A 128,485-nucleotide genomic window follows, 5' to 3' on the forward strand; every position below is an offset into this window, starting at 1 on the left:
GGCTTGCTGCTGGTGGGAATGCAAACGAGGGCGTCACTCTGGAAGGCAGCTTCTTTTAACCTTAGGATCCACAGTCCGGTTTTCACCCAACTGACTTGAAAATTTATTTCCACAGAAGAACTGCATGCAATTCTTTATAACAGCTTTATTCATAATAGTCACTACCTGGAAGCAATAGGTCCTTCAATAGGGAAATGAATACACAAATGGTTGCATAGTCCCACAGTAGAATACCACTAAGCAGTAAAACAGAATAATTATAATACATAAAACAAATGTTTGAATCTCAGGTTATGTTGAGCATAAAAGCCAGACACAGTAATAGGGATGGTATAAGGCCATTTACATGAAGTTCAAGGACAGACAAACCCATGACAGACCAGTGCCACCCTTGGGTGGGCAGGGGCGTGCTGACTACAAAGGGCACGTTGTGGAGTTACGGAGATGGCCTGGGTCTTCACGCAGGTGTTGGCTATGGGTACATATATTTGTCAAAATGCATAAAGCTGCATATTTAGACAGGTGCTTTACTCCGTGCCATGTCACACTACAATAACACGGGTTATTTAAAGCCATGTCCCGGTCCTGGCTGTCGGAGGGAGGGATATGGGTTGTGGTTGGGTGGAGCAGCGTCAGGGCTTCCGAGGAGCCTAGTGCTGGCTGCGAAAGGACCCCTGTGGTTAACTGGGCTCCGATTCACCCCACATCTGGCAGCCGTTGTGATGGAGGCCCCGCCCAGGCTGCACTCCAGGGACAAGCCAGACTGGACCCTTAGAAAGCAGTTCCGAGGACGGACAGAATCTGACCGGTAGGCCTTGGTCTTTCCTGTCCAATCGGCGCTGCTCAGCTATAGCCTATTGGCACCTTCACCATCCAATCAGAGCAGTTCCATTCCTACCAGTCCGCAGTGCTATTTGGATGAATCAAGCTGTGAAGACTTGGAGTCCTCATTTGCATAGAAGTGGACCCATCAGGGACAGGGACGGGCACTCTGTGCTGTCTAACCAGCTTCACCTGGGCCTCAGCGAGCACACTTCCAGTTCTGGCTGAACTGGCCCCCCGGGTGCTGGGGCTGGCGCACTGGAGCTAAACTGTGACCCTGCCCCCTTGGGCCCCTGGCCAGGCCACTCCCCCGAGCTGCCCACAGCCCTGCTGCTGAGCAGTGTGCTGTCCAGTTAAGCCATTTTCACTGGAGTCTCCAATCACCCCCACACCCCAAACTGGGGACCTCAGCACTGATCGGCCTCGGTGGCTTCCCATGGACACTAGCCAAGATCTGTCTTAGCTTGGGCAGTGATTTCAAAATTGCTCTTTAAGGGTTTATGAAGCTGCACATTTGTTTCCTTTAGTGTTGTGTGTCTGTGCTCTATGACAAAAATTACGAAAAAATGCCTTTCAAAGGTGTCCATTTCACCCTGGGGCTCAGCTGGGTCAGACAGCCTCTAAATAACTTTGAAACTCTAAGCTGTGTCTACATTTCTCTGACAAAGTAGCTGAAAATAAAATACCATTTTAAAAATGACCTTTTGAAATTTCTCGGTTTAAAAAAATACGATTTTCTAATCCAAGAAGAACGATTAACACTTTTTTTCCCAAGTTTATTTTTCTTTGATTTTCACTGTAAACAGATGCCAAATCCAAGTCTTATCTCAAAATACATTTCCAGTTCTTTCTAGTCACCAAATAAGCATATGAATGATAGTTTTCTGGACCAACAGCCCTTAATATCTGGACTTCTCAGCACTACCCTCCTGGTCCTAAGTCCCTGGAGAGCACGGCTAACAAAACCACCACTAAACGCTTATCTGGTGGCCACCATGAAGGACGCTGCAGATGTCCATGTTACTTCTGAAGATCAACAAAAGGTAAACAAATCTGCACAGAATACAAGTAGACTCAGAGCTGAAGGAAGAAATAGATGTAAAAAAGATACAACCCCCAAACGTGGAAGGTGCTTGCGAGGACATCCTGCAATGCTTAATGACACGTTATCACATTGGTGGTTTTCATAGCCATCCTCAAAAAGAAACACAGAAATGTTAGAAGATGCAACGAAAATGTTTCTATTAGAACCTGATGCCTTAGAACCCAGCTCAGCGGGTGTGGCAGTTTTGAAAGTTCAGTTTATATGAAAAAATTGGGGAACAACACAGACCTTGCTGCTGCTAAAAGTTAAACATTTTGCCCCGCCGGTGTGGCTCAGTGGTTGAGCATTGAGCTATGAACCAGGAGGTCATGGCTCAATTCTGTCAGGGCACATTCCCAGGGTTGTGGGCTCAATCCCCAATAGGGGGCGTGCAGGAGGCAGCTGGTCAATGATTCTCATTATTGATGTTTCAATCTCTCCCTCTCTGAAATCAATTAAAAAATATGTATAAAAACTTAAATATTTTATAATACTTTAAAAACTTGCTTAACAAACTTGAATATTGTTTAAATGATAATTTCTCTTCTTCAAAGGATATGCAGGCAAAATTATCTTTTGTAAAAAAATTTTCATTTATTTTAATGGAAACTTGCCTATTTTCATGTCTTGCTTATTTATTTTATATTTTTAAGACTATTTCTTCTGTGTATTTTGCATAATAATATGAAGTGTAGGGGTTTTAAGTCATACTATTAAAATCAGTTAAGAAAAAAAAAAGGTTGTATGCAAGTCGTAGCTGGTTTGGCTCAGCAGTTAAGAGCGACAGCCCTCAGATCAAAGGGTCATGGGTTCGATTCTTGGTCAAGGGCACTTAGGTCCGTTGCTGGCTTGATCCCTGGCCCAGGTCAGGGTGCATGTGGAAGGTAACCAATTGGTGTCTCTCATAGATGTTTCTCTCTCTCCCTTCCTCCTCCTTCCCTTCCACTTCCTCTGAAAGTCAGCAGGGAAACAGCCTCAGGTGAGGGGGGGAAGAAAGCCGCGTGCCCCACGGAGCAGACGGACCACCACCAACAGCAGAGCCTTTCCTTGGTGACGGGGACCCGCTGTGGGACAGCCAGAGGACGGAATGCTCGCTGATCCCACCTAATAAAGAGGGAACAGGCAAATCGGCTGTCACTCCGTCACCAAGATGGCGGCACCCAGAGCCACACGTTGGTGGCGCCCAGTCCCCTCAGCCCCGCTGGAGTCGTCCTTTTAGCCCTCGCTGCAGTGAGGAGCAAGCAGGCCCCGCAGAGAGCAGACACCAGGGCCCTGCTTGCCCCTGGCCACAGTGGCAAGTGGCAAGTACGCCCCTGCAGAGAGCAGATACCAGGGCCTGCGGCAGCGACGAGCAGGCAGGTCCGCATAGAGCAGAGAACCTAAGCCATCAATAGGACATCCCCTGAGGGTTCCCAGATTGGAGAGGGTGCAGGTCGGGCTGAGGGACCCACCCCAACGCCCCACCCCCCGTGCACGAATTTCGTGCACCGGGCCTCTAGTCAGCAATAAAAAGCAATAAACGTCACCTCAATAAACTTAACAAAAATAAAGCAATGAGCTCTTGAAACTAGCAACATGAATATAACTCAGTATAAATTTCCATTACCCTGTGTAAAAAAAGCCAGACTCCTTCCCATAAAAAGCAATATACTGATGATCCCATTCATACAGCCCAGAAACGCACCCTAGAGGCAGAAAGCACATTAGGTGAAATTGGGGAGGCAGGTAAGGGCGAGAGAGAAGTCACAGGTAAAGGAAACTTATGGGTCTCACAGATACGCTTACTATTTTGCTTTTGGTGCTTTCATGGGTGTGAACAAATGGCAAACCAAACTGTATCCTTTAGCATGTTGTTTATTGTATCCCGGCTAGTTTTCAGTGAAACGGCTTAATAATGCTGTGCATGTAGGCCAGGTGCGCCCCCGCTCTCCCACCTTCCGACTCTGCTCCCTCCAAAGGTGAAGGCGAACGGACAACTGGTTCTGCCCGCGCTGACAGGGCCTGCGCGGAGGCGTCCAGGGAGGAAGTCTTGTTTACATGAAGGTGTCGATCCTCGGGGAACAGGCTTGTGAAGCAGCATCCCTAATACCGCTGTCTGCCCTTCACTCCCAGCAGCCCCACCGGCCACGGGCAACGTGCACAGAGCCGACCAGGGTGCGCCCCGCAGGCACCCAGCCGGTGCCGTTTCCCACGTGGGCCCCGGGCCCCAGGCGCCCGGGGGAGCGGCCCTGCTCAAGGACATCTTCCCGAGGTCGTGCAGGCCTGCGTCCAATCCGGAAGCCAGAAGCCCCTCCTTCGGCCCGCCCCAGTTCCGGGCAGGGAGCACGGCCCCAGGCCTGGTCACATGGGCAGGCTCTCCAGTCTGTTGAGATCAGGGCCGAGAAGAGTGCCAGCCCCGCGGTGGCAACTGGGACTCCAGGTGCAGCCAGCAGGACCCCGGCCGGAGGGACAGAGCTGCCGGGGCCAGGGGGGCCGGGCTACCGCACCCGCCCAGCCAGCGGCCCGGGAGCAGGTAACTGTGCCGACCACTAGACCACACTCCTGGAGGCCCACCCACCACTGCAGCTCCAGCTCCGTGGTCCTAAAGCCGACCCTGTGCACCTGCACAGGATGCGACCTAGCCTTAGGCCCCAGCGCAGAAGAGCTGCCGGGACCTCCGTCGCCCAGTGCCAGCTGAGTGGAACCCGTTGTGTGCGAGACACGCCAGGGTCAGCATGCCAGTGGCGCTCAGCACAGCACGGACTCTAAAAGCACGCAGATGCTCGTGTACAAAACCTCGTGGAGTCCTTTATTGACCTTGGGAGATGTGTGGTACACACAGCTGACGGCGCCACACCGGCCGCAGCAGCACAGACAACCAAGAGCCACTTCAGAACGGGCCTCAGGGCCACTCCTGGTGCTGCCTGCTCTGAGCCTCCACAAAACCCCATGGACACACGCAGGACAGACAATAGAATAGCTTCACTTTGAAATGGTTCTTAAAAATGACAATAATTGATAGTTCACACCCCTTAGAGCGTGAGATGTGCCCTTCTCGGCGCCGTGGCGCAGCTGAGAGGCGGACAGAATCAGGACGGCGGGAGGGGGCTTCCGTGTGGGTGAGAACAGCGGTCCAGGGGCTGTTCCGGGGGCTGAGAACTCCCAGCCCATGAGCACGGCCGACAGGACCCATCAGGTAAACAGTTATAAGCCAGAAAGCTGACAATGCCGGCCGTCACCGTCCACTGGTTCCGGTGGGCAGCCCCTGGGCCCCGGCACCCCTGATGCCAGTGCACTGAGGTGGGACAGGCCCAGGACGAACGGAAGCCACGGGGCCAGCTCCGTGACCCTGACGCCAGGGCCCTCGGCCTTCACGTGGGCTTAAGGAGCGCTTCCTTTATTTCAATGTTCCACTTGGAGGGTAACACACCCTCCCGCCACCCTGCCATCATTCTTCATACATTCCGTTCCCAAAGTCCTGGCTCTTCTGGAGCTAGACCTTCTCCTTTCGCTTCAGCTTTGACACCTTCTTGACAGTCCCATTCTTGTTGAGAAGCTTCAGGACACGGTCCTTATGGTCCAGAACCTTGAGCATGGAGTCCCTGGCCTCGCTGATCTGGTCCATCACCAGCTTACACCTCTGCATGTTCCCCTGGAACAAAAGACAGGTCACTGTCAGCCAGCCATCTGAGGTGGCGCGGCTCTGAAAGGCGCCTCATCTCTGGACTGGGACACTTGGAGGCTTTCACACAGAAAACGTTTCAGTGCTTATTGGCAATGCAGGCCGGAGTGAATCAGCTCTGATAAACATGAGTGGGTGAAGGGGAGAAAGGAAGAACCACACAGCGGGGAGGGGGAAGGGGAGGGGAGGGGAGGAGGGCGTGGCCCACCTGGATGAGCTCGCTTATGCGGTGCAGGTCGTCGTCAGTCGCTGCCTTCTTCTTGGGGATGATCCCTTCCTGGAGGGTGGTGAGTCTCTCATAGACGTCGTGTTCTAGATTCGTCTGCAACACACAAGGCGGTGACAGTGGGCCCTCAGAAATGCTTTATTTGGCTCAACTTCAGGCCCATGAACCACCTCGCACCGCCTTTTAAACTAGCGTGAGAGCTGTTGGGGGTGAAACCCTTTCTCGCAATGACGAAAGTGATCAGGAACAACTTACAATACAACCTGCTGTAATTCAGAGTCCACATTCAAGGGTAACTTTTTATTGGTTAATCCTCACCCAGAGATATTTTCCCCATTGATTTTTTTAGAGAGTGTGGAAGGGAGGAGGAGAGACTGAGAGAGAGAAACATTGAGGTGAGAGAGACACATCGATTGGTTACCTCTGCACAGAAATAAAGCCTGCAACAGAGGTACGTGCCCTTGACCCCAATCAAACCCGGGACCCTTCAGTCCATAGGCTCACGTTCTATCCACTGAGCCAAACTGGCTAGGGTAAGGATAACTTAAAAAATATATTTTTATTGATTTCAGAGAAGGAAGAGGGAGAGAGAAACATCAATAAGAATCATTGATCTGCTGCCTCCTGCACGCCCCCCACTGGGGATCGAGCCCCGAACCCGGGCATGTGCCCTGACTGGGAATCAAACTGTGACCTCCTGGTTTGTAGGTCACGGCTCACTCGCTGAGCCACATGGGTCGGAGCGAGGGTAACTTTCAGTACTGCCCGGGGTAAGTGCGTCTGGAACAAGTCCATGCGGTGCACAGACACGTGCTTCTCTGTGAAGTACAGAATCAGCTCGCTCCCTGCCCCCCAACTTACACACGAAACCATGCTGTCGGGTCCCAGTTACCCCAGTGATGGAGAGACTCCTGAGCGGCAGCTTCCCTGCGCCCTTCCCTCGCTGGTGACGGGGAGACCTTGCCCAAGGGTTCTGGAAATGGCTGAAACCGCGACCCTCACCATACTGGACACATGGGGTCAAGAGCAGTTTACTAGTCAGCACACTCCCGGCCCCGGGGGGAGGACACCGCACCTCGCGGGCCCCAGGGCACACGCAGGGGCTGAGGAGGCAGGCTCTGTAGGGTCAGAGGGCGCGGGACCAGGGCTCCCAGGAGCAGCGAGCGGCCCAGCCTCCAGCAAACAGTGGGGACCAGGCCTGGTGCCGGCGAGAGCAGAGCGGGGAGGGCGCACAGTGGGCCGTCTGGGGCCTATTGCATGTCACGGCAACACACACACTGAGCTGAGCTGCGGGTCTCACACCAGAGGTGCGCCTAGGCTTTGGTTCTACGAACCAGAACTAAGATACATTCGATCACAATGACACCTATGAAGCAGACACAGGAATGAGCACCCCCAAAATCCTCTCAGAGCCATGGCGACTGGGGTGTTGGAATCGCTCAGGAAACCTCCCAGGGAACTCGCACCTGCAGCCCGCCCGCCGCGGCAGGCCCAGCCCCACCTACCAGCTGTAGCAACTGGGCAGCACAGAGGTGGACTTTCCAGCCTTGGGCCCGGCAGGACACCCCCTTCTGGCTGGCGATTTCCTGCAGCATGGCTTTCTTCTCCTCTGGAACCGGGAAAACAAAGAAAGCACACTTCAGTTTTCAGGAAGCTAAAATCCTTAGTGCTAAAGTTGCTCAAGTGCTACTATTTTATCAAGAATTTCCTTGAGGGGGGGTTAGAGATCACCCAAAGGACTTGTATGCATGCAATTAGCATGACCAAAGGACACAGACACTGGGTGGTGGGGGCTTGCCCTTGGGGGTGGGAGTGGCTGGGGGGGTCAATGGGGGAGAAAAAGGGACCTAAGTAAAACTTTAGACAATAAAAAACAAAAGGAGCCCTGACCGGTTTGGCTCAGTGGATAGAGCGTCGGCCTGTGGACTGAAGGGTCCCAGGTTCGATTCCGGTCAAGGGCATGTACCTTGGTTGCGGGCACATCCCCAGTAGGGGGTGTGCAAGAGGCAGCTGGTCAATGTTTCTCTCTCATCGATGTTTCTAACTCTCTATCCCTCTCCCTTCCTCTCTGTAAAAAAATCAATAAAATATATTTTAAAAAAACACACAAAAGGATTTCTTTACATAAATGTCTTTAAATAAGTCCTTTGCATTTAAGCTATTAGGCATAGAGGTCACAACATGAATAGAGGCTCTTTGTCCATCACTAAGAATGCTTGAAAGACAGGCTCTGCTGATCTAGTGAGTTCCAAAGATGCAAGTTATAATTCTACTTTCTTAACCTTTTGCACTCGGATGTCGAGTGCAAATTACTCTTTGAATGTATCAATAATTTGAAATATAAAAAAATCCAAATAAATAAGTTTGTATGAAAAGAAACTCCAGTTTTTTATTCTACTGCCGCACTTTGTAAAATCTGGGGTATTTAAAAAATTAAATCCTGAGTAGAATAAAGGAATCGAGAAAAAAGCAAGCGAGTGCACAGGGTTAAAAGAGGGAACTGGTCCTCAGTGGGCAGAAGCCTTGCTTGGGCGTGACGCTCGCAAGCAGGTGGGAGCTGGGCAAGACGTCCTCAGAGGCGCCACAGTGCCACCAGGTCTCGGGGAAATCACGGAATCAAATCTGTGTGACACTCCGTTTGGGTAGAAAAGTCCAGGAATCAGAATTGTGAAGTACGACAAAAAGTATTTTTTAAAAATTTAAGAATTCTTAAAATTACCCACCCACTATGTATTGGTCAAAACCCAATGAACGCACACCGCCAGCACCGAGCCCCGATGCCCACGGGGAGCTGTGGTAACTAGTGTGCCCGTGGCGGGCTGTGTGGGGGGCAGGGGGGCATGGGAAATCTCTGCACTTCCTGTTTAATTTTGTTGTGAACCCAAAACTGCTCTAAGAAGTTCGTCAATTAAAAAAACCCAAACCCTGTGTAGCAGGCAAACATTCGCACGAATGATTAAACGATGTTTAAACTTTCTGAGCTAACTGGAGATCCACAGGCAGTGGTGCGGAGTAACAGAGACGCGTGTGATCTCCCCGGTTTCCCCAAAGCTTCCGAGTGACTCCAAGCACACGGTGCCGCAGTGCTGCGACCACAGCCAACGCTGACACAGACCGGCCAACAGGCACCAGCGCTCCATGTGCTCACGGGTTTCACTGAAAGCTTTTAAAAACACGTTTAGTTTGAAATAAAGATTCACAGGAAATTGCAAAGATAGTAGAGATATTTGATAAGGGACTTTTACCTAGAACACATGAAGAATGACAACTCAGCAGTAAAATGACAAACCAATTAAAAAGGGCAAAACATCCAAAAGGACATCTCTCCAGAAGAACGCCGACGGTCACTAGGGAAACGGCAGTCGGAACCACACGGAGGGGCCTGGCCGGGCGCAGCCGGCCGCAAGGTGGTCCCGCACAGCAGAAGGCTGGAGTCCAATCCCCGGCCAGGGCACACGTGGGAGGCAACCGATCGACGCTTCTCACATCATGCTTCTCTCTCTAAGCAATAAAAATATATCCTCGGGCGAGGACTGAAACACACACAAAACCAAACCAAGAAGCCCACTGCCCGCCCAGCAGCGTGCTGCAATGAAGAAGCCGGTCAGTTCTGAGGCTGTGGAGGAATCAGAACCCTCACACACCGCGGATGGAAACAAAGTGTACTCACTTGGAAAACAGCCCAGCATCTATTAGAATGTTAAATACAGTTACTAAACCCCCCAGAAACTCTGTTCCTGATTACATATCCAAGTGAAAGGAGACGGTACCCACAAATCGGACGAATGTTCATAGCAGCATTTTCATAACCAACATTGGAGAAAGCCAAATGCCCATCAAGTGATGATGGCTAAAACATGGTACATAAACTAGAATAAGGAATGAAGTACTGATACACGCTACATGGATGACGGAAGACGGCATATGGTATGATTCCATGCATCTGACATGTGCAGCGCTGGGAATCCTACAGAGACGGAAAGGAGATCAGAGGTGGCCGTGGCGGAGGGCGGGGAGTGAGATGGCAGGACGGGGGATGGCGAGCGAAGGGGCATGCGTCTCTTATTGGCGCAAAGAAAATGTTTAAAAACTAACTGTAGTGAGGGAGGCACAACGTTGTGAATATATGAAAAATCACTAAATTGTCCATTTTAATATGTGAATTCTCTCAGCAACGCTACTAAAAATAGTAAAGAGGTCAAGTTCACCGCACTGGTTGCATCTGACATCACGAGAGACCAGGATCAAACCCAGGGAAGCGCCGGGGACGGAAAGGGCGCGCCTGCCGCTTCAGGGCCAGGCCGGCGACTCCCGTGCCCCGCCCAGACTCCAAGCGGCAGAGCCCCCTCCTGCCGCACCGCGAGGGTCACCCCGCCCCACTGACTGCGAACACGGTCTGCACGCCTGTCATCTGAGAACGTGACACAGACAGGAGTCCCTTTAAAATCGGCACGCCGGGTCTTCCCTTCGCTCCTGCCTGATCCGCCACAGCTTGTGTGGCCACTGCCACGACGCGGTCCGCCTGGTCTCCAGTTGTTGTTCAAACAGCTGCTATGAACATCTGGGCACAGACTTTTGGGTGGACATAGGTTTTCATTCTTCTGGGGCAAATGCTCAGAAGTGGAGCTGCTGGGTCAGGAAGTGTGTCTTTTCTGTTTAAGAAATTATTTCCAGAGCAGCTCAGCATGTATGAGGGTCTCTAACCTGCTCCCTAGGGAGACAGGCGGACATTCTAAACCACCACCGAGCGCTCTGCAGAGGTCCTGAGGGCAAGCAGCAGTGCACAGCCTCTGTTCCGGCCGCTGTGGCAGGCGGAGCAGGTCTGCAGCCTCTGAATGCCCCCCTGCCCTCGCCCCCCCCCGGGCAGGGCGCCAGCGCCCCCTCCGCCCGCCACCTGCTGCGGGTTAAGTCAGGCCAACACCGGGGCCGAGGACCTCCAGCCGCTCGGGCCTTCCCCGCACCGAGCACCCCCAGAGAGCAGGGTGCCCCCAGCCCTCAGGAGAGTCTCCGGAGCAGGGAGCTGCTCCTCTCTTCCCGAAGGGACTGACTGCTTCTGTAGAGGGAGAAGCGCAGACATGAAGGCGCCCCAGAGGGGTGGGTGCAGGGCAGGGGGAGCCTGGAGGCCTGGGGACGCATGCGGGCCACACTGACCTCCGACAGGTCCCCACGGGCAGCTGCAGCTCCCTGGGCCCCCTGAGGGGAAGTGACCTGTCCCCGGACACGTCCCGGCACGTCCTGTGCTCCCGCCGAGGCGGCCGACCACGTGCTGGGGAAATCCGAGCCCCCGAACCCGAGCCCAGGAAGCTCACGGGGCTCCGCCCACAGGCCCGCTGCAGGGGAAACGCCAAAGCAAAGGTGAGAAGATCTTCCAAGCAGAGGAAAAGCTCAACCCGCAGGTCACAGCCGCCGGCGCCCCCGGCGCCCGCGCTCAGCCGTGCTGAGGGTGCGGTGACACCGCCATGGACATTTCTCGAACGGCGAGTGAGGCTGACCGTTAAAAGAGCTTACTGTTCTCCGTCCCAGGACCTCCTCAGGGACCACCCCCCTCACTCCGGCTCCCGAGGACGGGGCTGCGGAGCCGGCCAGGCCCCCGGTGCCTTCCCGCCAGCGCCTGGCTCCCCGTGAGCCCCTCAGCCTACAGAGCCCATGCTGTTCCCGTGCCTCACTCGTGTGGCCGCGGCCCCGGCCCCCTCACTGACGGCTGTTCGGCAGGTTCCTTCTCTGTGAGCCACCCCCCCCCCCCCTGCATAGCACCCCGTGGAGGTCTGTGACCTTACCCCCCCCCCCCCCCCCCCCCCCGCACAGCACCCTGGGGAAGTCCGCACAGCCAACACTTAAGGAGCTTCAGCACCTCCTGTGCTGGACCCTCTTTGGGGAAATGTATCTTCATGCTCGAGTCCTTTACAAATTACGAGCTTTGCTAACATTCCCTCCCAGCTCACAGCTTGTCTTTTCATCTTCCTGATGGGCCTTCACAGGTAACAAGTCTTATGAAGCTCAATCTCTTCAGTTTTCTTAATACACTAGAGGCCTGGGGCACAAAACTCGTGCACAGGTAGGGTCCTTAGGCCTGGCCAGCGATCAGGGCCGATCTGTGGGACGACCGGTGGGGTGATGGGGGGGAGGAGCTACTGCTGGCACCCACCTTGGCTGGCGGCCTGGCACTGCCGCTCACCGGCCCGCCCCGCCCCCCACCACCACCGCGGGTTGGGGCCTGCGGGCAGCTCCTGTGTTGAGTGTCTGGCCCCTGGTGGTCAGTGCGCATCAAAGTGACCAGTCGTTCCGCCCATTTTTATCACGTAGGATGGTGTTGTTTTCCAACAGCGGCCGAAGGTAGCATACCCAATGCTCACAGGGATGTGCGTCAGTCCGAAGAAGAGTTCACCAGGCTCTAGGTGCAGAAGAATGTCTACCAGGTATTCTTCTAAAAGTCTTACATTTCACAGTTAAGTCCATTTTGAATAAATTCTTGTAATAAATTAGGTTGAGGTTGTTTTTTTTTTTTAACTCATGAATGTCTAGCACTGTCTGTTAAAAAGACTTTACTTCCTCCATTGAATTGGTTTTGCACTTCAGTCAAGAAAAAAAATCAGCTGAGCATCTCTGTATGGATGTATTTCTGCGTTTTCTGTAACATTACATCATCTATATGTCTATCCCTTCGCAAATACCACTGCTGTAATTACTATAGCTAAGTTATAGGCTTTTCTTGTTTTTCCCAAGATTATTTTAGCTATTTTAGCTCCTATGCCGTTCAATGTAAAGTTTAAAATATGCTTTATTATGTCTGCAAAAGCCTTTGTGTGACTTTGATAGGAACGGCATTAACCCTATTGGCCAATCTAGGGGGAACGGACATCTTTACAGAGCTTCCGAACCCAGGAGCATCGCACGTCTCCTCAAAATCCTCGTAAGTTCATTACAAGTGTCTAAGGTTTCCGTGTGTTGGCACTGGACCCTGTGACTTTGCTGAACGCCCTTACTAGGCCAGGAGTTTTTTCAAAGAATCCTTTGAGATTTTCTATGTAGATGATGTCATCTGCAAATAGGGTTCATTTTCTTTCTCTCGAACCTGTACAGCTGTTTATCTTTTTCTTGCCTTAAAGTGTGGCTAGAACTTCCCGTTCTCCGGAGTAAGGGTGGGGCAGAACAGCCTTGTCATTGTGCTAACCTCAGGTAAGGCGAACGGTTACGTCGGTAATTCGGTATGGCCCACAAATGTTGTAAATATCCAAACTGCCCTTGGCAGGAAAAGCTCCCCACCCGCTGAAAACATTTTATCAAGTTGAGGGAAGTCTTTCTCTTTTTCGATTTTTGAGTTTTTATAAGAAGTGTTGAATTTTGTCAAATAATTTTCAGCATCAATGAATATAATCACGTAATTTTTCTTTTTTAGCTTTTGTTGTGGGATGAATTGTGTTCCCCGGAAAGACAAGTTAAAGTCCTCACCCCTGGTACCTAAACGTGATGGTCTTGGCAGATGGAATGCAGTCACACCGAGCTCAGATGGACCCTCGCTCCAATGACGAACGTCTCCTGAGGAGGAGTCATTCTCACAGGGAAGAACACTGTGGGTCCGGAGGAGTCATTCTCACAGGGAAGAACACTGTGGGTCCGGAGGAGTCAGACTCACAGGGAAGAACACTGTGGGTCCGGAGGAGTCAGACTCACAGGGAAGAACACTGTGGGTCCGGAGGAGTCATTCTCACAGGGAAGAACACTGTGGGTCCGGAGGAGTCAGACTCACAGGGAAGAACACTGTGGATCCGGAGGAGTCATTCTCACAGGGAAGAACACTGTGGGTCCGGAGGAGTCATTCTCACAGGGAAGAACACTGTGGGTCCGGAGGAGTCATTCTCACAGGGAAGAACACTGTGGGTCCGGAGGAGTCATTCTCACAGGGAAGAACACTGTGGGTCCGGAGGAGTCATTCTCACAGGGAAGAACACTGTGGGTCCGGAGGAGTCAGACTCACAGGGAAGAACACTGTGGATCCGGAGGAGTCAGACTCACAGGGAAGAACACTGTGGGTCCGGAGGAGTCAGACTCACAGGGAAGAACACTGTGGGTCCGGAGGAGTCAGACTCACAGGGAAGAACACTGTGGGTCCGGAGGAGTCAGACTCACAGGGAAGAACACTGTGGGTCCGGAGGAGTCATTCTCACAGGGAAGAACACTGTGGGTCCGGAGGAGTCAGACTCACAGGGAAGAACACTGTGGGTCCGGAGGAGTCATTCTCACAGGGAAGAACACTGTGGGTCCGGAGGAGTCAGACTCACAGGGAAGAACACTGTGGGTCCGGAGGAGTCAGACTCACAGGGAAGAACACTGTGGGTCCGGAGGAGTCATTCTCACAGGGAAGAACACTGTGGGTCCGGAGGAGTCATTCTCACAGGGAAGAACACTGTGGGTCCGGAGGAGGCAGACTCACAGGGAAGAACACTGTGGGTCCGGAGGAGGCAGACTCACAGGGAAGAACACTGTGGGTCCGGAGGCAGACGGGAGGGAAGCAGCTGCACGCCCAGTGCTGTCCAGCGCCAGGAGCTGGCCAGGCAAGGAGCGCGGTGGCCCGCAGCCTTCCGAGGCTGGTCCTCTGAGGCCTTCATTTCCGATTTCTGGCCTCCACAACTATGAGATAAATGTCTTATTTTAAGCTCTCTAGTTTGTGGTACTTTATGATTTTCAAATATTAAACCAGCTTTGCATAGCAGTAACAAATCTCATTGATAAAGCTGTAAAATTCTATTTATATATTGCTGGATTGTAATTTACTAACAGTTTAAGTTTTTTTGCTTCTATATTCATGAGAATTATCAATATGTAGTTTTCCGTATTTATACCTTTTTTGGTTTTTCTCTTAAGGGAAATACTGACTTCATAAAATGAATTTGAAACTGTTCCATCCTGTATTTTAGAAGAGACTGTAAAAAATTATGTTGACTGTTCACACTTAAACATTTGGTAGAGTTTCCCAGTAAAAGTATAGCTGAGCCACCCTAGCTGGTTTGGCTCAGTGGATAGAGCATCGGCCTGCAGACAGAAGGGTCCCAAGTTTGATTCCGGTCAAGGGTACATGCTCGGGTTGTGGGCTCGGTCCCCAGTTGGGGGCATGCAGGAGGCAGCCAAACGATGATTCTCTCTCATCATTGGTATTTCTATCCTTCTATCCCTCTCCCTTCCTCTCTGAAATCAATAAAAAATATATCATAAAACAAAAGTAGCTGGGCCTAGGGATTTCTATTTGGAAGATTTTGAATTATGGATTTAAATTATTTAATGGCTATAGGACTATTAAGATTTGTCTATGGTGGAGTTTTGGTAATTCCTGGTTTTGAAGTTATCGGTCCATTTTATCTAAGACACTAGAGGCCTGGTGCACGAATTTGTGCACCAGTGGAGTCCCTCAGCCTGGCCTGTGAGATCCCGAATTGTGAGAGGGTGTGCAGGCCAGGCCAAGGGACCCCACCGATGCACGATCGGGGCTGGGGAGGGATGCGGGAGGTTGGCCAGCCAGGGAAGGACCACGGGAGGGCTTGTTTGGCCCATCTCGCTCAGTCCCAATTGGCCGGACCCCAGCAGCAAGCTAACCTACCAGTCGGAGTGCCTATCCCCTGGTGGTCAGTGTACGTCATAGCAACTGGTCAACCAGTAGGCTGTCTGACCTCAAGTGGTCAGTGCACATCATAGCAAGTTGTGGAGCAGCCTTAGTATATTACGTTTTGATTGGTTGAACAGACGACTGGATACTTAGCATATTAGGCTTTTTAATATAGAATTGACTTTAAAAACATAAAGGCATTCATAGTATTTTCTTACTTGAGGCTGGGTGCATGAAATTTGTACACTGGGGGGTGGGAGAGGGAGGGTGTCCCTCAGTCCAGATTGTGAGAGGGTTCAGGCCAGGCTGAGGGACCCCACTGGTGCACGATTGGGGCTGGGGAGGGACACAGGAGGTTGGCCAGCCGAGGAGGGACCGTGGGAGGGCTCCAGGGTGTGTCCGGACCATCTTGCTCAGTCCTGATTGGCTGTACCCCAGCAGCAAGCTAACCTACCAGTCTGAGCATCTACCCCCTGGTGGTCAGTACACATCATAGCAAGCGGTTGAGCTGACTTAGCATATCATTAGCATATTACACTTTGATTGGTTGAATGGCTGCCTGAACACTTAGCATATTAGGCTTTTATTATATAGGATGCTTTCAATGGCTGCACAATATGTAGTAACTAGAGGCCCAGTGCACGAAATTCGTGCACGGCAGGGGGTTGTCCCTCAGCCCAGCCTGTACCCTCTCCAATATGGGACCCCTCAAGGGATGTCCGACTGCCCGTTTAGGCCCGATCCCACATATTTGTCTATTATTAGGTAGGTTATCCTGTTCCACTGGGATCGGGCCTAAACGGGCAGTCGGACATCCCTCTCACAATCCAGGACTGCTGGCTCCCAACTGCTTGCCTGCCTGCCTGCCTGTGTGCCTGATTGCCCCTAACCGCTTCTGCCTGCCAGCCTGATCACCCCCTAACCACTCTGCTGCCAGACTGTTTGCCCCCAACTTCCCTCCTCTGCTAGCCTGGTCACCCCTAACTGTCCTCTCCTGCAGGGTTGATCACCTCTAACTGCCCTCCCTTGCAGGCCGGGTGCCTCCCAACTGCCCTCTCCTGCTGGCCATCTTGTGGTGGCCATCTTGTGTCCACATGGGGCAGCTATATTGTGTGTTGCAGTGATGATCAATCTGCATATTACTCTTTTATTAGGTAGGATAGAGGCCTGGTACAGGGGTAGGGGCCAGCTGGTTTGCCTTGAAGGGTGTCCCGGATCAGGTGGGGGTTCCCTTGGGGCGTGGGGCGGCCTGAGCGAGGGGCCTGTGGTGGTTTGCAGGCTGGCCACGCCCCCTGGCAACCCAAGCGGAGGCCCTGGTATCTGGAATTTATTTTTCTTCTACAATTGAAACTTTGTAGCCTGGAGTGGAGCCAAGCCTGGGGCTCCCTCCGAGGCCGGCAGCCATTTCTGTTGGGGTTATAATTGAAACTTTGTTGCCTTAAGGAGGCGGGCCCTGCCAGGGTGTGCGGAAAGCTTTGTTTCCCCTGTTGCCGGCGGCAACCCTGGCCTGCTCTCTCAAGCTCCATTCTGCCGCCATTTGTTTGAATTTGTTTACTTTCTATAATTGAAACTTTGTAGCTTGAGTGGAGGCTTAGGCCTGGCAAGGGCAGGTGGAAAGCTTGGCTTCCTCTGTTACCTAGGAAACCTTGCTCTCTGTGGATGTAGCCATCTTGGATGGGTTAATTTGCATGCTCGCTCTGATTGGATGGTGGGCATGGCTTGTGGGCGTGGCTTGTGGGTGTGTCGGAGGTATGGTCAATTTGCATATTTGTCTATTATTAGGTAGGTTATCCTGTTCCACTTCTGATAATCCCAATTTGCCTCTTTTCTTTGATCTTTTTCAGTTTTGCTTAGAGATTTGATTTTATTGATATTTTTTCAAAGAACCAGTTTTTGTTTTATTGATTTTATTTAACTTCCACTTTAAACATTTTTTAAAATTGATTTTAGAGAGACGAATAGAAAGGGAGAAAAACATTGATGAGAAAGAAACATTAATCAGTTGCCTCCTGCATGTCCCCTAGTGAGGACTGAGCCTGAACCCGGGTATGTGCCATGAATGGAACCGGTGACCTTTTGGTGTATGGGACAACACTCAACCGAGCCACACCGGCCAGGGCTTAATTTCCTCTTTTCAATTTCACTGATTTCTGCTGTCTTTACTATTTTCTTCCTTCTGTTTGCTTGGAGTTTATGTTGCTCTTTGTTGTTTTTGTTGTAGGAACTTTGAGAAGTTTCCTCTTGTCTAATGTAGCATTTAGTCTGTAAATTTCCCTGTTGGCACTGCTTTAGTTGCCTCCCAGATATTTTGGTTACCCTTCATTTTAGTTTCGTTCACTTTATATATTTTAAAAAATGTCGAGACTTCCTCTTTGACCCATTACTTAGAAGTGTGTTGTTTTTAATTTCCATGGTTTGGAGGTTTTTGGGTTATCTCTGTTTTTGGTTTCCAATGTGATTCCATTATAGGAAATGAAGATAATTTGTATAATTTCAATTCCTTTAAATCTGTGGAGGGCCGAAACCGGTTTGGCTCAGTGGATAGAGCGTTGGCCTGCGGACTGAAGGGTCCCGGGTTCGATTCTGGTCAAGGGCATGTACTTTGGTTGTGGGCGCATCTCCGGTGGGGGGTGTGGAGGAGGCAGCTGATCGATGTTTCTCTCTCTTTGACGTTTCTGGCTCTCTATCTCTCTCCCTTCCTCTCTGTAAAAAATCGATAAAATATATTTTAAAAAATAATAATAAAAAAAATATATCTGGGAGGTTTGCTTTCTGGTCCAGGACACTGTCTGTCTTTACATGCTCGATGTGCGCTTGAGAGAATATGTACTCACAACTGTGTATGGATGTTTCTTAGATGCTGGTATATGGTGCTCAGCTCTACTAGCACATCCTTGCTGACTGCCAAGCACTCCTACCAGTCGCTGAGACCGAGGCGCTGAGCTCTCCCGTCACCGCACATCTGCCAACCTCTCCTCCAGCTCCAGCGCTTTGCTTCAATTATTCTGAGGCTCTTGGTTTTTGTTGCCTCTACATTTTTAATAGCACACAATGCCCTTCTTTGCTTCCAGTAATTTTCTTTCCTCTGGTCTACTTTTATTTGATATTAATATAGCTCCTCTTGCTTTTAAAAATTTTTCCATTGCATATATTTTTTCCATCTGTCAATCTACCTATGTCAATGTACGTATTTGAAGTGAGTTTCTTATAGACAGAATATAGGTGGATCTTTTCCCCATCCATTCTATCCTATGTGTTTTAATTGGCATATTCAGATTATTCACATTGAAGGTAATTGTTGATATGTAAGGTTAAGTCTGCCACATTATTATTGATTTCCTGTGCTGCTTCTATTTTCTTAATCCTCACCCAAGCGTATTTTTTCCACCGTTTTTTTTTAGAGAGTGGAGGGGAGGGAGGAAAAAGAGAGCGAGAGAAACACTGATGTGAGAGAGAAACAGCGATTGGTTGCCTCCTGCATAAACTTGCAATGGAGGTATGTGCATTGACTGGGAGTCGAACCTGTGACCTTTTGGTCCTTGGGCTGACACTCTAACCAGTTAGCCAAAATGGCCAGGGAATTTCTTGGGTTTCTTGATCCTGCTTTTCTTTTCTTTCCTTCCTGTGAATTACCTGACCAATTTTTAACATTCCATCCTGATTTATCTTTAAGACTATAATTTTAAAACTTAGGCAGAGCAGTTCAACTAAAGTTTAATAGTCAAGAGACTTCGCGCAAAGGTGATGAATATGGACATGTTCAAACAGAAGATGTACAGTTATGGTGAGTCCCAACAAGCAATAAGAATCTTTTAGTATAGCTTAAAATGTTACTAGGGAACACTTTAAATCAGTGATGGCGAACCTATGACACGCGCGTGTCAGTTAGCCATTTCTGATGACACGTGGCCGCTAAGGCGGCTGCATGCTGAGGATGAAACATTTGCTGCTCCTGACGATGAAACATTTGCGAAATAATTTTTTTCCTTAAAGTGACACACTACCCGAGTTATGCTCAGTTTTCTGGCGAAGTTTGACACACCAAGCTCCAAAGGTTGCCCATCACTGCTTTAAATGTTAACTTCTAGGCTGTGGAATTTTGGCATGAGGAGAGGTCAGTGGCCCATACCCTGTTTCCATCGTCGGCCAACACTCTCTGCCTCTGGAAATCTTACCTGCTCTTCACGCCTCAGGGACTACTCGTGAGGAAGAAAAGCGGGAGCGCGTTGCCACTTCTGTACTTCCATTCAGAGCAAGCATGTCAAACTCACGGCCCGCGGGCTGGATGCAGTCCCTAACGAATATTTTTGCAGTCCAGCCAATATAACGGTATGTAAGAAACATTTTAATTAAAAATTTCATAACTTAATTTTTACAATATCCTGTTGTACATAATTATTAATAACGAACTACAATGTTCGCTAATGACTGATCACTATAAATCGTGTTGCATTCATTTCCCTTCTGCGCCTTCTGCGCAGGCGCACCATTTCTCCCCACTAATACCAGCAGCGAATATTTTAGCAGCCGATGGTGACGTCATTAATCTTGTACTGACTTATTTGGTGTGTGCAACAGGAAATATTTCGCTTTTGGAGAACAAGAAAAACAGGTTTATTTGCGTTACACTTATTAATTTGTGAAGTTATTCAGTGTCTGGTAAGTTAATGTTCAAGAAAAAATATTAATTTTTATTAAAATGTTCAGTTATTTTATGTTAATGATGACTCATTTATTTCAGCCCTTTGTATTTAGCATTTCTCTATCGAAATAGACCTACATTTCTTTGAAAATTGAAGCTTTTGTTTTTTTGTGGTCCACATACACTTCAACCTTGCTTATTTGGCTCGTGTTAGCCCTTGAGTTTGACATGCTTGCTTCAGAGACCGAACTGCTTGCTAACCCTGAGGCCGCAGGAAACCCTCAGTGCCGGGTCCCAGTAGACTTATATGAGGCCTCGGGAAACATGACCGACCCTCCGCTACCTTACACTTCTCTGTGCAAGGACTGTACCTGAGATTAAGGACACTTACAGTCTACCAGCACCAATATTTACAAAGTGCTACCAGCCATTTTTATTACATGCTGGTTTATCAGAATGTTCTTCTTAAGTTCAACAACAAGAAGAGTTAATGTTGACCACTGCAAGAGTTCCACGTTAGATAAAGGCGGTCCTTTGGAGCTTATAAAACGCCCTGGAGCTTATGATGCACGTGCACCTGAGCATCCGCGGAACTCCAATGGACCCTGCCAAACACCCAGCACAGCTCCTCCCACACTCTATGGGGCGGAGGAGTCATCTGCCGCCACTTGAGGAGCTGGGAACACATGACATTTACTAAGAACAACGCTGTCACTTATTTATTAGACTGAGTTTCCAATAAAGTAGACATAGCTTTCTCAGGCAAAGAGTAATTTTCCAAATTTTATACCCAAATGTACATTTTATCTAAGTTAAACATTAAAGTTTTCAGATTTTATACAAAAACTTAAGGTTTTTTAGAAACTGAAAACTTGTGAACCTATCTGTTCTACTGTGATTGTAATACAGGCAAGTAAAAGACCAATTTCATGCATTAACAATGAAGTTTCTGGGGAAAGCTAACCTTTAACCCGGACGTCACTGTATCGCTGAAAGTGGTGGTAAGCAGCTTTCCAGGGGTTCCGATAGTGACGAAGCAAAGTAATGGGAGGTCTTGGACGCACAGGGACATACCTCACTCCTTCTTCATCTGTTTAAAGGGAACAAAAAGAAGATGCTAAGTAGCTTATTACATACTAGAGGCCTGGTGCACGAAATTCATGCACTCGGTGGTGGTGGGGGGTCCCCTCAGCCCAGCCTGTGACCTCTCGCAGTCCGAGAGCCCTTGGGGATGCCCAACTGCCGGCGTAGGCCCACTCCCTGCACCCGCAGCTGTGCTTGCCAGCCGTGAGCCTGGCTTCTGGCTGAGCAGTGTTCCCCCTGTGAGAGTGCACTGACCACCAGGGGGCAGATACTCAACACAGGAGCTGCCCCCTGGTGGTCAGTGCGCATCAGAGTGTCTGGTCGTTCTGCTGTTCGGTCCATTTGCATATTAGCCTTTTATTCAATAGGATTCACCACAATCCCCAAGGTACAATTTCAATAAGTGAGCCATGGTGGAATCTGACTACGCAAACAGCTTTAGGGTGGATCCTGACGGAAGTGGGAAAGCTTCACACGACAATACAGAGTCCAAAAGGCCATTACCAATGTACTCCTTGGGAGGAGACTTGCGCTTCTCCGCCTTCACCAAGAGACTCTTGGCCGTGGACTTCTCGTCGTCAGTGCTGTTGGTCTCCATCATGTCCCCCTCTTCTGTGGAAATCACATGCTGTTGCTTCCGAGGTTTTTTCCGTGGGGAGGCACCAGGCGGCAGGTCACTTGTAGGCATGGACAGGTTGTTGGCCAGCAACGCAAGAGATGGTGACATAGTGCTGGCAGCCAGTGGAGGCACGGCTGCGTGGGAGAAAGCGCACACGTGTGTGAGAACCCAAACGGAACGGAGCCGTCCCCTGCTGCCCATCAATGAAAGCAAGCAGAAAGAGAGACCCGCGTGGAGCTTTCCTCTGTGCCCGGTGCCGGGCAAGCACCAGCCGTGCAGCGGCGGCCAGGCGTTTCCTGACACCTAACACCCAGCACCTCTGTCCTTGCAGGAGGCCCAACTTCTTGTGGGGCGCAGGAGTGACGGCCAGCCTCGAGCAGCTCTCCTGAATCAAAAGCACCGGTTCCAGCCCCCGGGATGGCAGGGCCAACCCTGAGGACTTTATGGGGCCCACACACCACCTCTGAGCGTCTGCCTCCGGGCTTCTTGTCCAAGGGGAACAAGAAACCACATGGTCAAGCCACTATTTCAAGCTTTTGAGCATGAATTCTTAGAAGTTAACCTGCTTAGTCATATACTCTTAAGATACTCTGAATTAGTAGGCATGTTTTATGACTCCCAATGTAAAGATGAGAAAACAAGGCACAGGCCACGGCAAGCGCAGGACGGCGCGGAGGCGGGCTGAGCCCCCGCTCTGGCACCCACGGCACCCAGCCTCCGATCAAGCAGCCTCCACAGGGAGGGGAGCACTCGCCGGGGCGGGCGTGAATCATACACCTGGGGCCTTACAAATCCTGACAAAGTTCGCCTCCACCTACCATGTCCCTACGCCCTGCCCCCACCCTGCCCCGGCGCCCAGGCCCACAGGCACACCTTGAAGCTCTCCTGTGTCTCCAGCCAAAACCGGCTGTTTTCCAGGTCACTCCTCTTAGCAACCAGTCTCCCACAGCCCGTCCCCACTAGGAGCTATCAGCCACTAATCCTACCTTCTTTTTTTGCTGTTGCTTATCCCTCTCCTATGACTGGATTTAATTCTCCATCCATTTTATCTGCTTCATTCTTTCACTGGGCCTTCTCTTGCTTCCCTGTCCTTTCTCCAAGCAGCCCGCACCTGTGCCGCTGAATGGCACATGCTCGCCGTCTCCTGGCTTGCTTGCTAGCCTCCACGCCTTTCCTGCTGCGGGGCAATCCCAGGGCAGAGGCTAAATCCTCTCTCCACACGGCCATGTCACCCTTCTCCCTCCTCACACTTCCAGCACCTCTTCCCCCAGCCCTGCTCTTAGCTGATCACCTTGCTTTCAATTTTACTGCAAATAAATAAATGAACACAATAAAAGGAACGACCAGGAAATGCCCATAAACCCCCACCACGTATACCTGCTTACTTGCACTGGGACCACGCATCTCCTTGTCTGTGTGTGTCCCGCCCTGACACTGTTCCAGGAATCCTCCTCTCTCTCCTGTACCATCAGTTCTTTCCTCGGACAGGGTCACTCCCACATGGAATTGGAATGCCCACATTAAAAATAACTCCTCTTGCCAAAACCGGTTTGGCTCAGTGGATAGAGCGTCGGCCTGCGGACTCAAGGGTCCCGGGTTCGATTCCGGTCAAGGGCATGTACCTTGGTTGCGGGCACATCCCCAGTAGGGGGTGTGCAGGGGGCAGCTGATTGATGTTTCTCTCTCATCTATGTTTCTAACTCTCTATCCCTCTCTGTAAAAAATCAATAAAATATATTAAAAAAAAAAAACAACTCCTCTTGGCATCCCTTCCCTCCAGCTACTGCCCTTCCCTTTCTCTCCCTTTTACACAGCCCTCAAGGACTGTTCCCGCTCACTGGTCCAATGCTCCTCTCCAGCTTGCTCCTGAACCCACGCCAATCATCCTCGACTAATGTCATCACGAGAACAGCTCTTCTCAGCATCGCCGCAGCCCCCAGCTGCTAAAGCCAATGGTCGCAGTTCAGTCCTTGTTTTTGAAAATTTTGTTTTATTAATTTTTTTCCAATTAGTTTATTTTCAGAATTATTTTGTATTAGTTTCAGGTGGACAGCACAGTGGTTAGACAGTCAAACACTTGACAAAGTGCTCCCACTGGTATTCCCACCTGGCACCGCACTCAGACCCGCAGTGTTACCGACGGCTCCTCGCTGGCCTCGGTGTCCCGTGGCGGTTCTGGAACTGCCCCTCTATACTTCTCAGTCCCTCCAATCCCCTTCCCTCTGGCAACCCATGCCTGTTTCTGTTTCGCTCGTTTATTTTGTTCTTTAGTTTCCACGTATAAGTGAAATCATATGGCATTTGTCTATCTCAGACGGACTGATTATATTAGCATAATACCCTCTAGGTCCATTCATGAGTCCTTAACTGAGCTTTCAACAGCACATGACCCAGCTGATGACTCCCTGTCCCTGAAACATGTCTGCCCTGCTCCCAGGACATCACACACTCCAAGTGTATTCTCTCCACTCTGGCCCCTTCACTCCGTCTCCTGTTGCTCAGCCTCTTCTCCCTCCTCACAAAGCGCAGTGGGCTCGCGAAGCTCAGTCCACAGCGGCCTCTGTTTTATCTGCGCTCCTTCCTCAAGGGATCTTATCCAGACTCACGGCTTTCCACACGTTTTATACACAAGGACAGCTCACCCTCCGTGCCTGCAGTTCACGTCCTACTCCAAAAGCCAGGCTCGCAGAGACCTCACACTCACCAAGGCAAACCTCAGGCCCTCCTACAGAATGCGGTCCTCCTGCACCCTCCCCCTCCCAGCTGTCGCAGCTCTGCGCTCCCCGTGGCTGAGACCTGACCTGGATGCTGTTCTCCCGCACTCAACAGCCAATCTTGAAAGAAACCCTCAGCTCTGCTTTAAAAATATACCTAATCCACGCATTTCCTAGCACTCCTGTTGCTACTGCCTTGGTTGAGGCCTTCACTGTTCCCTGCAATTTATGCAATAACCTCTGAACAGAGCTCCTAGATTCCATCCTTGCTCCCCGTCTTTTCTGTACCCAGCAGCCAGCGTGGTCTGAACGAAATGCAGGGGACTGCAGTCTCTCTTCTGCTCTGAACCCTCTAGCACAGTGGTTCTCAACCTTCCTAATGCCGGGACCCTTTAATGCAGGTCCTCATGCTGTGGTGACCCCCAACCATAAAGTTATGTTTGTTGCTACTTCATAACTGTAATTTTGCTACGGTTATGAATCGTAACGTAAATATCTGTGTTTTCCGATGGTCTTAGGCGACCCTGCTAGCGGTTCTCGAGACCCACGCTCTGAGGTCTCCACCCAAGGTCTTGCTTTAAGTCTTTTAAATATCACAGCTCCAGCCCTAACTTTCTCAGGAGGCCTTGCTTTAAGTCTTTTAAATATCACAGCTCCAGCCCTAACTTTCCCTATTATTTTGTCCCTGCCTTTTTTTTAACTGTTTGTCACATTTGGTAGATGACAAGAGTTGTGCTTTTTCCACTGGGGCTTTGTCTGTTTTTATAAATTTCTTAACACTGAATGTTACTTTTGCAGTTATGAAAAACAAGATCCACAAAAAATTATTAAAAAACAAAATCAAACAGAAAGAAAACTTCCAGTCATCTGTCCTTACAGAGAGTTTACAGTTGAGAAGAGGAAAAAGGGGTAATAAATAGTTTTAAGATTTTACTAAACACATAAAGTTTATCAAGAGCGTATTTTCAATAACATAAATCTTATTTTATTTTGTAACAAAAATAGGCAGGAGATAAATTGTAAATAGCAGGACTTAGCGACGACCGATCCTCTTATATGGCGATGTTTTCTTCTTTGGGGCAGTATTTTATTAATGAATACAAAAAGCTATCGTGAAGGAGATGTAAATATCTTTGGGGAAATATTAATCTTTTTCATAATTTTGGTTAAGAAATAAAATAAATTATAAAACTAGCAAAATGGTTTAGTTTTCAAAAGGAGCTCCCATTTATTAACAAGTAATAAAGTGCAAAGTCAAGATGAGGATGGAGGGTCGGCACTCCTGGCTGAGAGGGCACAAGCGCGGGCGCTGAGGGGAGGAGAGGGGAGCGGCAGCGGCCACACCGCCTCCCGGAATGAACTCACCAGAAACGGGCCTCATGATATCCACGGGCTCCACTTCCTCCTTCACTTTGATCTCAGGCCCCGGAGGGCCCAGGCCCGAGGAGGGATTGCCACCTGCGGCCGCTGCGGGCAAGGGCGCAGCTGCGATGGCGGTGACGGGCGGAGTGATGGGCACGGCCCCGGGGATGGTGGAGAGGGCCGCCGCAGGCTGTGACGGGGGACTCGCCGCGATCAGGGCGGGAATGGCTGGTGGAGGCTGCTGCGCAGTGGGAGGGACTGCAATGGTGGGCTGGTCGTTATTTGGATTGGACGCAGTTTCCATGGACACAGTGGCTGGAGTGGCCATTGATACGTGGGTTTCTGACTTAGGTTTGGCACTGAAACACAAACGCAGAGATAATGTAGCAAACAACAGAAAACTTCCTTAACCTGCAACGTCTTAGAGGATGGGCACTGATCGAATTCTTTCTGTAAAACCCAGCGAAACTAAAATATTTCTTGATTCTAAAAGTTGAACTTTAAGTTTGAAAGGGAATTGCGGTTTTAAAAATACCTCTCCTTGCGCCACCCAACATGTTTTTATAAGCAGCAACAAATTAATTTAGAAAACCAAGTCGATAGTAAAGAAATCAAAGTTACGTCATCAAAAACAACCAATTTTCATTATGTTGTGCATTTTCCTCCCAGAATTCCTTAATGCATATGCGTTTTAGGAGGTCTTTTAATTGATTACAACTGTATTCATACTTCATATGTAGTTTCTCTTATAAAAGAGGAAACTCATGCACATGGCAAAGATAGAAAATAATACAAATTAAAAGTAATTTCCCTCCACTTCACACACGCAGACCTCTACCCAGAGGCACCAGTACAGTGGAACCTCAGTTCTCGAACTTAATTTGCTACGGAAGGCTGTTGGAGAACCAATTTGTTTGAAAAACGAATCCTTTTTTCCCCTTAGAAATAATTTAAATTGAATTAATGCGTTCCAGACCCCCCAAATGAATGTTTTAACTTTTCTTATGTACAGTACATGTCCAATGTACTGTTTCATCTATAAGCAAACACTTCTTTTCTTAAATTTATCAACACACCCCCTACCAGCCTTAACCAAAGTTTTTATGTCACTGCCTCAGAAACCTGTCACCGGCTGACTGCTTTCCACTTATCCAATCGACAGCAGCTCCCTACCTCCTACGTGCCTGTGGTGGTTGTTTTGTGAGCATGTCACACGCTTAGCAACACTGGCACTCGGGCGGCCTCTTTATTCTTTAAAATTGTGCTGATCATAGATTTATCTGCAACAGCAGCTTTCTCTCCTTTGTTTGCTGCCTGAGAGATGCTTTTTGTCATACTGAAGTATCAGCATAAAAGGGTTGTCAGGTCCAGAACTGAAGTTTTGGTAGACAACCAAGACATTTTTTCTGTGCACAACATGATGGAGAACCGAATTGTTCAAGGTGGGAAACATTCGAGAAATGAGGCTTGGCTGTATATTTTACCAGAGATACTTCAGACATCTAAAGCAGCTACAAATACAGTGTTTAAAAATGTACATCCTGTTTTTTCAGTTTTTTAAAATACATTTTTACTGATTTCAGAGAGGAAGGGAGAGGGAGAAACAAAGAGAAACATCAATGTGAGAGGGAAACATTGATCGGCTGCCTACTGCAAGTAATCTACTGGGGATTTGAGCCCACAACCTGGGCCTGTGTCCTGACCCAGAATTGAACCAGGGACCTTTCAGTGCACGCGACACTGCCCAGCCCACTGCGACACACCAGCCAGAGCCTGTTTTCTCAGGTTTATAAGAACAACTCATAAATGTCATTACAACTTCTTAAACATTACTTTTAAGTGAAATATTTCATTTAATAGCTGCAAAGATTTACCTACTTATATTACTACTAGAGGCCCGGTGCATGGATTCGTGCACTGGTGGGGTCCCTCAGCCTGGCCTGCAACCTCTCCCAATCTGGGACCCTTTGGGGGATTGCTGGATTGCCGGTTTCGCCTGATCCCTGCAGGCCAGCCGGCAGTCTGACATCACCCGAGGATGTAGTAGTGCGTGAAGCAGCAGGCGGCTGGGGAGGAGCCCTGAGCCCAGGCTGGGCGCCACACTGCTCCCGCTCATCCCGCCCCACTGTGTCTGCTGCCCCCGCCACTCAACAGTGCTGCCTCGGGGGCAGGAGAGGCTTGCACCACCCAGCTGAGCTCACCTGCCGTGAGCCTGGCAGCTTGCGCCCATCAGCCAGCTGAGTGGCACTCCCACTGTGGGTGTGCATTGACCACCGGGGGGCAGCTCCAGCATTGAGCGTCTGCCCCTGGTGGTCGGTATGCGTCATAGCGACTGGTCAAAAGGTCGTTCGGTTGCTTAAACTTTTATATATATAGATTGCTGAAAATTCAGGATATAAAAAACAACACAAAACGATACCTCTTAAGTTCAAACCAAAACCAAATAGACTTTTATAGGCAAAAAATTCAACATCAGCCTATTAACCATACACAAAAATAGACTCAACATGGTCTAAACCTCAATGCAAAATGTATATAAGAAAATACAAAAGAAAACCTAGACGGAGGCGAAGTTCTCAGACATGACACCAAAAGCACAACCCATTGCCGAAACCGGTTTGGCTCAGTGGATAGAGCGCCGGCCTGTGGACTGAAAGGTCCCAGGTTCGATTACGGTCAAGGGCATGTACCTTGGTTGCAGGCACATCCCCAGTAGGGGGTGTGCAGGAGGCAGCTGATGGATGTTTCTCTCTCATCGGTGTTTCTAACTCTCTATCCCTCTCCCTTCATCTCTGTAAAAAAATCAATAAGATATATTAAACAAACAAACAAACAAAAAACAACAAAAGCACAACCCATGAAAGAAAAAACTGATAAACGGAGCTTCATTAATATGGAAAACGTTTCCTGTGCCTATTTCCCTATTTTTGTGCTAAATTTCCATTGTCCTGGCTAAGTCTATGATTAGCACAATAAATGGAAACCATTTCGAGAGGCTGAAAAAATCAAGTGGAGATTGAAAAATATACGGGAACACATCAGACAGGATGCACTGAGGACATTATGCTAGTGAAATCAGCTGATCACAAAAAGACAAATATTCTATGATTTCACTTGTATGAGGGACCAACAGTAGTCAAATTTATTGAAAAAGAAAGTAGAATGGTCATTTCCAGGGGCTGGAAGGAAGGAAAATGAGGAGTTGTTGAGTTATTGGCATAAAGATTCATATTCAGATGGCAAATCGCCCAGGAAAAGATGCTCCACACCGTCAGTCATGAGATACATGTGAATTGAAGCCGGGATGCACAGCACCACACACCCATGAGGACGGTAAAAGTAAAATTTACAAACCTTATAACACCAAGTGCATGAAAGGGTGTGAATCAACTAGATTTACAAAAGGGATCCTAGCACTAAAGACGGAAATGTATTTATTTATTTATCCATCCATCCTCATTCAAGATATTTTTTCCTTTTTTTTTTCCCCCCAGTGAGTGGAAGGGAGGGAGAGAGAGAAACATAGATGTGAGACACACATTGATTGGTTGCTTCCCATAGGCGCTCAAGATCAGGGCCAGGGGTGGACCCTGCAACCCAGGTACATGCCTTGACTGGAAATCGAACCCTCAACCCAGAGCACAGGCTAATGCTCTAACCACTGGGACACCAACCAGGGCCAAACAACTGAATTTATTTGGCAAGGTTGTAGGATAAAAGAATCTCATATGTTGCAGGTAAGAATTTAAAATGGTACAGCCGCTCTGGAAAAACAGTTGGGAAGTTTCTATAAAATTAAAAATATATTCAACTCAGCTAGTGCACTCTTTGGATTTATCCTAGAGAAAGGAAAACGTGTTTCCACCAAGAAAACTATATAGGAATTTCCACAGCAGCTTTATTTGTTAATACTCCCAAATTAGCAACAACCCCAATGTATTTCAATAAGCAAATAAACAAATTCTGTACATTCCTATGATGCAACACTGCCCACTCAAAAAAGAACTATTGTTACAAGCTGCAACTTGGATGGATCTCAAAAGAAAATGTTGAGTGGATATAAGCCAGTATCATTCAATTATTGTATGCAATATACATAATTTATGCAATACACACATAATAATTATGATCCCATTTACACAAAACTTTTAAAAAATATATATTTTTATTGATTTTACAGAGGAAGGGAGAGGAAGAGATAGAAACATCAATGATGAGTGAGAATCATTGATCGGCTGACTCCTGCAGGCCCCCTACTGGGGATCGAGCCCACAACCTGGGCATGTGCCCTGACTGGAAATCAAACAGTGACCTCCTGGTTCATTGGTCGACGCTCAACCACTGAGCAACTGGGCTAAATGAGCAATTTTAAATAATTCAAAGAACTAAAGAAGATCATGGCTAAAGAACATCATTAAAAAAAAAAAAAGATCATGGAAATGATGTCTCAGCAAATTGAGAATGTCAATACAGAGAAAGAAATTATGAAATAGATTAAGTTGAAAAAATATAAAAGCTGAAAGGAAAAAAGTCAATGGAAGGTTCAAAAGCATAGTTTAACAGGCATAAGGAAAAGACCCGATACACGAAGACAGGTCAATTGAGATTTCCCAGTCTGAGAAACGAAAACAGAACGGGAGGAGAAGAAACAGCCCCGAGGTCTTTGGGACAGCAACATGCGCCCCCTAGGAGGAAGGAGAGGAAGGGGCAAGAGGAATATCTAAAGAAATAATGGCCAATAACTCCCTAGATGTGACAAAAACCATGAGTCTATATACACCCATAAGTTCACCAATCTCAAAGTAGAATAAATGAAAAGAAACCCACATCTAGACACATCATAATTAATTGTCAAAATGCACAAGAAATATTTAAAAGTGAAATTCTGTAACTTAATTGCACCAAAAAAGATAATATATGGTAAATTGTTAAAAGTTAAATCCAGTTAATATTTTTCTCTACATTTATAGATTTTCATATTAACAACTTAAAAAAAGAGAGTGCTGTAAAAAAGTTGAAGACATCACCTAAAAAGAAGATGATTTTCAATTTAAAATTCGCCTAGCCATTCTGCCACTTAAGAGCACGGGCAGGACGGGGTTACAGGCCAAGGGCACAGGCACCTTCCTCCCGCGCTCAGCAGGCCGAGTCACGGTTTCCCGCGGCCTCCAGTCCCAGACTGAGGGCTCGGGAGCGGCGGCAGGAAGTGCCCACGGGCACTGACAAAGGGTGCCCCAGCCAAAGTCTGTTCTCCGGAGCCAAGAGAGGGGCAGCTGGCAAGAGGAGAAAGCTTCCGAGTGACACACGTTACAGGGCGGCGTGGGAGCCTGCCAGGCCAAGGCGGCCCTCCGTGCTGCGAGGAGCCAGGTAGGGAGCCTGGACTTCACGCCTCCACTGGCCCTGAGGCCCTGCTCCGCCCCCCCCCCCCCCAGGTGCTGAGGTGCTTAAACAAAAGCTGGTACGTAAGCGTAGGTCTCAGAATGCCTCCGATGCCCGGCACACACAGAAAACCCTATCCACTCAAGTCAGGAAAACCACACTTAGAGAGATGATGTAGCCATCAGCTGGCTGGACACTAATGCAGACACCAACAAACCAAAACCAGAAAAATATCAGTAAGGCCATCAAAGTTATAAAAAAACCTAATGGAAATGATAGAACTGAGAAACATTATAATGGAACAAATAAGCTCCCTGGATACTCTCAGTAGTAGAGATGAGAGAGGCCATGATCAGTCCTTTGAAGATAGAGCAGTATAATTTACTAATCTCAACAAGAGAAAACAGAATGAAGAGTGAAGGTAGAATATACATTTTTTTCTGACAAAAGAAGTGTCAAACTTTGGCCTCTTCTGCACTTCCCCTGGCACAAAAGGTGCTCCTTAAGGTGACCAGACGTCCCGCTTTGGGCGGGACAGTCCCGATTTTTAACAATTTGTCCCGCGTCCCGCGGCGTTTTAAAAAAGTCCCGATTTTTGGAAAGAATGCACGACAAGCTAGGGAACGGCGGGAGAACGGGAAGGGAATATACGGTTTTCGGCGGCCAGGTGGCTATTTAGCCAGGATATGAGTTTTATATTATTTTTGTTAATTTTATAATGTTAAAATTTAATAATAACAAACAATTGTTGAGAACTGATGATCGAGAACTGCTTATCAAAGTTCGCATTGTTGATCAGTTGTTAGAATTCGACCACCATTGTTTGGACTTAATGAACAATGGCATTTTTGGGGATTGGCAACGACGAAAACATTTTGTAACTGTCTCTCAGACGATACACATCGTACTGCGTGCTAGTAAGCTAGTTAAACAAGTGATGTCCTTACAAATCAGCTATTCAGATAATTTAGGTAAGTAATTTATTTATTTATTTCATAAATACATAAATTTTCTTGAATTTAGCAGACAGTACTCGTATTATTTATATTTTATAGTGGCGGCAAAAAGTCTAGTGCTGGCCTTGAAAGTGACACTTACGACTTACGTTACGGCAAATTCATGACCTTTTAAACGACAGCAATCTACTAAAAAAATTCACTCAAATGAGAAATATGCCAAAGAATAAAATACTATACATAATTTTTTATTTATTATATTTGTAAATTGTACTTACGTTGAAATTTAAAAAAATGTATTACAATACTATTTTTGCATTCTATGAAAATTTTTGTTGCTCCATATAGACAAATTTTTAACCAAGAACCCCCCCCCCACCCCGGTCAATGGTGTCCCGCTTCACCAGTGTTAAAATCCGGTCGCCTTACACTGACTGGAGAGCAAACCAAGCAGGAGTGTGCAGGCCCAGGGTGAGCCGCAGGGAAGGAGCAGCACGGAGAGAGGGCAGCAGGAACGCCGGCATCCGGTCCAGAAAGCAGCCCATGGGACGGCGGGGGCGGCCCTCACCCAGAGAAAGGAGCCCACAGAGCCCAGAACATCGGCCTGCACTGAGCGCTCTAGGCTTGGCGGAGTTTGAGGATTCATTAGTGACTGGCAGGGAAAACTTAAGCAAACGTTACCAGTACTGCCTGGTGACGGCTTTTAGCCATTTGTATACTGTAAGTGCCTATAGGTGCAAGCGGCAGACCTTTTTAAATTAAATGCAAATTGTCATGGCAGTTAACTGGTTGACGGTCAGCTTTTGCCCTGCCGGAGCGGCTCAGTTGGCTGGAGTGTCCTCTTGTGCACCAGAAGGTTGCTGGTTCAATTCCCAGTCAGGGCACATACCTGGGTTGCGGGCCAATCCCACGAAAGGCAACTGATTGATGTTTCTCTCTTACATCAATGTCTCTCTCTAAGCAGGTACAGAGGTGAGGATTAAAAAAAAATGAATTCAATTTTTAATTTTATTTTGACAGCTTTTGGATTTACTTTTTAAAATTTTAGTTTTCTATTTTAAAACACTTTAGTTTTGTTTTAAATTAGTATTATTTTCACATTTCATAAATAGAGGTCTCCCTCACTCCCTAAACCCATCTACTACCATCACGTAATGCCACTATTTCCTTATTTCATTGAATCGTAGTTGCCAACAATTATAGAACACACCAATATTTTGTGTACCACTTAAGGATACAATAATCAATGACAGAATATTAACATGCTATCATATTGATTTTAGAGATGTTGACGTTTGTATGTTGATCTTGTATCTTATTATGTTCTGTATGATTACCTTTCTTTTAAAAATTTTACTCACTTTTTTCATTTCTGTTCTCTATGACTACATTATTTTATTATTTTTTAAATCCTCACCTGAGGATATTTTTCCCATTGATCTTTAGAGAGAGAGAGTGGAAGGGAGGCAAGAGGGGGGAAAAAGAGAGAGAAACATTGACGTGAGAGAGACACACTGACTGGTTGCCTCCCACATCTGACCCAACTGGGAATCAAACATGAGACCCTTTGGTCCATGGGCCGACACTCTAACCACTGAGCCAAACCGGGCAGGGCTGTCTTCCTTTTTCATTCTGGCTTATTCTGTGATGGTTTCTTCCAGGTCTTTAATGAGTTTTGTCAACTCATGTGTCATCTCTTTACATTTTATCATTTGCTCTTGGAAGTCTCTGAATTTCATCTTTGCATTTTCCTTCATGATTTTGTGGTTATTTCATTAAATAACTTAAATTCAGTCAAATATTCTGCTATAGATTTCATCCCTTAATGGAGATTGAGCCCACAACCTGGGCATATGCCCTGACTGGGAACTGAACTGTGACCTCCTGGTGAAGCATCCATCTTATATAAAAACTGCTGTTTGAAATTCTAACCCTGCTATTTGGCTTCTGTAGATGCTTGCTTGCTTAAATAATAAGGAAAATAAGACTACTCCCACTTCAGAGGCCATTAAACCTTCCCCAGACAAGGTTATCAGTGCTGGCGCCAGGCCAGGCCTCTGGTTGAGGTCTCAAGGCCCCAGCACATAGGGCTCTTTAAGAACGTGCAAAGGGGGCCGGAAACACCCCATATTTGGGAGACAAAGAAGGTAAAAACATATAAATAGGGAAAGTTCTTCCATGTTGGGGCCCAGAATTTGAGACATTTTCCTCTGGACCCACACGTAATAAATGTAACTCCAAACTCTCCGAGCATTGCTTGATTTATTCTGGTTCTCTGTAACACTGGTTCATGGGTCAACGTTCAATCACTGAACCACACCAGCCGGGCTCCATATGCTACTTTAAAGAAAAGTATTTTAAACAATAAAAAATAATATTTACCATTTATAAAATTTAATACCCAGTGTTTGCAAAAATGTGGAGAAATTTCACCCAGAATAAAATCCAAATAATTTTGGAGAAATAATTCATGAGGATGCAAACAGGTATAGTGAGTGGAAATCAGAATTCACAGGGCGCGTTTCCTTTGCCCCAGCAATGAACTTCCGGAGAGATCCCAGAGAAATGCCTGCCAAGAGGCCCAAGGGCAAGAGATGTATGGCAGCATTGATCATGACGGCAATAATGGCAATAACTGTTCATTAACTGGGGGCTAGTCATGGCACCAATGCATCCGGGAAAATGACGCGGTACAGGGACAGTCTCCTTCCGGTTTCCCTGGACTGACCTCTAAAGATGGCGTGTCCTGCAAGCGGTGCTCACACCACCTCTATTTTCTACTCATGCGCATTGCCCATGGGTTCTCGTCCACGCTCATGGTGTTCAAGATCTGTTTGCTGGAATTCCCAAATCTTAATCACCAGCATGGACCTTTATCTTCAAGTCAAAGACTGTACATACTTCAGAATTTTACATCCAACAATGCAACTGACACCTCCACTTGGGTATGTCTAACCACAAATCTTTAAAATAAAACTCGTGATTCCCCCGCCCCACGATGATCACAGCCGTCCTCCTTGAGAAAGAATACCAGCCGGGCGGCGGCGGCGGTGGCGGCGGCCTCAGCTCCTTTCTCCTGCTCCCTCAGAGCAGCTGCAGCTGCACCTTCACCAGGGCCCAGAGCCGCGCTCTTCCCAAGGCTTTCCTCCCTCCAGGCTGGTCCAGGACCCGGAGACAGGCGTCTCCACCATCGCCCGCGGGCCTACCTCCTCCACTCCCGCCTACTCGTAGTTCACTTTCACCAGGAGCCAGAGTAATTCCTTTTTAAAAGAAGCCAAATCACGCCACTCCTGTGCGTGCCCTCTGACGGCTCTCCATTTCACCCAGAATAAAGTCCAAAGAATTCCGAACGGCAGTAGCACTAAGAACCCAGCCCTCAATGATCTCTCTGAACCATCTTTACGCTCTGTCCCTGTTTTAGGACAGGCTCCCTTGCTGTTCCTTGTATATTCTCAACACTAAATCCTCACCTCACATGATGCTGACGTGTGAATTACACACACACACCAAATACATATATACATGCTTACATATACACAAAACCGTATCAGTCCACCAACTCTGTTCATAGTTCAGTTGTTACAGTATATTAATTGTTCTGCATAAATTGCAAACCTTACTGCTAGCTTAGCTCTGCAGCCTACAGATCACCATGTCGCCAACATGCCACATATCATGATCTGTGCCAATTGCATCACTTCTTTTGGAGTATGTCACGGTCACTGCACGTCTGCTAGTTAGTTCATGCAGACTGCAAAGCGTGTAGTTGTGCTATCTTTTGTTTCCCAGTGATAAGCCCACGTGAAATTTTATAGAAATGGATGACTGGAAGAGAGAACTGGCAAAAAAAAAAAAAGAAAGAAAAGAAAAGAAAAAGAGAAAGAAAGAAAAGAAATGCTGGAAGAAGAGGAAGAAGAAAAAAAAGGTAAAGGTAAAAATTATGAACAACAAAAAGACATCAAATACATACCTACCAACAAGTGAATCTAAAAATCAAGTGAATAAAAAAATCTGAAGAACAGAATGGACTGGTGAATATAATAGAATCAGGGGCATAGAAAGGGAGGGGACGGACAATTCTCAGGGGAAAGGGGTTTGAGGGGTGTGGGAAGAGATTGGACAAAAATCTTACACCTATGGATGAAGACAGTGGCGGGGAGTAAGGGCATGGGGTGGGGTGGGGAATCAGGTGGAGGGGAGCTATGGGGGGGCGGGGAGAGGAACACCTGTGATAATCTGAACAATAAAGATTTATTAAAAAAAAAAAGAAATGCTGGAAAAAACGTGTTACGTTTGCAAATAAAATTGGGTCTGATTAGAAGGCTGCACATGGCAACAGCAAGGAGAAGACAGGAAGAGAGCTGGCCTTGCACGAAGCCATGGAAGGGACATACAGAAAGCCCAATGGACAGGAAGAAAGAAGGCAGAGTGCTTCCCATCACCCTGTAGTTTAAACGCTGTAGGAACAGAAAGTCACCATGGTGAAATGAATGAAGTGTTCACTTCTACTTTGTATTGAGGACTATAAAAAAATCCTAATAATACAAGCCCAAGTGTTGAACGTAGCTGCCACATTGAAAGAAAACGGCCATTACAAGGAACAAAAAGGAACCTTTTGCTGCCGATAAAGGCTCCTTTCGTTTCAAAAGCCTGCGTGACTGTGCTGAACGTGAAGCTGCCTGATGAAGCTGCTGGCGCAGACCAAGCAGCTGCTGTGAACCGGGCACGTAGACTCCATGATTAGTTAGGGCTGAGGCAAAGCTAGGCCTGGAAACGATGCTGGCCAACACTCCCTGTGAGAGGACTCGCGGAGACAGTTCACCCTGAAAGCCAAGGGGTGCCATGCAGGCCAGAGGCGGGGCGAGCTGGGGGGCAGGATGGGAGCTGCCTCCTGCGAAGAGCACACTGAAGGAATGTATGCCACATCTGGAGCAATTTCTCCCAAGAGACAACTGATGGGCACTGAACGGCTTCTGCACAACAAACGAGAGAGAAGGCTGGGAAACCGCAACAGCTCTTTGGGAGCGGAGGGAACTTCCGCTCAGGACCACAGGGGCTGGGGAGCGCGCTGGCTGGGCCTGCACTTGAACTGCGTGAGCCTGCCCAGGTGCTCAGGCTGACCTGCAGGCCACGCTCCCTGGAGATAGTCCAGGAAGAACAGGGAAGCGCCAGAGTGACAGGCACGGGGTCTCTACATCCAATATTAGCCAGGGTGCCCTTTGCACGCCCACTGGGCTGCACGAGCGTGTGGGCTCCCGTGCCTGGAGAGAGAGGAGCCAGCAAAGCATTAAGTGTGGCGCCTGCACGGAGGGCTGCGTGTCGGGAGCAACGGCAGAGACAGTGGGGAGCCTCTGCATGCACATGTGGGCTGTCCTCCAGAGGAAGTGCAGAACTAGAGGGGTGCTGCAAGCACAGGCAGGGCAGCCCCCCCAGCGTTATGTGCAAAGCTAGTGGGGCACAGTGGGAGCGCTCAGGGCTGCTCCGCCTGTAGCAAGTGGGGAGCGGGTGGGGGGCTGCAGCACGCACACTCAGGCCTAATTTGTACAACAGACAATTGAAGAGAAAAGCAAACAGAAAACCCAAAAATGCAGGGACCCCAGAAAGCTCCACTGGAACCAGAAGGGCAAGGAAGTTCACACGATCAGGCCGCCCTGCCCACCTCCGCTCTGCCGCGGACGGCCAGAACAGAACGCCCGCACACCGCACCACGCTGTCCCACCCGGGCCCACTCTGATGGCCAGGTAGAAACAATGTAGTAATTTAGAATGTGTCTGAATTCACATGCCAATTAGCTCTAAACAGACTTCTATAGATATAGGTAGATATACATGAACCTCATGATAACCACAACCCTACAAAACTTACAAGAAATACACAAAAAAGAAAGAGAAAGGAACCCAAGGAAATCACTAAAGAAAACCAGCAAATCAAAAGAGAGCAAGAGAATAAGGAACAGAAAAGAACAACAAAAACAACTAAAAAACGATGAACAAAATGGCAATCAATAAGTACTTTAATTGTAGATGAACTGAATGTTCCAATAAAAGACAGGGTGGCTTAAAGCCAGTGGTCCGCAGACCACCGGTTGGTGACCGCTGGCTTAAAGAATAAAACAGTAAGATCACTTGTATGTTACCTATGAGAGACTCAGGTTAGAAAGACGCACAGATAGAAGGTGAAGGGATGGAACAAAAATTTTATGCAGACAGAAACAAAGAGCAAGCTGTGGTAGCAACACTCAGACAAAGCGGAGAATGGAAGAGTCAAAGGACATACATAGCGATAGAGGATCAAGCCAAGAGGAGGCTGTAACTCTACACACACGTGCACCCCCCAGGAGCACCAAAGAACCGACAGCAGTATAATGGACACAAAGGCAGAAGTAACAGCTAGCACAGCAGCAGCTGGGGCCTCAGTACCTTACTTCCCACAAGGCAGTTCATAGGAAACAATGGCTTTCATGTCATACTAGAGCAGATCACTTAACAAACATTTATAGAACGTTTCATCCCCAAACTAGAGGTACACATTTTTCTCACATGCACATGGACCGTTTTCCAGGATAAACCACATTAGGGCATTAAACAAGCCTCAAAGAATTCAAGATTGAAATTATAACAAGTGTATTATCTGACCACAATGGCATAAAAATAGAAATCAACTACAGCAAGAAAACTAGAAAAAACACAAACGTGGAGATTAAATAACATGCTACTACATAGCCCATGGATCAAAGAGAAAATCAAACAGAAAATCCAAAAATACCTGGAAACAAATGAAAATACAAATTTCCAAAATTTATGGGATGCAGCAATAAAAAAACAACCAAAAAACAGTTCTAAGAGGGAAGAGACATGTCTTCAAAGACGTAGAGATGGCCAACAGACGTAGGAGAACTTGCTTAACATTAGGAATCATTAGGGAAATGCATGCAAAACCAGGAGGCCAGCTCCCACCTGCCGGAATGGCTCTGAGCAAAGCCAGTGCACAGCGAGTGTGGAGAGAAGGCCCGGGGCACTGCTGGCAGAAGGGTGAACTGGTGTGACCCTACGGGACACCATCTGCCTCAGGACCCAGCAATTCCATTTCTAGGTTTTTATTAGAGGGAAATGAAAAACACCAATTTTCAAGATCCCTGCCCCCTGCCAGCAGGGCTTGCATCACCAGGTCCTCCTGCTGCCACAGCTCCTGAGAGGGGAGCCGGGCGGGGAGCTGGTGCTGTGGCACTCTGCATGGCCGCCCAGCACCAGGGCTGCCTGGGGTTCTTGCCCGCTCCGCCCTCCTCTGGCCAGATGACCTTGTTGGTGTGCTCTTTACCAGCCTACGCCATGCAACTGTCACGGCGTTAAGTTAAACTATTTTTAAAAAATGTTCATTGCAGCATTATCTAAAATAGCCAAGATGGAAGTAACAGGTATCCATAGTTGAATGGATAAGGAAGATGTGGTACATATATATAATGGAATATTACTCAGAAATAAAAAGAATGAAATCCTATTTGCGACAACATAAAAGGATCTAAAGGGTGCTATGCTAAGTGAAATAAATCAGAGAAAGACAAATACTGAGTAATTCAGTTATATGTAGCATAAAAAAACCCAGAAAACAAAAAGACTTACAGAAACCAATGCTGGTTGCCAGAGAGGAGGGGGTTGAGGCTGGGAGGAAAAGTTGAAGGGTATACAGTAAAGAATACGGGGAAGGCACACTGTAAGATACATAAACGTGTAATCAACGTTTTACACCTAAAACTACTATAGTGGAATCTTGGTTCTCAAACCTGATTTGTTCCAGAAGGCAATTCAAGAAGTGATTTGTACAAAAACCGTATCATTACTTCCCTTTGGAATTAATTTAAATTGAATTAATCAGTTCCAAACCCCCAAATGATTCTGTTTTAACCTTTCTTATATAAAGCACATGCCTTAGCGCTGTTGTTCACTGTTCACTTTGCTGCTATTGCCAACCTTCTTAGGACCCACGGTGACTTACTGTATTAATAATAAGCAGCAGCAACCAAGGCAGAAAAAGGAAACCCACCAAAATATTCACTGCGCAATTTCCTGAGACGTTAACTGTGAGGTTTAGTGGTAAATGAATCACACTCGCACTCTCTCTCCTTTGTTGGCTGCCTGAGAGGAGTGTGGCTGATCCTACAGGTATCTGCATGAAAGGGGTGATGGGTTGAGAACCGAACTGTTCAAGATGGGAGATAATTGGGAGCCGAGGTTTGACCGTGTAAGATTGTATGCCAACTGTACTGATAAAAGTGTCAGAGGAGATCCAAACTCAGAAAAGCTATGCAGTTCCCCAAGGCAGATACAAACTCCTATCTTGCATCCAAGTCACACAATGTAAAGGTCAGCATGTTCCCAATACTCCTGAATCATTTTAAGAAAGAAAACATTTGAATTCTCAATATTTCTAATGTTTTGAATTACAGCATACTAAGTTAATATTAGTTTCACTATTTTTTTCATTTCCTATTATAACTGACAGTTGTTAATATTTTCACAAATGTTCTTAAAGCTCACATAATTTTATTTGCCCCACTGGTTAAGATTACTTTGCAGTTTCAGCTTGCATTTTATTTTTTAACATTCCTGCATCAGTGTGCAAAGTTATGGCCCCAAGAACTCTTCTATCAAAACCTTGAACCCTGCTCTTTCCTCTGCCCGACAGGGAGCATGCGGCTTACTCCTTCCTGCCCTGTAACCTCTGGGGAGACGAGCCTTTCTGTAAGACAGCATCTCTTCCTCCCATCACTTTATATTCACTTTACATTTTCTTTATTGTTTCTTTACACTCACTAGAAAGTAATTTTAGTCACTCTTATATAATCCCAGATGCTAAAATGACACTTGGCACATACTAGGCATTCATAATTATTTTGAATGAAGGAGATCTAAAAATATTAACATGTAAGCTATTAGTGATAAGTAGAAAAAAGTAAGATACAGAAAAATCAATCAGTAAGATCTTGTTTTTGAGGAAGGATCTGTCAATCTATCTATACGTTTATGTAGGAAAAGACATGGAAAGATACTTAACAAAACTATAACCAATCGATAATATTCCGGGGAATGGGATGGACAAGGTGGATGAAGAATAGAACAGCGATCTTCACTGTACACTTTAAATGTTTTTATATTGTCTCATTTTTATCCAAAATAATTTCACTTCTGGAACTAAGATGACAAAAAATAAAGAAAAAGCATGAATGAACTATTGCCATGCCATTTATGACAGCAGAAATAACTGGGTATTTACTATGACACAGGTCCTAAGTACTTTTAATGAGTCATTTTATTTAAAAAGTTAAGTGTTGCCCTGGCTGGTTTGGTTCAATGGATAGAGTGTTGGCCTTCGGGCCGAAGGGTCCCCGGTTCAATTCTATTCAAGGGCACATGGCCGGGTTGCAGGCTTGATCCCTAGTAGGGGGGCGTGCAGGAGGCAGCCGATCAATGATAATCTCTCATCATTGATATTTTTATCTTTCTCTCTCTCTCTCTCCCTTCCTCTCTGAAATCAATAAAAATATATTTTAAAAAACTAATTAAAAAAATAAAGAGATAAGTACGTGATGAGCTAAATGTTATATATATATGCCCATTTCATAAGTGAAGCAAATGAGGGTCAGAGAGGTTGAAAACTGTGTGCGGCCATACAGCTAGAAATTGCACATAAACGCAACAAGCAGATGATGTGAAACCTGTCACATGCATGAGGCTCTGTGCTTCCCAGGACGTGCTGTTGGAGCCGAGGGGGAACAGTGAAGCGCTCACCCTGCAGGCCTCGGGGACCCGGACGTGCTCCGCACGGAGCCCTCCACTCGAGGACTGGCTACTTCTGGAGGCTGAGGAGGAATGAGGGTTTTCCGAACTGCAATTCTGAAAGAGACAAACCCGAAAACAGCAGTTCAAGGGTACTGAAAGAAGTACCAGGCACGTTTCCTAGGCATATGTACAGCAAATAAAAGCACTGTACTGGCTAAGTATTTTTCATGGATTTTAAAGAATTTTGTCAAAATAATATAGGCACGATATTACAAGAATAGTCAAATAGTACTACAAGACAGCATACAGCAGGCCCCTTCGCTGCCCTCCCCACTTACGGCCCAGCATGCTCTAGGAAGCAGACACTGTGACTCTTCTAGCTGTTTTCTAGCACGCCTTGTCTCCTTTCTACTTCACACTAACGTTTGAATCCATGGTAAGTATTTACGATCATTACTGTGTTGGTGTATCTGTGCTGACCCAGCAAGTTCCTGGAAGCCAAGTCGGACACATGGATCAAGGCGGTCAAAGACCAGTCCTGCTCAGACTGAGAAGTCCGGAGGGAGCTCGACACGTTCAGTTTCGCAAAGTGGGAGCAAATGTTAGACAAGAGTGGATCTGAGAGAAGGGGGCTACCACCAGAATGTCCCATGTTACAACGCCTAATAATGATCCAGACCCTCAAGACAGCTAACACCTCAAACCCAACACGCACCATTCTCCTGGTGGCAATGAACACAGTGACCCGCACAGCTGGTGAGGGTGTAAGTGGACAGAAACACTTGGAAACACTATTGGCATGATCGACTAGAGTTGAACACAAGCACAGCCTACAACCCAATCATACCAACTGTGTAAGTGACACCAGCACCAGAGGGTTCCTGCCCTCCTGGGTCCACTCACCCATCCGTGGCAGGCTTCTTCCGAAGGATGCTCGGCCGGGGGGAGGAGCCCTGGGCGGGGGCGCTGGTGCTGGCGCTCTGGCTGTGGGTCTGCACCACGGTGGTTGCTGCCGGAGTAGCACTGAATGGGCTGCTGATGGGGTTGGCTACGATTGTGGCTCCATCTGCCAACACCATTGCTGGGAGACAGGCGGGGCGGGGCAGACAAGAACAATGAAGAGGGAAATGAAAGGAACATTACTAAAGTATCACATAAGACAACTAGAAACAATCAGACCGCCAGACTTAGAGTCTCCATGTTCTGACTGGCCAATTTCAAGGCGATAAGAGATAGGGACATCATGTTCATGCGCCTAAAAGCAGAAGGCAAGTAGGAGGTTACTCATCTACTGACGCATGATCAATAACCATTTTTCACTGGTCTATAATCATAATTATTAATAAATGAGAAAAATACATAACTGTGTATTTCAGGAAATCTTCTCCCAGTTTTGGTAAAATACAACCACTTTCAATCCTAAAAATGGTGCCAACATGCCAGTCTATCTTAATTTTACAGCATTACATAAACTCTCCTAAAAAAAATCCTACATGGAATGAGAGTCCTCCTATTACAAGGTGAATACGTTCTCTCAACTTAGAACTCTTCCCACGGAGTGCTGCTTACCCTGTGCTGTTTATGCGTTTCTGAAGCCACAAGGACCCTGACAGAGACGTTCTAAGCATCTCACGTTACAAAGTGAAAATGAAAGCTTAGAGAAATTATGAGACCACAAGCAGCACGTGACAGATTCAGAATTTAAGCCCAGTGTCTCTCTTTTCTCCACACCCAATGTCATGCCAAACATTAAATTACCTGAAGTTTTTCCTTCAGGCGGAGGCTGCTGAGTACCCACTGATGCAGGCTGAAGTCCTTGGGTACTGATTGGGGTTGCTGAGTGGATTCCCTGTGTACCAATTGGTGCTGGCTGTATTCCTGGGGTCCCAATGGGGGCTGGCTGTATCCCCTGTGTACTGATGGGTGCAGGCTGGATCCCTTGAATATGCCGAGCATGAGATGCATCCACTGCCATCAACTGCATGGGGTTGAGGTGAACTGTAGATGCCACCCCAACACCAGTCGGAGCGGTTATGGCAGAGTTTGGAGCCTGAGCTGAAACTGAAAATGATGCAGACACTGACTACAATAGCAGCTTTGATTAGACACAGTCCACATAAGAAGAAAAACACCAAAATGAAAACAGAATTTTTCCACTGCCCAAGATCTAAATCCTCATTAAAAAAAAAAAATTAGCCCGGCCAGTGTGGTTCAGTGGTTGAACTTTGACCTATGAACTAGGAGGTCACAGTTTGATTCCTAGTCAGGACACATATGGGATTTTGGGCTCTGTCTCCAGTGAGGGGTGTGCAGGAGGCAGCTGATGAATGATTCTCTGTCATCATTCATGTTTCTTTCTCTCCCTCTCCCTTCCTCTCTGAAAAAAAATAAAGAACTACAGCCACAGCTGGTGTTGCTCAGTGGTTAGAGTGTCTGGTTCGATTCCCAGTCAAGGGCATATTCCTGGGTTGCAGATTCGATTCCAACTAGGCCCCAGTCAGGGCCCATGTGGGAGGCAACTAAATGGATGTCTCTCTCACATGGGTGTTTCTCTTCCCCCTCTCCCTCCCTTCCACTCCAAAAATCAATGAAAAATATCCTTGAGTGAGGATTAACAAACAAATAAACAAAAACATCACTACATGCAACTATATATGAACACATGAAGCGCCAAGCCTGTATTGTCTTCCTTTCCGTTTAGCCTGCGCTATCTCATTTCACCGATATGCTGGCGGCCGGAGATCTGTGTAAGGCTGCGGTAAGACTGCGTGCGTATCTTCAGATACGTTTCTTGTACGTAGTTATCGCAATCTGCACTGTGTTCTCTTAGCAATGCTTTCTCTTCAGTCAGTGGTCTGTGGTCTGTGTTCCAGTGCAGTTTAAACAATTTTCTTTACCCATAACAGTGACAGTGTCAGAAGAAGCGTGTGAAAACGATTCAAGTGAAATCAGTTTTCCTAAAACACGTCGGAGAGTTGTTCTTTTTTCGTCATCAGAGGATGAGGATTTTGAAGAATGGCATGATCCAAGAGGTAATCAACCAAGGATATAACCAAGGATTATGCCTTTCACCTGCCCGACTGCCTTTAGGATTGAAGACTTGAATGTAAAGTCATGTGCAACAGTAGAGAATTCTTATGAACTGTTTGTGCCTAATGAATTGAGGATATCGCCAAATGAACGTATATGCGCCGCAAAAACTCGGGGCTGAAAACTCACAGCGTTTGCGTAGGTGGACTGTGACAAACAGAAATGAAATGAAAAGATGTTTTGGTTGATTCTACGGATGGGACTAGTTAGACTACCATCTTTATGCTTATATTGGTCCCATGATCCTGCATCTATGCAAACTTTCCAGAAAAAAATAGTGTCAAGAAGTAGATTTGAAATCTTATTACGAAAGCTGATTTTTCAGACAATAGGGAGACAGATGTTTCCAATCGTTTATGCAAAATACAACTAATAGATAACATGGAAATAAATTTCAAAAACTATTATGATCATCTGAAGCTATATGTATCAATGAATCTTTGATACCATTTTGTGGCCGCATAATATTTAGGCAATACTTAAAACAGAAACACCACCAGTATGGTATTAAATTATTTAAGTTGTGCTGCGGATCTGGGTATACGCAGGGAAAAGTTTAGAAAAAGAAAATACGACACCAACTAATGTTGTCATGTCTCTTTGTAGAGATGTATTCAGTAAGGGACATACTTTGTACACAGACAACTGGTACACGAGTTTAGATTTAGCATATAAATTACTCGGTAATAATACTCATTTAGTAGGAACATTACGTTCAAATCGACAAAAAAATCCTCATGAAGTAACGTCAAAGAAGTTAAAATGGGGAGAAATTATAGCAAAAGAGAACAAAATAGGAATAACCATTTTAAAATGGAAAGATAAGCCAGACATTTTTTTTCTTTCAACAAAACATACATCAGAGATGGTGAATGTTGAAAATAGATCAAGTCACTACTTGAAACCAAAAATTGTAGTGGATTATAATGCAGGAAAAGCAGCAGTTGATATATCTGATCAAATGAGTGCCTATAATAATCCGTTACGAAAACCAATGAAATGGTATAAAAAGCTAGCCTTTGAGCTCCTACTAAATACTGTTCTCAATGCTCATATTTTATTTAAAAATATTAGCAAGAAGAATATGAGTATCACAGAATTTCGGAAGAAATTAGCTGTCCATCTAACAAATTGTCAGGATGAAGAAATCCCAAGTAGCAGTGCGGTAAATATACCTCACACGTCTCGTCCAAACTGCAACAAAAAACGGGAAGAGCGTCTAAAGTCCGAAGACATTGTAAAAATGCTACGAAGAGAACGCAGCACGATTTGGGTGCTATTGCCAGAAAGGGGACAAAACAAGTTACAACATTCTGTGCAACCTGCATAGGACAAGCATTTTTGTGTACACCGTGTTTTAATAATATTTACTAAAAATTTTTTTGGTAACAATATTTAGGTTCATCCTTTTATGATCTCCAAATTACTTAAAATTTATTAATAGAAGAATATAATTTTTTAAATTGCATATCGTCAGCCAACAGTGACTGACACGGCCTGAATAAAAAGCATACTGTCAGTCACCGGTGACTGATATGGCGTTTAACGTGGTAAGGTGTTCTTCTCCACTCACTTCCTACCAATTTGATATGATTTTTTTTTGCAGATTACTAGAAATAGCATTTAAAAAGGCAAAAAAGCACTGTATTAAATTCCAAATGTGAGACAGGCAATTGTGCTAAATAAGTAATCTAAAACTTCTGAGATACACCCATAGCTCCCAAGTCAAGAATTTTTGTTTTAATTTATAGAATCACTCTATAGGCATTTCTGAAATACAATAGTTATGAATTTTAAATTCCATATACCTATTAAAAAGAGACAAGAAGCAAGTTTCCTTTTTCCTATCAGGCAAACACATCATCTACGTGTACATTAAAAACAAACTAAAAAACAACAAAACTGAAAATAAGAGCACTCCCTGGAAGCAACAAAAAAAAGAACTTGCTCACTACTTGTAGAAAGAAAACAAACACAATTTTTCTCCCCAGTTACGAAAAAAATCCACAAGAAGATATCTACACCCTCATGCTTTGCAACAGCTGAGATACAGACACAGCCTCCGTGTCTGCTGACAGGTGAGTAGATGAAGAAAATGGGAAACACACACACGGATACTACGCAGCCACAAAGAGGAATGGGGTCTTGCCACCTGCAACATGGACAGACCTTGGGGTGTTACACTAAGTGAGTAATCCAGGAAGAGAAAGACAGATACTGTATGAACTTAACTATATGTGGCATCTGAGAAAAAACAAACATACTAGTATACCAACTTCACAGACACAGACTACAGATTAAAACTGGTGCCAGAGGCTAGGCTGGGGGAAGCGGGAGGGCTGGAAGGGGTAGGTAAAATGGATGAAGGGGTCAAAGGGTACAAACTTTCAGTCATGGGAGGTAACGTACAGCATGGTGACTGAACTGCATATTTAAAAGCTGCTAAGAGAGAACTTAAAAGTTACTGCCCAGCTGGCATAGCTCAGTGGCTGAGCGTTGACTTATGAACCTGGAGGCCACAGTTTGATTCTTGGTCAGGGCACATGCCCGGGTTGCGGGCTCGATCCTATGTGGGGCGGGCATGAAGCAGCCAATCAATGATCTCTCTCATCATTGATGTTTCTCTCTCTCTCTTCCTCTCTGAAATCAATAAAAATATATTTTAAAAAGTTATCAAAGAAATGATCAAATCATTATATTGTACACCTGACACTAATGTCATATGTCAATTACACCCCAATTTAAAAAATAGATATAATTAAAATTTTATAAACCAGAGAAAAAAAGATAAATTTTTATTATGCTCAAGAAAAGTATAGTGAAAGTTAGTACACATGTGAATTTACAGCCATTGCTATATGTCATTCTTCCCTGCTGCAAAATGAGTAACCCACAGAGCATTATTCGTGTCCCTGAGAAGTGATCTTTGTTGTCTCTGTTCAGGGTAGCTGGGCCGTCTGCCTGCAGAGCATGCAATTTGTCACCGTTCCTCTCAAGGTCACTCATTGTGCTCAGCCAATACTGAACCACCTGCTACAAGCACGTAGTCTATACTTTATTCATGGACAGAAATATCCTTTTCTATGGTCCCACCATGCCTCTGTCCTCTCCATTCTGAGCGATGCTTTCCAAATATTACTTCCCCTAAGAAGATCATTCCTGACTTCCAGCCCTACTGTCTCATATAGAAATCACGTCTCACACCTCAGAAGCAGCATGGTTTTGCTCAAGCCTCTCTTCTGGGACTCCATACTTAGTCTATTGTAGTATCTCTTCATGTCCTATCTCCTTACTAGACTCTAGCTTGTTGAAAGCAAGATCTGTTTAAGAGTCAGCTTTACGTAGGTCTGTGGACTGAAGGGTCCCGGGTTCAATTCTGGTCAAGGGCACATGCCCAGGTTGTGGGCTTGATCCCCAGCAGAGGGCGTGCAGGTGGCAGCTGATCGATGATTCTCTCTCATCATTGGTGTTTCTACCTCTCTCCCTCGCCCTCCCTCTCTGAAATCAATAAAAATATTTTAAAAATAAATAAAATTTCTTTAAACAAAAAAAGTCAGCTTTAAAAAGAAAGCCTGGCATAGGACCTTACATATAGTAGGGTGTCAATAAATATTTGTGGAATGAATAAATGCATGAACAAATAAATGAATGAGTGAAATACATCTCTGAAACAAGTGAAATTTCAGGAACAATTTGAGAGGGATCAATTACTTACAAACTATATAGATTATGTATATATATTTATAATTATATATTCATGTAAATATTCTACTAATATCTATTGGTCCAACAAGATTCCATCTTTATAAGCAACTAGAGACCTTGAACAATCCTATATAATAAAAGGCTAATATCCAAATTGTTCCCTCAGGAGTTTGACCGCTTGCTATGATGTGCGGTGATCACCAGGGGGCGGCGCGGAACAAAGGAAGGCCATGACCGGAAGCAGGCATCCTGGGGAAGGAAGGCCCAGATAGGCCCTGATTGCCGGCCAGGCCTAGGGACCCAAACTGTGCATACATTTTGTGCACCAGGCCTCTAGTTATAAACTATGTATTAGAGTAATCCCGTATTTGACAAGATAGGAGCCTATTGTATACACATTTTCCAGTTCTCTTCTTGATTTGAAAAATATCTGCTATAAAATCCAGCTGTGCCCATCCACGTACAGATTCCCATCAGAGAAAGACATCTCCCTCCCTCTCATCTGCAGCGCACTGGTGCAGCCTGGGACGGGAAGAAACGAAGCGCCGTGGCTTGTGCTACTCATTTCCAGGCCTGCTGCAGAGGTGAGAGAAGATACTTGGAGTAACATGGAGAAATACAGGTGACTAGCAGGATGCGCGACACTTCTGACAGTGCTAGGATAATGGGTTTTGACAGTAAATATTTACATACAATGACAATGTCAGCTCCAGAGACACTCTGCACATCCTTTCAGTTGGCTAGTAGCAGAGAAATACATACCGCTCACACGTTACCTTCTGCAGAAAGGCAAATGACTGCCCTGTGAGAGAAGGCCAAGGGGGTAGAAGGAGGTAAGTGCTACCACTGAGAAAAAGTCTTAAGACTTTTCAGCAGTAAGCATAATACTTCTGGCAGCAATCAAGCATTACTTTATCTCTGTAAGATTGTTAAAGAACATGGTTATGAATGTCCTTTAAAAAGACATTAATTTGATGAACAGCAAAAAATGACAGAATATTCAGAAAAATTCAGCTACTTTTCCACATTAGAGATGAAAATTAGAATAAAACTTAGAGAAACTTTATTTTTATTTTTTTAAGTAAATCTTTATTGTTCAGTTTATTACAATTGTTTCTCCTTTTTCCCCCCCATCACCCGGTTCCCTCCCCCCCATTGTCCTTATCCATAGGTGTATGATTTTTGTCCAGTCTCTTCCCATACCCCCCACACAGACACCCCTTTCCCCCTGAGAATTATCAATCCACTCCCATTCTATGCCTCTGATTCTATTATGTTCACCAGTTTATTCTGTTCCTCAGATTTTTAATTCACTTGATTTTTAGAATCACTTGTTGATAGATATGTATTTGTTGTTCATAATTTTTATCTTTACTTTTTTCTTCTTTTTCCTCTTTTTTAAGAATACCTTTCAGCATTTCATATAATACTGGTTTGGTGGTGATGAACTCTTTTAGCTTTTTCTTATCTGTGAAGCTCTTTATCTGCCCTTCAATTCTGAATGATAACTTTGCTGGGTAGAGTAGTCTTGGTTGTAGGTTCTTGCTATTTATCACTTTGAATATTTCTTGCCATTCCCGTCTGGCCTGCATAGTTTCTGTTGAGAAATCAGCTGACAGTCGTATGGGTGCTCCCTTGTAGGTAACTAACTGTTTTTCTCTTGTGGCTTTTAATATTCGCTCTTTATCCTTTGCTCTTGGCATTTTAATTATGATGTGTCTTGGTGTGGTCCTCTTTGGATTTCTCTTGTTTGGGGTTCTGTGCGCTTCCTGAACTTGTATGTCTATTTCTTTCACCAGGTGGGGGAAGTTTTCTGTCATTATTTCTTCAAATAGGTTTTCAGTATCTTGCTCTCTCTCTTCTGGCACCCCAAAAATTCGGATATTGGTACGCTTAAAGCCATCCCGGAGGCTCCTTATGCTATCCTCACACTTTTGGATTCTTCTTTCTTTCCGCCTCTCTGGTTGGGTGTTTTTTTCTTCCTCATATTCCAGATCTTTGGTTTGACTCTTTGGGTGCGGTGGTCTACTCTGTATATTCTTTATTTCAGACAGTGTATGCATAATTTCTGACTGGTCCTTTTCCATTTTTTTGGTATTCTCATTTAGGTCCTTGAAGGTCTCTTCAAGTTTCTCAGCAGTTTTTAGAAGATTCTTGAGTAACCTTATAAATATGGTTCTGAACACTGTGTCGTCCATTAGTTTGCTTTCATCTATCTCTCGATGTCTCCACATTTTGGCTGCCTCCCTGTGTTGATGGAGTGGCTTTGTGTGGTCGGTGACCTATAGGGGCCGGTAGCTCAGTTTCCCCAATCACCCTAGGTGGTCGCTCTTGGTACTCCCCTTTGTGGGCTGAGTGCAAAGTCTTGGTGTAGTTAAAAGCCCTGATTGCTGTTGGTACACTGGGAGGAATTGACCTCCGGTCCAATTGGTTGTGAGGGCCTGCTGTGTCTATAACGGAAGAATTGCAGTGCTAGAGACACAGTAGGGCTTTGGTGCTCACTGAGTCTGCCTCTTGAATGTGTCCCTTATGAGAGTGGTTGAAATCTGGTGTCGTCCACACCGACAGAAAAGTCACTCTCACTCTCCGACCGATGGCCGAGAGTCCCATAGGCATCTGGGTCCCCCGCGTGTCCCCAGAAACTGGAGTTCAGAGTGGTTGGGATTGTTGGTATCACTGGCGGGAGTTGATCTCCAAGCCAGTTGACTGTGAGGATCAGCAGTGTCTCCGCTGGGAGAGCTTCTGTGCTCAGCTTGGATGGGGCGGAGTCTCAGGGTGGCGCAGACAAGCTTTGGTTTCCCGTCTGCTCCGCCCTAAGAGGGGCGGTTTCTTCGTGCCCGAATTAATGGCTGCGCGCCTCTGAGAGAAGGCAGCTTTCGAGCCTCCCCCGCTGCCAAACAGACCAGTTTCTCCCAGACTGCAGCTGGATTTCAGTGCAGTTGGGAGGTTTTGTTTTTCTCCCAAACGAGAAAGCTAGCCACACAGCGGCTGCTGCCCTCCCTCTCCACGCGCCGCGAGCAAGCCTGCCGCGTATTCAGCCGCCCGCCCTTTCCGCGCTCACGGGTCTCCGCACCTCCACAGCTCCTGAGGCTCAGCGTCCCCCTCTCTTTTTTTCTCTAGTTGTAGGTTTTCCACTCTGCCAGCTTTCCGGTGGTTCTGGACGGTGTGCGCTCTGCTTTCCAGTTGTAGTTTCAAAATTGTTGTGGTAGGCAATAGTTAGGTGTTTACCTTATGCCGCCATCTTGGTTTCTCGAGAAACTTTTATTAAAAACAAAACAAACCAATATACAAAAACCAATGCAGAGATGAAGGAGCCTGTTTTGTTTGTTTTTTTAAATATATTTTTATTGATTTCAGAGAGGAAGGGAGAGGGAGAGAGAGACAGAAACATCAGTGATGAGAGAGAATCATTGATGGGCTGCCTCATGCATGCCTCACACCGGAGATCAAGCCTGCAACCCGGGCATGTGCCCTCGACCGGAATCGAACCCGGGACCACCCCGTCCACAGAACAACGCTCCATCCACTAAGCCAAACTGGCTAGGGCAGGACCCTGTTTTTAAAGTGATTTAAATATAATGTTTTCAAAGTTTTAGACCAGCATTCCAATTGAAATATACCATACGTGCAATTAAAAAATCTTCTGTAGCCCAATTAATAAAGTAAAAAGACATAGGCCAGATTAATATTAGTATATATTTAAGATATATTTTGGATGATATCCAAAATATTATCATTTCAAAATGTAATCACTATAAAATTTTTATTAAGTTATTTTACACTTTATTTCTATAGTATGCCTTCAAAATTCAGGGCATATTTTACTATTAAAGTACATTCTCAATTCAGATAAAAAAATTTTTATTAGAAATATTGGATCTGTCCCATTTGATCCAGTGATCCCACTTCTAGGAATATGTCCCAAGAAACTAGAAACACCAATCAGAAAGGATATATGCACCCCTATGTTCATAGTGGCACAATTCACCATAGCTAAGATTTGGAAACAGCCTAAGTGCCCATCAGCAGATGAGTGGATTAAAAAACTGGTACATCTATACTATGGAATATTGCTGCGGTAAAAAAGAAGGAACTCTTACTATTTGCAACAGCATGGATGGAACTGGAGAGCATTATGCTAAGTGAAATATGCCAGTTAGAGAAAGATAAATATCACATGATCTCACTCATTTATGGAATATAATCAACAACACAAACAGATGAACAAAAAGATCCAGAGACAGAGAAGCATCGATCAGACCGTCAAACCTCAGAGGAAAGGTAGGGGAGGGTGGAGGTAAAGGGGAGAGATCAACCAAAGGACTTGTATGCATGCATATAAGCCTAACCAATGGACACAGACAACAGGGGGTGAGGGCATGAGTGGGGGTGGGGTGGGGGGGGGCAATGGGGGGATAAGGGCACATATGTATGTAATACCTTAATCAATAAAGACATTTAAAAAAAATTATGAGAACTAAATGTGAGGCATGATCCTAGAGTAGGTTCTGAACCAGGAAGGAAAAAGAGACATTGAAAAAGTTAGGGATATTTGAATGAGGTTTTTGGAATGAATTGGATGGTAGTATTGTATCAATACTGATTATCTGGTTTTGGATGGTTTGTATTAGTATTCTGTAGGAAAGTGTCTTTATGTGAATAAACTAAGGAAACAAACAACAACAACAAAACAACAAAACCCCAAAATATTGGATTTGTATTTTGATTCCATAAAATCTACAATTTGAAAAAGTAGTTTCATATCAGTAAGTTTTTCCAAACATATTTGAAGTCTGTCTAGTTTTAATTAAGTAAAATAAAAAATTCAGTTCTTCGTTTGCACTGAGTCCCCCACCTCCCCCTCTTCAAATCCTCAAGCCACCTGTGGCCCTGGCTGCAGGCCTCGTCTGCACAGCAGAAGGCCATGTCCACAGCTAGACAGTCTGGCTTTCTCATGCCTAAAGTGAGCTGAGTACCAAGGAACATATCATACAAACACTGATGTCTAAGAATTATATTCTGGATTAAAGTAAACACACTATTTACAAGAAAGAATAGTGGGTGAGGTACAACAAAAATTATTCACATAATTGTCCTTGGGTGGGACAAAAATCATGCAAATATCACTAACAATACTAACAACTTTTTAAAGAACAAAGAGATAATTTAAAACGTTAAAGCTTCACATTTTATCCTGAAATGAAGTTGAACATAGAAGCTGAAGTAGTTAAACCCATACTAAATACTCAGTGATCAATTTTTATCTCATTGCTTGAAAAAATGAAAATGTTAAGTCATCTTCACAGTGGGAATCATACCTGGATACTGTCGGATGGTGGACACAGAGCTGGTGATTGGGGTGTATGTGTGTGCCGTCAGTGGATATGCAGAAGGTGGGTATGTTGGCAAAAAGTACTGGAACTGGACAGGAACAGACGGTCTATGGATGGAATATAAATAATAATGAACCAAAGCGGTCTATTGACTTCTTTATCTTCAAATGATCCGGTCCCCCAGACCCTCTTCACACTCCTACTGCCATATCAACATCTCCCACTGGGTCTCAAACAATCATCAAAGGACACAGATCTACAGAGTAATACCTATATACTAGAGACCCGATGCACAAAATTCATGCATGGTGCGGTTCCTAGTCTGGCCGGCGATCAGGGCCTATTGGGGCCGTCTCGCCTAGTCTTGATCGGGGCTGGGCCAGCTGGGGACAACTTCCTGTGGCTATTCCCCCGGCCGGCTGACCCCCCACTGGCCCTGATCAGGGGGCTGGCCAGCCAACATTTCACGGTTCTTCCCCCTTGCCGGCCGGCCCCTCTGATAGGCCCAGATTGGGGGGCGGGGAGGGGGCGGGCCGGCTAACCTCCTGGGGTCCCCTCCAGTTGTATGGACCCCCAATAGGCCTCAGTTGCCGGCCAGGCCGAGGGATCCCACCTGGGCATGAATTCGTGCACCGGAGCTCTAGTTTTAAAATAAATGAATATTATAAATAACTGTATCAATAAATGTAAACATACATAGTATAATACTGAGAAAAAACCCTCATTAATAAAAGGTCTTCCCCGCCCAATTCCACTTGAAAGACTCTAAGCTCATATTGGAAATTTTATCAAATATATGTGAAACAGATAATCCAAACTTACACAAACTGATTCCGAGACCAGAAAAAGAAGAAAAATGACCTAACTTACTTTTTGTGATTAAATAAGCTTTGATATCAAAACGGGACAGGGACAGTATGAGAAAAGATTATAAACAAATCTCACTCTCTACATTGACACGAAGATTCCTAAACAAAACTGAATCAGTCTATCCTATATAGTGCTATAGAGCAAAGGCTAACATGCAAATCGACTGAACAGCAGAACAACCGGTCACTATGATATGCACTCACCACCAGGGGCCAGATGCTCAACGCAGGAGCTGCCCCTTGGGGAGTGCCACTGAGCCAGAAGCCCTGAGCCGAGCTCAGAGTTGGTGAGCACAGACGTGGTGGCGGGAGCCTCTCCAGCCTCCACAGCAGTCGAACATCCCCTGAGGGCTCCCAGACTGTGAGAGGGTGCAGGCCAGGCTGAGGGACCCCCAGGTAAGTGTTTAGTCCCAAACTGTGAGAGGGATGTCCAAGATTAGAGAGGGTGCAGGCTGGGCTGAGACACCCCCCTCCCCCAGGTGCACGAATTTTGTGCACTGGGCCTCTAGTAGCCTACCTAATAAAAGAGTGATATGCAAATTAACCACCACTCTGCTACACCCACAAGCCACGCCCACCATCCAATCAGAGTGAGTATGCAAATAAACCCAACCAAGATGGCTACAGCCACAGAGAGCAGGAGGGAGGCTTGGGTTTCCCAGGCAATGGAGAAAGCCAAGCTTTCCACCTGTCCTTGCCGGCCTAGGCCTCCACTCAAGGCTACAAAGTTTCAATTATAGAAGGTAAACAAATCCAAACAGAAATGGCAGCAGCCACGGAGCGGGAGGCTAGGGTTGCCCCTGGCAATGGAAGAAGCAAAGCTTTCCGCACACCCTGACGGCCCAGGCCTCCGCTTAAGGCTACAAAGTTTCAATTATAGAAGATACACAAACCTCAACAGAAATGGCTGCTGGCCATGGAGCGAGCAGGAGGCTTGGCTCCGCACCAGGCTACAAAGTTTCAATTGCAGAAGGTAAATAAATTCCATATACCAGGGCCTCCGCTTGGGTCACCAGGGGGCATGGCTGGCCTGCAAACCACCACAGGTTCCTCGCTCGGGCTGCCCCACGCCCCAAGAGAACCCCCACCCTGATCTGGGACACCCTTCAGCTGGCCCCCACCTGTGCACCAGGCCTCTATCCTATCTAATAAAAGAGTGATATGCAGATTGACCATCACTCCAACACACAATATGGCTGCCCCCATGTGGTCAAAGATCCTGCCCCTATGTGGACACAAGATGGCCACCACAAGATGGCCAGCAGGGGAGGGCAGTTGGGAGGGACCAGGCCTGCAAGGGAGGGCAGTTGGAGGCGATCAACCCTGCAGGGGAGGGCAGTTAGGGGTGACCAGGCTGGGAGAGGAGGGAAGTTGGGGGCAAAGAGGCTGGCAGGGGAGCAGTTAGACATCAATCAGGCTGGCATGGGAGTGGTTAGGGGGTGATCAGGCTGGCAGGCAGAAGCGGTTAGGGGTAATCAGGTAGGCAGGCAGGTGAGCAGTTGGGAGCCAGCAGTCCTGGATTGTGAGAGGGATGTCCGACTGCCTGTTTAGGCTAGATCCCACCGGGATCGGGTCTAAACGGGCAGTTGGACATCCCTCGAGGGGTCCCAGATTGGAGAGGGTGCAGGCTGGGCTGAGGGACACCCTCCCCTCCCACCCCCCGTGCACGAGGCCTCTAGTGTGTGTGTGTGTGTGTGTATATGTATATACATACATATACACACACACACACACACACACACACATATATAGGCAAGTGTCCATCTGACTGGTAGCTATGACATGTAGTGACCACCAGGGGGCAGACGCTCAATGCATAAACTGTCAAGCTGCAGTGACTTGGCAGCGGCGGTGACACACCCCGGAACCAGAGAGGAGGGAGCCCGATTCCTTGCAAGGCCAGGCGATTCCAACTTCGGCTGTGGGTTATGTTGTTGCTGGGGCACTGTTGGCCCCGAATCTCATTTACTGCACCCTTGTGTTTGCGTTCCACACCCTGTATGACAGCAACTTTGCAGAGTGCCCTCTCATACTTGGGGACCCCTTGGTGGATGTTGGAGAGCCAGTTTTGGCCCGATCCCCGCAGGCCAGGCTGAGGGACCCCACCTGCTGGAAGGACCGTGGGAGATTGGCTCCCGGGCGTGTCTGGCCCGTCTTGCCCAGTCCTGCCCTGCTGGCCACCTTCTAATTAATTTCCTTTCAATGTGCACGAATCCGTGCACTGGGTCACTAGTTACTATATAAAATTAAATATATCATTATCAAATAAGATTTATCACAGGAAAGTAGGAATGATTCAGTATCAGAATTTCTATTAATGTTTTAGATCATATTAAAAATGTAAAAGAATAATCATTGGAAACTTTGCAAAAGATATAAAAATGCTATTAAATTAGCATTCAATACTTAATGTCTAAGAAAGCAGGACAGAAACAAAACTTTGTTCCTCAAACTGGAAACAATATCTACAAAAATTGATTATGAAATTTCAGAGACTTCCCATTGAGGTCAGGAACAAGAAAAGGACGCTCATTATTTCTGCTATATTCAACATCACATTGGAAGCTTAGCCCATAAGAAAAACCTAAGTATATAAAATAGAAATGAAAAAACTTCCTCATCCCTCAAAAATCTGTCCTTATTTGTAGATGAAATAAACATTTACGTAAGAAATCCAAAAGAACTTACAACCTTTTAGAGCTAACAGTCATGCTCAGCAGAAAGGATCGACACGGGATATAGGAAAAGCTATGAGCATCCCTATGTACCATCATGGGACAGGACAATTTAAAAGTGACCAGATGCTGCCCTGGCTGGTTTGGCTCAGTGGACAGAGTGTCGGCCTGCGGACTCAGGGGTTCCGGGTTCGATTCTGGTCAGGGGCATGTACCTTGGTTGTGGGCACATCCCCAGCGGGGTGTGTGGAGGAGGCGGCTGATTGATGTTTCTCTTTCATCGATGTTTCTAGCTCTCTCTCCCTCTCCCTTCCTCTCTGTGGAAAATCAATAAAATATATTTAAAAAAAAAAAGTGACCAGGTGCTGAAGTGACTTCCTGTGCAAGTATGCAATGGGGGCGGGAACAAGGTGGGATTAGAGGTATAAGCATGTGCCAAGTAAAGAATTTGTGAAGTGTTACATACTTCTTAACTCTGCCTGCTGAAAGAGCCTAGAGAAAACGCCAACGAACAGCTAATGCCTACATCTTGGTTTCTAAATGAGGAAAGGAACCAGGCTCCTTGGAGAAATGACCCTACCGGTGCATGAATCTGTGCACCAGGCCTCTAGTTTAAAAATAAGTACATGCACTGAGTGGCCCGATGATGATGATCTCTGAACACATAATAATCTGGCCACTCAGTGTATCTGTATCTCAAATGGGTACCAAAAGCATTCTAAACTTTTGCTGGAGATCAACCACCTATTTGCCCTGAGCGTTCAATCAGCCAGTGCAAAAGGGAAAACTGATCAGGTGCACGATTTATAGTATCTTTGATATCAAATAAATGAGGTGCTCAAGAGAAGTACACTGAGTGGCCAGATTATTATGCGTTCAGAGATCATAATAATCTGGCCACTCAGTGTATATGCCATATTTGTGGATCATTTTATATTATTGAAAAATCAAAACAATTAATGACACACTAAGTAGTGTAACCGGCACGTTGCCTCCTACCTGTTGTCACTTCGAGTCTCCATGGCCACAGGATTTGGAGAGGCCCGATGTCCTGAAATGGGAATCAGGCTGCTCCTCTCCGTGGGGTAATCAGGTTGGATCCTAGGAGAAGTGTGTGTGATCTGCTGAGGCACCACCTTAGCTACAAAAAGGAAAACCAATGACATTACTGCTCATATGCTTTCACTGTCAAGCCAAATCATTCTTGTACAACAATCTTAATGCAAATAGTAATAAGAAGTCTGGATTTTTAGGGTTTTTTTAAAAAAAATACATTTTATTGATTTTTTACAGAGAGGAAGAGAGATGGATAGAGTTAGAAACATCGATGAGAGAGAAGCATCAATCAGCTGCCTCCTGCACACTCCCTACTGGGTATGTGCCTGCAACCAAGGTACATGCCCTTGATCAGAATCGAACCTGGGACCCTTGAGTCCCCAGGCCAATACTCTATCCACTGAGACAAACCAGTTAGGGTTGGATTTTTAGTTGTAATCAAAATAAAAAATGAAAGATGAGTACACAAGTTTCAACAAAATTATTTCAATCTAATCTATAAAAATACAAGCATAATATGCCAATTAGACTGGACAGCTGAATGAACTTCCAGATAAAGCTGTGGCAGCGGGGGCCGAGGCAGAGGCGGTTAGGGGCGATCAGGCAGGCAGGCGAGCAGTTAGGGGTGATTAGGCAGGCAGGCGAGGGGTTAGGGGCCATGAGATAGGCAGGCCAGCAGTCCAAGATTGTGAGAGGGATGTCTGACTGCATCCCCCGAGGGGTCCAGGATTGTGAGAGGGTACAGGCTGGGCTGAGGGACCCTCCCCCACCGTCGTGCACGGGGCCTCTAGTCTCTATATATATATAAAAGCCTAAGCAACTGTTAGACTGGTCAACCAGATGGTAGCTATGATGTGCAGTGACCACCAGAGGGCAGACGCTCAATGCAGGAGCTGCCCCCTGGTGGTCAGTATGCTCCCACAGCCAACCTCCCATGGCTAGCCAACCTCCCACAATCTCTCCCCCTGGCCGGCTGGCCCCAATGGGGACTGGGCGAGATGGCCCCGAACGCCGGCCAGGCAGAAGGACCCGACCCGTGCACGAATTCATGCAACGGGACTCTAGTCCACTAGTATAATATATTCACTCTATCAAAGCAGGGTTCAGCATTACTCCTTTAACAAAAATATCAGCAACCAGGCCTCATTCCCCTGTCCTGGCTTCTTTGAAATCCTTTTTTTGAGAAGGAGAAAACTTTTTATTAAAAAACAAACAAACCATAAACAAATGAAAATACAAATATAGGAATGACAAAGACCTTAGATTCTACTCCTTAACTGGGTCCATAAGAAAGCAGTAACGTGGCTAATTAGTACTGAGTAGATCATCTTAATTTCTAAGTCCCATCTTCCTCATCTCTTAGGCCTTCTCTAGATAATCATTTAATTTTGAATATCCTATGACTTTATCTAATACCTTATAGCAAAGTAAAAAAAAAACAAGAGTTTTCAAATTAATATCAGGCTCAAAATTTACTTTCCTCTACAATTTGCAATCAAATTTTGTTTCGAAGGTATAGGTGAACTGGGACATACTTTATGGTTCTTAAGAGTTTCAAAGGTATAGGTGAACTGGGACATACTTTATGGTTCTTGAGAGACCTACCTGTTAACTTTATGCCTCAAAATTTGCAAAGAAAAGCTGTGACCTCAGAGATATAGAGCAGGGGTGGGGAACCTTTTCTCTGCCAAGGGCCATTTGGATAGTTATAACATCATTCTCAGGCCATACAAAATTATCATCTTAAAAATTAGCCCTAACCGGTATGGCTCAGTAGATAGAGCGTTGGCCTTCCGACTGAAAGGTCCCAGGTTCGATTCCAGTCAAGGGCATGTACCTTGGTTGCGGGTACATCCTCAATTGGAGGTGTGCAGGAGGCAGCTGATCGATGTTTCTCTCCCATTGATGTTTCTAACTCTCTATCCCTCTCTCTTCCTCTCTGTAAAAAAATCAATAAAATAAATTAAAAAAAAAATTAGCCTGCTAGGCTGGCTGGTGTGGCTCAGGGGTTGAGCGTTGACCTATGAACCAGGAGGTCACCATTTGATCCCCAGTGGGGGAGGGGAGTGCAGGAGGTAGCTGATCCATGTTTCTATCTCTCTCTCCCTCTCCCTTCTTCTCTGAAATCAATAAAAATATATTTAAAAAATCATCCTGCTATATTTGGTCAACCATTAACTCATAATGCCTTGGTGTGGCCTTATATGGTCCCCGTGCGGGGCGTTCCTTACCCCACAGAGGGTCAAAAGTTCCATCTGTGTGAAGACCTGTTACACCAGCGACAGCACAGAACCATTAGAGACTAGGATGATGCCCCACATTACCCAGAGTGCAACGCATCCAACACCAAAGGAGAGCAGCACAACCACCATGATGCCCAGGAGTTCCTGGGAGACAGCTGGAGAAGTTCCTGCAGGATGCCCGCTGGGTGCCCCACTGGAGCACTGATGATGGCATCTGCTGGCTAACAGAGAGGAGCTGGCATGGCACATTCTCCAGCAGTAAGAAGTAGAGTATTGAGTGGAAAGCAACTAAGCCTTGTTTTTCACTCTTCCCATAAAAGGCAGGAAAAATAATACTTACAAAGAATGCAGTTGTCATTTGTGGGATAACTAAACAGTGGTTCATAACCAGTAAACACATTCCAAATTTTAAATCTTTACTTTTTTTCTAATTAAAAAAGCCACATTCTCTATTATTAAAAATAAATAAAATTTAAGGAAAAATATAATGCAGAAATCATAACTTGGCCATAATGCTATATCCAAAGACAATTTCACTTTCTGAATGCTGTGATTTACTCTGCCTTGAATATTCTAAGACACTGGCATGTGTGGGCCAGAGGAGGAGAAAACAGGATGGTCATCTACTGGAGATAAGCATTCATTAGAGGAGAAAACCCTATGTTCATTGTTAATCATTTTTATTCCTGACCCAATATATTCTTATTAGTAACAATGGCTGAATTCAATATTTAATCTCACCTGGAAAAAACCACTTAGGTGATTTAATATATCCCCTAGACCTAAACTTGAAGATCAGTGCTCTAGGTTTAATGTCAAGTTTTCCTTCTCAACCTTTGCACAGGGATCCTATTATGATGTAACAAAAAAGTATTTGTGTTACTATAAAAGAAGAAAATAAAACTAGAGCATAAACCCAATTGAACTTAGATGAAACCAATCACGTTAAGGTGGCAGATGTTAAATGTTTAGAGATTTCTGTCAAATGATTTTCATATCTAGAATTCAGTAAATGGTTAAAATTCAAAAATAAATGAGCTAAGGAGATATAGAATACAGTAATACAGTAACTTAAGACAGGTATAAAGTTGCTAGTTTTAGCAAAAATGTATGAACACAGTTCTGTCTCCTGGTACTTTTACTTAAAATTTTTATTTATTGATTTGAGAAAGAGAGAGAGGGGAAGGAAGGGAGAAGAGAGAGAGAGGGAGGGAAGAAGGGAGATAGACAGAGAAAGAGAGAGAAAGATAAACATCGATTTTGTTGTTCCACTTATTTGTGAATTCATTGGTTGGTTCATGTAAATGCTATGACCAGGGATCGAACCTGCAACGTTGGTGTACTGGGACAGTGCTCTAACCACTGAGATACCAGACCATCCTGGTACATTTAGTGAGGTGACTTCCACTGTGATCTCTTAGGAAGATACAGTGACATTAACAAGAACTAATCTCGAAATAATTTTTCAGAGGGATCAAGAGAAAACCAAAGAGCCCCTATAAGATACACTGCCCCCTCTCCACTGGTCTGATTTTCTTCACAGCTGCAGATTCCCTCGTGAGAGTCTGGACTGCAAACATGAAAAGAACAGCTGGGCTCTGATGTTACAGCTGAGGATAAATGCCGACAATGGCAAGTATAGACAGACGTTGGTTTGCCACGACAATACGTAATTATCAATGATCTTTTCACTAACAGTGCATTACTGCTGAAACCAGACACACATAACAAACTTCCTTTCACAGAAGAGAAGTGAGCTCCGGGGGGACATGAGAGAAGTGTGGTGGCAGGCTGAGTGAGCAGTGACAGGAGAAAGAGCCAGCAGCAGTGTCCTCTCGGCTACCTGTCTTTTGGGGGGCTTAGTACCAATTTGGGGTGGGCACAGCCCCGTTACAGGGTTTCCTGGGTTACCATTATTTGAAAAGTGTCCTCACAGTTTGGTAGGAGGGCCGTGCAGCTGCAGTCTGTCTCGCATACGCAAAAAGCAAGCAGGGAGAAGAGCAGCCAGGCTGGAGCACATGGGCGGCAGCGACACCTCTGGCCTGGCCATTAGACCCCGAGGCCTCCGTGCTCAGCACATCAGCATGCCATCGGACAGAACACAGCCTTACCCTGGGGGCGATGGCATGCTCATCATGCTGGCCCGACGCAAAGCTAACACTAGAGCTAAAACCTGCGGCCAGAGGACGAGCGAGAGCAGCCTGCCAGGCCGCAGTCTGTCTGGGAGGCCGTGAGAGTGACAGCGGCCCCTGGGATAGAGGCTGGCAACCGGTGGCCCGAGAGCCAAATGCTGCTTCCGTGAGGCCTGTGAGCTAAGCAAGGCCTGTGGATTGAAGTGGTTGAGGGGAGAGGAGCATTTTGTGACACTTAAAATTATATGAAATTCAAGTTTCTGTGTCCAGAAAGTCTCCCTGGAACATGGGCACGCCCGTTCACACTGGCCACTGGCAAGCAGCTGGGGCAGAGACCTCGGAGGCCGGCATCGCTGCATCTACTATATGGACGATCATACGGGGCGTTTGCCAGGCCTGCTCCTAGTGACTGAGTCTGCTGCCAGAAACCCTCCAAAGATTTTGTTAAACATTCAAAGGATGTAATATTTAAAAGGGGGAATAATGAAGCCTAGAAGAAACTTTAAGACAGTTATGAAGTGTTCTGAGGCAGCACTTAAATGAAAACCTATGTTTAGCTATCTTCCCACTATTGTCACCCAAAGATTTTTCCTGAACAATCCATCAGTTCTCCTCATTCCAGATCTTTGCTTCTTGCTTGCTTTTCCTATTGTTTCTGTGTCAGTAAAGTTAATTTATTTCTTTAAAAGGTACACATAATAAGAGTCAAGTTTGATGCACAAGGCAGTTGAAAGTAGAGTTAAAGTTTACTTTGAGCTCTCAAAGATTATTATTCCTTTCTCCCTACTGTCATGCCAAACCTGTACAACAAATATTGTTAAAAGTTAAATTCACTGCTACTTTGAAAATCAACAGCTAAAAAAATCAATACTATCCATCTAAAAGAAGAGCTGGTCAGAGGGGCTGAAAAATCCCTTTTCAGCTTCTGTCTGGTGGGTGTACCACACTTACCAACTGGGATGTTTGAGGTGGTCACAGCAGTAGCATGGGATGAATGGGAGGGCATTGTCATGGTAACAATTGTACTCGTGGGGGCTTGTGTGTGTGACACAGATCCTAAAAAGGGAGAAAAAAGGAAGATTCTTCAACAATTGCCTCTGAACACATTACAGATTCTCACACACCCGAGACAAGCTCTTGGGAGAAGGTAAGGTAGCTTTCATGGCCTACTCTTTAAGCGGAGGAGTGAAAGGAAGCGGGCAGAAAGCGGGAGCAGGGCTGTTGGCTCACCGGCTGTGGTTGCTGAAGAGATGGTGTTGGTCGCCAAAATAGGCGCCACTGTCGCCGCAGCCACTGGGGTGCCCGTGCTGAAGATCGTCTTCTGTGGGGAGACCCAGAACACAGAGTTACAGACGAGCATCTGCCACTCCATCCAGTTAGGAAGCAACCGTGGCCTTCAGGATTGCACGTGCTTTGTGACTTTTGCAGTTCTCACTTGAACCACAGCAGCAGCACACAGACGGGTCAGCCCTCTGGTTTACCTGAGCCATGGTGTGAAGCTGCTGCTTTGGTGTCCCTAATGCAGGGTGCGAGGGCAGTGTTATTCTTGTTGCTGCGTCCCGTGACTGGGGGGGGCGCTGAATGCTGATGGCCGCAGATGGTGGGTGCTGGATAGACAAAGCTGGCCGACTGAAAAGACAGACAGACGTGATTTGTAATTTGTCTCCAGACACAGCTCAGGCACCAATTTACTCCCTGGTATTAGACCATAGTCATAGAGAGGTAGTTTTTGTTGTTAATCCTTACTGGAGGCTATTTTTTTCTCCCTTGATTTTGAGAGAGAGTGGAAAGGAAGGGGGAGGAAGGAGAGAGAGAGAAACATCAACCCAAGAGACACATGGACTGTTAACCCCCCACATGTGTCACAACCAGCGCTGGGGATTGAACCTGCAACCCAGATGTGCACCCTTGACAGGGAATCAAACCCATGACCTTTTGGACGTTGGGCCAATGCTCTAACCACTGGCCAGGGAGAGTTGTATTTTTTCAGAAGCCTGTGAGGTCCACTGTCGAACCAGTGAAGTAAAAGGCCCATCAAGTTTCTCTTCTGAAACTGTGAGCGCCATTTAAAAAGCAATCAACATGTACCACGGACTGAAGAAGTTAAACCGAGGTCATTGTCAGCACCCTCCATACAGTTAAGCAAAGCTCTATGGCAATCTCAAGGAAGCATCTATATATATAAAAGGTTAATATGCTGCGTCCCTTCACCTGTCCGACCGGTTGCTATGGTGCGCACTGACCACCAGGGGGCAGATGCTCAACGCAGGAGCTGCCATAACACGTACTTGCCATTTACAGAAATGGCAGTGCAGACCTGGCGCTGACAAAGCAACACTCGGCTTCCTCTAAGTCGGGCACAGGCCCTGTCACCACCCGAGTGACACACCACCAAATCGCAGCCGAAGCTGCTGAGACGCACAAAATGCGGCCCACAGCGTAGCCCAGCCCAGAAATGGTGGCTGTGGGCACCAGGTAATAACATTACATAGCAACACCTGGCTTCCTCTCCCTAGTGACTAGCCTCCTTGCAGCTTCTTCAGCCCAGGAACATGACTTGCTTTATAGCCAGGTGCAAACATTTTACACTTTAAACAAATGTCTGTGAAGCATCTTCCCGTGCCTCATTTCATTTGATCCTCACAGAAGTCCTGGAGTAGGTAGATAGGAGACTCGGTAGAATCCCATTTTCTTTTCATTAGCCGGAAAATGGAGATTTAGAAAGCTTAGAAACTTGACCCAACTGAAAAGAAGAAATGGTGGACCTTGAAAATGACTTCAGGTTTTCTCACTGCACAGAATATAGTCAAACACTGCTGCAGTTAAATATTTTACCCTTTGTTCTCCCTGTGTGATCTACAATAATAATATGCTTCATGTTGATATTTACTGCTGTGTTGCTGACAATTACCTGAAAGTGAAGTTGGGGTGCTTCACTGGGCTGGAAAAAGTTTAGCTAAATCAGAAAGCAGGTCTAATTAAGCAAGTTTATTCTATATCTATAGAAGGCTAAGTTGACTCACGCATACCTGACACATATAAAGCTCTCGTTGGTGCCAATTGTGATACTCCTTATTGTATACCTTCCTATCCTTTTATATTTTGAAACCAAGTGAATATAAAGCAGGGAGAAGAAAATGGGTTAAGTTGAGCTGTAAGGGTGAAGATGTGACTCTTAGGATAGTATCCTTCTAGCATATGAAATTCAATGCAATGGTTACTAAGATTTCATGTGTCCAAACTAAGCAATGATTTTTATCATAAGGATCCCTTCTCAAAATGCTTTAAAATCAGAACTAGATGGCTGGCATGGCTCAATGGTTGAGCACTGACCCATGAACCAGGAGGTCACGGTTCAATTCCCGGTCAGGGCACACGCCCATGCCCAGGTTGCGGTCTAGATCCCCAGTGTGAGGCGTGCAGGAGGCAGCTGATCCATGATTCTCTCATCATTGATGTTTCTATCTCTCACTCCCTCTTCCTTCCTCTCTGAAATCAATAAAATCAGACCTAGAGAGCTACCGGGGAATGAACTTTACAAAGGACAGCTTTCTCCCCACAGAGAGAACTAAATGTGTCATCTGAGCTCCAAGGGAAGCGGGAAGCCTGGCCACACATGCAGCTGTGGGCACTGCTGGAGCTCACTGAGGAGGAGGCACACGCGGGAGCTGACGGCGCAGGCACCACGCAGCGCCATGGAAGCCAGGCATGCCCAGCACTTACAATGAGAAACAGAGAGAGATTCGTGTACATGTAATTAAAAATATGACACGTTTTAGGATAAAAGAACCTAATTATGGAAACCATTTTGGACATCCTTTAAACAAAGAACAGTGCAATTAGAATCGCCTGGAAAGGGTCTCCTTAATTCAAACGTAAACACATTCATATTTTAAGAGGTCCAGCTTATACATAAATATACCCCCCAAAGAATACTTACACAGGATAGGGCAAAGTAGGGTTACAATTGTGAGTACATGAAACACAAATAGTTTATTCTTGTATATTACTGAGTATTGTAATCACTAGAGGCCCCATGCACAAAATTCATGCACGGGGGGAGAGGGGTCCCTTCAGCCCAGACTGCACCCTCATGAATCGGGAACCCCTTGGGGGATGTCCGACTGCCTCTCGCAATCTGGGACCACTGGCTCCTAACCGCTCGCCTGCCTGCCTGCCTGATCACCCCTAACCCCTCTGCCTGCCTGCCTGATCACCCCTAACCCCTCTGCCTGCCTGCCTAATCACACCTAACCCCTCTGCCTGCCTGCCTGATTGCCCCTAACCGCCTCTGCCTCGCCCTGCACCCAAGACCCAGGATTCCCTCCTCCGGCTGGTCGCAGGCATCCGGGACACGGGCCAATCGCAGCTGTAGGGGACCATGGGCAGGCGGCTTGTCCTTCTCTCAGACCGCAGCCTGGCTGGTCCCCATTCCTCTCTCGCAAGCTCATTTGTGCCTGGCCGGTTCCCATTCTTCTTTCCCCAGTCTTGAGTGTCTGAGCTGTTATGGTGTGATGACAATTTGCATATTAACTCTTTATTATATAGGAGGAGGATTTCCACATTAACAACTGTAAACCTATTTGTGCCCATCCCATGTATATATAATGCACACTACACACTAGATATATTTTATGCGCTTTACTTACAGTATATAGTTACTCCTCAAAATGACCTTTGAAATAGTAATATTATTGCCATATTTTAGGTGAGAAACTTGAGGCATATACTCTCTGACCTAGCACTACCACTTACATCATCACAAATATGCAACCGCATATGGTACAATGCCTGTCACTTCACCCCTCAGAGGGGACAAAAAGAATGAGTAAGATGTGTCAATGTACTGATTTGGAGTTCCTACAGAAGACAGTAAAACCTCAATATAAGGGAATAATCGAGCGAGGGAGTGTCTGTTAAAGCCAAAAGTCTGTTACATAATAAAATAGGTTTACTGAATGTGTGTTAAAAATTTGACAAATTAGAGAAACCAAGATGGCGACATAAGGTAAACACCTAACTGTTGCCTACCACAACAATTTTGAAACTACAACTGGAAAACAGAGCGCACACTGTCCAGAACCACCGAAAAGCTGGCAGAGTGGAAAACCTACAACTAGAGAAAAAAGAGAGGGGGACGCTGAGCCTCAGGAGCTGTGGAGGTGCGGAGACCCGTGAGCGCGGAAAGGGCGGGCGGCTGAATACGCGGCAGGCTTGCTCGCAGGGCGCGGAGAGGGAGGGCAGCAGCCGCTGTGTGGCTAGCTTTCTCGTTTGGGAGAAAAACAAAACTTCCCGACTGCACTGAAATCCAGCTGCGGTTGGGGAGAAACTGGTCTGTTTGGCAGCGGGCGAGGCTCGAAAGCTGCCTTCTCTCAGAGGCGTGCAGCCATTGATTAGGGCATGGAGAAACCTGCCCTCTTAGGGCGGCGTGGACGGAAACCAAGTTTGTCTGCGCCATTCTGAGACTCCGCCCCATCCAAGCAGAGCACAGCCCTCCCAGTGACTGGATTTCTCATTCGGGAGAAAAACAAAACCTCCGGTCTGCACTGAAATCCAGCACCAGCTGGGGAGAAACTGGTCTGTTAGGCAGCGGGAGAGGCTCAAAAGCTGCCTTCTCTCAGAGGCGCGCAGCCATTAATTCAGGCATGGAGAAACCGCCCCTCTTAGGGCAGAGCAGACGGGAAACCAAAGCTTGTCTGCGCCACCCTGAGACTCCGCCCCATCCAAGCTGAGCACAGAAGCTCTCCCAGCGGAGACACTGCTGATCCTCACAGCCAACTGGCTTGGAGATCAACTCCTGCCAGTGATACCAACAATCCCAACCACTCTGAACTCCAGTTTCTGGGGACACGCGGGGGACCCAGACGCTTACGGGACTCTCGGCCATCGGTCGGAGAGTGAGAGTGACTTTTCTGTCGGTGTGGACGACACCAGATTTCAACCACTCTCATAAGGGACACATTCAAGAGGCAGACTCAGTGAGCACCAAAGCCCTACTGTGTCTCCAGCACTGCAATTCTTCCGTTATAGACACAGCAGGCCCTCACAACCAATTGGACCGGAGGTCAATTCCTCCCAGTGTACCAACAGCAATCAGGGCTTTTAACTACACCAAGACTTTGCACTCAGCCCACAAAGGGGAGTACCAAGAGCGACCACCTAGGGTGATTGGGGAAGCTGAGCTACCGGCCCCTATAGGTCACCGACCACACAAAGTCACTCCATCAACAAAGGAGGCAGCCAAAATGTGGAGACATCGAAGTATATCACAAATAGGAGAGAAAGATGAAAGCAAACTAATGGACGACACAGTGTTCAGAACCATATTTATAAGGTTACTCAAGAATCTTCTAAAAACTGCTGAGAAACTTGAAGAGACCTTCAAGGACCTTAATGAGAATACCAAAAAAATGGAAAAGGACCAGTCAGAAATTATGCATACACTGTCTGAAATAAAGAATATACAGAGTAGACCACCGCACCCAAAGAGTCAAACCAAAGATCTGGAATATGAGGAAGAAAAAAACACCCAACCAGAGAGGCGGAAAGAAAGAAGAATCCAAAAGTGTGAGGATAGCATAAGGAGCCTCCGGGATGGCTTTAAGCGTACCAATATCCGAATTTTTGGGGTGCCAGAAGAGAGAGAGCAAGATACTGAAAACCTATTTGAAGAAATAATGACTGAAAACTTCCCCCACCTGGTGAAAGAAATAGACTTACAAGTTCAGGAAGCGCACAGAACCCCAAACAAGAGGAATCCAAAGAGGACCACACCAAGACACATCATAATTAAAATGCCAAGGGCAAAAGACAAAAAGAGAATCTTACAAGCAGCAAGAGAAAAACAGTTAGTTACCTACAAGGGAGCACCCATACGACTGTCAGCTGATTTCTCAACAGAAACTATGCAGGCCAAACGAGAATGGCAAGAAATATTCCAAGTGATGAATAGCAAGAACCTACAACCAAGACTAATCTACCCAGCAAAGTTATCATTCAGAATTGAAGGGCAGATAAAGAGCTTCACAGATAAGAAAAAGCTAAAGGAGTTCATCACCACCAAACCAGTATTATATGAAATGCTGAAAGGTATTCTTAAAAAAGAGGAAAAAGAAGAAAAAAGTAAAGATAAAAATTATGAACAACAAATATCTATCAACAAGTGATTCTAAAAATCAAGTGAATTCAAAATCTGAGGAACAGAATAAACTGTTGAACATAATAGAATCAGAGGCATAGAATGGGAGTGGATTGATCATTCTCAGGGGGAAAGGGGTGTCTGTGTGGGGGATATGGGAAGAGACTGGACAAAAATCATACACCTATGGATAAGGACAACGGGGGGGGAGGGAACCAGGTGATGGGGAGATATGGGGGGGGAAAAGGAGAAACAATTGTAATAATCTGAACAATATTTATTAAAAAAATAAAAATAAAAATAAACAAAAATAAACTTCTAAACAAAAAAAAAATTGACAAATTAGTTTGCCTGTTCTTACATAATGTGACACATTGGTGTAATTAAAATTACTAGTAAGTATGTATGAATGTTTAATTTCACAGAAGTTTCCTATATGTAATACTGTAATTTTAAATTTAATCTGACTAGGCCTAGTAAATGCGTTTGTTCACCAGTCACTGAGTAAACAGATGCACAGGCTGGGGTGTGGCCTAGCGCATGTGGGAACATGGGCCGGCCGGCACACATTAACTGCTGCTGTTATGCCACATGACAATAGAAGCCATTACTGAGCAGGATGGGGGGGGGGGGGGGATCATGTGCTAATCATTTGCTGAACATTGATTATGAGCGGTGACTCTTGGATTTAAATATGTAGACTATAGTTGTAGATGTGCAATATTTACTTATGTTTGTGGAATTACTAGTGTTTCTTCCAACATAAGGCCTATTCACCAAAATTTGTTAAAAATTATCAAATATATAAAAAAAAATAACCTGTTAATCTTGGTTAAAAGAATTTAAAGTTAACAGAGTGTTAATTCTCACATAAGACATATGGACTGGAAATTTTGTCTGTTAAATATGAAGTCTGTTCGATCGAGGTCCACAAAATCAAGGGTTTACTGTAGACTCTTAAGAGAAAAAGGCAAGTATGAAACAGTATGTATAAATATAGCATGCTGCATGTCCTGTGAGAAAGGAATGGACACAGGAACACGTGTGTGTTTATCTGTATACATAAGTATGCGCATGAAGAAACCTCTGGGAGGACAAGTCAGTGATGAAAGGCCGCCTCCCGAAAGCATGGTGACTGGGGAGGGGACGGGGTGCTTGCAGTTCCATCTTTACATTAGCTTTGGTTTTTGAACCAAATACTTTCCATGTTTAAAACAGTTCACAAAGCAAATCCAAAAATTAAAATCCAATTTAAACAAATAATCACAACTATATATTAAATTATAGTAAGCATAGACTGGAAAGACAATAAAAATATTATCAGGTTACCTTAAAAAGCAAAGGGATAGGAACATGGGAAAGTGGTATTTATGGGATGGAGAAAAGAGTGACTTTTTTCAAGTTTATATTTTGAAAACATGTGAACATAAATTAGGAAAAAGGAAGTGTTATTTCATGTCCTACAGGGAAAAGAATCACTTCAAGTGACTTTTTAACACATTCCCATTCTGCTTACTGGGATCTAGTCTGAAGACAAGAATGTGAAGAAATCTTAAACTTTACTCAGTAGTCTTACTATTAGTAGTAATCTACAGAAAACAGGGGGTTCATTTATGACAAATGGACTTGGAACTCTGATTTGTTACTCTGAAACTTTTTTTTATTAGTATGGATGAAAAAAAACCAAGTAGTTATATTGTCTTTAGGAAACAAGGTTTTCAGTATCAGAGAAAAAATACACAAATACAAAATCTAAGAAAGCAAGAAAACACCTGTACCGTGAAATCTCATTTTGAAATATCAGTATCAAGACCTGTATTTACTGTATTGACTATCTCTGTCTAGAAAAACAGCTTAAAGCTATGATAGCTCAGAAGCAATGTGTACCCCTCGCACCCAGATCTTGGGTTCTAAATACTGTTTCCACTAACATGAACCAAGGAACCTTCGAGAAATGGCTGGTTTCAAGACCAGGGAAGCAGGGAAAGGCCACGAGCCTGACTCATCCTGTACGAGGAGAAAGTACTCAGATGAACAGGAGTTACCAAATGGGCAATGGAGGCTGTGTGAAGGGCTTCTCACTAGCCAAACTGCTACTTAGGTACAGGATATCTGGGAAACGATTGTAATCATGTGAAAACTGGAAATATTAGTCCTACAAGCTCTTCTTTTCTCTTTTAGACTTAATTTTTTTTTATTTTTAATTTAAATAACTTTCCCAAAAAGTTTAAATTGATTTTGAGAGAGAGAAGGGAGAGGGAGAAACACCATGTGAGAGTGACACATTGAGGTGCTGCCTCCAGGAACTGACGACCCCACTGGGAAGCGAGTCTCCTCTTGGGCATATGCACTGACCAGAATCGAACCTGTAACCTCTTGGTGCATAGGACAAAGCCCAACCAACTGAGCCACCCCGGCTGGGGCTGAACCATTTTTAATTTTCCATTATAGGTGACATACATTATACTAGTTTTAAGTATCACCCCAGTGATTAGACATTATAGAACATACTAAATGACCATCCTGAATAAATCTAGTACCCATCTGACACCACAGTTATTACAATATTATTAACAATACTCCCGAGCTGTACTTTACATTCCAATGACTATTGTGTAACAATTTGTACTTCTTAATCCCTTCACCTTTTTCACTTATCCCCCTAACCCCTCCTCTCATCTGACAACTGTCAAAATGTTCTCTGTATCTATGAATCTGTTTCTGTTCTGCTTCTTCATTTTTTAGAATTCATTTGTTGACAGATAAGAATTTATTGCCAAATTATTGTTCATATTCTTATCTTCTCAAATAAAATCCTTTAACATTTCTTGTAATACTAGTTTGGTGGTGATTAACACCTTTAGCTTTTTCTCATCTGGGAAGCTCTTTATATGTCCTTCAATTCTAAATGATAGTTTTGCTGGGTAAACTAATCTTGGTTGTAGGTGTTTGCTTTTCATCACTTTGAATATTTTTCAATTCCTCTTGGCCTGAAAACTTTATTTTGAGAAACCAGCTGACAGTCTTATGGGAGCTGCCTTGTAGGCAACTACCAGCTTTTCTCTTGTTCCTTTTAAGATTGTTTATCTTTAACCTTTGACAATTTAATTATAATATGTCTTGGTGTGGGCCTCTTTGGGTTCATCATCCTGTTTGGGAATGTGTGCTTCCTGGACTTGTATGTCTGTTTCCTTCACCAGGTTAGGGAAGTTTTCTGTCATTATCTTTTCAAACAGATTTTACTTTTAATTTTTCCTTTGTTGTATAGTTATTATTTCATAACTAGAGGTCCGGTGCATGTATTTGTGCACTTGTGGGGTCCCTTGGCCTGGCCTGCAGGGACTGGGCTGAAACTGGCTCTCCAACATACCCTGAGGGGCCCCAGATTGCGAGAGGACTCAGGCCAGACCGAGGGACCACACTGGCAAATGATTGGGGCCGGGGAGAGACCGCAGGAGGGCTCCAGGGTGTGTCTGGCCCGTGTTGCCCAGTCCTGATTGGCCGGACCCCAGCAGCAAGCTAACCTACTGGTCGAAGCATCTGCTCTCTGGTGGTCAGTGTGGGTCATAGCAACTGGTCAAACGGTCAGCTAGACACTTAGCATATTAGGCTTTTATTATATAGGATAATAAACTATGCCAGTGGTCAGCAAAGTCATTAGTCAACAGAGCCAAATATCAACAGTACAACGATTGAAATTTCTTTTGAGAGCTGAACACCGACTTCTGCGCATGGGCCATGAAGTTTCAATCAAATTGTACGTGCGTGCCTGCACGTGGTATTTTGTGGAAGAGCCACACTCAAGGGGCCAAATAGCCATATGTGGCTCGCGAACTGCAGTTTGCCAACCACTGAACTATGCAATCCAGCTAGACTTTTAAGGTGTAAAGAAAATATAAATCCTAGTGAACTGCGCGAGAGCACGAAGATAATAGAAGATTCTATGCAGATGAAGTAATGGTCTGGTAGTAAAGAAAAAACAGAAGTAAAATTTATTGAGTTGTCCAGTTAGCAATGGTGGGGGGATGGGAGGCATCTGTAAATTCTGTCATTTTCATTTGTTTCCAGGAAGTTTAGAATTTCTTGTTTTATCTCATTGGTAACCCATTCATTATTAAATAACATGCTATTTAGCTTACATATATTTGAGTGTTTTTAAGTTTTTTAATTGTAATTGATTTCTAACTTCATGCCATTGTGATCCAAGATGCTTGGAATGCTATAAACTTTACTGAATTTGTACAGACTTGTTTTGTGTCCTAACATATGGTCTATCTTTGAGAACGTTCCACGTGTTTGAGAAGATTGCATATTCTTTTGCTTTTGGGTAAAATGTTCTGTTAAGTACATTTGGGTAAATGTTCTAATAGATGCATCTGATCTAGTGTGTCATTAAGGCCTGTTTCCTTGTTCATTTTTTATCTGAAAGATATATCCAGTGATGTCAGTGGGTTGTTCAAGTCCCCCACTAAGACTGTATTGCCGTCAATCTCTCTCTTGAGGTCCATCAAGAGGTTTTTTTTTAAAAATATACAATCAAGTGTTCCTATATTGGGTTCATATATGTTTAAAAGAGTTATATTTTCTTGTTGAACCATTCCATGAACCTTCCATGTCTAATTATTGCCTTTGTTTTGAAGTCTATTTTGTCACGTATAAGTATTGCTACCCCAGCATTTTTTTTTTCATTTCTATTTCCATAGAATATTATTTTCATCCTTTCACTCTCAGTTTGTGTGTATCTTTTGTTCTGAGGTGGGTCTCTTGTAGACAGCATATATATGAGTCATGTTTTTTTGTCCATTAAGTCACCTATGTCTTTTGATTGGAGAATTTAGTCCAATTACATTTAAGGTCATTATTAATAGGTATTTATATATATTGCTATTTTTACTTTCTTTATACCTATGTTCCACTGTTTTCTTTTCTTCTTAAAGCAGTCCCTTGAACATTTCTTGCATTGCTCGTTTGTTAGTACTTTTGAATATTACATGCCACTCCCTTCTGGTCTCAACTGTTTCTACTGAGAGGTCAGTTGAGATTCTAATAGGAACTCCGTTGTAAGTAATATTGAGTATCTCTTGCTGCCTTTAATGTTTGCCATTTTAATTGTGATGTGTTTAGGTCTGGGTTTCTTAGGGTTCATCTTGATTGGGACTCTCTATATTTCCTGAACTTGTATGACTTTTTCCCTTACCAGGTTGGGGATGTTTACTGTCATTATTTCTTCAAACAAGTTCTCTGCTCCTTGCTCACATTCTACTCCTTCTGGTATTCCTATGATGTGGATGTTGTCAGGTTTCATGGTGTCTCAGAGCTCCCTTAAGCCATCTTTCAACTTTTTAATTCTTTTTAAATTTGCTGTTCTAATTGGGTATTTCTATCTTGTCTTCCAAATAGCTGATTCCATCCTCTACCTCATCCAATCTACTTTTAACTCCTTCCAATGTGTTCCTGAAGTCTAATATGTTATTCTTCATTTCTATCTGGCTTTTGTTCATGGTTTCTATTTCTTTTTCACGCTGTTGTAGTTCCCAGTGAGTTCCTTGTAATTTGTACTAAGTTGCTTAATCATGTTTATAACTATTACTTTGAACTATATGTTTGATTGGTTGCTTGCCTCCATTTCATTTAGTTCTTTTTCTGAAGATTCCTGTTTCTTTCATTTGGGGGTTGTTTCTTTGCCTCCCCATTGTAGCTGCCTCTGTATTTGTTTCTATGTGTTAGATAGAATTGTGATGTCTCCCGGTCTGTGGGATGGCCTTATGTATAAAGAGACTTGAGGGGTCCAGTTGTGTCTTTGATCTCCTGAGCTGGATGCTCTAGGAATGCCATTTATGTGTGTTATTTGGGCTCTCATGTTGTAATTGGGACTTGATTGTTATGTCCCATTAGTGGGAGGGATCTTCCATTTGACTTGCTGACAGTGAGGTTCAAACCCAACTATCATACAAGTGCTGACAGAACAGAACACAAAAGGACTGATCCAAAAACACTACGAAAATCAAGTTACGCAAAGCAACAACAGAAAAGACTAAAAAGGAAAAAGAAGAGAAAGAGAAAAATAAAAATACTAAAAGACACAAGACCAAAGATTTAGAGGAAATATAAAGAAAAAGAAAAAATGGCAATATGGGAGCAAGAAGGAAGCCAAAAGAAGTAGTATAGGAATAAAAAAGAAAAGGAAAGAAAACAAATTAATAATAATGAAGTTAATATATAGTAATAATGAATATATTAAGATATAGACAGGGAAAGTTAAGTGGAGAAAAAAGGACAAAAGAGAAAATAAAAACCCTATATAATAAAAGCGTAATATGTTAAGTGTCTGATCGATGGATTGACTGTTTGGCTGACTGCTCGACCAGTCGCTATGACTCATATTGGCCACCAGGGAGCAGACACCCCAACCAGTGGGTTAGCTCGCTGCTGGAGTCCGGCCAATTGGGACTGGGAGAGAGGGACAGACATGCCCTGGAGCCCTCTCACAGTCCCTCCCCAACTGGCCAACGTCTCACGGTCCCTCCCTGGCCGGCCAGCCCCCATGGGCCCCAATCGGGAATGGGCAGGATTGCCCACATCAGTCTCGATTGCCGCCAGGCTGGGGGACCCCACCCATACACAAATTTGTGCACCAGGCCTCTATTAAGTTAATCATGACAATAAAAAAGAGAATAGAGGGAGGGAGGAAGATGGTGGCCGACAAAACAGCTAGCAGAGAATGTGTGACAGAATAAGAAGCGGGAGGAGTGTGTGTGGACGTGTATGGGTGAGTGAGGGCAGATAGATATTTCAGGAATCGCAGGGACTGGCAGATTGAGCTCGCCCAGACGGGGAGCCCTTGCTACCGCCACAGGCAACCCCACGCTGCCTTGGCTTTGGCATGGAAAGCACGCCCTCTTGTAGAGGGAAACAAAGGAGGCCAGGAGTGCTGCCACACCAACATCCTGAATGACATCGGGCAGCACCCCTGGACCTAGGCAGGGAGCCACTTGCCAGCCATAACCGATGTCAAACCACCACCGTGCCCTGGCAGTGAGCAATGCAGGACCACGACATGGGTCCCAGACGTCTTCAGTGAGGGCACATCAGACAGACCTCTGGAGCTGAGCCTCCTATCCAGAGACCAAACCCAGTGTCGCAGTATCCCACGCTTCAGGTTCTCATGGCATGAGTGCAAGCCATGGGTTCCCAATTCCCCACTCCATCCCTGATACCAATACAGAACCTCACCTGGGTGTGTCCTACACCCCTGCCCGACAAGCCCTAGCCAGGTGAGCGCCCCGCCCCTTGCACAGACTGAGCGTGATCTGCCACTAGCTTAGCACTCTGTCACCAACTTAGGCTGAGCCTGCGCAAGGCTACCACCCCGCCTCGGGCAAGCCGCAGTGCACTCCGCTGCCTGCTTTGCATTGTGCCTAGAGCTTAAGCAGAGCTCTTGTAGGGTGAGTGTCCAGCCCCTTACACAGACTGAGCACGCTCCACCGCCAGCCAAGGCAGTGCTCTCACAGGGCAAGCGCCCCACACCTTTGCACAGACTGAGCACGCTCGGCCACCAAGTTGCACTCTGCCTGTAGCTTAGGCAGAGCCCTCACAGGTCGCTCTTCCTGTAGCTTAGGCAGAGCCCTCACAGGTCGAACTTCCTGCCCCTTGCACAGACTGCGCATGCTCTGCCACCAGCTTTGCGCTCTGCCACCAACAAAGGCAAAGCGTGCGCAGGGCGAGAGCCCTGCCTCTGGCACAGCCTGAGTATGTTCCGCCGCCAGCATAGGAAGAGCCCTCGCAGGGCAAGTGCGTAGACTGTGTGCTCCGTCAGCAGACAAAGCTCTCACTGGATGAGTGCCCCGCACCTCAACAAAGACAGAGCGCACTCCACTGCCAGCACAGATAGACCCTTTAGCTGAGGCACACCCCACCCCAGCACAGACAGAACTGCAGCCCAGTGTGTGCTATGCACCTGCCTGAGACAGATCCTTGAGGTGGTAGGTGGTCTGCCTCCAGCACAGATAGTGTTCGGCTGATGCACACCCCGCCCCCAGCACAGACAGAGTTGACACCTGGCACATGCCTTACCCACACCCCAGGTCAGAGCTGCTGCTGCGACCTGCTGTGCCAAACCACAGGTCACAGGTCCATGCTACAAGTGCACTGCCAGAGGGACCTAGGGTACCATCCTGCCTTAGGGGATGGACCTTAGGGGACAAACTGCATGCCAGAGGGCTCTGGGCCCTCACAGAGAGTCGCACACTAGGGGTACTGTGCACAATCCCCCACCAACCCCAAGAAACAAATAATTGAGGAACCAGAACTGTGGGAGAAGGGGTAACAACTCAGCGTAGAGACAACAAAGGTGTGAAGCTCAAGGTAGACCCAGTCCCTGGGACTAGTGAGTCCATGATCATTGAATTGCGAGGTGCCTCAAACCCTTGGACACCAAGCAGGTAGCCCAGGGGCAGAAAGAGACAGCAAAAATGGGGAGACAAAAAAAACCCAAAGAAAAAAAAAAAGAGGAATCGCTAGAAAAGTACTAAATGAAACTGAAGCAAGCAATATGTCAGAAAATATTCAGAATAAGGGCCATAAAATTCATAAACCAGACTGATGAGAAAATAAAAAACCTATGTAGGAATCAGGAAGGAATAAAGAATGATATCTATATCTATATACACACACACATATATAAAAGAAATATGCTAATTAACCAGGATGCGGTAACAGGTAGACCGGACAGGAGGAGGGTGCACGCACAGCGTCAGGAGCTGGGCAGAATGGGCCTCCACACACCTGCGCTGGGAGAGGGCCTGATCAGCAGCAGCCGTGGCTGCTTCAAGGGCCGGAGAGGGAGGCAGGGCCAGACCGGCAACTCGAGGGTGGGCAGTGCCGTGCGATTTCGAATCACGTGCTGGGCTCCTAGTAGCTACAATTAAAAATCTCCATGGAAGCTTTCAATAGTAGACTCGGAAAAGTGGAGGACCAAAGTGGCAAATTAGAAGACAGGGAAGCAAAATGCATGCAATATTAACTGAAATTGGAGAGAAAAAATTCAAAAGACAGGAGGAGAGCCTAAGGGAGCTTTGGGACAACATGAAACAAAGCAACATACATATAATAAGAGTGCCAGAACGACAGGAAGAGGAACAAGGGTTAGAAAACCTACCAGAAATAATGTCAGAAAAGTTCCCTGATTTGGGGAAGAAAATAATTATACAAGCGCAGAGTCTCAAAGAAGATGAACTTAAAAGACCCACACCACGACAAGTAATTACAATGGCTAACGTTAAGGACAAAGAGAGAATCTTAAAGAGACACAAAATTACTTACAAGGGATCTCCCATTAGATTATAAAATGATTTCTCAAGAGAAACACATCAGGCCACAAAGGATTGAAAGGAAATATATAAAGTGATGCAAAACAAGGGACTGAATACAAAATACTCTATCCAGCAAGGCTATCATTCAAAATTAAAGGGGAAATAAGGAGCTTCACAGACAAAAAAAGGCTAAGGGAATTTATCACTGCCAAGGCAGCAATGCAAGAAATGCTAAAGGGACTGTTGTAAAAAGAAGAAAAAAAGGGGGAAAAGAACAAACAACAACAACAAAATGGCTACAAACAAATACCTATACTATCTAATAAAAGAGTAATATGCAAATTAACCATCACTCTGCTATGCCCACAAGCCACTCCCACCAGCCAATCAGGAGTGAGTATGCAAATTCACCCAACCAAGATGGCTGCAGCCAGAGAGAGAGCAGGAGAGAGGCTTGGGTTTCCCCGGCGATGGTGGAAGCCAAGCTTTCTGCACACCCTGGCTGGCCCAGGCCTCCACTTAAGGCTACAAAGTTTCAATTATAGAAGTTACATAAATCACAACAGAAATGGCTGCGGCCACAGAGCTGGAGAGAGCAGGAGCCTAGGGTTGCCTGCGGTGATGGAGGAAGCCAAGCTTCTGCAGCCCTGGCCGGGAACAGGCCTTCGCTCCAGGCTACAAAGTCTCAATTATAGAAGATAAATAAATTCCAACAGAAATGGCTGCCGCCACAGAGCTTGGCTTTTCTCCAGGCTACAAAGTTTCAATTGTAAAAGATAAATAAATCCCAGATACCAGGGACTCCACTTGAGTCGCTGGGGGGCGTGGCCGGCCTTAATACCACCACAGGCCCCTCGCCCAGGCCACCCCACACCCCAAGGGAACCCTGATCCAGGGCACCCTTCAGGGCAAACTAGCTGGCCACCACCCATGCACCAGGCCTCTATCCTATCTAATAAAAGAGTAATATGCAGACTGACCATCTCTCTAACATACAAGATGGTTGCCCCCATGTGGTAAAAGATCCTGCCCCCATGTGGACATAAGATGGCCACCACAAGATGGCCAGCAGGGGAAGGTAGTTGGGAGGGACCAGGCCTGCAAGGGAGGGCAGTTGGGGGCAATCAACCCTGCAGGGGAGGGCAGTTAAGGGGTGACCAGGCTGGCAGAGGAGGGAAGTTGGGGGCAAACAGGCTGGCAGGGGAGCAGTTAGACATTAATCAGGTTGGGAGGGGAGTGGTTAGGGGGAGATCAGGCTGGCAGGCAGAAGCGGTTAGGGGCAAACAGGAAGGCAGGCAGGCAATTGGTTGAGAGCCAGCAGTCCTGGATTGTGAGAGGGCAGTCGGACATCCCTCGAGAGGTCCCAGATTGGAGAGCGTGAAGGCTGGGCTGAGGTACACCTCCACCCCCGTGCACGAATTTCGTGCACCAGGCCTCTAGTCAATAATAAATTTAAACATAAACTGACTAAATGCTCCAATCAAAAGGCACAGAGTGACTGAATGGATAAGAAAACACAACCCATATATGTGCTATCTATAAGAGACCCACCTCAGAACAAGAGACTCATACAGACTGAAAGTGAAGGGATGGAAAAATATATTTCAGACAAATGGAAATGAAAACACAGCTGGGGTAGCAATACTTATATCTGACAAGATAGACCTCAAAGTGAAGGCCATAACAAGAGATAAGAAGTCACTTCATAATACTAAAGGAATCGATACAACAAGAGGATATAACCCTGGTAAACATATATGCACCCAATGCAAGAGCACCCAAATATATAAAAAAACTAATGGAAGATATCAAGGGACAAATCAATAGTAATACAGTCATAGTCATAGTAGGGGACTTTAATACCCCACGGACATCACTAGATAAATCCTCTAGACAAAAAATCAGTAAAGAAACTGCAATCCTAAATGACTCACTAGATCAGATGGATTAGACATCTTCAGAACATTTCAATCCAAAGCTACAGAATATACATCTTACTCAAGTACACTTGGGACATATTCAACGATGGACCACATACTGGGTCACAGGCAAAGTCTCTCCAAATTCTAGAAGACTGAAATCATATCAAGCATCTTCTCAGACCACAGTGGCATAATATTAGAAATAAATTACAATAAAAACAACCACAAAAATTCAAACAACGATTGGGTTATCAAAGAAATCAAATATATTAAAAACATCTTGGAAATGAATGACAATGAAAACACAACAATCCAAAACCTATGGGACACAGTGAAAGCAGTCCTGAGAGGGAAGTTCATAGCTGAAAACAAGAAAAAAATGGTAATAAATTATCTCACTCCACAACTTAAAGAATTCGAGAGCAACAAGAAAAATTCAGAGTTAGCAGAAGGAAGGAGTTAATAAAGATCAGAGCAGAAATAAATGACATAGAGACCAAAAAAACAATACAAAAGATCAATGAAACCAAGAGCTGGTTCTTTGAAAGGATAAACAAGATTGATGAACCTTTAGCCAGGCTCACCAAGAAACAAAGAGAGAGGACACAAACAAAATCAGAAATGAAAGAGGAGAAATAACAACAGACCCCACAGAAATAAAAAGGACTGTAAAAAAAATACTATGAACAACTCTATTACAACAAACTAGAAAACCTAGAGGAAATGGACATATTCCTAGAAAAATATAACCTTCCAAAACTTAATCAAGAAAAATAAAAAAAAAACCTCAACAGGCTGATAAAAAGGAAATTGAAGCAGTCATCAAAAAGCTCCCAGCAAACAAAAGCCCGGGGCCAGATAGCTTCACTGGGGAGTTTTACCAAATATTCAAAGATGAACTAAAACCTATCCTCCTCAGACCATTCCAAAAAATTCAAGAGGAAGGAACACTTTCCAAGCTCTTTCTATGAAGTCAGCATTACCCTAAACCCAAAACCAGATAAAGACAACACAAAGAAAGAGTTACAGGCCAATATCCCTGATGAAAATTGATGCTAAAATCCTCAACAAAGCCAAAACTGGTTTGGCTCAGTGGATAGAGCGTCAGCCTGCAGACTGAAGGGTCCCAGGTTCGATTCCGGTCAAGGGCATGTACCTTGGTTGTGGGCACATCCCCGGTGGGGGGCATGCTGGAGGCAGCTGATGGATGTTTCTCTCTCATCGATGTTTCTAACTCTCTATCTCTCTCCCTTCCTCTTTGTAAAAAATCAATAAAATATATTTTAAAAAAATCCTGAACAAAATTCTAGCAAATTGGATTCAGCAATACATTAGAAAGATCATACACTATGACCAGTGGGATTCATTCCAGGGATGCAAGGATGGTACAATACCTGCAAAACAATAAATGTGATACATCACAAAAACAAACTGAGAGACAAAAAATACATAATCATGTCAATTGATGCAGAAAAGGCATTTGACAAAATTCAACACCATTTCCTGGTAAAAACTCTCAGCAAAGTGGGAATAGAAGTATCATACCTCAACATAATAAAAGCCTTATATGACAAACCTACAGCCAACATCATACTCAATGGGCCAAAACTAAAACCATTTTCCCTAAGAATAGGAACAAGACAGGGATGCCCACTTTCACCACTCCTGTTCAACATAGTACTGAAGTGCTAGCCATAGCGATCAGACAAGAAGCAGAAATAAAAGGCATCCAAACTGGAAAAGAAGTAAAATTGTCATTATTCGCAGATGATATGATACTGTACATAGAAAACTCTATAGACTCCATCAAAAACTATTAGAACTAATAAATGAATTCGGCAATATAGCAGGATACAAAATTAACACCCAGAAATCTATGGCTTTTTTTATACAGCAATAATGAACCCACAGAAAGAGACACTAAAAAAAACCCCAAAACAATCCCATTCACCATTGCAACAAAAAAATTAAGATAACTAGGAATAATTTTAACCAAGGAGGTAAAGGACCTGTACTCAGAAAATTATAGGACAATGAAAAAAGAGATAGAGGAAGACATAAACAAACAGAAGAACATACCATGTTCATGGACTGGCAGAATCAACATCATTAAAATGTTCATACTACCCAAAGCAATCTATAAATTCAAACTACCCAAAGCAATCTATAGATTCAAACTACCCAAAGCAATCTATAGATTCGATGCAATCCCCATTAAAATAACAACAGCATACTTCAAAGACTTATAACAAATTCTACAAAAATTGATCTGGAATCAAAAAAGATTCCAAATAGCCACAGCAATCTTGGGAAAGAAGGACAAAGTTGGAGGGATCACAATACCAGATATCAAGCTATATTACAAAGCCACTGTTCTCAAAACTGCCTGATACTGGCACAAGAACAGACATATAGACCAATGGAACAGAACAGAGACCCCAGAAATCGACCCAAGCCATTATGATCAATTAATATTTGACAAAGGAGGGAAGAACATACAATGGAGTCAAGACAGTCTCTTCAATAAATGGTGTTGGGAAAATTGGACAGATACATGCAAAAAAATGAAATCGGAACACCCACTTAAACCAGTCACAAAAATAAACTCAAACTGGATAAAGGACTTAAATGTAAGATGGGAAACCACAAAAATTTTAGAAGTCATGGGCAGCAAAATAGCAGACATTTGTCATAACAATATCTTTACTAAAATAGTTCCTAGGACAATGGAAACTAAGGAGAAAATAAACAAATGAGACTACATCAAAATAAAAAGCTTATTCACAGCAAAAGAAACCATCAACAAAACAACAAGAAAGACCACTGTATGGGAGAATATATTTGCAAATGTTATCATGATAAAGGTTTAATCTTCAACATCTATAGGCAGCTTATACAACTTAATGAAAGTAAGATAAAAATAATGGCTATCATCAACAAATCAACAAACGACAAGTGATGCAGAGGATGTGGAGAAAAAGGAACTCTCTTACACTGCTGGTGGGAATGCAAACTGGTACAGCCACTGTGGAGAACAGTATGGAGTTTCCTCAAAAACCTAAAAATGGAACTCCCATTTGACCCAGTAATTCCACTTCTAGGAATATATCCCAAGAAATCAGAAACACCAATCAGAAAGGTGCACCCTATGTTTATAGCAGCACAATTCACCATAGCTAAGATCTGGAAACAGCCTAAGTGCCCATCAGCAGATGAGTGGATACAAAAGCTATGATACATTTACACAATGGAATACTGTGCTGCTGTAAAAAAGAAGGAATTCTTACAATTTGCAACAGCCTGGATGAAACTGGAGAGAATTATGCTAAGCAAAATAAGCCAGTCAGAGAAAGATAAATATCACATGATCTCACTCATCCTCTCTAATAAAATGGTAATATGCAAATTAACCATCACTCCAAATACATAAGCCACGCCCACCAGCCAAGCCAAGCCCACCAGCCAATCAGGGCGAGTATGCAAATTAACCCCAATCCAAGATGGCTACAGCCACAGACAGCAAGGTTTCCCAGGTAACAGAGCAAGCCAAGCTTTCCATAGCCGTTGCAGGCTTAAACCTCCACTCAAGCTACAAAGTTTCAATTATAGAAGGTAAACAAATTCAAACAAATGGCAGCAGAATGGAGCTTGAGAGAGCAGGCCAGGGTTGCCGGCGGCAACAGGGGAAGCAAAGCTTTCCGCACACCCTGGCCGGGCTCACCCGCTTAAGGCTACAAAGTTTCAATTGTAGAAGGTGAATTAACAGCCACAGAAATGGCTGCCGCCCCAGAAATGGCTGCCACCCCAGGCTACAACGTTTCAATTGTAGAAGGAAAATAAATTCCAGATACCAGGGCCTCCCCTTGGGTTGCCAGGAGGCGTGGCCGGCCTGCAAACCACCACAGGCCCCTCGCTCAGGCTGCCCCACACCCCAAGGGAACCCCCACCCTTATCTGTGACACCCTTCAGAGCAAACCAGCTGGCCCCAACCCCTGTACCAGGCCTCTATCCTATCTAATAAAAGAGTAATATGCAGATTGATCATCACTGCAATACACAATATAGCTGCCCCCATGTGGTCAAAGATCCTGCACCCATGTGGACACAAGATGGCCACTACAAGATGGCCAGCAGGAGAGGGCAGTTGGGAGGCACCCGGCCTGCAAGGAAGGGCAGTTGAGAGGGACCAGGCTTGCAAGGGAGGGCAGTTGGAGGTGAACAACCCTGCAGGAGAGGGCAGTTAGGGGTGACCAGGCTGGCAGAGGAGGGAAGTTGGGGGCAAACAGGTAGGCAGGGGAGTAGTTAAGCATCAACCAGGCTGGCAGCGGAGTGGTTAGGGGGTGATCAGGCTGGCAGGCAGAAGCGGTTAGGGGCAATCAGGAAGGGAGGCAGGCAAGCAGTTGGGAGCCAGCAGTCCTGGATTGTGAGAGGGATGTCCGACTGCCCGTTTAGGCCCGATCCTGGTGGGATCGGGCCTAAACGGGCAGTCGGACATCTCTCCAGGAGTCCCAGATTGGAGAGGGTACAGGCTGGGCTGAGGGACAACCCCCCGCCGTGCACGAATTTCGTGCACCGGCTTCTAGTTAGAATATAATGAACAACATAAACTTATGAGCAATAACAGAACCAGAGTCACTGAAGCACCAAACAGACTGTCCAAACTATGAGGGAAGGCGGTGGGTGAGGGGGTAAGAGATCAACCAAAGAACTTGTATGTATGCACATGAACATAACCAATGGACACAGATGTGGGGTGGGGGGGAAGAAAGGAGGGCATGTGCTGGGGGGTAGGGACGGGTGGCGAGATGTCAATGGGGGGGAAAGGAGACTTATGTAATACTTTTAATAATAAAGAATTAAAAAAAGAGAGAATAGCATGAAAGGGAAGGGAAAAATTAGAGATATGTAAAAACAAAAACGGGAGGAGAAACCAAGATGGCAGCATAGGTAAACACCTAAACTGCTGCTTCGCACAACAATTTCAAAACTACAACTAAAGGACAGAACGGACATCATCCAGAACCACAGGAAGGCTGGCTGAGTGGAAATTCTACAACTAGAAGGAAAGAAAAAAGCACACTGAGGCCAAAATGGGTTTGGCTCAGTGGATAGAGCGTCGGCCTGCGGACTCAAGGGTCCCAGGTTCGATTCCGGTCAAGGGCATGTGCCTTGGTTGTGGGCACATCCCCAGTGGGGGGTGTGCAGGAGGCAGCTGATCGATATTTCTCTCTCATCGATGTTTCTAACTCTCTATCCCTCTCTCTTCCTCTCTGTAAAAAATCAATAAAATATATATATTTTTTAAAAAAGCACAGTGAGATTCACAGGAGTTGCGGAAGGCAGAGGTACGGAGGCACGTGCGCGGAGAGGGCTGGCAACTGAGTACGCGATGGCTGTCTCAATTGGGAGGGAAACAGAAGCTCCCGACTGCTCTAAACTCCAATTCCGGCTGAGACTCTGGGGACCCAGACACATTAAGGGAGAAACTGGACTGTCTGGCAGCGGGTGAAACTGGAGGGCGGCTTTCTCTCAGAGGTGCCTGCAGCAATTACCGCAGGATACTGAGAACCAGGGGCCTCTTAGGGCAGGCCTGAAGGGAAGCCATTGCTGTTTGCCCCACCCTGAAATCCCGCCCCACAAAGCCATCGCTGTTTGCTCCACCCCATCCAAGCTGAGCGCAGAGGCTTTTGCAAATCTTGTCTCATAAGGGTGTCTCCAGCACAGAAGTTCTCCCAGTGTAGACACAGCTGATCCTCATAGCCAGCTGGCCTGGAGGTCAATTCCTCCCAGTGATACCAACAACAATCAAGGCTTAACTACAACAAGACTGTGCACACAGTCCAAAAAGGGGTGCACCAAGAGTGTCCACCTCAGGTAACTGGGGAGGCTAAGCCAATGGGCCCTATAGGACACCTAGCACACAAAGCCACTCTATCATAAACTCAGGGAAGCAGCCAAAATGTGGAGAAAAAGAAACAGGTTACAAATGAAAGAAATGGAGGAAAGCAAACGACCGTATATAGACTTCAAAACCACGGTTATAAGGTTTTTCAAGAATTTTCTAGAAACTGCCGATAAATTTAGCGAGACCCTCGAGGATATGAAAAAGGACCAACTAGAAATTAACCCTTTGCACTTGGATGTCGAGTGTGACTCGACACGGTTAGCAGTAGAATAAAGGAATCAAAAAAAGCAAGTGAGTGCAAAGGGTTAAGCATACAGTGACTGAAATAAAGAATAATATACAAAGATCCAATAGCAGACTAGAGGATCACAAGAATCAAGTCAAAGATTTGAAATACAAAGAAGCAAAAAACACCTAAGCAGAAAAGGAAAAAAAAAAAAAAAAAAGAATCCAAAAATATGAAGATAGTGTAAGGAGCCCCTGGGACAATTTCAAGCGTACCAACATCTGAATTATTGGGGTGCCAGAAGAGAGAGAGAAGGATATTGAAAACCTATTTGAAGAAATAATGACAGAAAACTTCCCCCACCTGGTGAAAGAAATAGACTTACAAGTCCAGGAAGCGCAGAGAACCCCAAACAAAAGGAATCCAAAGAGGACAACACCAAGACACATCATAATTAAAATGCCAAGAGCAAAAGACAAAGAGAGAATATTAAAAGCAGCAAGAGAAAAACAGTTACCTACAAGGGAGCACCCATATGATTGTCAGCTGATTTCTCAACAGAAACTATGCAGGCCAGACGGGAGTGGCAAGAAATAGTCAAAGTGATGAATAGCAAGAACCTACAACCAAGATTACTCTACCCAGCAAAGCTATCATTCAGAATTGAAGGGCAGATAAATGTTTTCACAGATAAGAAAAAGCTAAAGGAGTTCATCACCACCAAACCAGTATTCTATGAAATGATGAAAGTAGTCTTTAAGAAGAGGAAGAAGAAGAAAAAGGTAAAGTTAAAAATTACGAACAAGAAATACATATCTATCAACAAGTGAATCTAAAAATCAAGTGAATAAAAAATCTGATGAACAGAATAAACTGGTGAATATAATAAAATCAGGGGCATAGAAAGGGAGTGGACTGACAATTCTCGGGGGGAAAGGGGTGTGGGGGTGTGGGAAGAGACTGGACAAAATTTGTACACCTATGGATGAGGACAGTAGAGGTTCAGGGGGTAAGGGTGGAGGGTGGGGTAGGAACCGGGTGGATGGGAGCTATGGGGGGGAAAAAGAGGAACAATTGTAATAATCTGAACAATAAAGATTTATAAAAACAACAACAAAAAAACAAGCCACTCACACACACACCCAAACCAAAACCACACACACTCACAAACCTTTGTGCCCACATTTGTGGAGCTCCCTGGATTTTGCTCCGATGTTCCTGACTGTGGTCCCCTGGTGTGTCTAACCTGGGCCTCTTGGTAGCTTCTCTGGGGCAAGACAGTGTGAGTCATTGTCCCTTCCTGGTCCTGGGGTGCGCATGGGTTCAGGCCCAATAGGCTGAAGCCCCTAGTAGTCAAGTGATCCAGGCATCTTTAGGCCAGAGGCTTGATCTGCCTCAAGTCTCACAACTTGATTGTACCTGTTCTGAGCTGTTGTCCCTTCCCCCATGGAGTTGGGCTCTGAGGGGATATCCTGGTCTTGGTTGGAATGGGGTGTGTGTGGGGGGGTATGGCTTGGGAGGGCCTCTTCTTCCAATGCCTCAGCTCTTCCTGGTTTGCTGGCACTTCCTCGAGCCACCTGCAGGGGCACAGAGTTCCAGCCTTGGGCTCTTCCCCCAGCTGAGGTTGCAGCAATTTGGGTCAGAAGCAGTTCCTCTGCAGGTGGGAAAGAGGGCACCTCTCCTGCATTCCAAGTGGGCAGGGCTGATCCTCCTTCCTGGTCCTACTCTACTCACCAGTACGATTTCCTCCAAGAAATAAAGGGGCCCCATATTAATGTGGGATGTGTCCTTCAGACCCCTCCCGTGGAGGCTGGCCTTAAGCTATACTGTGAGACCCCTCCCACTGATCAGGAAGAGCTTCCCAGATTGCACGCTAGCGGGTACTAGGCGCTAGCGCGCCTCTATCCAGGGACGTCAGTCCAGGCTTCAGTGCTACACCCCCTCTGCAGTCTCCACAGCTAGTGCCATCTGGGCCTTGTCTCTCAGTCCCAGGCGCCCCTGTCTCACCAACAGACCTGCAGCCTCTTCAGGATCGTCAGGCCCTCAGTTCCAACAGGTCCAGGGCAGGGGAGGCTGCATCCTGCCCTTCAGCACAGTTCCTGCCTCCAAGCCCTGGTGGTGGAGCGAGCAGCTGGTGTCTAGGGCGGCGGCGGCAGCGGCAGCACAGTAGTGGTGGCAGCACAGTTGCAGTGGCAGTGTAAGTCCACAGCAGGGGCAAGAGTCCTGCTGGATCAGTGGTGCTTGTGCAATAGTCGCATAGGCTGGGTCCCAGTTGGACATGTGGGGTCAGGGTGGGTGGATGCCAGGTGTGTGAGTTCCTGCGGTTGTCCACTGCGGGCACCTCGGTTCGGGCATTATCTGCGGTGGTTAGATGGGATTCAGGCTGCGTCCTCAGTGGGTGTGCAGGATCTCGGGGGGGAGGTGCGCATGGGTTCAGTCAGGGTGGTGGTGAGGCCACTCCTCGGGAGGGAGACTTTGTAAAATCTTCAAGATGGTGCAGTCTCCGAGTCCGAGCCCTGCTCAGGGAGTGGCTGTGATAGCAGCAATGGCTCCTGGGACAGGAGAGCCTGACCGCCCACCCCTGAGCCTCCAGCTGTGCGATCTGACACCCATGCAAGTCTCCACACTCACCCTCTCACATTCTCACCCTCACTCCTGTCCAGCCAGCCGCCACGTTGGAAAAGAAAAAGAGGTGATATTCTTTATTCTTGCTTGTGTTGCCATTCCTGGACCTAAAGCACTTCATGGCTACAATGAAGTCCATGCTGTCTTTCATCTGGCTACACGCTTGCCATCCAGCCACTGAAGCTTGATAGTGCAGATGAAAAACAGAGAGCCATTTATACCGGGTCCAGCATTTGCCATGGACAAGATGCCAGGTCCCATATGCTCTCTCTCTCCCTCTCTGAAACACACACACACACACACACACACATAAACACACACACGAGGCCCGGTGCACAAATTCGTGCACGGGGGGGGGGGGGTGTCCCTCATCCCAGCCTGCACCCTCTCCAATCTGGGACATCCCTCTCTCAATCCAGGACTGCTGGCTCCCAACTGCTCGCCTGCCTGCCTTCCTGATTGCCCCTAACCATTTCTGCCTGATAGCCTGATCACCCCCTAACCACTCCCCTGCCAGCTTGTTTGCCCCTAACTGCCCTCCCCTGCAGGCCTGGGTCCCTCCCAACTGCCCTCCCTTGCAGGCCTAGTCTCTCCCAACTGCCCTCCCCTGCTGGCCATCTTGTGTCCACATGAGGGCAGGATCTTTGACCACATGGGGACAGCCATCTTTTGTGTTGGAGTGATGGTTAATTCTGCATATTACTCTATTATTAGATAGGAGGATAGAGGCCTGGTGCACGAGTGGAGGCCAGCTGGTTTGCCCTGAAGGGTGTCCCAGATCAGGATGGGGGTTCCTTTGGGGTGTGGGGCGGCCTGGGCGAGGGACCTGTGGTGTTTTGCAGGCCGGCCATGCCCCCTGGCTACCCAAACGAAGGCACTGGTATCTGGGGTTTATTTAACTTCTACAATTGAAACTTTGTAGCCTGGAGCAGAGCTAAGCCTTCTGCTTGCTCTGTGGTGGCAGCCATTTCTGTTGGGATTTATGTATCTTCTATAATTGAAACTTTGTAGCCTTAAGTGGAGGCCTGGGCTGGCCAGGGTGTGCAGAAAGCTTGGCTTCCTCCATCGCCGGGGGCAACCCTAGGCTCCTGCTCTCTCCAGCTCCATGGCAGCAGCCATTTCTGTTGGGGTTTATGTATCTTCTATCATTAAAACTTTGTATCCTTGAGTGGAGGCCTAGGCCAGCAAGGGCAGGCGGAAAGCTTGGGTTCCTCCATTACTGGGGAAACCCAAGCCTCCCTCCTGCTCTCTGTGGCCGTTGCCATCTTGTTTGGTTTAATTTGCATATTTGCTCCTGATTGGCTGGTGGGCATGGCTTGTGGGTATAGCAGAGTGATGGTTAATGTGCATATTACTCTTTTATTAGATAAGATATATTAAAAGGATGAAATTCTTATCAAATTTCTCCCCATAGTCCAGCCAACTTGGCTCAGGGGTTTGAGCATTGACCTTTGAACCAGAAAAATCACATCTGATTCCCAGTCAGGCACATGCCTGGGTTGCGGGCTCAATCCTGTTTGAGGGGCATGCAGGAGGCAGCCAATCAATGATTCTGTCTCATCAATGATGTTTCTCTCCCTCCCTCTTCCTCTCCCATTCTCTCTGAAATCAATAAAAATATATTTAAAAATAATTTCTCCTCATAGATGGACTTGCAGCCTGTGCCATTATGGTGTATGAAATCACCAGCCTGACATATAAACCCTGGAATAATTCTGAGAAAGCAGGAACCTTTAAAACCAAATCCTTTCTCCCCAGTGCTCAGAGCACGGGTTTCTGCTGTCTTTGAAACTTTGTCTGCAAACAGCTTGAAGACGACCGGGCCCAAGGCTCACCATCCACAGTGATTTCCAAAACATGGCAGGATTCACCGTGGCAGGGAACGGGCGGCTCCAAGGTGCAGCCCTCTGCAAGGCCTCAAAGGTTTACAACGTCTTGCTCTCTCTTTTCTCCTTCCCGCACCCCTATGCTGCAAATACTGGTACACTTGAAGTTGTTCCAGAGGCTCCTTACACAATCCTCATTTTACTGGATTCTTTTTGCTGTCCTGATTGGGTGTTTTTGGCTTCCTTATATTCCAAATCAGATAACGAAATTTGATTCTCAGCTTCGTCTACTCTACTGTTGATTTCCTGTAATCTATTCTTTATTTCCGTTAGTATATTATCCTTCATTCCTGTTTTTTTTTAATGCTGCTGAGGTGGGTTGTATACATCCTCCCGTTGTACTGAGCCTTGATTGCTGTTGACACATCAATGAGAGGGATGGACTCCCAGGTCAATCCACTGCAAGAACTGGCTGCCACGAATGACCACCGAGGACTCACTTCAGCAAGGCTCTGGTGCCCACAGAGTCTACCCCTTGAGCGTGATGCTGTGGTTGGGGATGTTGCAACATGATCTGCAGCTGTCCACAGGATGCCCATGCCCTGGCTGTGGGTCCTCCAGGGAGAGGCTGACCTAGGTTGCAGGTTCCATCCCTGGTCAGATGTTTCTCTCTCTGAGCTTAGAATTCAGGTGAGGCCTCCCTCACAGATGTTGAAGAAAAATTTCACACACCAAAGGTCAGTCTGGAACCACCTTTTGCCCCCCAGGCAAGATGGGACAGAAACCCCAACCTCCTACAAATTAGCTGTGGCTGTTCTTGCCAAACTCCACAGGATCCTATAAGCCCTTCTACTTTTTTTAAAAAAATAATTATTGTTGGAAGTATTATATATTAGTGGCCTGATGGGCCTTCATTGCCCTGGCTGCCGGCACTGTCTTTGCTCTGGCCGGAGCAGCCTTTCTGCCTTCCCACGCTGCCCAGAGGCCCCGAGTGGCTGGGGTGGTACGGAATGCCTGTGTCATCACCATGGCAACGACACAAGTGTCCCGGCCCGGCCCCAGCCACTCCTGCATATGCAAATTAACCCATCTTTGTTGGGTTAATTTGCATCCTCACTCCTGATTGGCTGGTGGGCATCGCAAGGGTACGGTCAATTAGCATCTTTTATTAGGTAGATATCCCCCTTCCCCCGCCCACTGGCCCCCTCTTGCCTGCCCCAGCCCCTCACAGGCCCACTGTCTGTGTGCATGGGTCATGCCTATATGCAAACAAGGTCCTTGGTTGATTACACCCCCCCCCCCAAGCCTTCCCTCTGAGATTCCCCACTCTGTTCCATGCCTAATAAGCCCTTCTCGAAGAAAGTAAGAGAATTTCATTCCACCAAGTAATGAAAAACAACAAAAATAATCAAATACTGATAGAAAGGATTGAATCATTTAACAGCCACCTACCACCTAAATTTTTATTTTAACTTTCCTTCTTTTTCTCTCTTGAATCAGTTTAATCATCATTGGTTTATCTGCTCTTTGGGAGTTTGGTAGAATTCAGGGAAATAATCTGGTCCTGGTGCTCTTCTGGGAGATAGTACTTCAAAATTTTATTCTATTTCGTATGGAAAATGGTCTGCTTAAATTTTCTATCTCCAAAATTCAAAGGGAGTTAGATACCAGCAATTTATCACATTTATGTAAGTAGAAAAATCATCTGATCATTAGGGTTTTTGTCTGTTTAATTCACTAATGTATTTCTAGTGTCTAGAGCACTGACTGGTACACAATAAATATTTGTTGTATGAATGAATGCTGAAGCAATCTGACAAAATTCAATGTCCATTTTTTATTAAATACTCAATATACTAGAAAAAATAGATGCTCCAATAACACCGGGGGGGGGGGGGGGGGGGTGGGAACCCCACTCTAGCCCTAGCCCTAGTTTTCATTGTGTACATATTTATACATTTGAATTTCAACATACTATCTGAATCTATTTACTTTTTAAAGGTAACATAAAGTTAAAATGATTACACACAGTCTATTTTATGTTGGGCAGTTGTGTCTCTTTGTGCCTCAGGCAACATAGTCAATTACCAAAGAAGTAACACGTCCTCATTTTATTGAAGAGGGGACTAAAAGTGAGGGGAGCTGAGCAGCTTGCCTGATATCACACAGCTAGTAAACGATAGAGCTAATATTGAAGGTGAGTTCTAGGCACTGTTCTGCATTTAAATGTTATTTTCTTCTGCTTGGTTCTAGGCCCTTATTACTCTACTAGTAGCCCTGCGCACGATTAAATTGTTCGGGTTCCCTAGGCCTAGTTGCAATCAGGGCCATGTCTGCTGCCCAGCGTCACTCCTCCACCTCCATGGCCCCTGCCCCATGAATCTCCACGCTAACAGCCCCTGCCCCACGAGGCTCCTTGGGCTCTACTGCCCACGCCGCGTGACGCTTTCTGCCTCAGCAGCCCCTTGAAGCGCCATGCTCACTGCCCCTGCCCCGCGGGGCTCCTCAGCCTCCGCAGCCCTGCCCCGTCACACCGTGAGAGCTGGACCGGTTCTTTGGTCATTTGGGCCCACAGTTCCCTCCTCCCAGCTGCCGCCACGGGTGGCCAGGGGCCTATAGCTCCAGCTCTCTCAGATCCCTAGCCTGGCGTCCGGTCGAGCCTGCGCTCATTACCGGTTACAGACGCAGGGTTTTTATATATTAGGATTGATTTCTCCTGAATAGACTCAGATACCTAACACATTTAATTGTAAGTCAATGACTTTCCAAATCCATTCTCTCTTCAACCACCTGTTAAGCATGGCCATTGGATAGTCCCCGAGAAACCCAGTATCCTAAGTACAACCTTCTTTCTTGTCCTTGTTTCCTTTCAATGGAGTTGGTCCAGCAAGAAGGAAATCCAGGTAGAGTCCCAGACTCCCCACTGTTCTAGTCTCTCCTGCCTCCACCTGGTCATGGAGTTTAGGGAGAGTCTCTAGTCTTTGACAGCTCTGTTCCTCATACCTACTACTCCTGCTTTCCTTTAGTGAATCACGGTGTTTCTCCTGCCAAAGGTTTCCCTGGCACCCACACAGGGACAAATCAAGAAAGACCACCAGAACTCTGTGGACTCCTAGCAAGACAAATCCCACTGCCTGCCCCAAGTACATTTCCACCCTCCCACGGTACCCTCGGGACTCACAATTCATCTCTAGTAAAATCCCATGTATCCCCCGCCTCATCTCTGAATATGCCCTTACCTTCCTGCCCTAATGAAGCTTGCTTCTCCTGTGAACACTTCTTCCCGTAAGCTCTCTCAACGGGGAGCCATTTTCCCCTCATAACCCTCTTGCCAAACTGTACGGTCGTACTACATTTTCTACTGCAGAACTCCTCCCTGGCTCCAAACTTGAATATGATCCTATCTCAGCATCTCCACCTGGATGCTCAGAAGTCAGTACAACCTTCAAATACCCAGAACCAAAGTCTGGACTTCCCCCCCAAAACCGATCCCCCCACTGCTCTCCATCTGACGTTAATGCAACTCCACCCTCCTAGCTGCTCAGCCCACCTAGTGCTGGCATAATCCTAACTCTTTTCTTTCTTCCAGAGTTCTCTATGCAATTCCTCCAAAATCCTCTTGACTATCTTAAAAAATTCTATTCAGAATCTAAACCATGTTGTTTTAACTCCCAACAATCCTCTCTCCTGGATTTCTGCCATGCCCTTCTAAACAATTCCTCTGTTCCCAACTGCGCCTCTCTAAAGCCTACTCTATCCAGCAACCAGGCTGATCCTCCCAAAACTTCAGATCACGGCACTGCCCTGCTCCAACTCCACTGAGGCTCTCCACTGAAATCCAGCAAAGTCCAAATCCTAGTGTGGGCCATATACCCGACATGATTGGGGAACCCTGTAAACTCCTAAAATAGTCTCCTGCTGCTCCTTTCATGGGCAAACATATCCTGTCTCAGGGCCCCACTGTAGAATGTCTTAGCCCGATAGCCATATGGTTATCACATCTGCTCAAATGTATTATCAACAAAGCCCTCCCTGGTCACGTTATGGAAAACTAAGCCCCTGTCACTGCAAATGTCATTCACCCTACCTAATTTTCCCAAAAAACATTTTTCATCATCTAAAGAAGTGTGTGTGTGTGTGTGTGTGTGTGTGTGTGTGTATAAATTTATTTTTTTTATTGTGTCTCCAGACCCTAAAAATAGAAACTCTGAGGTAGGAATTTGTTTTATCCTCAGTAATTAGAACACTAAATAGCTCATTTTAAAAAGGACTCAATAAGTATTTGAGTTAGAAAAGGCATTAAGGACGGAAAGGAAAAAGGGAGAGAAGAAGGAAGAATGGCTTGATCATCAAACCCCCAAACATACCTAAGTGCTGAATCAGTAGCATGTGCTGCTGTTGTAGTAATGACTGGAGACTGAGCTCTGGTGGCTGAGACAGTTGCTACCACAGCAGGAGGGATGGTATTAGAAGTCGTCACAGGTGGACGAGACTACCAAGGTAGAGAAAAAAATATTTCACTTAAAACAAAAATCAAAATAACATATAGTAAGCCAAACACTAAAAGTATAATTTGAAACTTGGGCCTTCATGTAAGTATGTTTATGTACCATTCTTATTAAGGAATTCTCTTTTTGGCTATGTTGTTATCCAAGAGTCAGAATTATAAAAAAGAAATCCAATTTTGGTTGGATAAAACACAAGTCCCTTCTTTCTAAGTACAACTGGGTTAAAAATTCTGTCCTACTATCAGTGTCAGTGCAAACTGGCCCGAACCTTTCAGATCCCATTTCCCACGTGTCTGCTGCTGGCCCCGGTGCAGACAGTTTACACTACACGCAAACCAGTGCTGTCCGCAGAGGGCTCCTCAGCCCCTGGACAGAGCCGCTGGCCCTCAGGGCATCCACGTTGGCGTACTAAAGGCAAACATACAGTGGTGGCCTTCTTGCTGGCAAAAGATTCAGTGCCCAGATGCTCTCTGGAGGCGTTCACACCAACATACTTCCCTTACTGCTACATGTGTGTAAGACCGTCACCTGACAACTGAGCTCCACACGGGCTTCCCCTGCTTGTCCACTGTCAATCCTGCCATTCATCTGAGCTCCTCGCAGTGGGTCCTCTCTTTTGACCTTGTTACAATACACTTAACCCTTTGCACTCGCGCTTTTTTCTTGATTCCTTTATTCTAATGCTAACCGTGTCGAGTCACACTCAACATCCGAGTGCAAAAGGTTAAATCTGCAAACTCTGCCCACTTTTTTTTAAAAAAAAATCACAATATTTTTATTGATTTCAGAGAGGAAGGGAGAGGGAGAGAGAGAGAAACATCATGATGAGAATCATTGATCGACTGCCGCCTGCATGCCCTCCTGGGGATTGAGCCTGCAACCCAGGAATCGAACCGTGACCTCCTAGTTCATCGGTTGATGCTCAACCCCTGAGTGGCACCAGCCAGGCAAACCCTGCCCATTCTTGATCTCTGTGCTTCACCTTCCAACCTCTTCCCTATGTGCCTATGTTTACAGCTTGCTGTCTGGCCTGAGAGCTGCTTCAATGTCCTCCTCGCTCAGTTCCCCCCCTTCTCCAATCCTCCCTATCTACCACATGTCCTCCTGGGGGACCTAATCAGTTTCTAAGTGCTTTGTTAGCCAGCAAGGTCTTTTCTTCTTTTTAATTAGAAAGCTCCAGGCTGGACATGTACTACCCAGTGTCCTAACCAGCACTTTTCCTTACTGTTTTAACCTGTTCTGATACATGTCACCAATCTGGTCCCCTCCTACATGTAATTCAGCTTTGTTAATCTTTCACAGATACTTGTCTGACCATACATTATTCAAAAAACATAAGTAGCTCTCTGCAGCGTACAAAATCAAGTTTACACTCCATATCTTAAGAGTTCTGTTTTGAGACACGACAATATCACTGAATCGTGCATTATACTTCAGTAGTACTGAGACTGCAAATTTCCTTGAAAAGAAGCTGAAAAGCATACATAGACTGTCTTCCTCAAAAAGTATACATAATGTACATAAAACATTTAGGGGTTCATCAACCCCTATCCAAATTAGAGCCGCTCAGCTCTAACTAGCCTTTACTAATAAACATTGTATGTAACAATCACTGTCTTCCTTGCCACTGCTCACTGCACTGACCCTCACTTCCTCGAATCCTCATTACCATCCTCATTCTAACAGAAAGCCTTGCCTGGCCAGTGTGGCTCAGCTGGTGGGAGTGTCGTCCTGTGCACCCAGAAGTTTCAGGTTTGATCCTGGTCAGGCACATACAGGAGGCAACTGATGGATGTTTCTCTCACACTGATGTTTGTCTCTCTCTCTCTCTCTTTCTCCTTCCTTTCTCTAAAATCAATAAAAACATATCCTGGGGTAAGGATTTAAAAAAAAAAAGCCAATTTTCTTTACTACGTCTTCTAAATTCTTACAGAGGATCAGACATTGTATACAATTCAACCTTCCATTCACTTGAGGTCAAAGGACTCTCACAGCCTAGCAGAATGAATTACTCAGAGTAGGTATTCACACTTCCTGGTGGACTCCCACACCCTACACGTACCTGGATTGGCTGGTGAATGATGTGCTGGACTGCTGGTGGAGCTGCTGCAGCATTTGGCAACTGGGAAGTCGGCCTCAGGACTGTGGTTACTTTAGAACTAGACATCACAGCAGCAGCTGCTGCACCTGGAAAACGGTTTTTTCATTAGTAGACTCAAAATTTAAATAGTTCTCATTATATTCCTTGTGAATATAATCAGAATTCCTAAAACTCAATGTCAGTATTCAGCGGAAATTCTTCCTATTTCATCATATAGAAAATTAAGAAAATGTGCACTCAAGGGCTGAGATTTAACAAGTTTACTGATCTGTCTTGCTTTTTGAAACACATTCTTAAATGAAATTGGGTGCTTTTTTGTTATTTTTTTAGCTGCAAGTATGTAGCAATGAAGCAGTGAGTAGCCTGGTTGGTGTCACTGCTGATGCAGGCCAACGCTCCAACAGTCTAACCACCAGACAGACAGGGAGAGTCCACTGGATCCACCACGGCCTTTGCACCATCAGTGCAAATGCCAACACTGTGACAAGGCAGACGATGACTTAGTATATTCGTGAAAAGTTTCGATCTTACAAAGATGCCTTGCCATCTGTGAGCCTCACCCTGTGACTTACTAAGTTACGTTACGACAGAGTAAACCTGATTTTGTATTTGTTAACCTAATTTTGCAAGCAATGATTTTATACGCTCCATTAGAAAGTAACATTTTTGACCAGGTAGTTGAGAAAACTCATGAAATTTAGTAACTCATAACTGATTTGAACTTAATTACAAGAATATATTCATCTTACTGCTATGGGAGTAAAAAATTTTGGTTAAAACTTTACACATATAGGAATTAGTATCTGCAACTCATCAGTATTTCTATTTGCAATTTATTAAAAATAAGGCCATGTTTAGGCTATCATAGCCTTGATGAGTTCTTTAAAAAGAACATTTTTTAGACATTAAAAATCTAAGTTGCTTTAAGTTTACACACACATACACATACTTGTTGTATCTATAATAAGCACACACTACACGATGCTAAAAACATGTACTGCACTTATTTCTGCTGTCTTGTCACGTGAATAAACTGATTCCGGATATGGTTTTTGTAACCATATCTTCTATCAAATGTATATTGCATTTCGAGAATTAGAACAAAATGTGCAGACTTTACCTCGAGGTAAATGAGAAGCTCCAATGTGCAGAGGGGGCCCAGGAGTACTGCTGCGGATAATGGACATCTGCACATTGGTGGTCATGATGTGATGCAGGTTACTGGGATGGCCCTGCAACAGACAGGATGCAATGTTCTCCACCTGCTTAGTCGAAGCACCTGTTGCTTAGACGTTACTTCTAGGAAGTCAGCGGTCTCCAAATGTGGAGCAGGCTGCTCCTTCAGAGAGCGCATCACCCAGGGAAAGAACATGGAGCTCTTCCCCACAGCACACTGCACCGTGGCCTGTGGGCAGGCATTTTGAGTGACAGTGAGAACACACCCACTAGCTAGACCCTGGAACAGATGCCACAACGGACTGGCCACTTCTGAACACTCTCATCTTCAACATTAGTCTTTCAGGCTTGTTTTCTCTCGGCCAAAAGCTTATTTCTTCCTATTCTCACCATTTCCTTTGCATGCCACTGCAGTCATCCATTCTTTATGCTCTGTTTCTAAGTAAATGTCAGCATCCAGCAAGTACTCCCATACTGGTTCTTCTGCTCACCCCAAAACACCCCTTCCTCATATTCTCCCAACCCTAATGCCAGTATTTCACGTGTGTGTGTGTGTGTGTGGAGGCGGGGGGGGGGAGGGGGGCGGACAACTTCTCGGAGTACTTAGCAATGGGACAAAAGTAAAACACAATGCATCTTTTTGGAATACCAATTTTTTTTTCTTGAAAACTTAATGGGAAAGTTTTGAGATATAGTTTTTTTTCCATTGGTAATTTAAAATATTTAAGTAAATCAAATACTGTATATCTTATGCGGAAGGATTACATTTTCAAAAAATTTTTTTAGGTTAAAACACAAGACTTCAAGCCCTAGTCGGTGTGGCTCAGTGGATAGTGTCCGTCTGCAGACCAAAGGGTCCCAGATTCAATTCCGGTCAAGGGCATGTACCTCAGTTGCAGGCTCCTTCCTGGCCCAGGCTCTGGTCAGGGCGCATGCAGGAGGCAACAAATAGATATGTTTCTCTCACATCAACATTTCTCTCTGTCTTTCCCTCTCTCTCTCTTCCACTCTCTCTAAAAATCAATGGAAAAATACCCTTGGGTGAGGATTTAAAAAAACCACACACACACACACACACACACACAAAACCCCCATAAGTCTTAAAAATAAATAACTGTTCATGACTGGTGGGCTGCTTGAGAGAACCCGCCAGTCACTCAAGAGAAATACAGTTGCTGTCCTCAGAGCAAAACCTAGAAAGCACTACTGCTGTTCTCAACCCACCAAATTCTGAACTACAACCAAGCACAACCGGGCTCTGAGCACAAGGACATGGACGGTCTTATCTGGATCTGGATCTCAGGGAAGGCAGTGCCTCACGCAGAGCAGATCTCAGTATCTACTGGCTAAATGACAGACCACTGTGCATATCGGTTTTATTCACTGTAGCTACTTCTCTCTCAAACCTACCGTCTTCCTCTTGCAGATATGAATGCCTGTTTAATTTTTTACTTAATGCAGTGCCTAATACACTGTTGACATTCAATAAATAATGATCTACAGTTTGGCATCTCAGTTTGAAAATCAGTAGATGAAGAGGGAAAAACCTGTTGTCCACTGATGGTTGCCACAGGAATGGCTGAAGCTTGAGGGATGCTGCTCTCCATGGTAACTGTGACCTGCCCTGGAACCTTGGGGGGAAGTGACAAGGTAGAAGGTGGAGCAGGAGCGATGGGACGGCTCGGCATCGTGGGCTTCGGGGGTGGCTGCAAACGAAAAGCACACGAAACATTACCCACAACATTGTATTAGTAACGTATTTCGTTCTAACGTTAAAAGTACACAAGTCAACCCTGCAGAGTGCCAGGAACGATGCCAGAAGCCTTCTGTTTCCTCTCTCATCATCATAGCTTTTCCACTGGAGTATTAGCATTTCCGTTGCACAGATGAGGAACATGCAAAACAAGTCTGTCATTTGCTCAAAGCCACACAAAGAGCAACAACCGGAACGGGCATAAAGTCCAGATCTGTATGGATTACAGGCCACATTCTCCTACACAATGCTGCCTCCCCCAAGAGTGAGCAGAAGTAAACAAAACTCACAGCAACGGAAACAGGACTACAAGGTAATATACAAGGCAATGTTCTCATATACCCCCAATCAGCAAGCTGTTAAAAGAAACCCTTGGGCCCCAGCGGGTGTGGCTCAGCAGATAGTGTCGGCCTACGAACTGCGGGGTCCCGGGTTTGATTCTGATCAAGGGCACATGCCCGAGTTGTGGGCTCCATCCTCAGTGTGGGGCATGCAGAAGGCAGCTGATCAATGATTCTCTCTCATCATTGATGTTTCTCTCTCTCCCTCTCTGACATCAATAAAAATATATCTTAAAAAACAAACAAAAAAAACCACACACACACAAAAAATAAAACCTTGGCCCTGGCCAGGGGCTCAGTTGGCTGGAGTGTCCTCCCATACACTGAAAGGGTGTGGGTTCAATTCTCCGTCGGAGCACATAACTAGGTTGTGGGTTTAATCCCCACTCAGGGCATGTATGGAAGGCAACCAATTGATGTTCCCTCTCACATGGATGTTTCTCTTTCTCTCTCTCTAAAGATCAGTAACCATATCCTTGGGTGAGGATTAAAACCAAACCAAACTTTGGAGAAGAGTGCCACTCCAGCCCTAGCCGATTTGGCTCAGTGGATAGAGCGTCGGCCTGCGGACTAAAGAGTCCCAGGTTCGATTCTGGTCAAGGGCACATGCCTGGGTTGCAGCCTGATCCCCAGTGGGGGCATGCAAGAGGCAGCCAATCAATGATTCTCCCTCATCAGTGATGTTTCTCTCTCTCTCCATCTCCCTTCCTCTCTGAAATCAATTAAAAAAAAAAAAAAAGAGTGCCACGCCCAGAGAATCATTGATCAACTGAGTTAGCATGTCTATAACTTGAATAAAATCAATGTCAAATGAGTACTGGAAAAATTCCTATGATGCCAACTGCTCAGCTGCATAAGACTAGACACTGCAGAACAGCAGAACTCGGAGTTCCAGAGAAGAGCTGAACTGATAGGTCAAAACTAACTATGATACTAGCATACAGCCTAAAACTTTGTGAAAACTGTCAGCAATATTACAGCCAGTCTTTAGCTGTGGTTCAACGTGAAATTTTTAACCTCTGCATTACCTTCATAAGTCCCTCCGAAAATGAGAGTGGCACTGCAGGCGTCAGATGTGCTGGTGGGGCTGTCACAGTGACAGGGGTGCCCGATGCAACAGCGTGGTGTGTAGGCAGCATCTGCACCTGTGGATAGGGCCTTACCACAACGGGCTCTTGCTTCTCTTCACGGGCCTGGAGGGAGCTGCTGGATCCCATGTGCTCCCTGGCAGTGACTTCAGCATCTCGAGAAGATTCATCATTGACTAGTAAAGATGAATAAGGGTAACACAGCATGTCACACCTTTCCAATATTAATTAATATAACAGCATATACAAGAGTGGAACTTGCAGTTAATTTCAGTTGATAAACTGACAATTTCCTTGCAAGGTTTTTTTAAGAGAATTTGGGCACTAAGTTCCCCTGATGGAGAGCAAACCAAAAGTCACACCTGTGAGACACGGGACTTATTTTGGATCCTGTGGCTTTCCCATTCCTATGAACAAAGGACTTGACAACTACTAAAATGAGCTCAAATTATTGAAAGTGCAATACATGATATAATTTCATTTGAAATATTTATTTAAAATGTTATAAAAACTAACATTAAAAAGATAATCTAGCCGAAACCGGTTTGGCTCAGTGGATAGAGCGTCGGCCTGCGGACTGAGGGGGTCCCGGGTTCGATTCTGGTCAGGGGCATGTGCCTTGGTTGCGGGCACATCCCCAGTGGGGGTTGTGCAGGAGGCAGCTGATCGATGTTTCTCTCTCATCGATGTTTCTAACTCTCTATCCCTCTCTCTTCCTCTCTGTAAAAAATCAATAAAATATATTAAAAAAAATAATAATAACTATTTAAAAAAAAAAAAAGATAATCTAAGCCCTGGCCACTGTAGCTCAATTGGTTGGAGCATCATCCTAGACACTGAAGGGTCACGGGTTCAATCCAGTCAGGCACATACCTAGGTTGTGCGTTTAATCTCTGATCTGGGGCAAATTATTATTATTTTGTTTTGTTTTTTAATGAAGGACTTTTTTGGATATGTTTTCATTGATTTTAAGAGATGAATGGAGAGAGAGAAACATAGATGTGAGAGAGACACATTGATTGGTTGCCTCCTGCATAAACCCTGACTGGGGCCAGGATGGAGCCAGGATGGAGATACGTGCCCTTGATTGGAATCACACCCAGGACCCTCAGTCTGCAGGCTGTGGCTTTATCCACTGAGCCAAACTGGCCAGGGCTATTTAACTTTTTAATTGAAATAAAACCCTCATAAAGTGTACAAATGTTAATTGTACAGCTCAATGAACTTTCACAAACTGAATACACTCGAGTAACCAGCACCCCAGATCAAGAAACCCAACAACCCAGCCAGCGTGGCTGTGGTTGAGCGTCAACCGTGAGGTCACGGTTCGGTTCCCAGTTAGGGCACATGCCTGGGTTGTGGGATCTGTCCAGTGTGGGGCGTATAGGATGCAGCCGATCAATGATTCTCTCTCATCACTGATGTTTCTATCTCCCTCTCCCTCTGAAATCAATATATATGCACTAGAGGCCCTGGTGCACAAACTTTCATGCACTGGGGGGCGAGGGGCGAGGGGGGAGGCGCCTCAGCCCGGCCTGCGCCCTCTTGCAGTCCAGAAAAGTCAAAGCTGTAGTGATAGAAAACACATCAATGGTTTTTAAGGAGTAAATGTGGGAGGACGAGAATTCACTGCAAAGGGCCATGATTGAACTTGTTAGATGGGAAATGTTCTATATCATGATTATGGTGTGGTTATAGTACTGTGTACTCTTGTAAAACTGTACCTAATTTTAAACAAGGAATTAGTGGATTTTATGTATAAACTGTACTTCAGTAAGGCTGATTTAAAAAATGGAAAAAAGCCCAGCTGGTGTGGCTCAGTGATTGAGTGTCAACCCATGAACCAAGAAGTTGCTGGTTCTATTCCTGGTCAGGTCACATGCCCAGGTTGCAGGCAGAGAATCATTGATTGGCTGCCTCTTGCACATACCACACTGGGGATCTAGCCTGCAACAGGTTTGTGCACTGACTGAGAATCGAACTCTTGGTTCATGGGTGGATGCTCAACCACTGGTCCACACTGGCTGGGCTACATATATACTTTGAATCCTCATTCAATCATTTTAGGAAAAATTTTTCAAAAGTACAAGTGTGCCGAAACCGGTTTGGCTCAGTGGATAGAGCGTCGGCCTGCGGACTCAAGGGTCCCGAGTTCGATTCCGGTCAAGGGCATGTACCTTGGTTGCGGGCACATCCCCAGTAGGGGGTGTGCAAGAGGCAGCTGATCGATGTTTCTCTCTCATCGATGTTTCTGATTCTCTATCCCTCTCTCTTCCTCTCTGTAAAAAATCAATAAAATAAAAAAAAAAGTACAAGTGTTAGGTGAAAAGATGAATATATATTTAATATTTTGGCACATATTGACTTTTCTCCCAGATCATTCAGATTTTTCTAAATTTTAAAAAATATATATATTTTATTGATTTTTTACATTGATGAGAGAGAAACATCGATCAGCTGCCTCCTACACACCCCCTACTGGGGATGTGCCTGCAACCAAGGTACATGCCCTGAACTGGAATTGAACCTGGGACCCTTAAGTCCACAGGCCAATGCTCTATCCACTGAGCCAAACCAGTTAGGGCCAGATTTTTCTAACTTTTGATTTTTGAAACCACTTTACAAAGGTGCAATCCTATATAATAAAAGCCTAATATGCTAAGTGTCTGGTGGTCCGTTCAACCAATCAAAACATGATCCGCTAAGGTCGCCCAACCACTCATAGGCCATTCATATATATCTTCCTTTCTGAAGGATATGCTTGTATCTTTTTTCAATTTTTTAATGTCTTTCTTTATCGATGTTTTGAGAGAGGGAGAGGGATAGATAGAAACATCAATGAGAAAGAAACATCATCAAAAGGCTGCCTCCTGCATGCCCCCTATTGGGGATCAAGCCTGGAACCTGGGCATGTGACCTGACCAGGAATAGAACCAGCAACTTCTTGGTTCATGGGTTGACACTCAATCACTGAGCCACACCAGCTGGGCTTTTTTCCATTTTTTAAATCAGCCTTACTGAAGTACAGTTTACACATAAAATCCACTAATTCCTTGTTTAAAATTAGTTTTACAAGAGTACACAGTACTATAACCACACCATAATCATGATATAGAACATTTCCCATCTAACAAGTTCAATCATGGCCCTTTGCAGTAAATTCTCGTCCTCCCACATTTACTCCTTAAAAACCATTGATGTGTTTTCTATCACTACAGCTTTGACTTTTCTAGAATTTCATATAAACAGAATCATACAACACATGGTCCCCTGTGTCTAGATATTCTATTATGTTTTTGAGGCTCATCCATGTTGCTGTGTATACCAGTAAGTTTCTTTTTATTGCTTAGTGTTCCATTGAATGGGTAAAGCAAACTTTGCTTATCTAGTCACCAGGTAAGAAAATTTGGGTTATTTCTAGTTTTTGGCTATCCCATATAATAAAAGCCTAATATGCTAAGTGTCTGACCATTCAACCAGTTGCTGTGATGTGCACTGACCACCGGGGGGGGGGGGGGGGCAGGTGCTCCAACCAGTAGCTTAGCTTGCTGCTGGGGTCCAGCAGTTCAGGACTGGGCAAGACAGGTTGGACAAACCCTGGAGCCCTCCCACGGTCTCTCCCCAGTCAGCCAACCTCCCACAGTCCCTTCCCGGCCGGCCGGCCCCAATTGGCCCTGATCAGGCATGGGAGAGACAGGCTGGACATGGGCTGGACACGCCGTGCATGGGGCCAGTTTCAGCCTGATCCCTGCAGGCCAGGCCGTGGGACCCCACTGGTGCATGAATCCATGCACTGGGCCTCTTGTTATAAATAATGCTTCAATAAACACTGAAGGGTAAATCTTTTAATGTATGATGTGTTTTCACTTGTCTTGGGTAAATACCTATGAATGGGACTGCTGGGTTGTATAGTAAATGTGTACTTATGTAATCTTATAAGATACAACATGTTTCTGAAAGTGGCTAGATTACTTTGCATTTCTACCAACAATGTATGAGTTCTACTTGCTCCACAGAGACATCAGAGCTTGGTATTGGTGGTCTTTTCATTTTAGTGACTTCAGTGGATGTATAGTGTTTCCCACTGAGGTTTTTTTTTTTTTTTAAATATATTTTATTGATTTTCCACAGAGAGGAAGAGAGAGGGACAGAGAGCTAGAAACATCGATGAGAGAGAAACACCGACCAGCTGCCTCCTGCACACCCCGCACTGGGGATGCGCCCGCAACCAAGGCACATTCCCCTGACCGGAATCGAACCCGGGACCCCCCAGTCCGCAGGCCGACGCTCCATCCACTGAGCCAAACCGGCCTCGGCCCCACTGAGGTTTTAATTTGCACTGCCCTGAGGATTAATTCTGTTGAGTATCTTTTATGTGCTTATTTGACATTAAAAGAGTCTATGGTAAAAGTTCCTATTCAAATATTTTGCCCATTAAAAAACAATCAGGATGTTAGTCTTTTTACTATTGAGTTACAAGAGTTCTTTATGAATTTAGGATATAAGTCCTTTGTAGATACATTTATTGCAAATGTTCTCTCAATCTGTGGCATACCTTTTATTTTATTAAGTGTCTCGACAAGCAGTCATTTTTAATGTATTAGTTGCTTCTTTATACAGTGGTTTTTTTGTGATGTAGGGCCATTTTTGCTTATTCTAAGGTGGCAGTTTCTCCAATGTTTTGTTTTAGAAAATTTAAGTTTTATATTAGATCCATGATGAGACATTGGTGTTATTTTTGTGTATGGTGAAGGTAAAGGTCAAGGTTCATTTCCCCCCACATGTGTATTTTGGTGTTCTGGCATTATTTTGTTGAAAAAAAATTATCACTTCCCTATTGAATTACCTATGTACTTTTGTTAAAAATCAGGAGACCATTATGTGTGGATTTATTTATACTTTGTTCCAATGATACATACTTCTATCTTTATGCCAAAACTACACTGTCTTGATTAGTGTAGCTATAACAAATCTTGAAGTAAGGCAGCAGAGTCCTCCAAATTTCTCTTTTTAATCAAAAGTGCTTTGGCCATTTTATTTTAGGTCCTCAGGTTTCCACATAAATTTTACATTTAGGCTGTCAATTTTTACACTGAGCCTGATGAGATTTTTATTAGAATTTCTTTGAACGTATAGATCCCTTTGGTAGAACTGATCTCTTAAAAATACTGAGTTTTCTGCCCTAGCCAGTTTGGCTCACTGGATAGAGGGTCGGCCTGCAGACTGAAGGGTCCTGGGTTCAATTCCAGTCAAGGGCACATACTGGTAGCAGCTTGATTCCTGGCCCTGATCAGGGTACATGTGGGAGGCAACCAATCGAAGTGTCTCTCTCACATAGATGTTTCTGTCTCTCCCCTGCCTTTCCACTCTCTCTAAAATTAAATGAAAAAAATACCCTTGGGTGAGAATTAACGAAAAAAATAAAATCCCGAGTTTTCCACCCTTGCTGGTGTGGCTCAGTTGGTTGTCCCATGCACCGAAAGGTTGCTGGCTTGATCCTGGGGGTGGGAGGGATGGACATTGTGCGAGACAGCCTCCAATAGATGTTTCTATCTCTCTCCCCATATAAAAATAAACTATTAAAAAAAATACTGAGAACCAAGATGGCGGCATAGGTAAACACCTATACTTGCTGCCTCTCACAACCACATCAAAATTACAATTAAAAGGCAGAACAACTACCACCCAGAACCACGGGAAAGCTGGCTGAGTGGAAGTTCCACAACTAGAGAGGTGAAGAAAGCACATTGAGACTGGTAAGAGGTGCGGAGGCGCAGAAAGTGCTGGCACCTGGATGTGCTGCTCTTTTAACTGGGAGGGAGATACAAGCTCCCGCTTGCTCTGAACTCCAGTTCCGGGTGAACTCTCGGGGACCCGGCACACACGGGGAGAAACTGGACTGTCTGTCATCAGGACAGGAACGCGAGGGCGGCTTTCTCTCAGAGGTGCTCGCAGCAATCATTGTTCCAGTGGAGATGCGGGGACCTCTCCAGTGCAGGGCTGACTGGCAGCCATTGCTGTTTGCTCCGCCCTGGTGATTCCCAGAGACCCACCCCACCCAATTTACAACCCCACCCAAGCTGTGTGCATCGGCATTTGCATATGAATGGCCTGTCCTTTCTCTGCCTATAACCTGTCAAACTGCAGCTGGGTCAGAGAGCCCCAGAGCTTCCAAATGAAGGCCCAAGGCCGGGCAGCACCAGCCTGCCTTGCTTCATAGCTGGGCCCCGTCTGGGTACTTCCAAACCCCATACAAAGAGGAATCTGCAGATGTCTCTGCTGGGTGGCCTCAGGCAGTGGCTGACTGTGCACCTCCTTGGGGATCCAAGAGCCAGTGTACCAGTGGTCAGTGTGAGACCATGCTGGACTACAATACTTCACATCCATAAGAGACACACTCAAGGGGCAGACTCAGTGAACACCAAAGCCCCACTGAAGCAAGTCTTGCTCCATAAGGGTGTCTCCTGTGCAACATATCTTCTAGTGTAGACACAGCTGGTCCTCACGGCCAATTGGCTTGGAGGTCAATTCCTCCCGGTGATACCAACAGCAATCAAGGGTTAACTACAACAAGACTGTGCACACAGCCCACAAAGGGGTGCACCAAGAGCGTCCACCTAAGGTGATTGGGGAGGCTGAGCCACTGGGCCCTATAGGACACCTAGCACACAAAGCCACTCTATCAACTCAGGGAAGCAGCCAAAATGCAGAGACAAAGAAACAAGTCACAAAAAAAAGAAATGGATGAAAACAAAATACTGGATATAGAGTTCAAAACCACGGTTATAAGGTTACTCAAGAATCTTCTAGAACCCTCCGAGAAATTTAGTGAGACCTTCATGGATATGGAAAAGGACCAATCAGAAATAAAGCATACACTGACTGAAATAAAGAATATACAGAGATCCCAACAGATTAGAGGATCGCAAGAATCAAGTCAAAGATTTGAACTATGAAGAAGCAAAAAACACCCAACTGGAAAAGAAAAAAGAATCCAAAATATGAAGATAGTGTAAGGAGCCTCTGGGACAACTTCAAGCGTACCAACATCAGAATTATGGGGGTGCCAGAAAAAGAGAGAGAGCAAGATCCCAAACAAAAGGAATCCAAAGAGGACCACACCAAGACATATCATAATTAAAATGCCAAGGGCTAAAGACAAAGAGAGAATATTAAAAGCAGCAAGAGAAAAACAGTTAGTTACCTACAAGGGAGCACCTATACGATTGTCAGCTGATTTCTCAACAGAAACTATGCAGGCCAGATGGGAGTGGCAAGAAATATTCAAAGTGATGAATAGCAAGAACCTACAACCAAGATTACTCTACCCAGCAAAGCTATCATTCAGAGTTGAAGGTCAGATAAAGAGCTTCACAGACAAGAAAAAGCTAAAGGAGTTCATCACCACCAAACCAGTATTATATGAAATGCTGAATGATATTCTCTAAGAAGAGGAAGAAGAAGAAAAAGGTAAAGATAAAAAATTATGAACAAAAAAGTGACAACAAATACAAGTCTATCAACAAGTGATCCTAAAAATCAAATGAATAAAAAACCTGGTGAACAGAACAAACTGGTGAATGTAATAGAATCAGAGTCATAGAAAGGAGTGGGCTAACAATTCTCGGGGGGAAGAGATTGGACAAAGAGCTTACACCTATAGACGAGGTCAGTGGGGCGGGAGGGAGGCCTGGGAGATAAAAGAGGAACATCTGTAATAATCTGAATAAAGATTTTAAAAATAAATAAAAACATTGAAAATGAATAGATCAGTGTATAAAAAAGTTCATGAACATGACAGGTCTTTATATTTATCTAGATCTTTAATTTCTCTCAGCAATGTTTTACATATATTTTTAATCTTAGGTCTTACACATATTTTGTTAACACGTCCCTGACTTTTCTGTCGGCTTTTTTTTATGCCACTGTAACTGACATTTAAAAAATTTCATTGTTCACTGTTAATAAATAGAATTGATTTTTGTATATTAAACATTTATCCTGAAACCATTACTAATTTCACTTATTAGTTCTAACAGCTTGTTACAAACATTCTTTAGGATTTTCTGCATACATGAGCATGTTGTTTGTGAATAAAAACAGTTTTACTTCTGTCTCTCATTATCAATTTTTAACCTGCCCCATTATCGAAACAGATTTCTCCCCTAGTTAAAATTTTAAGGGAAATGGACGATTTCATAAATTTCCTTCAAATCAATTTGTTCAGGAAGACTTTGATTGTTGACAATTTCATTAAGATATAATGTACTGCCTGGCCAGCATGGCTCAATGGTTGAGCATCAACCTATGAACCAGGAGGTCACAGTTTGATTTCAGGTTGGGCATATTCCCAGATTGTGGGCTCGATCCCCAGTGTGGGGCATGTAGGAGGCAGCCGATCAATAATTCTCACCACTGATGTTTCCATCTCTCCCTCCTTCTCTGAAATCAATAAAAATATGTATTTTTAAAAAGATATAATGTACTGACCGTCTTCCATTAAGCTCTTTTTGGAACTATTTATCATTTCCTTCCAGACATATGGAGTTCTCAATTTCAGTTTATTTTTACCAGAAAAGAATCATGAAATAGAGAATTGTTATAACCTATACTTCTGAACTTTGCAATTATAGACAATTTTGGTCTGAGTCAATGATTTGCTTCTCAACAAAATCTGAGGCCAATTATTGCTGACAGCTTTTAAAATGAGCAATATAATTCCATGTAAAAAAGAGATGTTCAAAAATATTATCTTAGCTATGCTCTTTTAAATTATTCTGTTGTGAACTTATACCAAAGACAAAATAGTGTAAAAATGTTGAAGGAGTAAGGCACTTTTCAGTTGCTCTACAATAACTTGCTGACTACTACTTTGTGCCCTACATTGGTTAGCAGAAGTGCAGGAGACAGACATGGTCCTAAATCAATTGTTGTGGATGATGGGAGTCAGCAAAGGCTTCCTAGAGAAAGTGATATCTGACTCAAAACCTCAAGAAGAACAGGAATTAGCCAGACATAAGTGTGGAAAGGAAGAAGCAAGATTGTGGCAAAAGGAACAAAATGTTCAAATTCTCAAGGTCAAGAAAGCCTAGAATTTGTTATCATGAATTCAGAAAATGTGATAGATACTATTATGCAGGAGGCATAGAGTTGCTTAAAGTTACTTCAAGAATAAACAGAACTAAAATAAATTTGTAACAAAGACTAAGTTGGCAGAGGGAAGCCAAGCAATGGAAAACGAGGCTGAAACATCAGACAAAAGGCCATAGCTCATAGGCAAGAGACAAAGAGCAATTAAAGACGATGCCTGAGTTCCTGGTTTGAGCAATGATTAGACAGTGGTACCATTTACCACGATAAAGAACATAGCAATCACGTAGCAAAGAAAAATAAATAGAAAAAGTGCTTCATTTCACTTTGCAGCGCCATCTTTTTACTTGCTATCTAAAGAGAACGAGACTATTTGGAGTTCTTCACCTTCAGCACTGTTAATTCAACGGAATTCTTTGCTGTGGGGGACTGTCCTGCATATTGGAGAATGTTTAGCAGCATCTCTGACCTCTAAAACAAGGCCTATGCCCGACACACCTTTGGGCTCTTACTACCATATCTCTGGGCCTTAAGTAAATGAGAAGGCATTAATACATCTATAAAAATAGTTCTTGCAGGCACGCTTTACTATAACTTTCATGTATACACTAGTACATGTGAATGATGTGACTAAAATAGGGGAGAAAAAAAGAATTGCTTAAATTTACATTAGAATTGTAACATATCCTTTCTTTAAATTTGACAACCTAGTCTTTACTAAAATCCCAGAAGAAAGTTGCTAATTTTTAATGAGAAAACTGGCAATATTCTTAAAACGGAAACAACAGAGAGTATCACGCGTCTCACCTGCAGCTGCTGGGTTTATCAGTCCTGCAGAACCACTGCTCGCGATCTGTGCAGGAGCCTGGCTTAGCCCAGGGGTAGGAGTTCCTAACCGAGGAAACTGCTGAGAACTCATTTCCACCTGCAGTGCATACAGTCTTATGGTTATTACTGGATTCTGAGATTAAGATCTATAATGAAAAATTAAAGCATCTTTAGTACCTACATCTCCCCTTAGAAACAATTACTGCAGCATTATTCATCTAGAACAACTACTTGTGATCCATATACAGTGCAGAAATGATCTAAATTCTGTAATTTCGGATGTACTTAAGTTTAATTAATAGCAAAGTCGTTTATATGGTGTTATGGTGTTGGGGGATACTGGCCCTCCACAAACATTTTTTAGGGTTGCCACACTAAAACACCTGAATCCTGCCTAACACCGTAGGTGTACCTGTAACCCTCATAGGGGAGCAGCAGGGGTCGGAGGGGAGACGCCAGGCCTGTCCTCAGAGAGAACCAGAAACCTCACCCTAAGACCTGATCCGAAAGGAATTCCCACGAGCTTTCCTCGGCACAGGCCTCCGTGACGGGCGTCCTTTCCTCCCTTTCAGACCCCTCAGAGCCAGAGGGCCGGAGACCTTCACGCCTTCTCTAAAAGGTACCCCCTTGTCCCTTGAAGCCAAGCTCTACGGACATCCCTATCCGCCCCAAGCACCCCAAACCCCGCGGAGACACCTCGGGCCTCCGAGGCTACGTGGAGCGGGAGCGGGCGTCCGGGACCCCAGGGCAGCCGTGGGTCTCTACCTGCGGCCGCCGCCCGCCGCCCCCGCCTGCATCTCGCCGGGCTGGCGGGGCCGCGGAGGGCCCCTCTCGGCGGCAGCGCTGAGCTCCAGGTCGCAGACAGGACTCAACGGAGTGCGCTTCGGCCCACACCACGCCCAGCCCCTCGGCTCGCAGGCCCCGGAGCCGGGCCGCTCCGGACCGCGCCGCGCCGAGGGGGGTTCCAGCCCTTTCCCCGAACCTGCCCCCCACACCCCTGCCCGTCCATTGGCCCCGGGACGGCGCGTCACCGAGGCTGGCACCAATCCGCCGCGCCCTGCGCGTCCAGGTCCCTCCCGCCCTCCCGCCGACTGCCAGCCAATCGGGCGCGGGCCTGGCCGTGGCAGTCCCAGCCCCGCGAGGCGGAGCCAATGACAGGGGAAGACGGGCTCTCGGAGCGGGAGGCGGAGAGCCGGAGGCCTCGCCTCCGCCGGGGTCTAAAAGCGGCGGGCGCAGGGCCCGGATGTGGAGAGTCACTTTAAACTGCTCCTGGAGCCAAACTCCCAGGCTGCCTGCCCGCCCGCCCCGCCGCTCGCTTCCTCGCCAAGGCCCAGGCCCACCCGAATCAACCCAGCGCCTCTCCCCTCTGGCTGCACGACGCCGGGTCCGCCCGCCGAGCCCAGCTCGCCACACAGCCTGGGTCCAAGGCACTGGGGACACGGCACCGCTGCCCTTCCCCGGGGACGCGCAGCGGGGACGGACGTTGCAGCCTGGCTCGACCGCCCCGCCCCCTCGTCTCCTCCCCCCTGCGCCCCTCCATTCCCGGCGCCCGTCCCGCCATTACTTGGGCGCTGCACCGAGTGGTCGCCGCGCAGCCTCGAGCTCGTTCCCGTGTGCTCGCAGCTTGGGGGCCCACGTCTTCGGCCCCGGACCCTCCGCTGCAGCCGCCGCCCCCGCCGCCGCCGGGGCGCAAGCACTCTGTCCCCCACCACTTAGCCCAGCGCCGCTGCTTCCGCCGCCGTAACGAGCCCCCCACCTATTGGCTGGGGTAGGCCCCGCCCTCCTCCGGGGAGCCAGTCATCGCCAGTGTGAGCGAGAGGGAGGGCGGGCCTGCCCTCGGGGCCGCGAAGGCCGGCGGGAAATGTAGTCCCCGGCGCTGGGAGGCGGGCTTGGGCGGGGCCTCCCGGCGGTTCGGTGGAGGCCAAAGGCCCTCCTCGGGATCCAGGGTTGGTTCTGGCCTTTGCGTGTTAAGAAGAGTGGATCCCGCCCTTTTGCTTCTGCCCAGGGCACTAGCTTTCATTTTCCACAGGGGAGTGCGGCGCGGGAGCCGGCTGAGGGAGGCCTGTCGCAGCGGACAAGGGCCGAGGCGTTTCCCGAAGAGGCTGCCTTCCCCGCGCTGCGTGCGGCACTGGATGCCGCCACCGAAGGCCACGGACGGCAAAGACGATCTGGGGAGAGTCGGTTTGCGCGGCCCAGAGCCGAGCCCCCGTGAAGCCGCCGGCTCCCACAGCGTTCCTGGCACTGACCGGGCGCTGCACCTGCTGTGTCCAGATCACCAGGAAGCGAAGGGGGATGGTATCGTTTGGTTGGGGCGGTGAGGACGGGTGAAGGGTGGGAGTTCATACACGTGAAAAGTCTTAGCCAGAGCTGCTGAGGCCAAGTTTGGGTCTGATAATTCACATGACGCCCCCTCTGCCTTCTGACCTGGAGTTTGTCCCTGCGTCCTCTCCTGCACAGCTGCCTAAACACCCGCCGGGACGCGTCTCAGTTTCCCTCTTCCTTCCCCAGCCTTTTCCTTCCGCACCTTCTTCCCTTATCGAATTTCTTCCGAAATAACTGCTGTAATGTACTTTAGCCTCCTCTCCTCCAGGCAGGCTCCACACTCGATGGATTCTGCTTCCACCCTTCTTAAAATGCCCCCCAAATCTGCAGGCGACTTGCTCAACTTCTCATGTTGTCTAGCTTATGGTAATCCTGCTTAAAACGTTCTCCCCTTGGCCTCTGTATCCACCCTTTTTCCTGGATCTCCTCTTATCCCTATCAATCTCCACTATACCTTCTTCACAAAAACTGGGTAGCATTCTCCAGCCCTCTTTTATAATGCTGTACTGTCTTCCTAACTGGTTAAATGCACTCTCAGTTCCAAATATTGTTCTTGAAAATAATTCAAAAATTTATCTACATGGTAGTGAGTTTTAGACCTACAGTTCCACCTGCTGCCCCTGAAATGTAACATACCGATCACCTTTATTAATATGCTTCATTCTACTCCTCCTGATTTCTGGGTTTGGTTAATGGCATCACCACCTTTCTGCCTTTAGTTTTATCTTGTTTTTACTCTTTCATCTTACAGAGTCATCATATGTACCTCTCTACCCCCTTTCCATAAGCCTTGAGTCACACTTTTAAAAAAAATATATACTTTTCTTGATTTCACAGAGGAAGGGAGAAGAGGAGATAGAAACATCAATTATGAAAGAGAATCATTGATTGGTTGCCTCTTGCACACCCCCGGGCATGTGCCCTTGACCGGAATCGAACCTGGGACCCTTTGGTCCGCAGGCCAACGCTCTATCCACTGAGCCAGACCAGCTAGGGCTTGGGTCATACTTTCATTATTGTTTGTGTGGATTACAGTATTGCTGCCTCTACTCAACTCTCTTCCTACCCACAATCTGTTCTCCACACAGTTTTTTCTAAAGCATTAATCTGAGTCCTTTTCACCCACGATATTCTAATAAATATAGAATATATTCCAAATTTCTAGTCACAGTATTCAAAGGCCTTAATAATTTAGCTTCTCTTACCTCTCCAAACATTGGATTTCAGCAATAGTTGCACCAATTCTCCACAGTTTGGCTCCAGGGTTTTGCCAAAGCCCGAAGTGCCTTTTATTGACCTCAACCTTCAGCAGTCACCTGGTAGAGGGCTCCCAGTTCCACAGTGCCTACCTACAAGGTGTCAAGCAATGGTCGTTAGCACCAATCCAATGCCAACAGGAATCCCCAATTTGGGGTGCAGTGAAGAAGGAAACTAGTGCAAAACAGGTCAATTGTGATACAGCACAGCTGTGAGGCCACCCTGGGCCAGGCCCCTCCAGCAGAGCTCTGCCCCTGCCAGCCTGCTCTGTGCTGTCTGGTCTGCTCTCTGCTCCATCCTGTGCCAGTCTGTCTCGTGGGGGCTGGTTTGCCCCACCAGGCCAGGCAGTCAGTCTTCAGTGAAAAGGGATAGGGTACTCTCTGGGCCAGAGGGAAGCCGGCTTAGAGATCCAATGTTTGGAGAGGTCAGAGGGACTAAATTACAGAGACAGACTCTGCCCTGGTCCCTGATTGGTCCATCCTCATGCAAATGAGGATCACAACTCCTAATAGTTTGATTGACCCCAAAAGCACTGTGTGATTGGTTAGAAATGAGCTGCTCTGATTGGTCAGTGAAGATGTTGGTAGGGGATATAGCTTTGTAGCCCCGTTTGGATGGGGAAAGCCTCAGTCCTATTGGTTGAAGTGGGGTTACAGAAAGCCCTTTATAGGCCCAGAAGGCAGACTGGCAGCTCAGTACGGAAGCAGGTAGTTCATTCAGTGCAGGCTTCTCCCTGAAGTGCAGTGTGTAGGACAGGCCCGGCGTGGAAATGGCTAGCCTTTTTTTTTTTTTTTTTTTAATTTGAGCCTAGTTAGCCACCAGGAGCCCTTCTTAGAAGGTATCATCTTTCTCAGGGGCCACAAAAGAAAATTATATTTTCTAAGAAACCTTCCTTGAATTCCTTTCCACAACCTGCAGGATACTTCCATGGAACTTCTTCAGTATGCTCTACCGTTCCTCTGGCCGCTTGTAGTAGGTGGAGAAATGACTCATCTTCATATCTCCCGTCAACAGGAAGGGTCACTAAGTACCGAGTATGATGACAAGCACATCATGGAACACGGGTAAACTCTGAGTTCACCTCAGTGCCTAGAGACACACAGCTTCTGCTGCTGTGCTCACCCAAGGCTCGGGCCTCCCGCTTCCAGGAAAGCAGATGTCTCATCCACGGCTGTGTTGCTAGGATTAGAATTCCCATCCACTGAACCTGGGGTTCTGAAGACAGTCTCCTTGTGTCCTAGCCATGCTGAACCTTTCTCACTTTTCCAGTATTCAAGTTTCCGGCCAGTTTCAGTGGTGCCGGAAACCGACCCCTGTCTCACTAATAGAAAAGAAGTAAAAGGCTGGTCAACCTTGAAGCTCTGAAAGGTCAGAGCCAACCACTCCCTATCTAATTGAGACAATGGTAACTGAGGCAACTTCCCCACCAAATAATCATGTAAATCCTTACTGATATGGTAATCCGCCTATTACCTGCCTAAGGGCTATGGGTGCATCCCAAACCTGCTTAAGGGCTATGGGCGTATCCCACAGTCTCAATAAAAGGCAAAGCCAGGCCAGAGCCTAGCGGCCGTCCTCCCACTAGAGGTGGGCTCCCACCTGGCCCCCAATATCGCCAAATTAAATTTCTTCTCGTCTCTTTCATTTGTGTGCGGCCCTTCTCCAGAACCCGAACCCTGAACCGGAACCCAGAACCACGCGGGACGTGGTTTATTAGTATTTTAGATTTTTTAAGAGAATGATGTTCACACAAGATGTTTGGATGTGTTGAGCAAAGACACCAAAGGCATCGCCTCTGCTGGTCGGTTCCCTAGTTAAAGACAAATAACTTTTGGGGGTTTTAAGTCCAGACACCACCCTCGGCCAACTCCCCAGCCAGGGAACTATAGTCCCTTCCAGTTCACTCATTCATAAAAAGAGTACCGTTACTCACCTCAATCTGATCGTATCGGTTAAATGAGCGACACATATAAAGGTTATGAAACTTTTGAACTTGCTTACATCTGCTGTTTTTATAACCTTCATCTGTTTATTACCCAGGCCAAACTCAGCATCTGTCTCCTCCAAGCACCACATTCTGTACCACTGTCCCTATCCCAAATGTACATATGCTAGTTGTGGCGACAGACCCTGGGATGACCTCACACGATTCCTCTCCTGGTGTTCATGCCTTTACATAATTCCTTTTCCTTGGATGCCGGCAGGACCTGTGATCTCAGCTAACCAAAAGCCTGTGGCAGAAATGGTGGGATGTCACTCCCTGTGTTGTACCGTAAATCAGCAAATGAGATACAGGACGCCTTAATGAGCCAGTTAATTAGGAGTTGTTTATTGCACACGGCCCCGAGGGAGGTGTCTCTTCCAAATCTTTGAGCCCCACATACAGGAAGTTTCTCGTATTTATACTTTTCAAGCTTTTGTTTGCAGAGACAACTTGTAACCATGAGTATCATATCATATCTATACAGACATCTATAACCTTGAGTATCATATCTATACAGGCACCTGGCATCAATATCAGCATATCAGTTAGATGGCTAGCTTGCAAGGTCAGACAGTTAAGTTTATCTTTTTCTGTTATTTGAACTAAGAACAAAGTCATTTTATAGAATAAAAGACTGTCTTAAAGTGACAGAGTTTACAATGACAGAGTTTACAGGACAAGGGACTATCTAACAATAGCAGAGAATTTCAAACAGTTTTTTATACAAGATGGAGGTTACTATGCCTCATCTGGACCATGTCACATCACATAAGACTGTCTTGCTGCCAAACTAGAGACGCTCCTGCTTGGCCTGACAAAGCAGCTATATGGCTCACATGGCAAGGACTGCAGGTGGCCTGTAGCAACTACAAGAAACCTCCAAGAGTTAGGGTGGCCTCCAGCTAAACACCTGCAAGAGGCTGGACCCTAATTTTACACATCAAGGAAATGAATTCTGCCAATAAGCTGAGGGAGCTTGGAAGCTGATTCTTTCCTAGTTGAGCTTCCAGAGGAAAACCTGGTCTAGCTGACACCTTAACTGCAGCCTGCGATACCTGGGCAGAGGACTGAGCTCAGACAGGCCTGAACTCCTGAACACAGATTCCGTGAGCTAAGAAATGTGTGTTGTTTTAAGATGCTAATTTTGTGGTTATTGTTACACAGCAATAGCTAACAAATACACCAAATGTAGGATGGCATCTGCTGCTTGGGCAGCTATTCTATAGTCTGTCTGAAAGGAAAGGTCTGTACACACTAAAAAGAATACAGATAACCAACCTCACTTCTCTCCAGAATTTGAAAGTGATGTAGCAAGATTAGAAGGCTAAAAAGCCTGAGCTCCATGAAAGCCATGAGAAAAAGCTGAACCAAGAATAGTCTGAAGCCCTGACAGAAAAGTGTAGCATGGCGTTTCCAGGACAAAAGCAATCGGGGACAGCTGTAGGAGCTGGAAACGTGGAGGGACCAATTCACCAGGCGGTGGGTGGGAGAGGAGCAAACACCTCTTAAGCAGACTGACCAGCTACTCAGTCTCTAAACTTGTCAGGAACCTTATGAGTCTTAACCTACAGCCTACTCTTTATGAGACAGAACAAGCACCCATCTTTAAAGCCATGCATAATTCTTTGATAAATTCACATTAACCTGTGTGAGTCTGATTGTGGTGGCCCAAAGCTGTGAAGTTAAAGTGCAGCATCTGTAGGTAGAGAGTGCAGAGTTGGTGAGGTGGCTGCACACCCTAGAAGGGGCCAAATGACTGCCTTCTGAACTGCCAGACTTCATTCTCTGGCTCATGATCCAAGTTGGCAGCAACAGCTCTAGCCGTCTGGTCTAACACCGAGTGAACCACAGTCAACTCTGGCCCTGCACAGGGTCCACAGGTTGAGGGCAGTTTCCCATAAAGCTGCTCTTACTTCAGACGCCAGCCGTAAGTCTAGTGATTCCAGGCCACCTGCACTTCTGACTGTCTGCTAGGAATGTGGGGGCTCTCACAGATTTGTTCAATAATTAACTAGGATGACTCAGAACTCAGAAAGCACTCTACTTACGATTACGGTTTTATTACAAAGGATACACACAGGGTGAGGTCTGAGAGCGACCACAGAGCTTCCATGCCCTCCTCAGAGAATTGAGGCAGGTCACCCTCCCAGCATATCAGTATGTTCACCAACTAGGAAACTCCTCTGAACTCCAACGTCCGAATCTTTGTTGGGGTTTAACTATGTAGGCATGATAAAGTAAATCATTGGCCACACGACTGAGCTCAAATCACCAGCCCTACTTCCAGCCCCTCCCCATTCCCACATCTGAACATCCCTGCGCTCCCCCTCCACACTAAAGTAGAGCTATTTGGAGGCCCACGAGGAGTTACCTTGTTAGCATAACAAAGATGGGCCTGTCAGCCAGGAAATTCCCGACACTGGATGCCAGGAACCCAGCCCAAAGATGAGACAAATTATTTATTATACCACGCATTTACATCTTCATTCTAGTCAGGAGCAAGGGGCAAAGAAGGCCCTGTTCCGTCTCTTTAAAGACATTTACTGGAAGCTGCATGGGATATTTCACTTACAGCTCAATGACCAGAACACAGACACTGTGCTGCAAGGGAGGCTGGAAATGTAGTTTTTGTTTTTTTACCTTGAAAGCAGTGTGGCAATGTATCTAGCTAAAAATTGAAGATACAATTTTTAAGAAAGAAGGAAAGACAGGCTATTCAGTAGGCAATGAATGGTATTTGTATAGAACTCATGCAAAGGATAAAGAGAACCACAAAAGGTAGAAAGCTCTTTCACTTCAGCCTCTGTGGAAAGTTGAAATTCAAGGAACCAATAACATAGTTGTGAGCAGTTTCCAAGGTAACAAATGCCAGGGTTGTGTCCTGAAACCCTGGGATCTGGCTGTTGCAGCCATCGGCAGAGCTGAGCGTGCCCACATCAGAACTTCCTGTCTGTGGGATCAGCAGAGACAGGAAAGATCATCCCGCAGCTGTAACTGTGCGGAAACACTGCACAGAAACTTCATTTCTTTAATCTGGAATTTTCTCCTTTCCCTTTGGTTCAAACTGGCCTTGTCCAACCTAGGAGCACCCTGAACTCAGCCACCTCCCTCTCCCTTGCTCAACCAGTCCTTTAATCATCAAGACTTCAGGACAATAAGGTTTTGGTCAGTATCAAATAATCTTCTGAACAAAGCCTCAGATCTGTTGACCACAGAAAATGAGTTTGAATCAAGCTAAAAATAATACGTAGGCATCAGCTGTGTTTCAGCTCCAGACCCAGAAAAGATGGCTGGCCTCACTGAGCACACCCATGTGAAACCCAGCAGGGTATTGCCGGCTGACATCAGGACCTCCCACCCTAGCACCAACCAATCAGCAGAGACTGTGAGCCTAACTCCCTTCGTCACCATGATTAATGATTTCCCCCTATATAGCCCGTCCCCTGGAAGCCATAGGGAGCCAGGTCTTAGAGCAACAACTCATCTGTGACCCCAGGTTTGGCATCGTTTTCTGAAAAATAAACCTTTCCTTTCTTTGCTGCAAACTCCGTTCTCATCTGAGTGGGCTCTGATGAGTGCAGGTGAACAAACTCTTTAGTTTGGTAGCGGAGCCAGAGAAGACAATGGCGCACATCCCATGGAGCCAACAGGAAGAATGGACTGCTCACCTCAACAGTAGACTGAGTGACAGGCCCTCCACAGAGGCTAAACCTGCAGGGAGTATTGTGTAAATACAATAAAACTTCCCTACAGGGGAGTGGAGGCAGAGTCAAAGGACTCATAATTTGCTGCCATTATTATGACAATATTTTTACGGTGAGGCCTATGTGGCGATGGAAATCTCATTGAAGAACGGTTGTTCAAATGTTTTTAATAGAAGAACCATGATTGAACATTGCAGTGAGCAACTGTTGTCCTTCTTTTTAGGAACTCCTTATCTCCCCCCCCCCCCCCCCCCCCCGTGAAATGATGGCAATCCCACGGCCCTCTCCCCTGACCACAGGATGGGTGTGGGCCCCACTGGAGGAGTGAACCCTCTTCCACGAACTGGAAACTTGTATGGAGACATGCGGTGCGTGGAGCCCCGTCAGTCACTGTGGCAGGCAGTCCCTTCGAGTTCTGATAAGCCCTGGGCTCCCGCCATTCTGCGATCTGCCCCTTCAGCTCTGCCTTTGGTTCTGTGTGTTCTCTAGTATACATCTGAAAAAACAAACAAACAAACAAAAAACCCACAAAGTTTTAAAAAGTGATTTCAGAAATGAAGGGAAAGGGAGAGAGATAGAAACATCAATGATGAGTGAAAATCATTGATTGGCTGCCTCTCACATGCCTCCTTCCCCGCCCCCCTCCGCGCACACACACACACACACACACACTGGGTATTGAGTCCACAACCTGGGCATGTGCCCTGACCATGACTTCCTGGTTCATAGGTCGATGCTCAAACATGGAACCACACCGGCTGGGCAAAAACCACAATTATTTATTTATTTTTTTAAAATATATTTTATTGATTTTTCACAGAGAGGAAGGGAGAGGGACAGAGAGCTAGAAACATCGATGAGAGAGAGACATCGACCAGCTGCCTCCTGCACACCCCCCACCGGGGGATGTGCCCGCAACCAATGCACATGCCCTTGACCGGAATCGAACCTGGGACCTTCCAGTCCGCAGACCGATGCTCTCTCCACTGAGCCAAACCGGTTTTGGCAAAAAAAAAACACACAAAAAACACAATTATTATCTTACTGTTCTGCAGGCATCCATCTGATATGAAACTTACCAGGTATCAAGTCGGCTGCTTTCTTTTCTGGAGAATCTGGAGAGAACCCATTTCCTTGCTTATTGGGGCTATTGGCAGAACTCAGTTCCTTGTGGTCGTAGGACTGAGATCTGTGTTTTCCTGCTGGTCTCAGCTGAGAGTTGTTTCCAGCTTCTAGAGGCCACCCACATTTCTTGGTCTTGGCCCCTTTCTCCACCTTTAAAGCCACCAATGCAAGTTAAGTCCCTCTCATGTTTCAAATCTCCTCTCCTCCTTCCACCTCATCTCTCTGACCAACCCAGAAAAACTGTGCTTTTAGGGACTCATATGATTAAACTGGGTTATCCACTGGGATAATCCAGAATAACCTTCCCAAGATTCATAACCTTAATTACATCAACAGATTCCTTTTTCCATGTAAATTCCGGGGTTAGGTTGAGGTCATCTGTGCTAAGCTGTTGAACTACATCTGATTAATGCCTGGGACCAGGGGATCTAATTTCTATCCCAACTTTGCTTCTAGGTCAGACACTTCCTATCTTTGATCGAGCACATCATACCAGGAGGTCAGGTCCTGGTGAGCCATGTTGGTCTGACTCAGGACACATGGAACAGGTAGTTTCCTGGAGGCATTAGGATGAACGGAGCTGCAGGGAAAGCAAGGCTGCTCCTGTGGAGGAGAGCCGTGGGCCTAGCAGAGAAGCCGGAAAGGCAGAGCAAGAGCACTGTGGTCAGGGGACAGGCCTGGGAGTCTCCGTGACGGCAGGAAGAGGCTAGGCTCCCAGAGATTACCACGCTGAGTGCTGGCACACCAGGAATGGGGCGTCCGCATCAGGGCACAGCGATGTTGGCAGGGCAAGATCTTATACTCACACTCTTGGCCTGGGGCCCTGAAAACTGCAGGGGCCTTTTGAGATGCTCAGTCTGGCTCCCCTTTGACTCTGGGTGGCCGTAGGCCCCCTGCACAGTTGGGATCTGATCCCATTTCTGGACGCATGCTCACCTCCCTTTCCCCTTCACGTGGCGGTCCCACGCTCTACGGAAGTCCAGTGGGCACTCTGTCCGGGCACAGAGACTTGCTCCAGACCTGCCTCCCTTCTTCAAGACGTTGGCAAATGCCCTGGAGCTCCCCACGGCCAGCTACTTCTCCTGACCATGCCATTGGTCAGAAAAGTCTTGAGTTGGAGGGCAGCCCCTTCAGGAAGAAGGGGCGCCACACATAGATTTCAGGGGCTCGGCGCCCTCGTCTGGCTCTGGAACAGGAGGGAGCACAGGCGGCCTGCCGGACTGTCCGGGCCATTTCCTCGCCCTCCACGTGTCTTGAAGTCACCTGACTCTCTCACAAGAGGTTGAGTGGTCCAGCTCAACGGCCTCTGTCCCCGGGCCTCGTTTTCCGGGAAGCTGGCCTTGTGAAAACACCCACCTGCTTGGGGAACAGGAGCCACACCCGGAAAGTTCACCATGGAGGCCTGGCTTCTTGTGAAGAGTCCTTAGGCGGCTCTGGAACCGGCCGTGCTGTTTTTTGGTATTTGAGCAGTATACCTTGCTATTTGCTTTTTACTGTGACATTTTTATCTGCCCAGATTTAAAAAATATTTTACTCAAGTATTTTATTTGTCAACATTTTCGTGGATGTAATACCTTTAATTCCAACATCGTTCAACTGCTGTTTGCCTTTCCTGGATCGGTCTCCAGCCCCTCACTGTTCCTTAAGCCATCCCCGATGTGGTCCTAGTGCCTCTGTGCCTCAGCTCTGATAATTTCCTGGCCTCTCCCATCTACCCCGCCCCACCCCCAAAGCTGAGTGCGGACCCAGAGAGGAGTCCCCTGAGCAAGGGGAGGCTTCAGGACGGTGAGGAGCCAGGCTCTGCTCCAGATTGGGAGAGAGGAGTGGAGAGGACTTCCACGGGTCCTTGGCCAGATGCTGCCCCGACACAGAGCGCCCACAGGCAGGAAGGCGACACCAGTGGTGAGAGCCCCAAGAGGGACCAAAGGCTTGAGAAGCAGCAACATCTGGAGGGGCCAGAGAGGTTTCGTTATATCTACAAATTCTTGTATTTGAGTTATTTTCTTGATTTTACAGATTCCGTACATTTCATATAAAATGCCGTTCTGACACTGGTGTCCCTGCAGCGCCCTCCCAGAAAGACCATGCGGGCTTGTCCCATTGCTTTGCCACTGCAGCCCTGACAAGCTGGCGTGGCCTCAGAAAATCATCGTGCTGCCTTAGTTGGTGTGGCTCAGTGGGTAGAGTTTCAGCCGGTGGACTGAAAGGTTCCAGGTTAGATTCCAGTCAGGGGCACATGCCCAGGTTGCGGGCTTGATGAAAATCATCATACACATGACCAGGGCTCTGCCTTCCTCAGTGCCTACAGACCAGAAAACGGACCCACTGGGCCTGTAGCTGGAAAGCTAGAGAACCAAAAAACAACAACAAAATAAGCAAATGTAGTAAGGTCATAGGACATAAATTTAGTATACAAAAATCAGTGACATATCTTTAAATTAGTAATGAACTTTCAGAAAATGACATTTTAAAATAATACCATTTACAAGAGCAACATAAAATAGTTAAGGATAAACTTAATAAAATATGTACTCTACTTCCTCCTTGTTTGCATGGGGTACATTCCAAGACCCCTAATTGATGCCTGAAACCATGAGTAGTAATGAACCCTATAAGTGTTATTGTTTTTTCCTATACATATATACCTATGATAATGTTTAATTTATAAATTAGGCACAATAAATGATTAACAACAACAACTAATAATAAAATAGAACAATTATAACAATATACTGTATTGTTATATAAATTTGGTCTTTCTTTCAAAATATCTTGTACTACAGTCACCTTTTCACTTAACGGAAGCACTTTAGGCTTCTCTCTGATATTTTCAAATTGTCGGAATCATTCCCCTTGCTCTTGGCGGCATTGCTCAGTAAGGTGGGGTCACACAGACACAGCACTGCGGCTCCGCAATAGTCAGTCTGACACCGAGGCAGCTGGCCGGTGACACGGGCAGCGAGCACACAGGGTGGGGAAGAGTGGGTTTATAGTTGTGAGTACACAAAACACAGAGACTATTTTTGTGTTGTAACTTACTAATTATTGTATCCTTTTCCATAAGAACAACTATATACCTACTTTTGTCCCACCCTGGATACAGTGTGGAGACACTGGACAAAGAAATGATTCACAGCCCAGTTGGGACGGAATAGGATGGTGTGAAATTTCACCATGCTACTCAGAATGGCACACGATTTATACTTACAAATTGTTTATTTCTGGAATTTCCATTTAATATTTTTGGACCACGGTTGACCACAGGTAAGTATAAAACCTTAGAGAGTAAAACTGAGAATAAGGGGGAATATCTGGTGATGTCTGTGTAAGATGAGGCATATTTGTTTTATTGCACTTCACAGTTATTGCTTTTTCATCAACATCAAGGCAAGACCCTTCATCAACAAAAAGATTAAGACTTGCTGGAGACTCAGATAATAGGTAGCATTTTTTAGCAACAAAAATTTTGTTTTAATGAAAATGTCCAAAATTTATTATGGATGCGTTAGGCGGAATGGATAGCTGCTAGGGCAGGAGCAGAGGAAGTGGTGTGTGTGTGTGTGTGTGTGTGTGTGTGTGTGTGTGTGTGTGTGTGTGTGAAATGGGAGTTTATCTCACCCACTGAACAAAGAAGTCAGCATTCTTGGGACTTGCCAAGATAAAAATCGCCAGATGTTCTCATAAATTCTGGGAAAAGCCACAATAATGTAAAAGGGGGACCTTGAAATCTAGTCTGTTGCCCAAGATACCCGGCAGGGGATCCTTGAAACCTATAGGGAAAAAACCCCCTCCTGCCGGTCGCTCAGACTAGCTGTTGCCTGCTCGTGCTTTATGCTAAGTGCGTTCTTAATAAATCTGCTTGGTTTGCGTCAATACTGCTTTCTGTCACTTGTCTGGATTCTTTCTCATGAGCGTATCAAGAACTGAGGAGGGTTAAGAGTTAAATATATTATTTTTATTTCTGAACTTGGAAAACATAAAATGTTTCCAGAAAATAAAACATGAAATCAAAGTTGGAAGAAAAAAAAGAAGAAGAAGAAAAAGGACTGAGGAGGGAAAGTCCCTCTGACACAGGCAGCCTCTGGTGGCAGACGCACATGTGGGCGCCATGAGAATGCGAGGCCCAAAGACACGGGGGACCAGTGAGGCTGCTGCGCTGTTTTGGACAAAGGAGTGGAAAGGCAGGGCTCTGAGACTCCGAAGGGCAGCAGGCGGCGCGCAGGTAGACAAGACACAGCAAATGCGCAAACAACGTGCGGAGCCACCAAGAGCAAGGGGACAGAGAGGGCAGGTCCACACACAGCGTGCCTGCCTTTCTCCCTGTCTGCTACATTTAGTTCCTACTGTGATGCGAAGGTGGTAGCTCCCTTCCTTTAAGCAGGTTTTTCTATCTAAATTCCCTTGGGCGGGTAAGGGGGGAGGGTCAATGGTTCTTCATGAGTCTTTTGTTTCTTCCAGCACTAGTGGCAGCTGGATTTGGTTTGTAGGTTGGCCTCTCCTAGACACTTCCAAGCCCAGCATAAGAAGCAGCCATCTTGGGGGAGATCAACCAAAGGACTTGTGTGCAGGCATATGAGCCTAACCGGTGGTTAAGGACAACAGGGGGGTGGGGGCATGTATGGGGAGGGGTGTGGGATGGGAATGGGGGGACGAGGACAAATATGTGATACCTTAATCAATAAAGAAATTAAAAAAAAAAAAGAAGCAGCCATCTTCATATTGCTTTGTAGTTTATGCCCTGTGGCTCTGGACAGGGCAGAGGTGGTGTCTGACTTGGGCCTCCACCTTCCAGGAGGCCTCAGAGCTGGCACACCCAGCGGACAGCTTCAAACCATACTGGAGCACAACCAAACCATCTCCACAATGACACACTAAGAGGCCAACTCAACAGGCACCAAAGACCTGATGAAGCAAGGCCTGTTCTGTGGGGTCAGCTCCTCCCTGCACAGCAGATCTTCTGCTACAGTTGGGGTCTGTTCTCTCAGTTGATGGATCTGGGGGTAAATCCCTCTGATTGACATGCCAACAATAATCAAGGCTCACCTACAACAGAAGGGTGCACACAGCCTACATGTGGAGGGTACCAGGACTTCCCAGCTTGGTGATTGGAGAGGCTGTGCCACTGGACCCTACAGAACACCTACCACAGAAGGCCACTCTACCAAGTCTGGGAGACATAGCAGCTCTACCGAATGAATAGAAACAAACACAGGGAGTCTGCCAAAATAAG

At 45.9% G+C, this 128,485-nt stretch overlaps 1 protein-coding gene across 3 annotated transcripts; it reads right to left on the minus strand.

The window, feature by feature from the left end:
* Positions 1-3,413: 3,413 nt before the first annotated feature.
* SAP130 (Sin3A associated protein 130) lies at positions 3,414-114,593 on the minus strand. 3 transcript variants are annotated; one of them, XM_079782624.1, is made up of 21 exons: positions 114,428-114,593; positions 112,843-112,960; positions 102,886-103,121; positions 101,311-101,469; positions 99,708-99,819; positions 98,549-98,673; positions 96,346-96,470; positions 64,507-64,654; positions 64,256-64,346; positions 63,977-64,081; positions 58,594-58,735; positions 54,036-54,157; positions 43,681-43,983; positions 42,826-43,003; positions 41,932-42,036; positions 25,815-26,170; positions 21,621-21,869; positions 20,998-21,123; positions 7,299-7,402; positions 5,776-5,889; positions 3,414-5,537 (listed from the first exon to the last, which is right to left on the minus strand). In XM_079782624.1, exons 2-21 carry the CDS (start codon positions 112,952-112,954, stop codon positions 5,379-5,381), a joined length of 3,171 nt encoding a protein of 1,056 aa, XP_079638750.1. In that variant the 5' UTR covers positions 112,955-112,960; positions 114,428-114,593; the 3' UTR covers positions 3,414-5,378. The 3 variants fall into 3 exon arrangements, with proteins under 3 accessions (XP_079638750.1, XP_079638748.1, XP_079638749.1); XM_079782622.1 differs by having other exon boundaries at positions 112,843-113,009; positions 114,428-114,575; XM_079782623.1 differs by lacking the exon at positions 114,428-114,593 and adding an exon at positions 113,629-113,849.
* Between the last annotated feature and the right edge of the window lie 13,892 nt (positions 114,594-128,485).

This window comes from Cnephaeus nilssonii (assembly GCF_951640355.1).
Source record: "Cnephaeus nilssonii genome assembly, chromosome: 10".
Taxonomy (NCBI): Eukaryota; Metazoa; Chordata; class Mammalia; order Chiroptera; family Vespertilionidae; genus Cnephaeus; species Cnephaeus nilssonii.

Bases quoted from the DNA above. Each gene is read 5' to 3' on its own strand.
- SAP130 (XM_079782624.1), bottom strand. From the start codon at position 112,954: ATGAGTTCTCAGCAGTTTCCTCGGTTAGGAACTCCTACCCCTGGGCTA. The intron at 21,870-25,814 runs GTGAGTTCATTC...TCTCCCACGCAG, and splicing joins TATCATGAGGCCCGTTTCTG to CCGTGCCTCCACTGGCTGCC. The intron at 21,124-21,620 runs GTAATGGCCTTT...CCCTTTAAACAG, and splicing joins TCCTCCCAAGGAGTACATTG to ATGAAGAAGGAGTGAGGTAT.